This window comes from Phoenix dactylifera, chromosome 11 (assembly GCF_051530095.1).
Source record: "Phoenix dactylifera cultivar Ajwa chromosome 11, Ajwa_hap1_PhDact_Kaust_v1.1, whole genome shotgun sequence".
NCBI classification, from domain to species: Eukaryota; Viridiplantae; Streptophyta; class Magnoliopsida; order Arecales; family Arecaceae; genus Phoenix; species Phoenix dactylifera.
Genome location: NC_143200.1, coordinates 15852718 through 15996896, shown reverse-complemented (window position 1 = coordinate 15996896; position 144179 = coordinate 15852718). Strand labels below are relative to the sequence as shown.

At 38.5% G+C, this 144179-nt stretch overlaps 7 protein-coding genes and 2 non-coding genes across 12 annotated transcripts; 4 read left to right on the top strand and 5 right to left on the bottom strand.

Annotated features, from left to right (window-relative positions):
• The first annotated feature begins 12262 nt into the window (after positions 1-12262).
• Positions 12263-17542, top strand: LOC103719675 (large ribosomal subunit protein uL18-like). Its single transcript, XM_008809026.5, has 9 exons — positions 12263-12510; positions 13721-13790; positions 13868-13959; positions 14058-14184; positions 14275-14354; positions 14451-14567; positions 16112-16246; positions 16866-17035; positions 17192-17542. Exons 1-9 carry the CDS (start codon positions 12508-12510, stop codon positions 17304-17306), a joined length of 909 nt encoding a protein of 302 aa, XP_008807248.3. The 5' UTR covers positions 12263-12507; the 3' UTR covers positions 17307-17542.
• Positions 17543-17738: 196 nt separating this feature from the next.
• On the top strand, positions 17739-19044 carry LOC103719676 (uncharacterized). Its single transcript, XM_008809027.5, has 2 exons — positions 17739-18520; positions 18614-19044. The coding sequence occupies exons 1-2, from the start codon at positions 18393-18395 to the stop codon at positions 18831-18833; spliced, it is 348 nt and encodes a 115-aa protein (XP_008807249.1). The 5' UTR covers positions 17739-18392; the 3' UTR covers positions 18834-19044.
• Positions 19045-34270: 15226 nt separating this feature from the next.
• Positions 34271-41008, top strand: LOC103719677 (formin-like protein 1). The gene is made up of 4 exons (XM_008809028.5): positions 34271-36376; positions 36478-36677; positions 37907-38151; positions 39905-41008. Exons 1-4 carry the CDS (start codon positions 34821-34823, stop codon positions 40703-40705), a joined length of 2802 nt encoding a protein of 933 aa, XP_008807250.2. The 5' UTR covers positions 34271-34820; the 3' UTR covers positions 40706-41008.
• A 5138-nt stretch (positions 41009-46146) lies between these two features.
• Positions 46147-76291, bottom strand: LOC103719678 (sister chromatid cohesion 1 protein 4-like). 4 transcript variants are annotated; one of them, XM_088706913.1, is made up of 16 exons: positions 75652-76266; positions 62178-62286; positions 57661-57945; positions 57427-57524; positions 57276-57325; positions 56488-56552; positions 54915-55900; positions 54397-54822; positions 54127-54271; positions 53002-53138; positions 51983-52621; positions 51427-51902; positions 51090-51123; positions 48338-48449; positions 48107-48236; positions 46147-46524 (listed from the first exon to the last, which is right to left on the bottom strand). In XM_088706913.1, exons 4-16 carry the CDS (start codon positions 57467-57469, stop codon positions 46426-46428), a joined length of 3342 nt encoding a protein of 1113 aa, XP_088563039.1. In that variant the 5' UTR covers positions 57470-57524; positions 57661-57945; positions 62178-62286; positions 75652-76266; the 3' UTR covers positions 46147-46425. The 4 variants fall into 4 exon arrangements, with proteins under 4 accessions (XP_088563039.1, XP_088563038.1, XP_008807251.3 ...); XM_088706912.1 differs by having other exon boundaries at positions 57687-57945; positions 75652-76262; XM_008809029.5 differs by lacking the exon at positions 62178-62286 and having other exon boundaries at positions 57687-57945; positions 75652-76291.
• A 5094-nt stretch (positions 76292-81385) lies between these two features.
• Positions 81386-89856, bottom strand: LOC103719679 (BTB/POZ and TAZ domain-containing protein 3-like). Its single transcript, XM_008809034.5, has 6 exons — positions 89632-89856; positions 86255-86617; positions 84641-84771; positions 83136-83442; positions 82070-82383; positions 81386-81940 (listed from the first exon to the last, which is right to left on the bottom strand). Exons 2-6 carry the CDS (start codon positions 86594-86596, stop codon positions 81811-81813), a joined length of 1224 nt encoding a protein of 407 aa, XP_008807256.2. The 5' UTR covers positions 86597-86617; positions 89632-89856; the 3' UTR covers positions 81386-81810.
• A 13234-nt stretch (positions 89857-103090) lies between these two features.
• Positions 103091-103163, top strand: TRNAF-GAA (transfer RNA phenylalanine (anticodon GAA)). The gene has a single exon. It is a non-coding gene; the product is annotated as a tRNA-Phe (tRNA).
• Positions 103164-111497: 8334 nt separating this feature from the next.
• Positions 111498-114122, bottom strand: LOC103719684 (polygalacturonase-like). The gene is made up of 4 exons (XM_008809046.4): positions 113649-114122; positions 113106-113395; positions 111907-112144; positions 111498-111769 (listed from the first exon to the last, which is right to left on the bottom strand). Exons 1-4 carry the CDS (start codon positions 114093-114095, stop codon positions 111551-111553), a joined length of 1194 nt encoding a protein of 397 aa, XP_008807268.3. The 5' UTR covers positions 114096-114122; the 3' UTR covers positions 111498-111550.
• A 17089-nt stretch (positions 114123-131211) lies between these two features.
• On the bottom strand, positions 131212-133956 carry LOC103719685 (polygalacturonase-like). Its single transcript, XM_008809048.5, has 4 exons — positions 133439-133956; positions 132896-133185; positions 131756-131993; positions 131212-131586 (listed from the first exon to the last, which is right to left on the bottom strand). Exons 1-4 carry the CDS (start codon positions 133883-133885, stop codon positions 131368-131370), a joined length of 1194 nt encoding a protein of 397 aa, XP_008807270.3. The 5' UTR covers positions 133886-133956; the 3' UTR covers positions 131212-131367.
• Positions 133957-142307: 8351 nt separating this feature from the next.
• LOC120104578 (small nucleolar RNA R71) lies at positions 142308-142416 on the bottom strand. The gene has a single exon (XR_005506957.1). It is a non-coding gene; the product is annotated as a small nucleolar RNA R71 (small nucleolar RNA).
• Between the last annotated feature and the right edge of the window lie 1763 nt (positions 142417-144179).

Sequence of the window (144179 nt, the reverse complement as noted above, 5' to 3'; positions counted from 1 at the left end):
ATTTAATCACCACAAAATCACCATGTGACCCTCTAATCTGATTAGGGGCATGGGAATTTCGAAATTGAAAGAGGGAAGTGGCAACATGATGAATGGTTTAGATTAGATCAAGCTTCATCATGTAATGGCACATGAACTTGAATTTTGAATTCAAAATTCAAAACCCCACAAAATCCTCCACAAATATGGGATGGTTGGCATGAAGTTAGGTAGGAGAGCAACATTAAAAGGACCTCCATCATCTAGTGGTCGAATTCAAGGAAAAAAGAGAGAAAAAGAAGAAGAAAAAAGGGAAAACAAAAGAGAGGAACCCTAGTTCATGCATGGAAAAATTCTGCATTCAATCTAGCTGACTTCTTCCTCCTCTAAGTCCATCGCGCCATTAGTGTTAGGGGTCCCTGATAAGAGTTTTTAGATCAGATCTAAGTTCTCTTCAATCCCTTTAAACCTTTCCTCCAAGTTCTTCCAAGAAGGCGGATCAAAAGTTGATAGTGTTTGGAAGATCAAATTTCAGCCTCAAGAAATTCTGCGCAAGCTAGCACTTCCGCAGGATTGGATCTCTTCAGGAACTTCGCGTGGACTTCTCGTAGAGGCCATTCGTGTGCGTGGCTGCGAAGTCGAGGATCAGATCCACAAGTTTCATCCATCATAAAAGGTATTAATCCTACATTAATCTTTTATTATGGTGTCAAGATCTAGGTATGATTCCCCGAGGTTTTATCCTCTTTTGGGGCTCCTCACGGAGATATCTCCAGAATCCATTCAATGGATATTCGGAGATTAATCGGAATAGAGTTCTTAAGTTTCAGATCTGATAGTTAATCATGCATGAAAGTTTTAGCATAATTGTTTAAACGATTCCGGCATAATCCTATGTGTTCTTAAGGTGCTGATTTCTAGATTTGATCTTGTAAGCATGCATGAATTAAATTGTTTGATTCGATTTTTCCGCTGCGTTTTAAAATTTAAAAAGAACTACGTATGGCTTGATCCCCCTTATGAAGGGGTACGTAGGCAACCCGATCAGGTTCAGCCATGGTTTTAAAAAAAAAAAAAATCCGCATGCTTAACACCGAAGAACCTAGGATTCACTTTCAGTGGTATCAGAGCCAGGTTCATGTTTAAACTTTTATGTTTTAATTCTTGTAATTAAATCTGAAATCATGAGCATGCTTAGATTAGATCTAAAGTATTTTTTATGATTGATTTAATTGCTGATTATGCATGATTAACTAGATCTGAAATTTTGAATGCATATGATGCATGTTTGTGTTAAGATTTGTAACATAAATAAATCTGAAATCATAATATTGTTTAGATTAGATCTAAATAAAATTTATGATTCATATGATCTCTGATTTTAATGAACAAATCAGATCTGAAAATAAAAGTGAAAAAACAAATACATAAGATGTATGTTGTTTGTATTAATTCATGTTGTTATGTATATGTGATGCATGAACATTAAATATAATGACTTAAACATGAATTTAATCTGATTACATGTGATTAATTACAAAAACTCAGATCTGAAAATATGTTTTAAGAACTGAAAGATTGTAATTAATATGTAATTAAAAAGAAATATGCAATGATCAAAACTTTCATAAGTCTAAACTTAATTGAGAATTAAGTGTTATGAAATAGAATTGTAACTCAATTAATTGACATTGCATAATTCTTTGGGCATATGGGTTAGCTTGAATCAAGTTCCTAGGATTGGGTTAGACCTAAGGTTAGAATCATACATGGACAAATAGAATTAATTGATCAAATCTAATTAAGTAGTAACTAGATTAGGTCAAGAAAATTTTAGATCAATTTACAATAGTTGTAGATGGATCAAGTCCATGTCTTTGATTAGACCAAGATGGAACTTGATTTAGGCTCAGAGGTGTAGCCCGAGTCATTTGAGTAATCAAATCGAAATTGATTAACCAGTCGGTGTCTAAGGTAAGTTTGGCAGTTTTGACCGGTGGTTTTTAATTGGGAGCTACTCGCACTGATTCGTCTTTGCCGAGTTAATGGCATATCCCTTCCACCGATCTCACTTACCCGGCCGACATGGTCAATCACATTTTGATTGGATCACTTAATGATTCGAGTTAGCCCATGCCTATAAGGAAAATCAGTTTGACTGATTTAGGTGTCTCCTTAACCGGTTTGAGTCTAATCTGATTTGGTGAAGTCAGTGGGAGAAATTAGACTAACCGGATCTTCTCATCTATCCTAATTATGAAATCCTCTAAAATTATTAGGTCCTTAAAATGAAATGGTTATGGGGATAACTAGGTCATAGCCTCCCATTAAATTGGGTGATAATGGGTCCAATGTTTTGATAATTATTGGAGGCGCGACACGCCTGGTACTTATCAAGTATTGGAATTGTCATTCAATATATGATGAGTTAAGTGTACCTTCAATAGGCGGTCAGGTGAGCCGAGCCACACTCGGGCTTGGTCGTCTATTAGTTGATTAGACTTAACTCTATCATTTAATGGTTGGACCTGACTAGGGTATTCGGTGGAGGCGCCACACGCCTGCCGAAGAACCTAGGGCAAAATTATCACTAGAAGTTGCTTGGTGAAGCAACTGGTTTAGAACCTACCAATAGGTGCATATGGGTTAGCCGAGCCACACTCGGGCCTATATGCGATCTATTGGGTTCTAGTGCCCACTAAAGAATTAGGAGTAATTTTTCGAATTGGAGGTAGAGGCTACCAATTTGTATAAAATAGTGGGAGTATCTTTAGACTAAAGTCCAAGTCTACTGTGTTTAGTCAATTCATATACTAATAGCCAAATTTTCTTTTATGTAGAAATGGCCACAAGTTTGTCACTTCGCTCATTATTGGATAATGACAAGTTGACTAGTCCCAACTTCAATAATTGGTATAGAAAGCTGAAAACTCAGCATAGTCAGACCAAAAGGATTAAGGATGACCAAAGTCAGGCAGAATGCTTCTATTGTAAGAAGCAGGGGCATTGGAAGAGGAATTGTCCTCAGTACCTTACCTCACTTGACCCGAACAGGCTAAGCAAGAGAAAAGGGCAATCAGTTGCTGATCAAGGTATTTATATGATAACACCTTGTAATTTCTCTATATGTGATAATTCAACCTGGGTATTAGATACTGGAAGTCCGTTTAATATATGCAATTCATTGCAAGGACTTCAGGTCAATGAGAGATTTGAAAACAGCGAGAGATTCCTGAATGTTGGAGATGGAAGATCTGTTCCAGTTCTAGCTTTAGGAAATCTCAAACTTGTTTTCAATTCTCATGTAGTTGTCTTGAGTGATTGTCACTATTGTCCTGCATTCTTATTGAATGTAATTTCCGTAGGCCTTTTGGCCATGAACGGTTATGAAATTTCAATAAAGAAATATTCTTGTGATATCATTATGAATGGTGTTACTGTAATGAATGGACAATTGAGCAATGGCATCTACTTGTTATCACAACCTGTTAATGTAATGTACACGTCAAGTAAGCGTCCTAGAATAGATAATGTCACGGATGTCTACCTTTGGCATCATAGGCTAGGTCATATTAACAAGAACAGGATGAACAGGTTAAGTAAAGAGGGAATCCTCAATGTTAATGATTGTGAATCATTGACAACCTGTGAGTCATGTCTTCTTGGTAAGATGACCAAATCACCTTTTACCAGAAAAGGTGAACGAGCCAGTGATTTATTGACCCTTGTACATTCTGATGTATGTGGGCCAATAAGCACAGATGCTAGAGGTGGGTATTCATATTTCATTACGTTTACAGACGACCTTTCTAGGTATGGTTATGTCTATTTAATGAGACATAAATCTGAAGCATTTGAAATGTTCAAATTGTATCGTAATGAAGTAGAAAAACAAACTGGAAAGAGTATTAAAACTCTTCGATCAGATCGAGGAGGCGAATACCTTTCCAATGAGTTTTTGACATATTTAGGAGAGAATGGGATTCTCTCCCAATGGACTCCTCCTGGTACACCACAGTATAACGGTGTATCAGAAAGAAGAAATCGAACTCTGTTAGACATGGTTCGATCCATGATGGGGTTTGCAAGTCTGCCCATATCCTTTTGGGGATATGCACTTGAGTCAGCCTGCTACATTCTAAATAAGGTTCCAAGTAAGTCTGTAAATAAAACACCACATGAGATGTGGACTGGACGTAAGCCAATGCTGTCTCACCTTAGGGTTTGGGGGTGTCCAGCATATGTCAAACGTTTGAAGACAGACAAACTTGAACCCAAGTCTGACAAATGTTTCTTTGTTGGTTATCCTAAAGAAACTAAAGGATATTACTTCTACTTTGCTGAAGAACAAAAGTTATTCGTAAGCAATAGAGCTGTTTTCTTAGAGAAAGAATTCCTTAGTGAAGGAACTAAAAGCTCTAATGTTGAGCTTAGGGAAGTTCAACATGTAGAAGATCCGACACCATCTACTGAACTAGTTGAGTCAGATTTGATTAGATCAGATCCAGAACCCATCTTAGATGCACCATTAAGGCGATCAGGTAGAGTACCACGTCAGCCGGACAGATACTATGGTTTCTTGGTCCAGGACGGGGATCCTGTCGAACTTGATGAAAACAATGAGGATCCGATCACCTATATGGATGCTATGCAGAGGCATGACTCTGATGCATGGCTTGGAGCCATGCAATCCGAAATGGAATCCATGAAGGTCAATGATGTATGGACATTAGTTGACCCACCCGAAGGGATTAAACCCATAGGGTGTAAGTGGATTTTCAAAAGAAAACGGGGCGCAGACGGAAAAGTAGAGACCTATAAAGCCCGTCTGGTTGCCAAGGGATATCGTCAACGTTATGGTATTGACTATGACGAGACGTTTTCTCCTGTGGCAATGCTCAAATCCATTCGGATTATGCTTGCGATAGCAGCACACTTAGATTATGAAATCTGGCAGATGGATGTTAAAACCGCTTTTCTAAATGGAGATTTAGAAGAAGAGGTGTATATGATGCAACCTGAAGGTTTTATATCTGCAGATGAGTCTAAGGTGTGCAAGCTTCAAAAATCCATTTATGGATTAAAGCAAGCTTCACGGAGTTGGAACATACGATTTGATAAGGTGATCAAATCATATGGCTTCATTAAGAATGAAGAGGAACCTTGCATTTATAAATGGGCAAATGGTTCAGTTATTATATTTCTTGTTTTGTATGTGGATGACATTCTTTTAATCGGGAATGACATTCCTGCATTACAAGGAATAAAGGTTTGGCTATCATCTCAATTTGCCATGAAGGATTTGGGAGAAGCATCTTACATCCTAGGGATGAAGATCTATAGAGATAGATCTAGAAGATTGCTTGGATTATCCCAATCCACATACATTGATACTATACTGAAAAGGTTCAGTATGATTAATTCCAAGAAAGGCTATCTTCCAATGGGCCATGGAATTAACCTCTCTAAAAGGGATTGTCCGACAACCTCTCAAGAAAGAGAGACTACGGATAGAATTCCATATGCTTCGGCAGTGGGATCTATAATGTATGCCATGACATGTACTAGACCAGACGTGGCATACTCACTAGGAGTAGTGAGTAGATACCAGTCTGATCCAGGTAGCAACCACTGGAAGGTTGTCAAAACCATCCTTAAGTATTTGAGAAATACTAAAGATCAGTGGCTTGTCTACGGTGATTCTGACTTAAAACTTGAGGGATATACCGATTCAAGTTTTCAGTCAGATCAAGATGATAGCAAGAGCGTGTCGGTATATATCTTCACTCTTAAGGGTGGGGCCATCTGCTGGAAGAGTTCCAAGCAGCATACAGTGGCAGATTCTACATGTGAAGCAGAATACATTGCAGCATCTGATGCAGCCAAGGAAGCCGTATGGTTGCGCAAGTTCATCACCGAGCTGGGAGTGGCACCTTCCATTGATGGTCCAGTTCCTATATTTTGTGATAACACTGGAGCCATAGCTCAGGCAAAGGAACCTAAAGCACATCAGCGGACCAAGCATATTCTGCGACGTTATCACCTGGTTCGAGAGATTATAGAACGAGGTGATATTGATCTTCAGAAGATTGACACAAAAGAAAATCTGGCTGACCCATTTACCAAAGTCCTCGGCATCAAAGAGTTCAACGAACACAAGTCGAAGATGGGTATTAGATACTGTGCCGATTGGCTTTAGGCTAAGTGGGAGTTGTTGGGAATTGTATCCTAAATGTCAATCGTCAGCATATTGATGATTGAATATTGTAAATAAATTGACAAATTAATAAAGTATTATTTGGCATTATTCATCATTTCATCTTCAAATGAACTCTTATATGATGAAGTCCTTAGGACTTATGTTATGATAAAGGAGGATTTATCTTTGAGTTCTTAAACTTGTTCGCGACCAAATGATATGTTGTTACTAGGACGACAACATTATCGAGATTAGGTCGTTGTGTGACATATACGTTGGTTGTCCTCTTAACCAAGGAGTGTGGAGACACTGGTATGCCATACAGGTGAAGTGTAGGAGTACATTTCACTGAACGTGACCAATTCCGGAACGCTCTACTGTCGAGAGATGTTCCGAGTGGATATGGGTATAAGTTTGGCCCTCTGACCTGAGACCGCAACCTGTGACTAGCAAGCAACTCACTGTACTTTGGTACCGGACTACCTGAATTTCTAATTCAGTGACGGAAGGTCACTGGGTGCAGTCAAGTACTTGCGTAGTCAGTTGTGAGTCAAGATGGAATTGACCCCTCCTGCAAACAGGAGATAATGTCTTGTGACTAATTTAGCAAAACCTTGGCCAGGGTAATCTCAGTGAGGAGTCACGGGATATCTAAAGTTAATCACATAATGGATGTACTAATTATAGGGTTGACAGTGAGCTCTAAGTCATCCTGGCATTAAGAGTCAAAGGGATTGAATTATACAGTAACCATAGTTCAGGGTTCCAGAATATTTGCTTCGCATATATTCGGCCTATTCGGACGTCGGGTACCATTGCTAGATGGTCACATCGATTAGTGTAGAAAGTCGTTCCTATACTACCGGCTTAGGTTCGAACCTATGAGGTCACACGCATAGAAGATTCCTGATTGATCAAGAAGGCTGATGAATGATTAAGAATCATTCAGGGGTAATTTGGTCAATTCGATTGGCAAATTATCTTATAAAATAATTAAAGTAATTATCGGAGGATTAATTAGTAATTAGATTGCTAATGAACTCAATTGGATTGAGTAATTAGACTAAGGATGAGCCAAATTGAATTAGATTCAATTCTGGGCTCAATCAGGGTTTTTGACCTGATTGGATTAGGTCTGAATCAAGAGGACTTAGGTTGACCAAATTAAATTAGATTAAATTTGTGCTTAATTAGGGATTGACCTAATTGGATTAGGTTCAACCCATGGTAATTGAATCATTCTAATTGTTAGGATTTAATTAAATTAAATGGGTTTGATCTGAAACTATTCGGATCTTGAAATCCACTTGTCACATATCCATGCATGGCGCCATAAATTGATTTTTAATATGATTAAAAATTAATTTAATTTATTTAATGGTGCCATGGGACACTTGGCAACATCAGGGACCTCTTTCATCATTAGATGGGTCGAAATGGAGAGATAAATTCATGAAAAGAATTGGATAAGATCAAATTCTCTCTCTTCATGACATATGCCATCCTTATCTTTATCTCACTTCTAATTAAGGTTGAATTTCGAATTTAATCACCACAAAATCACCACGTGACCCTCTAATCTGATTAGGGGCATGGGAATTTCGAAATTGAAAGAGGAAAGTGGCAACATGATGAATGGTTTAGATTAGATCAAGCTTCATCATGTAATGGCACATGAACTTGAATTTTGAATTCAAAATTCAAAACCCCACAAAATCCTCCACAAATATGGGATGGTTGGCATGAAGTTAGGTAGGAGAGCAACATTAAAAGGACCTCCATCATCTGGTGGTCGAATTCAAGGAAAAAAGAGAGAAAAAGAAGAAGAAAAAAGGGAAAACAAAAGAGAGGAACCCTAGTTCATGCATGGAAAAATTCTGCATTCAATCTAGCTGACTTCTTCCTCCTCTAAGTCCATCGCGCCATTAGTGTTAGGGGTCCCTGATAAGAGTCTTTAGATCAGATCTAAGTCCTCTTCAATCCCTTTAAACCTTTCCTCCAAGTTCTTCCAAGAAGGTGGATCAAAAGTTGATAGTGTTTGGAAGATCAAATTTCAGCCTCAAGAAATTCTGCGCAAGCTAGCACTTCCGCAGGATTGGATCTCTTCAGGAACTTCGCGTGGACTTCTCGTAGAGGCCATTCGTGTGCGTGGCTGCGAAGTCGAGGATCAGATCCACAAGTTTCATCCATCATAAAAGGTATTAATCCTACATTAATCTTTTATTATGGTGTCAAGATCTAGGTCTGATTCCCCGAGGTTTTACCCTCTTTTGGGGCTCCTCACGGAGATATCTCCAGAATCCATTCAATGGATATTCGGAGATTAATCGGAATAGAGTTCTTAAGTTTCAGATCTGATAGTTAATCATGCATGAAAGTTTTAGCATAATTGTTTAAACGATTCCGGCATAATCCTATGTGTTCTTAAGGTGCTGATTTCTAGATTTGATCTTGTAAGCATGCATGAATTAAATTGTTTGATTCGATTTTTCCGCTGCATTTTAAAACTTAAAAAGAACTACGTATGGCTTGATCCCCCTTATGAAGGGGTACGTAGGCAACCCGATCAGGTTCAGCCATGGTTTTAAAAAAAAAAAAAAATCCGCATGCTTAACACCGAAGAACCTAGGATTCACTTTCAGAGGCGTGTAAGGAAGAAGGCTGCAATGGATATGTTTTCGGTGCCCATGTTTGATCCCTTTTAATGGCCTCCGAATTTTCATTCAAAATTTGAAATTTATCCTCAAAAAATCTCCTTTAGTTGGCGCATGCAAAGGAATAGGAACAATCCAAATCAGATCTCAACCAAATCTGATTTAAATTCAAATTTTAAACACATGTGTAAGAGGGGAGGAATTTGAAATCCATGCAGCAGAATTTTCCTTCCTCTTGTCGCATATATTTCCTTTGAAATTCGAATTTAAATGATTCATAGATTCACATGCCAGCTAGGAAAGTTATTTGATGGATGAAATCATTTAATATATTGCTTAATGTTTGAATTCAAATTCAAACAACAAACAATGTCGCCATGTGTCAAGCAATGAGTCCATGCGCCATGCAATAATTTTGGTTTATTTAAAATTCATGAAATCCAATTCCATGTCACCACTAATTGCCACATCATCTGAGCCTAATCCTCTTGGGTTGCACCTAATCAAATTTGGTCAAATCTGGATTAAAAAAAAGCATTTTGGTTGAACCCAATCTAATTAGATCAGACCCTGATTGAGCTCAAATTGAATCCAATTCAATTTTTGGCTCATCCAAACTCAATCAAATTGAATTAATTACTTTGTGTTGAACCTAATCCAATTAGGTCAATCCCCAATTAAGCATAAATTAATTTAAAATTAATTTGATCAGCTTAAGTCCTTTTTGGTTCCGATCTAATCCAATTAGGTCAAAACCCTGATTGAGCCCAAAGTTGAATCCAATTCAATTTGGCTCATCCTTAGCACAATTACTCAATCAAATTGAGTTTATTAATAATTTAATTACTAATTAATCCTTCAATAATTACTTTAATTATTTTATAAGATAATTTGTCAATCAAATTGACCAAATTACCTCTGAATGATTCTTAATCATTCATCAGCCTTCTTGATCAATCAGGAATTTTCTATGCGTGTGACCTCATAGGTTCGAACCTAGGCCGGTAGTATAGGAACGATTTCCTATACTAATCGATGTAACCATCTAGCAATGGTACCCGACGTCCGGATAGACCGAATATATGCGAAGCAAATATTCTGAAACCCTGGACTATAGTTACTGTATAATTCAATCCCTTTGACTCCTAATGCCAGGATGACTTAGAGCTCACTATCAACCCTATAATTAGTACATCCATTATGTGATTAACTTTAGATATTCCGTGACTCCTCACTGGGATTACCCTGGCCAAGGTTTTGCTAAATTAATCACAAGACATTATTTTCTATTTTCAGAAGGGGTCAATTCCATCTCGACTCACAACTGACTACGCAAGTACTTGACTGCACCCAGTGACCTTCCGTCACTGAATTAGAAATTCAGGTAGTCCGGTACCAAAGTAAAATGAGTTGCTTGCTAGTCAGAGGTTGCGGTTTCAGGTCAGAGGGCCAAACTTATACCCATATCCACTCGGAACATCTCTTGATAGTAGAGCGTTCCGGAATTGGTCATGTTCAGTGAAATGTACTCCTACACTTTACCTGTGTAGCATACCAGTGTCTCCACACTCCTTGGTTAAGAGGACAACCAACGTATATGTCACACAACGACCTAATCTCGATAATACTGTCGTTCTAGTAACAACATATCATTTGGTCGCGAACAAGTTTAAGGACTCAAAGATAAATCCTCCTTTATCATAACATAAGTTCTAAGGATTTCATCATATAAGAGTTCATTTGAAGATGAAATGATGAATAATGCTAAATAACACTTTATTAATTTATCAATTTATTTACAAAATTCAATTATCAATATGCTGACGATTGACATTTAGGATACAAATTCCAACAGACCTTACAATGGTCACAAGTGAAAGGCAGAGTATCGTAAAAATAACAGATATTTTGAGTTGACCCCTACAAAATATGAGTGTGCTCCTAGTGATCATGAGTCGACTCTTGAAAACGACGAGTCGACCCGTCTGCATCTGAAAACAATAATGATTAGTTTTTCTAGAAGTCAGAATGACTATTTTTGTTTCGCAATAGCTCTTTCGACCTGTCTAATGGCTATAAGTGTCTTTCAACCATTCTTTAATGGTATAAATGCATGAGAATGCCAAAAGTACGACAAGAAATAATTGTGAAGAAAATAAATGAGAAAAAATTGGATAGCCAAAGAAAAGAAAAAATGTTCAAAAAAGAGAACATTCAAATGCATTCATTAAAAGCTGAAAGATCACATGCTTCTTTATTGAGAGAGAGTTGGTGAAGAGCTTTCAAGTTCGGTCAAGAGCAACAAACTAATTCAAGGCTCCATTTATTTTTGTGTATTTAAATTTTAGCAATTGTGATTTGTTTACTGCATATTTCTCTTATGTTTTGCCGAGACAAGTTTCAGAGATTGAAACTTGGAAAAATGTTCATCAAAATCTTAAATTAGATTGCATTGAGCCTAGAAAATAGGCTCGGAAGTGGTTTTAGTTGATTGTGAGTAAAAACGAATTAGGTTGATTGTGAGCCTGAGTAAAACAATCGGACTATAATCTTGAAGGGATTATAGTGAAAATTCTCAAGAAAGTGTCATCGAGAGTGGATGTAGGTACAGAATTGGCACCGAACTACTATAAATTTGTTGTATTTGTGGTGCATAACTTGTGTGCTTTGATCTCCTATATATTTACTTTTATTAATTACTCGTTGCAATTCACACACATTCATCAAGTTTTATTCCGCTGAATTTTACTTAAATTTTTTGAAAAGCCCAATTTACCTCCTTTTAGGCTGCATAGCTGGGCAATACTATATAATATCAAAACTATTCCTAATATATTTCATAAAAATATATTTATTAATCATATAAATACATTAGAATAAAATTTTAATATATTCCATAAAAATATTTTACTAGTCTTATGAATTATTAATTCTATAAAGATATATTAATTGATATTATAGAATTATTATTTTTATTTATAATTATAATATATTATTTCTTTAATACTAATATTTATTTTGATTAAAAAAAGATAAATAGAAGTAATATATTAAATAATCTCATTATATAAATATAAAGTATAATAATATATTTCTACTATAGTTCAACAATATCATTGATTAATAATATGACAATAATAAGGATAATAATATATTATAATATATATATATATATATAATTTTGATATAATATATTGGTGATATATTGGCATACTAATTTTTTTGGTTGGACTAAAAAGTATTTTTGTTCTTAAATTTTAGTCCAAAATTACTGTTTTAGAGTGGTTCTGCGAAAGTTGATTTAAAAACTAAAAATAATTTAAGATCAGTGCCACATAAAATAATTATGATGCAATAAAATATGATAGCATTATTATCTCCCTCCACATCATTTATTGATATTGGCGATGACGTCGTATCAAACGCCGTCGTTAAAAAGTGGCCGCAGTCGCTCCCCTGGGACATGCAGAGATGGTGCGCCATTTAGAATGGATCGGGCTTGGCAATGGCAAACGACCAGAACGCGCGTCGGCAACGCGCCAACGATCAGCACCGTCGATCCTATAGCAAGCAGTGCGCCAGGGTTTCGTGCGCCAAATGGAGCGTCGCTCTTAAAACCCTCCCTTCTCCCTTTCTACGCCGCGAAGCCAGCAGAGCGGAAGAAGATCGACCCAGATGGTACGCGATTAACCCCCTCCCCCCAACTCTTCGATCTCCATTGCGATTCCTAGGGTTTCCTGTGACTCTAATCGATCTACATTCCTGAAGTTCACGGTCATTTCTGGCTAGATTGTTTGTTTCTAGAGTTTTGGAACAGAAAATTAGCACGAATCCCATACTAGGTGCTGTCAAAGGTTCTGTTTTTCGGGAAAACATTGTGTTGTTATAACCCATAAACATGCTCTTGCTATTACTTAGTATCTGCATATCAGTTTGTGGCCTTGAAGTTTTGAATCCCAATGAGATGCGTGGTTTCTATGTTTCTTTAGTGTCCACGGGGTTTTAAACGTCTGTAGTAGTTGCGGTAATTGCAGGAGTTGTAAAATAATATGAAGTCATTCCTTTGCTTGTAATTTATACGTAAGTGTGAACTGTAACTTCGTACCCATGCTTATATAATGCAGCATGGGTGTTCTTTATCGTTCTTCTTCTTCTTCTCTTCTTCTTCTTCAAGACATTTTTCCTTGTTATTGGCTGTGAATTAATGGAGCTATGGATTTTAAGCAGTGGACTCAATGCATGAACTTATTCTTAAGCATTGCTGTCTTGCCTGTGGCAAAATTTTTTATGAGTTCTAGAATGGATACTTTTCACTAGCTATGTTAAACAATTCGTGATTCTTTACATGTTTAGTTGTCTATGTTATTTGTATATGCTACTTTTTAATGAGAGGTGTTAAAAGTTGCTAATCGATGCAAATTCAAGGCAATAAGTCTGTTTCTACCTTTCCTGCATCATATATGGACAATATGTTCAATACATGATGCAACTACCTTATATTTTGTTCGCTGTTGATTTGTTGCTATTAAGACTTTGAATTTTGATGGCTTTTTATCTTTATGAGAAGCTTGTAGAAGGGTTCCTGGTGTTCTCTTTTGCAGTTTTCATTTTTATTATCAACCTTTTGTACTATTGACACTTGTTGGTTATGTGTCGGTAGGTATCCTTGCTTCTGTTTATGTGATTATGGTGCTATTGCCAAATTAACATACTATTCTAATGTCCATGTATGTCTGTACAATTATATAATATAATGAAATGATTCTGTTTATATGCTTACAGTACGGTCTGAGTTGCCTTTTTTTTTCAAAAAAAATCTTTTCATTGTGATGGCCCAACATTTTCTTCTTTCTTCATATCCGAGTTAAAAAAATTGTGCATGTATCAGGCCTTCGTCAAAACCCAGAAGACAAAGGCTTACTTTAAGCGTTTTCAAGTGAAGTTCAAGAGAAGGAGAGGTATCATTAGTCTTTTCATCCATATCACGTTGAAATACTTTTGGTCATTAATTGAAATATCTTTTTTGACATAACAGAGGGGAAGACTGATTACCGTGCAAGGATTCGACTGATCAACCAGGATAAAAATAAATATAATACACCCAAATACCGATTTGTTGTTCGATTTGTATCCAGAACCCATTTTTTATAACAGTTTTGCTTGTTCTATCTTATGCTTATCTGCAATCAGTCAACATTTGTGTTCTTAACTAGTTATTGGACTAGACTAACAAGGATATTATCGCACAAGTGATATCTGCCAGTATTGCTGGTGATCTGGTCCTTGCAGCTGCTTGTACCCATGAGCTCCCTCGTTATGGTCTTGAAGTGGGTCTTACTAATTATGCTGCAGGTAATCATGTATTAGTCAACTGGATTGTTTGTGTTCTTTCTTATGTATAGTGGCTGTCATATTGGTCTCGCTGTTTTCATGTGAAATTAGCCTACTGTGCTGGACTTCTCCTGGCACGCCGTGTCCTTAAGATGCTTGAAATGGATGAGGAATATCAGGGGAACATAGAGGTACTTTTTTGGGGGGTTTCCAATCTTTAATAGGCTTGCTTGCTGCTTGAGAACCCCTTTCTGACTCCATAATATCCCCAAATGTTTCTGGTGCAGGCCACTGGATTGGACTTTTCTGTTGAACCTGCTGAGAGTAGGAGGCCTTTTCGAGCTCTGCTGGATGTTGGCCTTGTGAGGACAACAACAGGCAACCGTGTATTTGGTTGTCTCAAGGTTTGCCAACTTTTCTATTTCAACATCATATGCAAATTTCTTTTGTTAATTAATATGCTTCTAATACATTGCATTACTTCTAGGCATGTGTGCTGCATCTGAAAATATTGTGATTGTATGCTTTTGTGTCTGCATGGTATCAATGGTATCTGACACTTAAAAAGAAATGTTTAAAGGATTGCTATGATTAAGAGATAAGTTGTGGGCAATAAGTTTTATGTGGAAGATTTTTAACATATTCTAATGGTGCCATTTTTAACAAAGATAACATGTACCATTTATCTGGACATCATATCCACAGTTGCTGAGCTAATATTTCAGAGTAAAATAGGTAATATAGTGTGTAAAAGTTGAAAGGATTCTGTATACTGAATCTCTTGCAAGATTTTGTGAAGTGCTAAAGTTGAATGGGAATTTTTAGAGACTTGATTAGTGATTGAACTGGCTTTATAACGAGAACAAATCCCATATTTACAGGAATAGGGCAGCAAATCTTTTGAGTCCACACTAAACTTGAAGCAACCTGATATAAAATTCTAAGGTCCTGTCTACATGTCTGAACCTGTTTTTGGGTTCTGGGTTGAATCATGTTGGGCCATGAGTGAGAAGAGTATTTCAGCTATCCTCAAGGCAGTGCTATAGTATTCTTTCTTTATTGTTTATTTATGTAAACCAGAATAGCTAAAAGATATTTTGCATCAAGAATTATATCCTTCACCAACTATACTGTATTTTCATTACTTGTCACTGAACTTCCATGTAGGTTTCAATGAGACTTTGTCAATATTTAATAGAAATTTAGAGGCCCCATATCATGTTCTAGTTGTATCTTCCAATAATGCTGGCTTTAGTAATGTTGGTTTATCACATTAATCTTACTGTTGGTTACATTTCTTCCATCTGTGTTATTTTTGGTACACCTGATTGTTTGGCTCAACTTTTAGGCATTTGACCTAGCCATAAGCTTATAATTTTATGCATGTATCCATTCTTGTTTTTCATTGTGGAGTTGCAATTCACATATTCACTACCAGACATGTGTATTTTCACTTATCCCATTCCTCTATGTTTGTTTGAACTTTATCATCTAAGACTTTTTTTTCTGTTCTTTTGTATTTGCCTTGTTTCTTTTTAAATGTTTTACCTTCCTGTCCTGCTGCGCTCAAGAAGTAGAATGACTTAATTCTGTTTTCTTCCATTTTCTCATGTGTTGGCATTGATATGGAATACCAAAATCACATGTAAGTTGTATGACATTAGTGTTGCTTACAAAGTTTTTATCTTTTACAGTAAGAGAAATTTTCGGACCAAATTTGAGCTTTTATTATAGATATTGCAAACAGAACTTTCCTGCAGTTCATCTGTTATTGCTTTTCCTTTTCTTGTAATATTTCTGAATTCTAATATTCCATGCAGTTTCTTTGATTTGGTTTGACACGGATTGTATATAAAATTGATAGATTAGTCGCTCATGCTTCAGTTGTGACTAAAGGGAAGCAAAATTCTGATCATTTGTCGGACTGACTATTTTGCCTTGATGTCAGGGAGCATTGGATGGTGGTCTTGACATTCCTCACAGTGATAAGCGATTTGCTGGTTTCAAGAAGGACGAGAAGCAACTTGATGAAGAGGTTCACAGGAAGTATATCTTTGGTGGTCATGTTGCTTCTTACATGAGGGTACTTCCTTTCTGGTAGCTTGTCCTGTATTTATCTGCTTCCGTTCAAATGTACTCGTAGTTAAACCCATTTTTATTCTCTTACCAAATCAATTTGGTTTTTTAGAAGGTGACATTTGTGTGATATCTCAATCTGTAGTAATTTTATTCATTTTAATCATTCTTATGTGTCACATTGTTAATTGGTGCACCTATCATTACATTTTGGGGGGGAAAATGCTTGTTACACTTCAGTGTCTCATCTCTTGTAGGATGTGGCATTTCTCTGCTGACAAGGGCCTGGAGGGGCCTTGCTTCCTCAGGCCAGGACCCCATCAGGCACTAGCCATGTTGATTGTGACTCTGGAGTTCATGGAGCATTACTCTTAATGCCAATATGCTTGCCTTTTTTATAAAAGAAACTGGGTTTTAATTTTAAAAAATAAATCTGTTGATTTCTTGCTACCATCATGAACACTTAACCCTTGAATATCCCACCTTTTTTGCTTGACCGGAATGGCGGAATGGTAAGCTTCCTTTTGCATTGGCGTAATCCATATTACCTCTTACTCCATAGATTTGACCTTGTCATTGATTACCACTGACCTGGACCATGTCTGTTTCATTTCTTTTTCGTCCAGACTATGATGGAGGATGAACCAGAAAAGTACCAGGCACATTTCAGTGAATATATTAAGAAGGGAATTGAGCCTGACAACATGGAAGAGATATACAAGAAGGCGCATGCTGCCATTTGTGCAGACCCAACAATGATAAAATCCACAAAGGAAACCCCGAAGGAGCATCAGAGGTATGGCAGCCATATTCTGCCAAATGCAATAAGTTTTCATGTTCTGACATTCGATAGTTTCTATGAATTACCCATGTACTTGAATTCTAGTTTTAAAGATGAGCAGGTGGTACAAATCTGGCTTTGTATTGTTTGTTAACTTGGGTTTTGTGGCAGGTTTAACTTGAAGAAGTTGACTTATGAGGAGAGGAAGGCTAGGCTTATTGAACGATTAAATGCCCTTAATGAATCTGCTGGTGCTGTGGATGATGATGAGGATGATGATGAGTGAAAGTGCAGTTTATCACCCGTTCTTGCCCAAAAGTATCTTCCGGCATGCTACACCCCTGTAGTTTTTTAAACTTGTCATTTTGCTTAGGCAGATTTTTGTTTGCTATTGGAACATCATTTATTTTCTAGATTCAATCCCCAGCAGAACATTTCAAATTTTGACCTAATGCTAATGTTAAATTCGATTCCAACAGATATCGGTAATTTCTATCTGTTTTTTAATGATTCTATTCCTACTATGCTTTGTTCAATTTGAGTAACATGATTTATATTATTGTCTTGGAGAAAGGTTCTTGAAGATTTGCGACGTGGCCCTAATTTCAGGTGGTTATTTCTGAATGGACTGCTCGTGCTGTTTCGCTGCACTGGTCGGTGCTGTTTCAACAGCAGCTAGCCACAAACGGGTTGAGATTTACCTCTTAACCAACCCCAAAAGAAAGTACACAATTGTGCAAATACATGCCCAAATCCTGTGCAAAATCTTCATTATGGTTTGCTTTATTGGTGCATGAGATCTTGTAGTATGTTAGTCTTCTAGCTAATGGGTGCAACAATATGAACATATCTTCAACTCTTAAAATTTGGGTAATTGCCTATTGTCCAGTCCTATGTTGTTGCAGTCTCTAGCCTGTTAGGTGGCTTGCTGACGAATGACTGGGATCATCCAATTTGTTTACCATGGTTCAGGGATCTGTTTATTATTTGCAAACCCACTGTCATATACTGCATCTGATGATGTGTTTGCCTTAATTAAAAATTAAGAACTAGTGTATTTGTCTATGTTCAACGAGAATAAGTTGAAGATGGGCAGATTCTCAACTTGAGCTCTCGTCCTGTTATTTTATTTATGCACATCCATAACACCACATGTTTGTAGTTTATTGGCACATCCCTAACTTTGTTCAAAGTGAGGATAGAAATCACCACAAAGGGCGATCTCTGTGGGAACCTTATCCTAAAGCTAACCAATGGAAACCAGTTCTGTTCCAGAGTGGACCACAACCCTATCCGTTCATTTTTCTATTGTGACTCCAAAAGTGTTAATTTCCTGTTTTCAGTGGAGAGCAAGTCTTAACAGCACCAGTTAATGGCTCCTTCATTGGTGCCACCACCATCAGCTCCATCAGCCATCTCAGCAAGAACACCAAGGTATAATGGGCAATGGAATGCTGCACCCGAATGCGACAAGCCAATTGCTCGGTTCCATCGCAGGAGGTATGCTGCTGGGTTCTGCTTGACTGAATGCGTTTCACTTGAATTCATTGGTTTAAGTTGATTGGTAAACTGTTTTTTCTTCTGTGGATGCAGAGTATTCATATATGGTTTGATTGCCTCTGGGATTGGTTCATTAAGTCCTGATGGCGCAAATGCTGCACAGAGGCGGCCTCCGCCGCCACCTCCGGAGGAGAAGAAAGACCCCAGTGTGAGTGGTCTGCAGGCCAAAGTCCTCGCCAGCAAGAAAAGGAAGGAGGCCATGAAAGAAGAAATGACTAAGCTAAGGGAGAAAGGGAAGCCTGTCGACCGATGATATAGTTAAAGTTGTATTGAAGATTTCTCTCTTTTTGGAGAATATTTATTGAAGATTCTCGGATATCTCCCATTTTCAGTTTGCAGGAGCCCTTACTTTCTCCTCATTTAACTATTCTGTGATGTATAACTCCGTTCACCCGAGAGTTCATTCAAATTTTATTTCGTAACAATGAATGATTTATGTGCATATTCTACATAATTGGTTAGAAGATCTTTTGTATCACCAGGAGAAAATATATAACTTGGGATCCCCAGAAAGACGATCCTGTTTTAACTTGCATTTCCCACCGCACACGAAGAAAACAGGAAATCCAGAGTTACATGTTCAAACTAGAAAGAAAAGGTGGCAACAGTGAATGCGTTACATGATTATTTAATGACCTGAATACATCTCATAAGTAAAATAAACTTCTTTATTATGTTAGGAAGAAAAAATATATATATAACTTCTTTGTTCAGAAGATCTTTTGCATCACAAGGAGAAAATATATAACTTGGGATCCCCCGAAAGACGATCCTGTTTTAACTTGCATTTCCCCCTGCACACGATGAAAACTGGAAATCTAGAGTTACATGTTCAAACTAGAAAGAAAAGGTGGCAACAGTGAATGCATTACATGGATATCTAATGACCGGAATACATCTCATAAGTAAGATAAACTTCTTTATTATGTGAGGAATCCCAGTAAAAAAAAGCTCTCACTTAATGCTAATGCTAGTGTTCCACTAAACGAAGAGGATAAAAAAGAAGCCAGGAGGAGGCAGCAAAACATCCGCTCTCAGTGAAAGTTACTAGCTCTTCAATACTTGCCAAACGAGTCTTGTCTGAACCAATTGCTTCATACCCAAAACTCTGAATCTTCTCATAGGCCATGGCATCAAAAGAAATCATGATTGTGGTCTTAGATGCCAAAGAAAGTTGGCGCGAGGTCATTCAGCATATCGCTTTAGTAACCAACTTGAGTGTTGTTATAAATGTTTTGGAATATTTTCGAATGTATGTTCTTTTAAAATTAAATGGTCCTGGTGTGCATGCAGTGTCCTATTCTTCCACCAGTACTCTAACCAACTTAATGCTACTTATATGCTTGCATTAGTCCTTTTGACCTTCTCTTATAGAAATCCACGAGCAATTATTTGGAGGCTGCAGTAATCTCTCTCCAATTTCGAGGACAATGATTGAGCCTGGTGATTCATATTATTTATACAAGACATTGTGCCAAGATCTAGCTAGCTGTTCCCCACTTGGTCCGAGGACTACAGTTATTCTTTTTTCAGCGGAGAAACATTGGAAGGGTTACAAGCATATGAACTCATGCATTTGTCCTAACTCCTAAGCCTTTGGACAACAACGATTGAATTATTAATGAAGGGTGCCCACTGGTGGTGGTTGAGTTAGTAAAGTCTCTTGATGCGGACACGACAAGCCTATGTTCGATTCTGCTCTTCAATTTTCGGAGACATTTCATACGTCCATCAATTACTCAATTACATTTCATACATTTTAATTCCTTGTAATAGTTTTAAAATAATTATATATTTAACACTCAATTACTCTCTTTGCTTTGTATCAATCCTCAACTGTGCTATTGGACTGATAAACAGAATGGAGCATGAAGTTTTGCTATTCTTTTTCAAAATATTAACAGTTATTTCCGATTTTTTAAAAGTTACCCACTATCTTACACACATATGTGATCAATATTTAAGCTATTGTTATAATTTAATTGCCATTTCACTATAAATATCACTATATATCAGGCATAATAGCTACTTGATTTTTCAATTAATAGTTCATTTGATTAATAAAACATTTTCAAATTTAAATCTCTGTTTAAATTTCTATATAATTTTAAATTTAATGCACCAACCATTAGTGACATATCTTATTGATAGTGTCGTTTCCACTATTGTATCTGTGGTATGAGCGAAAGCTAATTAGACTTATTTTATGAAAAGAAATTAGATATGTTAGAACCCTAATTTTGAGATTTTATCAAATCTACTGTTTTCTTATTTGTTTTCTTTAGCTTACGAGCGTAATAAGCATAGTTTTACAATATTTTATCTTGGGGAACTGATGTTCTAGACTTGTTTTAAAAAGAGATTAAATTTATTAAATATAATTTTGAAATTTTTATCAAATCTTTATTTAATTTATTTTATTTAGCTGGCAGGTATTATAAGGGTAGTTTTTTTACAACATTGTATCTTGGAGAATTAACATTATTTTTCTGTCTTTTACATCGTTTGAGCCACACATTTTTTGTGGCAACACTTATCCCTCTCATTATTTTTGTGACTTTTGGACAGTTATTATCTACCATCCACCAATGTTATTAATTATACATCCACTTTCATAAAGCTTCCCACCAAGAAAAAGAATATATATCTCCTTCCTTTGTGTTTACATGAAATTAGAGCACCCTATCACCCTTAGAGAACAATCATCCATGCAATCTTCTCTATTATGCTATATGGAAAACAACCTAAACACGCATTTCTCCAAACACTTACAGATGTTTTATGCACTCCATAAGTCAATCCTTTGTGCATGGTGCCTGTTCATTTTTTCTCCAGGCTTGACATCAACAGTCCATTTACTTGAACTAATCATTGGCTACATGCATGCAAAAAAGTGGCCATTCCTCATCACATATCTTCGCTTGATGATGCCAGTTCACATGCATGAGTAAACCATCACTAGGGGTGGGAAAAGATGTCTTAAATCTTCTCAGTCCTGTGGTTGTGGACATGGCTAGAGGATATGCCATTCCTATCCCCTCACAATAATGATGCTCTTGACCGCCTGTCATCTTTTGGAGTCATTTTAACTGCGTTAAGTTTACTCTCAAGGCCAGGCTCCATTGCCCAAGAATCCATTCTTCTCCAGTTCACAAGATAAAAGAGTCACCTTATAGTTTCAAGCAAAGCTCAATAATTCACGAGCCCAGGAATCTTATTCTTCATTGGGAGCACAGAGAAAGGTGGCAGCATAAAATGGAAGCCGATTAAAAGAGTAAAAGGGAAAAGATAAGGAAAGGCAAGCAAAACATCACTTTTGTAAGAACCAAGCAGGCCGAAGGCCACCATCTCTGGGGTCAGGTACGGTCCAATCATCAGCTAGGCAAGCCTCTCAAGTGTTTGATTTTGTTGTACATATCACTAATTAATACTGCTAAGTCATGTAATTTCAATTTTCTTACACAATCATTGTTCGAAAAAATTCCTATATAATACGAATGTTTCAACCAATGATAGGATTGTTCTTCTGAATGTGGATTTTAATGCTTCCATGTGAGCTAGCTACTGGAGTTCGCATGCTTATTAACAGTAAAAGTTAAGGCCTACAAATTTGTAGAGAGGATGCACCTTGGATTCTGATAACGTCGTCATGAACCATTATTTACTATTGCAGTAAAAAAAATACACTATTAGTCTGATCTAGCCTTTGGTTGGCTATCTTTTAGAAGAAAATAGTGGACTCTACTTTTCTCAAGTACAGAGAAGATAGCGGCTTTTACAAAGCCAGCTATTAGCCTCTTTATGATACCAAATAATGGGCAGTAACATCTAAACCAGAGTGTTATTTCATCATGTCTCTATTTTAAAAACTTAAAGAGAGTATATTTCAAGTGACATGCAGATTTAGATTTTACAATACATATTTTTTTAATTCGGTGAACAACAAACTAAAGGAGCAATAATAGCCATAATTTTCATTATGTAGCAGTCTTTGCCCATTTTCTATAAAAGAATGCTAACAATACTTCATGCAACTCCACTTGGTTAATTTTCTTCCATTCCATCTGTAATTCTTCATGTCTTTCAATGTATTGATCACTTTACATTTCCCAACACTTCCACAACCATATTCGTGCTTTCCAATCTTCTTTTGCCGTGTAAACTCTCTGAAGTCATGAACTTATCTGTGGTTACGTGCATCGCACATGCCATAATCTAGTGTAACATAATAGGATGTCTAAGATGGTTCATATGGTTGTCATAACCTAATAGTATCGATGAAAAAATTATTATGGCTTTTATTGGGAGGGGGTGGGTTATTGTTGGCCCGAGATGTCAAACAAACTAATTAAGCAGCTCAAGCAGGCTTGGCTTGATAAAAGCTCGAATGCTCGTCTTGAAACTAAATAAATCAAGCTTGAAGCAACAAAATAAGCTTGAAATTAGTTTCAAGCTGAGCTAAAAATTGGCCCAGCTTGATTAGGCTCGACTTGATAAGGCATATATATTTAAATTATATGTACATACATATCATTGGATCATAGATTTAATTGGCCTCTTCTTTTTATTCTTTAAAATCAATTAAATATTAATTTAGGTCTAAACCAAATCTCAAATCAGGCTCAAGTTGATCTTTTATTCAAGCTTCGTTCAATCTTGAGTTGATTTTATCTCAAGTTAAAATTATCAAGGTGATCGAATAAGCTTATATTCGGTTTAATTCGAAATTAAACCAGAATCAATCCCAAATAATGATAAACAATCCAAGATTGATCTTGGAAGCTAGAAACTAATTTCAAACCATGCTACCTCGGACTCAAGCTAGATCAAACTCGGCTTAGCTACACACCGATTGGCAGCTTAACTTCTAAGCAACTTTAATATAAAGCGTACCCCAACGTCTGGAACGTTGGACATGATTCCCTCAGCAACGGTTGAATTTTAGAAATGAGCAGACTCGTCTATGTTTCCTGATCTCCAGTGGTATCTTTTTGCTTTAGACGTACCTGGTTCTAAAGGTGCTCAAAGTCTTTAAATGAAGAAGCTTTTGATAGGGAAGGATGATGGGTTCAAACGGTTGGATTTCAGGTAGATCCAACAAGGAATAATGGCATCCAATGCTCAATACATTCATATCCATGTTGAACTCGGATAGTAATCAAGTTCAGGTTTGGCAGCACCATAAGAATACAGAATCTATGGCAAACTTTAAGCTGCACTATGATATATGAAATATGAAATTTTTATGAGACCGTTGGGCTGCCTCTTTACGTATTTGTTTTTCAATTTTTGTTTGCAAGCCAGGTTCGGGTTGTATCTTCCTTGCGAAAGAATGTTTGATCCTTTTTTTGCTGTATCGCCTATCGAATTGCACTCCGCACAAATCTCAAAGCACAAAATTTTTTATTCATTTGTTGGCACATATCTCAAAAACAACTATTGCACGATTCAATAGTAGATTTATACTAAGAAAGATGGATCCTTCTTTTCCGTGAAAGATACAACCCTATCTCTCTAAGGCCATACTTTCTTAAGTACCTATATAGCTCTCTAATTCCATTTCTTTCTACGTAGACTGCTTTGACCTAATGTAGATAATTTAAAAAATTTTAAGTTATAGATCAAATTAAAATATAATTTTATACCATTGAAATGGTCAATTTTGTTTTCATTTGATGCATGGATGAAAGACCTAAAGCATGCATGATTTGTGGTCTCTAGTCAAATATCATTGATTACTTTGGACAAGAAATCATTTGGAACTAAATACCCTTAGAAGTATCCCGACCTAAAACTCTTCATATATTTCTATCTATATCTATATATCTACATCGATATTGAATTGATAGGAGAGTGAAATCTCTACCCTCTCCAAAATTCATAAAAAAAAAATCTAGAAAAATCATAAAAAAAATCGAGCATACCATTTCATAAATTTTAAAATATTTTTTTTCTTTTCTATAATTCTACCAAAATAAAAGTTTTTTTATCCTTGCATGTGCATCACATGTGTAAAACGCTAGTATATAATTAAATAGTTAGGTTTTTTCATAGCTTGATAATATTTTCTTGTTTATAGGAAATATCATCGACCACTTCTTTCAAATATTGACTATAGAGTCTTTTAATCACATGAGACATCTAATATTGGATGTTGATAATGAATCTAGTGGGCAATATCCGATATGAAGCTGATTGTAAGCTAGTGACTTTTTTCCTTTTATATAAGTAATGCATATTGGCATTTCTTTGTATGTTAACACATCAAAATTCTGGCCCCATTTTTATGCAGGCTTCTAGACATAAAGTTGAGCTTCATGGGAGCTCCAGCTTGACTAGATAAGACTTGGATTGTATTGATGGTGATCCAAACCCAATCTAATAAATTTATCTAGTAAAGTTTTCAAATCCAACACCTAATTACATTTAAGTAGGATTTTTTTTTTTGAAAAAGATTAATGTTAAGGAAATTAAATTACTCATATATTTAAGAAAGATAATCCAAAACCAAGAAAGATAATTTCACTTTTGTTACTATAGGTAATATTACACGAATTAGTTTCGATAAACAGAAATTTCACGAGAATTTTCCAAAACACGAAAATTCTAGGAGTAGGCTAGCAGGTTCAGATTCCATTGTATCTTCGAAATGTTATATGGTAGGCCATGGTATCAAAAGAGACATGATTGTGGCAAAATGCCACATAGAGTTGGTATTGAATAATTTTGTTGTCAATGTAGCAACCATCATGAATGTTCTTCTTGATGCTTTGTACATCTGTGATTGTTTACTCAAAGTATTTAGAATAAAGCCTCTCTTGTTCGCTTGTAGGGTCCTTTGTCTTCCATCACCACTCAACCTTCTTAAATTGTGAGCAAAGCTTCTTTTGTGTAAGATTCAGTCACATTTTCTTTCATTAGAAGCCCATGTGTTTAGGGGACTGCATGTCTCTATACTTGGAGCCAATGATTGAGCTCTGCTAGGTATATGGTATTCATGCACAGGGACAAAGGATATAAGGGGATACTAAGGGTTGGAAAGGAGGGGTTGTTTGGTAGGAGCCATGCTACGGCAATCGAGGGCATGACACCAAGATCTAGTTGTCCTCCACGAGGGCCGAGGACTGTGGTGTGGATATCTCTTGCCAATGAAATTTAGAAGGGTCACAAGCATACAAAGGCAGGTGTAAATGTCTGTAGCTTTCTAATAACTGCCTCGGACCCCACCTACTACTTGCTAGGGTTCAAGTTGGATCTTATGCACGAAAGAATGGTTCTCCTTATTTTACGATGTCAATTATTGGATTATGCAATAGCCGCTTCCAGAGTTATGCAGGTGGAGAGAGGAAAGAGATAAAAATATTTTAAGATCTATGCAAAATGCAAACTAATGGTTGATGTTATGAAAAAAGATCAATCATTTTTTAACATACAAAAGAGACAACTAAAATCCTAATGGCTATATTACCTTTTCTTTTGCTCGTTTGGTATTTATATGTGCGTAGGCTTGTGTGGATTTTTTTTTGGGTACTTTCTTCATTTTTGTTTGTCAAAAAAGACTTTCCTCTTAACAAAAATACAAAAAGCTTTATATATATATATAGTCATAAAAAAGCATCTCTCCTCAAAATTAATTTTATAAATTTCTTTTTATGAATCTTGACAATGAAATCTCTATTTTAAATCTCCATGCTAAAATATTCTCTTTTTAACATTTTGTCGTCAAAAGTAATAATAATTCTCCATCCACTGAAGGCTCTATTTAGTGGTTAACATGCATGAAAGCTAGCATAATTTTACTGGTCACAAATGTGGCAGCATAAATTATAGTTTAGTTGCCATAGAATTATGGCTAAGGAGCAGATGCTAATGATATGCATGAAAGGTCTAGATTCTACAGGGAGGAATAGTCCCTTGAGAGAAATAGCTAACATCTTTAAAATGCTGCCATACTTCATGAAACTTAGAAGAATAGATTAGCTTTGCTATAAAGAAAATCATTTATCAGCACCAGTCCCCAAAAAAAAAAGCTATCATGTCTCCTTCTGTGCTTCAAACAAAATGATCAGGATACAACCCTCTCCATAAGGCAGCATTATATATATATATAATAATAAAAGAGCATCATAGCATTAGTTGTTATATATATATATATATATATATATATATCATAACATTAGTTGTTAGCGAGTCTTTCACTTTAATCTCTTATAATAATATCTCCCAAAGGGTGCTGAATGGAAAAGAAAAAAAAAACAAGAAGAAGAGAAAGCGCATTGGCCCTGGAAGCACCTTTCCCAAAACGTTTTTGAGTGCATGGACTGATGAACAGAAGCTCCATAAAAAAAATTTGAACAAATACTTAAACAAATAGATTAGAGCTACTGGTTATAAAAAATGATACATGTCATGCATTGCTAATTTGTCGGTGGCTACTGGAGATGTGCTCTCTTTGCGAGGTCAGTGGTCAATGTTCCCAAGCATTGGGATTTGGTCGTGGACAGATCCACGCCTAAAAAAATAGAGAGAACATTTTCCATCCATCTAACAACACCTTTCAAGTAAGTTGGAGAAAAAGTTTATACGAATAAATTGAGCACTAAATGAATGGATTCAAGTATACATATTAATTAAGCATTTAAAAAAAAATATTATATTTATATAAAAGAAGATGGAGAGAAATTGCTTTTATCTATTTTGTTAGTTTTGAATGCATCTAAATTTGGCCAGTTTGGATTTGACTTTGATTCTTCTTTGTTTGAGTGTACTTTAGTGAGAATACGAAACAATTCGTTGTATCTTGGAAGTACACCGTCATCAAAAATTTAATTTAATTTATTTTATACATATAGAAAATTATTAATCAAGACAAAATAATAATATTCTATTACAAGATTTACCATACTTTAATAGAAAATTTTCTAAAAATCTCTTGATATTGATATAAGGGACGTGGGTAATCTTGTTTTCACTATAATTTATTAGTTCAATAAATTATTAATAGATACTTCTTATATTTTTAACAAAAAAATAAAGATGATGTTTCAAAATACATCATGGGGCATCTATATCATAGAGGCAGAATCTCCTGGAGTATGTAGTTTAACTTGGAGAGGTCTGGTCTACCTATCATGCTCGTCCATGTATCATATGACAATCCTCGATCATCTCTATCCTGCATGCATGGGGACTCCCATTGCATGATGCATGGTTATTTGTAATATGGCTGCTTGGATCTCTTCAACTGAAAAATGAATTGGAGGGGATCGGAACTTACAGATCTAAGCTTTCCAACGATCTCAAGTCATTTGTTCGACTGATCTGCAAAATTCACCACCTTTTTTTTGTATAGGAATAAAAATATACCCTATCGAGCTACCAACCGATGACAAAATATGAGCCCTTCTCTACCATGGAAATTGGAAGCTAGTGAAGTAATATTAAAGCAGACCACACCATGATATAAAGAAGATTACTTGGATGGAGTTCTACCATTTTCCCTACGTTATAAAACCTACGAAGTCATCACAGAAGGACGCAATATATATGAAGCTCGAGAAGGCTCAGAAGAAGGCTTCTCTTCCAAGAAATAGACACCGAGAAACTCGACAGCACCTGCTACGTTGTCAGACACGGAGAAGACCACACGTGGTTGGTGATTTCTATCAGGGGACGAGGACAAAACTGTTGAAGCCAAGGAGTCGGTCGAAATTATTAAAGCTATTGATTGCTCTTGACCAAGTATGGTGCAAAAACAAGTATTTTGTGAAACCTATGTTTGATATCCAGTGTCCTTTTCTTTATAACTCCTCTTGTTGATACATAGACATCAGTTTCTGTCAGTTAGGTAAATGGTTGTATATCCTATTGCTTGCTAAGAGAAAAAAAAAAACTCATCCTAAACCATCATCCACTTCTTTCTTAATTGAGGTTGTTACCAATCTAAGGCTATCTATTATAGAAAGCAAACAATATAAACTGTTACTAGCCATTTTTTTCATAGAAATTTTAAAGATAAGTTGCCATACAGATATTTGTTGCCCCATGAGTAGGAAAGTGTTACTGATTGCCACTCCTTCTCTGTTTCCGATCCTAATTGGAGATTGGTGCGAAATACCAAATGAAGGTGAATGTCACAAAGTGGGCAATTCATGAGGCATTATTTCCAATTGAGAAATAGAGGAGAAAGTCGATAGTAACATTTTTTATAAAAAAGATGATGATTTATTTTTATTTTTTTTTGGTTATGGATATAACGTAGTAATACGAAATGTGTGCTACATCCAATTTGAAAAAAAGAAAGAAAAAAATAATAGAACAGGAAAAAAAAAAAGATAGTAAGGAAAGAGAAACAAGATGGAAGCCCTAAATTATAGAAAAATGCCTCTGCTTTAGAACTTTCCAAAAGAATCCAGCTTGTTTGTGCACTTTGGGAGACACACATGCACGCAACTGCCCTGGCCGGTGATCCGACCCCACGGGAAACGCTCTCTTTACGTTTCCCGTTTTACGCACTTCAGATTCCTTCCCCTTTAACGCATCCCTTTCGGTTCTGACCTTCGTCAAATTTGAAAAAGTCCGTGGGGTCCATTTGTAAAAGTGAACTAAAAACTTTAAAAACTTTTTTTCCCCAAATTTTTCCTTATGAAGAAAATTTTGGTGAGAATCTTACTCGACCTCGAGTACGAAGACGAGAAAATGGAATTTATGGAAATAATATTCATTAGTGTTTTTTTCACTTTGGTCATATAATTTTTAGCCGTTGCATTCTCAGTCCCTCTTGCCGTCTTGGTCTCTTGCGGACTTATCTTCCAACGTGAGTGTCGGTCGTCCTTTTCTCCACCTCTTTAGCTGGCCACAGCTGGATCGGACCGTTGTTGGCGTCGAGAAGTCGTTCCATAACGTCTGACTCTTTTCTTACACAAACACCCTCACATTTAAAATTATTTTAATTATGCACGATCTTCATGCTTTTTATTATCCCTTCAATTGTCATTTTCCTTTGTCTCAATGGGAGGTGATTCCCCTGTTCATGATCCATGCAAAGCCGTTCATACACTCAGGTGTTCAACAGAAATACGAAAAAAAGGGGCTAATTCATCACACATAGGCGTAGCTCAACACTTTGTTCATCATATCATTACCCTGAGGCATCCCAAATCTAAATAAACATGGCTAAGATTACATTATTGAAGTGAAATAATTTTGTAAAAAGTAAAATAGAACAGAGAGATTGTGCAATCTTGTGCTAGGGTGGCTCTGAGTTTTTTTTTCTACCAAGAGGAATTTCTCACTTTGGATTTTCTTGTGGTTTCAAATTGTTGTAAATGGGTATTTATAAACTACCCACTGTGCCTACCTAGCATAGATTTATGTGTCTAATGTTAAAATTTTAGAATGCTACTCCTCTCACAAACCTTCAGTCATGAGCACTCTCACACACTCTCACACTCTCTCATGTTAGTGCAGCCACTTAGCAATTTGTTTGACCATATCAAACCCCACAAACAAAAACTTAAATCAGATGGCACTCTAGAAAGATTGAAGGCTTGTTTAGTTGCTAAAGGTTACACTCAAAAAGAAGGGTTTGATTATTTTGACACTTTTTTCTTCAGTAGTCAAACTTACTTCTGTTAGAACTTTGTTGGCAGTAGCTGCAGCCTGCAATTAGCGCTTGCAACAACTTGATGTTAATAATGCTTTTTTGCATGGTGACTTAAATGAGGAGATTTATATGAAAATGCCTCCTGGATTTAGCTGCAAGGGGGAATCTTCATCATCATCACAAGTGGTTTGTAAATTGAATAAATCCTTATATGGTTTGAAGCAAGCATCACGGTAATGGTTTGCTAAGTTCTCTAATTTTTTAATTCAGCAAGGATTCAAGTAATCTAAGGCAGACTACATATTGTTTACTAGATCAAGAGTTAATTCATTTGTTGCTCTCTTAGTATATGTTGATGATATTATACTTGCTGGAAATGATTTAGAAGAAATCAATGCTCTAAAGTCTGCATTTAGTCATTAATTCAAGATTAAAGACTTAGGAGCTTTGAAATTTTTTCTAGGCTTAGAAGTAGCAAGGTCTACAAGAGGTATATTAGTTTGTCAAAAAAAAAAATTGCATTACAAATATTTGAGGATGTTGGTTTTACTGGTACAAGAGTTGCTACGACTCCAATGGAGTAGAACATGAAGCTTGATAGATTTTCTGGAGAATTGTTAGATGATCCTTCAGCATATGGACGATTAGTTAGGAGATTGCTTTATCTCACTATTATTAGACCTGACTTGTCATTTGCTGTTTAAGTATTAAGTCAGTTTTTGGATCAACCAAAACAACCCCACTTAGATGTAGCTCACATAACTCTTAGATATATTAAAGGCATACTAGCACAAGGGATTTTCTTTACAGTATCCAATGATCTTCATCTAAAAATGTTCACAGATTCAGATTGGGTAAGTTGCCCAGATACAAGAAGGTCAATAACAAGGTATTGTGTGTTTTTGGGGGATGCATTAGTATCTTGGAAATTCAAGAAACAAAACACAGTGTCAAGGTCATCGGCTGAAGCAGAATATAGAGCAATGACTTCAGCTACTTGTGAAATTCAATGGTTGCTATACTTACTTGCAGATCTGAAAGTAAAACATGATAGGCTAGCGATCTTATTTTGTGATAATCAGGTCACTTTGCATATTGCTGCCAACCCAGTTTTTCATGAAAGAACGAAGCACATAGAGTTGGATTGCCATCTTGTCAGAGACAAAATTCGAGAAGAAATTCCACATACTTTATATGTATCTTCTCATAACAGCTAGTGGACATTTTTACTAAAGTAGTTAGCGGTCCTTTGTTTCATTCGTTAGCATCCGGGATGAGTGTGCACAATATACACACTCCATCTTAGGGGGAGTATTAAATACAACAACTTTACTAAGCTAGAAATAATTTGATATGGCATAACAATTTTCTGTTAATATGGATAAGTTGATTAGATATGGATTAACAGTTTGATTAGCTGTAAAAATTAGTTATAACAGTTTCTAATTAGCTGAAACAGATTCTAAATTGTAATTAGTTTTTTTCTAGTTAGCAGAGTTTGTTGCTCTTGTGTTTATTTAAACAGAGCATTGTAAGAACATTGTAATGTAACTCAGTTTTTCCAAACTCACTCTCATCCTCTTCTTGAACTCTTTTCCTTTCTCAATCTTCGTTTCTTTCTTCCAACTTCAATAATAATATGATTAAACAAACACTTCTAATTTTACTTGGTACCTTAAGTAACAAAATAATAAACACTTATATAATAAAGTAGAAAAATACATATTTTTTAATTATCACATCGAGTGTTATTTGGCCACTAATCCAACAATTGTATCTTATTTCATGCATTGCTATGGTATATTGAGTGATGATCTCGCTAATTCATCTTATTTCTCACTACAACCACATCGTATGCATCAGTAAATGCTTGGTTTAGCAGATTGCATAAAACAAGAAAAGTCTTATTATTTGCAAATATGAATCCCATTGCATTGCGGTCTTCTTTTTCTCATTTTAGTCATATTTTGGTGTGCAGATACTTGTAGAGGGGGGATCAAGGGGATATGGTTTAATATGATTGATTTATTTCTTCATGATTTAATCATAATTACAATTATTTGTTAAACTAATTTATATTTATCTTTCTAGATTTATAATTTTCTAGATTGAATTTTTTTATTATTTATCTTTCTTCTAGAAAAATTTTATTTTTGTATTGAATCATAAGTTTGCTCATCTGAGTGACCAATCCACTTGAATCAACTGAAATTCGAGTGAGCCGAATTTTCAAGTTTTGTTACCCTGGCTCAAGGACCTCCATATGTGCAATTAAACCATGACAAATTTTTTTATCATGACAGGGCCTAGATTTTGGAAAAATCAGAAACTAGCAAAAAAAAAATTACATATAATTTTTAATTAAAATAACACAAATGTACCTAATGCTAATTCAATATAGTTCAATTTAATTTCAGCTTATTTTTGTCAAAAAAAAAACTTTAGTTCAACTTACACACCAACATTTTTGTCAAACAATACGACAAGTCCATCCAAGAACTTCACAGGAGTACCATTCTTATGTATTGCTTGTATGCAGCAATCCTTGCATACAATTAAGCAATATTTTGTACATAATTAGATTTTTTTTAGCCAGTAGCATCGTTTTATACCTTATAAAGAAGTTAAAAGATTATTAATCATCAAAATTACTGATCAGATGTAAAATTTTTAAGCAATATAAATTAAACATGAGATGGAAAATGTTCGTTATCTCTAATTCCTTCTTTGTTTTCCAACTAAAACTGCTTTAAGAAAAAGACTCATTTGGTTCGAGGTAGGAAATTTTCTTTTCTAGATTGAAAAGCTGATTTTCAGATGTGTAATAGTTAAAAAAATAGTTTATACATATTTGATTGATTATAAAAAAATAATATATTTTAGAGTAATTAATATTTGATGTAGCATTTATTTTTTTTAAAAAAGTATAAAATAACTATTATGCTCATAAGAAAAAGATCTTATTTTATTCTATTTAAAATCTTAAAAATATTTTTTAAAAAAATATCTAAATTTTCAGTAAATAAAAATTAAATATTTTATTTTTTATATATTTTTATATTAAATATAAAAATTTTATTCCAATAAAAAATATTTTTATTTTTTAAAAAATAATTAAATATAAAATATTTTCTTAATTTGCCTCTTTCCGCGAAGTTAACAGAGTCCTAAGAAGGCGACCGGAATCCAGGCGTTCACATCGTCCATGGGATTCCAAGCCCTGGGCGCGGCGATGACATCGTCCCTGTCAGAAGCCAAATTCCTCCCGGACTCCCATCCTTTTACCGTCCGTTTTTTCACTCGTCCCTCTGCCTTTTTTACCTTCTTCCGTGCCTCTGCCGACTCTCCCCTTTCTCCCAGCCAATAATTAAAAAGCACTCATAAAGTCTATCCGACGGAGAAAAAAAAAAAAACTACTTTTGGTCGTGTACATCTACTAAAAACGGGAGCCTATTTATAATACTCCTGCTCCCACTTCATATTTTTTTATCATCGTTCGCCTTGTAACGTCTCTTTCACGGCCAGATCTGCCGGAAATACTCGGCATCATTCGGCTTCTACGTGACCCATGTTCAAGTCGGCCGGCAGGCAAGGCGTTCCCACGTCAACCTTTTCCAACGGAGAAATGATATTATACTATGCCTCTCCAGGGGACTGCATGGCCCTCCTTCCACGTGCTTCTTGCCGGCAGTATGATAAATACACACTCCCATTTTAAAAGATTAATCTCCATGCACGCTGTAAGAAAAACCTTCATCTTTTTTTCAGAACCTTTATGATTTCTCTAATGCTTGATGGAATTATCTTGCTATATCATTTTTTTTTTATTTGTAAGCGCTGGGACCAAGTGTACCTGACACCAGGAACTGCACTCTTGCTCATGTGTCCTCCGTAAAACCTCATCAAAGATTTCTGACCTCTGCATGGGTTACTGGTTGCCAATCCGCGTCAATCAGTCATCTTAATCACTGCCCATGTCTCCCTCTTTAGTCTTTCCAGCTCCTCAAAAGCTCCATGCACAGTCAATCCAGCCATCTTTTCAGTCTCGCTCACGGAAAATAAAAGAACGGACTGATCCCTCCCACAGAACGCTCTCACTCGGCCTTATTTCATCTCTCCATAAAGTTACTTCACTTCTATGTAGCCTGTACGTTTTATCTTCCTTTTCATTTCTCTTCCTTATCTTCACACCATCTACCACCAGGCCACCGTCATCTTCTGTGTTCCCATCTGTCCCCCACTCCTTATGCCTAAATAATTTCAAAACAATTGCTTCAGTTCTCTCTCTCTCTCTCTCTCCCCCTTCCACAGTCCACACCATCTTCTTTCACACACGCCTGCACCTCTCCGGCTCTCCCAGACATCTCAACCATCCCAAATAAACAAGTATTTATGAGAAAATAATTTTTTAAAAAAGGAAAAAGAAACACCTCTCTCTTCTTGCTCTCCTCCTGCTCCCTTCTCATCTCCTTCCTCCTACCGAACGAGGGGGAGAGCGAGGGACAAAAGAAGAAGAAAAACAAAAGAAAAGAAAACCATAGCATCGCTCTGCTCTCCCTCTTGCATTAGGCCATTAAGAGAACAGAGAGCAATTAAAGCGTCTGTCTCTCTCTGTCTCTCTCTCATTCTTTGACAATGCCCGCCCTTTCCTTCTTCTTCCTCTTCCTGCTGCTATTCTCCACCCCGGGAATCTTGTCCACCACGCCCATTCCCCGGCGGGCTCTGCACCTGCCCTTCTTCCCCCCGGGCGCGCCCCCGCCGGCCCCTTCCTCCTCCACGCCCCAGCCCTTCTTCCCATTCTACTCCTCCCCTCCTCCCCCCGCCGTCTCATCCTCCCCCGCCGCCGACTCCTCCCTTCCTGCCAACATCCCCTCCCTCATCTTACCCAATTCCCATTCTGCGCCTCCCCACCGCCCCGCCGCCGCCAAGCTCGTCCCCGCCGTCGCCCTCCCCCTCTTCGCCCTCGCCCTCCTCGCATTCTTCCTCCACGGCCGCCGCCGCCGCTCCGGCGACAAGGCCGCTCGCTCCGACAGCATCCGCCTCTTTCCTACCCGCTCCGCCATCTCGGACGCCCGCAAGTCCTCGGCCGCCACCTCCGACTTCCTCTACGTCGGCACCCTCGTCAACCACTGCGGCGCCGCCGCCAACGCCGACGAGGACCCCTCTCCCGTCGCCGCTGCCCACGAGGACCCCTCCCCCGCCGCCGCCGGCCAGCCCAACGGCTCTCCCTACTGCAGGGTCGGTTCCCCGGAGCTCCACCCACTTCCTCCTTTATCTCTCCATGCCCACCGTCGGTACGGGAATGCCGATGGCGGGTGCTCCTCGGAGGAGGAATTTTACTCTCCGAGAGGGTCTTCCGGCGGGAAGGAGAGTTCCGTGGGGGTCGTCGGCGGGCGCATGTCGAGCTCGCGGCGGACCTTCCCCGCCGCCGCTGCCGCGATGGAGAAATGTGGGTCCCGGAGCTCGACGCTAAGCACGCCGTCGTACCCGTCTTCCGATTCGGTGTCTTCTCCGGGTCGGTCGTCGCCGGCGAGTTCGTCGCCACCGGTCGGATCGAGCCCGGGGCGATCCAGCGTCAGATCTCTGAAAACCAGATCCGAGAATGCCGAGGTTATCGACTTTGGTGTCCCGCCGCCGCCGCCGCCTCCGCCCCCGCCGCCCCCCCGGCCGCTGACTCCCTCACCTCCAAAGAGGAAACTCCCTTCGCCCTCGCCGTCTTCTTCTCCGGTGGAGAAGGATCAAGATGGAAGCTTTAGGATCTCGGACATGTCGGGCCCAAATTTACGATCGCCACGGAGAATTGGGGACTTCTCGAGGAACCCATTGGTTGTTAACTCCCCGCGGAGCGAACCTCCGCCGCCACCACTGAGGCAAGCCCCACCGCTACCTTCCCCATCGAAGCAAGCCCCCCCACCACCACCGCCTCCTCCACCGCCGCCGGTTGGGTACTGGGAGAGTCGGGTCCGAAAGCCACAAGCCGGCCAGCCTCCAGTTCTCACCCCTCCCAGACCTACTGGAATGAAGAATTCATCAGCAGCGGTTTTTCCAGCCGAATCGCCAGTGAATTCGGATCCAGTGGAGAAGAGTGAGGAGGCCCCTCGCCCAAAGCTGAAGCCTTTGCACTGGGATAAAGTCCGGGCGAGCTCCGATCGAGCAATGGTGTGGGATCAGTTGAAAACGAGCTCATTCCAGTGAGATTTTGAACTTTAGATCTCTTCCCTTTTTTTGAACTTAATCACAGATTTCCTTTTCTGAACTCCTTTCGTCGAATTCTTGCCTGATTTTTTGACAGGGTAAATGAGGAGATGATCGAGACCTTGTTTGTTTGCAATGCATCAAACACAGCCCCAAAGGAGACGAACAAGCGACAAGTCCTTCCTTCTCCAAATCAAGAGAACAGGGTGCTTGATCCAAAGAAGTCTCAGAACATTGCTATTCTACTGAGGGCACTTAATGTGACCAAGGAGGAAGTCTGTGAAGCCCTATTGGAAGGTGAAGCTCTGAAACTCTTCAGTAATTTGCTCTGTATCTCTTTCACGTTTAATAGCACCAACGTGTACTAGGCAAGTGCTTGCTATTGCTAATAAGATTGGATCAACTTTTATGAATTGTTTTGTGCCATCGTTTCTTCCAGCATTTGCAAATTAAGCATGAAGGCACTGAAGAGTATTCAAAATAGGGTTTTCTCTTCTTATTCACCCATTTTCGAGAATAAAATCTCCCTCACTCTCAGTGGATGTTGGAATACATCAGCTAATGTTTTAGAAAAGACTAAGCTGATCAAAGATGGCGAGAAATGGTGCTGTGGGGTTTAAGGTAGCCATCTATCCCCTTTGATGCTTCCCTCTGAGAAAGCCGTTGGCTCTATATTTTAGTGAAAGTTTAAGAGTTCTTTCTTTGTTGACCTCAGTGATCACATTTCCTCAATGATTATATCATTGTGAAAGAACACCAGCTTCCTTCTATTGTTTCAGTGAGCTTCCTAATCTCTAGTATGGGATTTGTAGTAGCAAGACATTAACTATAGTTGCGGAAACTACCGTTTGTATCGTCATATTCTTGGTTCAAGAGTGTAACGTTTGGACAGTGGAATTTTAGTGGTTTAAGGCATCTGATAGAAGCACCCCTTCAATTAGGCTCCTTTCTCTGTATTTGGCAGCATGCCAATAGTTTGGTAGATGCTAAGAAGAGAAGCAGAATATGTATTGTTCTCTCTCAATTTAGCGCTACCTACATTGCAAAACACATCTTTCTCTTAAATTGTAACTGTCTGTGGGGAATTATAAATCAACATAAGAAGAATTAATATCATCATACTACTTGATATTACATCAATCTTTTTGATATTTGAATTACAAGTAGTATGATGATACTTGCATTAATATTTTTGCATTATGTTTGACAAAAATAGTATACTACTTAACATACTACTTTATATTAGTTAAGATTATCAAGTAGCATGCTGATATTTACATTAGTCTTTTTGATGAAGCTATCCATGTTCTCTTCTTTAAACTTTACCTGTTGAGAAAGACTACAACTCTCCGCCCTATTTGATACAGTAAGAGGGCTGAAACATTTTTTGGAAACCTTTCCTTTACCCCTCAGTTGTTGAAAGTCCTCCATTATGAACTTAGACCACAGAATGGAATTTCAGTAGTCTTTTTCAATATTTTTGTGTTTGATTATTTACTTGTATCTGTTTTTCCGAGTCACTGCAGGTAATACAGATAGCTTAGGAACTGAGCTGTTAGAAACCTTGCTAAAGATGGCTCCAAGCAAAGAAGAAGAACTTAAATTGAAAGATTACAAAGATGAGTCCCCAATCAAGCTTGGTCCAGCAGAAAAGTTTCTCAAGGCAGTGCTTGATATACCATTTTCTTTTAAGAGAGTGGATGCAATGCTTTACATTGCTAATTTCGATTCAGAGGTCAATTATCTTAAAAAGTCCTTTGAAACACTTGAGGTAAGCCTGATGCTTTGTTTTGTTTTTCCATTAATTCTATTCTGGATTAAAAACAGTGAATGGTTGAATATTGATCACTGGCAAAGTAGTGGATAAAGCGGTGATTAAAAGAATTCGATTCCTTTATTTATAAGAAAAATAAGGATCTTTCTCTGCCTTAATAGTACGGCTGTGACCTGTGAGTTCAGGACCCACGATCAGGGTTGCATGCAATGTTGTGTTCAAAGTAACTAAAACATCCAGAAGCTATATAACTACACCCAAATTTTTTACTTATTTATCCACTTTGCAACTTTTAGGAGGGACCAGCTGTTTTTTTTTTAATTCTTCTACCATCCAGCAAAACTTCCCTTGAAATAATGTCATATTACCATACAGTATTCATGGCTTTTTTTACTAAAGCTACAGTGGAGACGGTCTCAAGAGTTCAGGTTGACAATAATTCTCATGTTTATCTCTGTACTGAATAATTATTCTCCCAGACATGAAGCATAAATTGTTTAAAGTTTAAACAAATATAAACTTTGTCTTTCTTTCATAAGTTTGAACAATTGACAAAGAATTCAAGTAAATTTGAGTATAGTCTGCCACTCTGACCTTAAAAGAGTTAGCACCGAATAAAACGATGATGACCTCATTCGAAAGTCAAGTTCTTATTTGCTTTTAGATATCAAGTTATCTTTCCCATGTACAGTGTGCTGTTCTTGCCTCATGCCTTGATTCTTCCCTTTGCCCCCAGTTGAACCAAAATCACTTCTCTTCATCTAGCGAACATTTGAGTAATCTCATCTACTAATATGTATAATATTACTCTGCTCAATACGGATCGGTGTGCCAAGGAGGCATTCCATTTGCTCACTTTTTAAAAGTACAAGCTATATTGGACACAAAGTCAGCAAGACTTGCTGTTACTTCCTAATATGAAATCTTATACTTACCCAGCTAAAGCAGGACACTAAAGCTCTGGCCCTTCTAATGGTGCGGTTACAGGAAATCACTATCTTATGAAAGCAGATCAATACTATTTCATATTGATTTTATTATAGAACTGAATTGTCACATATGGAGAGTTCAAAAACTTACTTGTCATCAGAATTGCGAAATCTTTCTGAATATGCAGGAAAGTTAGTATCTTTCTTGGATACTTATTATGTGAATATTATCTGCATAAGTAAAGATCTTTCTCAATCATAATTCATAAATAACAGTTATATACACTGAAAACATCTTTATCAAATCATATTCAAATTAAGTAGAAAATATGAAAAATTAGAGAACCACAAGCTGGATGCATCCCATCATCACAAAAACAAACTAGGAGAAATTCTTTGAGAGAACATAGCTGGTGACTAAATGTACGTACCAGTGATTGAGAGTTCTCCATCCTGGGCTCATGCACACCACATAAAAAGAATATCAGCAACTAAATAACTTTTAGTGAATGTTTCCATGTGCTCCTACTTTTGTTGCCTCGCCCTCGCATTCATTTCTACCCCATGTTCCAGCAAAAAGAAGAACTGCTTTGCTCAACTAGCTTCCTGGGTGCATGACACAGCATGGAAACTGAAGTCCAGTGCAATTAGATTTTGTATTTGTCATCATTAAAATTCAAACAGAACTTACATAAAAAAGTTGTCTCGTAGGTAAATGGACAGATCACGTAGGCCCTAGGATAGGCGATGGTCATTTTTAAGGTGTCGTTGGGTTTTGAGCATTCTTTGGACTAATAAACTGCTTGTATTGCAATGCACAGGCAGCCTGTGATGAGCTGAGGAGCAGCAGATTGTTTCTGAAACTTCTAGAGGCGGTTCTGAAGACTGGGAACCGCATGAATGTTGGTACCAACCGTGGTGATGCGCATGCCTTTAAGCTCGATACACTACTGAAACTAGTTGATGTCAAAGGCACCGATGGCAAGACTACCCTCCTGCACTTTGTTGTCCAGGAAATCATCAGATCTGAAGGCTCCCGCCTCTCCGCTGCCAAAACCCAGGCAAATACTCTACGAGATGACCTTGAGTGCAGAAAGCTCGGCCTCCAAGTTATTGCTGGTCTTGGGGGTGAACTTGGCAATGTGAAGAAAGCAGCTACTATGGATTCTGAGGTGCTCGGCAGTTATGTCTCCAAACTTGCTGGAGGGATTGGGAAAATAACTGAGGTCTTAAGGTTGAATGGAGCATTGAGTTCACAGGAAAATAGCCAGCGATTTCATGATGCTATGAGTGGGTTCTTAAAGAAGGCAGAGGACGAGATCATAAGGGTCCAGGCGCAAGAGAGCGTTGCGCTGTCTCTGGTCAAGGAAATAACTGAGTATTTCCATGGTAACTCAGCCAAAGAAGAAGCTCACCCTTTCAGAATTTTCATGGTGGTCAGGGATTTTCTAGCCATCCTCAATCAGGTCTGCAAAGAGGTTGGAAGGATAAATGATCGCACCATTGCGAGCTCAGCACGCCAGTTCCCGGTGCCTGTGAATCCGACACTACCACTGGTATTCCCAAGGTTTCAGGCATTAAGGCCTGAAAGCTCTGATGATGAGACTTCATTATCATCGTAGGCTGGATTCTTGGTGGCCTTGGCTGATGCCTCTTTCAAGTGGAAATTTTTGCTGGCCATAAGCTGGAAGTGCAGTGCAACATGGAATCAGATGCCGCTTATTTATATTCTTTTGTACTTGTAGAATATTAATGTAAAAGATTCTTGGAATTGTTTATCCCTATGTGTATACAGAAGGAAACCTAGATGAGAGAAAAATAAGGCGGGGAAACTGGCTTCATGGACTCTGGATTATGTACATCTCTTGTAAGGTTTTTTCCCCCAAAAGATCAATGTGCAGTAATCAAAGCAAATTTCAGTTGTATGGATCGTTTATGAGTGGCAACTTGCAGGATAGGTGATGAACTTGCGAGGCAGACGTTAATTTTTTTCTATATTCTTCCATCCAAAGCTCTTTGAAACTAAAGATACATTTGGTTGGAAGAATTGCGCTCTAGAATAAAAATAAAAATAAAAAAATTTTATTTCAGCCGGTTAGAGAGAGTTTTATTTTTATTCTAATTTTAATTTTGAAACTTTGACAAGTTAAAGGAGCAGGGGCGGCCGCCCTTCATATCTTCTTTCAGGATGCTGGTGTAGGTCCATAGTTCAGAGATCTGCCTCCTCTATGAAACTCGTATGTCCGGTAGAGAACTTTGCCAAGTACTACGGTGCCTAGACGTTGACTGAGAGTCCTATGCAATTGAATCTCAAGGGTTGTCCGAGGGTATTGTGACATAGTGAAAGCGGGGTGTGGCGACAGTTGATGTGTTTCACAATTGCTCCCGTTATTGATTATCTCGGAGCCCAACGCTACACCGTGGGTCTTATGCGGTGTGTATGCGAGAACTGACCATAGGATTAGGAGAGTTCTTTAGGGCGAGCTTACCCACTTAGTTGCTCAGGGTTTTTCGTTAGCTATCGTGGGTGATGTCAACTGCATTTAGAATGGGAGTGAGAAGCAGGGAGGAAGGGCCTTCACTGACACAGTGGACAGGAGGAAGTTCCTTGACTTCCTATCGCAGAATAGCTTGGTGGATCTGGGCTTCTCCGGACTGCAGTTCACATGGTGTAATAACCAGTCCGGTAGAGCCAGGGTTTGGGAGCGGTTAGATAGGGCCGTTGCATCCATTTACTGGATTATCAGGTTTTCGTCCTATAGGGTTAGCCATCTATCTCTGATTGCCTCGAATAATTTCCCACTGCTGATCTCTACGGCTGCAGGATCCAGTCACCACTGTGCTTTCCGCTTTGAGAAGGTTTGATTATCCTCCCCCCAATCTTGGGACCTTGTCCGAGGAGCTTGGAGCTTGCCGGTTCGTGGCGATGCCATGCAGAGGATTTTCCGCAAATTGGAGTTGACTAAAAGACACTTGCGCCGTTGGAATTGTGAGGTTGTGGGCGATATTTTTAGAAGTTAGAGGACGTGGAGGCCGTGATTGCCAACCTCTGAAGGAAAGAAGATCAGGTGGGTGTGCTCCCTGAGGCAGACATGGTAGCTCTCCGGGGGGCTCCTTGCCACTCATCACTCGATCCTGCGATAACATGAGATTTTTTGGAGACAGAAGTCCAGAATCCAGTGGGTCAGAGAGGAAGATCGGAACACTAGTTTCTTTCATCGAACCACGATTATCAGAAGGCAGAAGAACATGATCCGGTCTCTGTGGGACGGGAGCGGCCACCAGGCAGAGGGAGAACCAGCGGCCAGTCAGATCTTGTTTGATTTCTTTCGATCTCGTTGGATAGAGGACCGTGAGGATGGCGCTGCTGGCCAACTCCCGCGAGCCGACATGGGAATAGGCATTACAGAGAATGCGTTACTGGTTCGACCGATGATGGAGAGGGAGGTGCGGGACACGGTCTGGGCCTTGGGAGAGGATAGGGCTCCTGGTCCAGATGGGCTCCCACCCTTCTTTTTTCGGAGATACTGGAGCATTGTCTGGCTGTGATTGAAACGGTCCTGTGTTTCTTCAGTTGGGCACGGATGCCTGACGACTGGAAGGCTACATTTGTTACGCTAATACCGAAGCGTCAGGACGCGGCTGAACCGAGCCATTTTAGGTTATCAGATTGTGCACAACTTTATATAAAGTTGTGACAAGAATATTGGTGGAACGGATGAAACCCTTACTTCCTGGCAATATCTGCCAAGAGTAAGGTGCTTTTGTGGGAGGAAGGAGCATCTCCGATAATATCATATTGGCCCAAGAGATGATGTGGGATCTTCAACGGGCCCCAAAGCGGCAAAGCCTGATGACTGTTAAGCTGGACATGGAACGAGCTTATGACAGAATCAGGTGGAGCTTTCTTATGCGGGCCTTGGAGAGTCTTGGTTTCCACAAGACCTGGATTGATTGGGTGTTCGAGTGTGTTCGAGGATCGAGGTTTTTTATTCTGGTCAACGGCACACCGTCCCCCTTCTTTCAATCCACCATGGGGCTTCGGCAGGGGTGTCCTCTATCCCCATACTTGTTCATTATTTGCTCTGATGTCTTGTCTCGAGCACTATGGGTTGCATGCGCCACCGGAGAGCTGGAGGCTTACGTTCCATCTCCAGGGACCCAGCCGATATCTCACCTACTCTTTGTCGACTACTGTCTCCTCCTGTCGAGGGCACAGGTAGCAGATGCACGGGCCCTCAGGAGTGTGTTGGCTAACTACTGCGCTGCGTCGGGGCAGAGCGTGAATGCCCAGAAGTCCACCATCTCTTTCAGCCCTAGCACGACGCTTGGGGTTCGACAAGGAATTTGGAGGATTCTGGAGATACCGGAGCAGGACAGGACCTGGAGCTACCTGGGTGTACCAATCACAGGTAGGAGACTGCGGGTATCTGAGTGCACTGGGCTGGCGCAATGGGTCTAGAGTAGATTGGAGGGATGGCGGGCAACGTCTCTATCTATGATGGATAGATTGACGCTGATCAGATCTGTACTTGGCTCCATGCCCATCTATCTCATTGCAAACACAGTGGTACCAAGAACAGTGCTACTGAAGATTGAACAGCTACTTCGGGGCTTCTTATGGGGCTCGCATAGAGGTGGTCGGGGGGTGCATTTGATGGCATGGGAGAGCATTTGCCCCCCATTCAGTGAGGGTGGCCTTGGGTTCTCTCTCTCCTGGAGAGACGAGAGGTGCTCATTACCCGGCATGCAGTCTGGTTCCTTCTGGAACCGCAAGGGATTTAGAGCTGGACGATGGCAGCCCGCTATGAGAGAGTGGGCCCTGAGGCACTGGCACGAGGAGCACGAAGATATTCCTGTCTTTGGCGAGAGATTGTGAGGTACCTATCTACTGCATTGATACACACCAAAGGCTGATAAGTGATGGGCGCAATATTGATGTGGCTGAGGATGCGTGGGTAGATGCCCTCCCCTTGCGGCATTGGCCGACTATGGTTAATTTCGAGACTGCGGAGGGATTGTATGTTTGCGATCTTATTGTCCTGGGGGGGCTGCATGGGACGAGACTAGGCTCGATCAGCTTTTCGGGGAAAAGTTGGCAGAGAGGGTCCGATCCCTCTTGTTACCAAGGTATGCAGGCCCTGATGTGCAGGTCTGGAGCACTTCTACCAAGTCCAGTGTCAGGGTGGGCGACCTTTCCCGCATCCTTCGGCAGTAGTACGAGCCTGGGCTAGACTGCGTCTGGATCTGGCGCTTGGGACTCCACCCGAGGGTAACTCTATTCCTTTGAAAGGTGGTCTGGGACCATCTTCCGACGCAAGCAGTACTGAGTGGATGAGGACTGTGGATTCCCTCGGTGTGTGGAGATTGTGGTGTGGACAAGACGGTGGACCATGCCTTGTTTCAGTGCATATGGGCTAGGGCGACTTGGCGACTAGCAGGGATCCCGTGGAAGATCTGGGGCCGAAAGGACCTATTCTTACAGGCCTTGCGTCGATACTCGGAGTCCGCATTGCTTCGCTAGGAGGCGGCTCGAGTGACCTACACATCCTACCAGATTTGGCTGGCTAGGAATGCTCGAACATTTGGCGAACGCAGTATGTCGCCAAGACTTGTGGTGGAGAGCGCCCGCATGCAAGCGGCGGAGCTCAGTCTTATTATACCTGTTGAAAGGACCTTGACATTTTAGGACATCCGAGGTTCCCATTCTGCTTCGACAGCATCCCGTACGGTGTTTTTCACCTGAAAGCCCCCACCTCCTAGTTTCCTAAAGGTCAACTTCGATGGATCTGTCTTGGATGAAGGTACGAGGGGCGGTAGGTTTTGTTATTCAAGACCCATTTGCCAGGATCGTGGCTGCAGGGGGCAGTCAGCTCTTCGACATATCGGTTTCGGGTGCAGAGCTGCGAGCCGCTTGGGCAGGCCTCCGTCACGCCCGGTGTGTTTTACAAGCCAGCTCCATCGTATTGGAGGGAGACTTGGCCACTGTCATCAGTTGGATCGGGGAGGCAAGGGGTAATGGTTATGTCCACCCTTTGCTTCGAGATATCTGAGCAATGGTGAGGGACGGCAGGATTTTTCAGGCCAAGCATGTTTTCCGTGAAGCTAATGAGGCTGCGAATTGGGTAGCTGCTGATGCAATCAATCACTCCGGTAGCGCCTTGTGGGTTGATGGAGAGTTGCCCCTGGCACTCCGAGGTATTCTATTTTTTTGATTTTATTGGATGCATCCGTACTTGTTAGGTATGGTCCACCCGCTTTAGCAAGCAAAAAAAAAAAAAAAAAAGGCACGGATTTGAACTCTGACAGGCTATTTTGGCCAGATAATGCAAGTATCACCAAAAAATTAACCCTGATTTTTTTTTGCCTTGTTCTAACTTTTATTTGACTTTTCACGACATTTTTGATATTTTTTGCTATTTGACAAGCCTCGTATAAATTTAATGTAATACGTTAAATTTCAGACAAACCAATATACAAGCTTATTGCAGCCATCTTGGCTGAAGAATATTGCAAGAGAGAGGGTAAAATCCATATAGGTTATTAATTTTAAAAAACAATTCATAACAAATTAATAAAAGACTCAGCAAACATATACTATGAGCTAATGCTATTGAGCAACGGATAATATTTTATAGAAATCGCACCGGCCAAAGCGCTGCACCGAGTTGAAAAAAAAAAAAAAAATCAAAATTCAAACCATCAACCAATATTTTAAAATAATTAAAATAGAACTAAAATATTCTTATTCACCTTCCACCTTGCACGACACAAGCTAACATTTATCAATTTCGGAAACTAGGCTATCATTTTCCAAAATCCTTGTACCATCTGGACCAGAAAAAATATGGACCTCAAATTGGACCTAGTTTAACCATTTAGTTAAGAATTATATACATACATACATACATACATATATCGACACTATATCCACACTAACTCCAGGCTGCACCTATTGTGGTATTGTGGGTGGTGCCATGGATATTGAAACAATCATCAACTAGATAAATTTTGCATCATTAGCCACCGGTTGAATAGTTACCAAAGGTCCAAAAGTACTAAGTTTCTGAATAAAACACGAAGACTGGTTAGTTCTTTATAGAATACTGACATTAAATGATTTGATTTACAAATATACATATACAAAAGATATAAATGGTATACAAACACAAGGACCAACTCCACTCCACCCAAGCTAAGAGATCAGTACAATAAAAGGAAATAATAAAAGACATAACTGTGTAAAAAACAAAATGAGGTAACTGAACAACGAAAAGGGTGGAGCGAGCATCAGGTTAAATTAGAAATACAAAGTTATTTATATTATGATGTGCCTCTTCGATTAGAACTCTGATTTTAGGAGCTTTATTCTTGGTTTGATGTTGATGCTTTCAAAAGGGTTTTCCTGTTCTGCATGAATGTAATCCCTCGTTTTCAGAACCTGCACAAGAATATGCATCAATGAAAAAGAAAAACAGGGAAAAATGAAAATCTGAATTTTTCCAATATTCAAAATAATAAGAGCAACAATGGGCCATGCATGTACACATGCACATGCACACACAGGCGCATGCACGCAGATGAGCATATTTACTATTAGTAGGATTGAAACAAATAAATGCGCCTTTATAGCATCTAACAATGCCTAGAAACTCAAAATCAAATATTTCTTTTATATCCCACTTATGCATCAATGGTCACAAAATGTGCAATTTCAATAGGACAATATGATGCTTTGATTTGAGTTATGGCTCAAAAGCGCCAAAATCTATAAAAACTTAAAATACACGAGTTTTAGGATGGATAGAGCAGTAATCAACTTGTGGATATGGCCTTCAACATAGCATATTCCAGCACGCAGGTTCCGATAGTATTCTCCATTTTGTGGCCACTTGATGCATAAGAGACATCCAAAACGTATAATCATATATTACTAAGTACTTAAAGTATTGCAGATAATGATCAGCATTTCGGACCCTCTATTACAAATTTTCATAATTAATTTTGCACATCAAGAATTTAGACTTTAATTCTACAGGCGTATATATACACGAGATTGTCTGTTTGAGTTCATCAAGAAATTCCATTATTAGAAATGCCACATGGTAGAAACGCAAGCAAGCAAGCAAAGAAACTCACAGTATATTCAGTATGCTTGGAGAGCTTAAAGATATTACAGCTCAATTGTGCTTGGAAGTACGAATTGGTTAAGGTTCTTTTCAGCAACTATTAGTTTGTGACAAAAAAGAGGCTGGAACAGAACCTGATTTTTAAAATCAAATAGTAGGTAAGTTGACCTGTGGTAATCTAGAAAATTTATCTCCAATTCCATCTGGACTTTTTACACTTTGCAATGCAATGCAAAACTTACTACCTTCAGGGTAGTTCATCGTGTTTGCAGGGAAAAAGGATAAAAAGAAGAGAGGAGGTGTTAGGGTAGTGGAGATGACCAAGCAACAAGCGGAGGCCAAGTTGAGCAAGATCAAGAGGAAGCTAGAGGTAGAAGGTGAGGCATAATTAACGAGAAAGGTGGTGGTGGGAGATGAAAGAGTGGGTTAGCATTTAGGAAGATGAGCTGCTCCAACTGTTAGGAAGATGAGAACCCACTGATGTAACATATTGGCAACAGTTAATACTCACTACAGCGTGCTGACAGTCCGCCCCAAAGCAATTAGATTCACTATAAAAGTGTCTTGTGCATCAACTTATGCCTATGCAAAACATGTGGGTTTTGTTGTTTAACTTATAGCAGTTTCTGATAAAACATCTATGCATAGATATGTCTGCATGTACGTACGGACATATGTACTTTAATATAACTTTGCTGCATGGGTCAGATAGCATATATGCATGTGCATGCATGTATGTAAGGACATATGTACTTAATATACCTTCGTTGTGTGCGTATAAGACAACAAATGATTATGTGAGTTCAAAATTTTTTGTTGCAAATAGGAACATTTAACTAAAAGAGGACCAATCGACTTTATACAGCTTGTAAGAATCTTGGAAGATTGGCTTACCAAAGTCTCAAAGAACATTCTTGATGCTTCTTTGCGAGTTTTACCAACTAAAAGGTGATCCATGGCAACGATTTTTCTGCCACGTCCAGATTCTTCATCGAACAAAGTTTTCAAATACCTCGCGACACCTCTATAAGATTGATTCTCATAATTCAATGTACGTTCCAAAGTCACAGGCAAAAAGAAATATAGTAGATATGGTTAAATAAAACAACCAGTTCAAGAGGCTACCTTGTCCGAGAAGACCATCCACTGTATTCAAGTGATTGGGCCTCTTCAGGATTTGGCAAGTCATGATCTGCTGCATCATCGTAGTCTGCTTCATCATCTACATTAAGAAACTCTGATAGACAAAAAAGGGAAGAAGGTGATGAAAGTCAGTAATGAGCATCAACTTCTCATATAATTGCAGAGAAACCAAAATAAAGATAGATGATTACATGAAAACCAAGAACAAAATCAAATAACTGACAAAGGCAGTAACCTGCCTTACCAATGCGAATCTTCCAACTCATTTTTGGGTCCCAATGACTATTACATCACCTCTACCATTAACTTTCACAATGTAACCATGATACAGACAATCTCCTAGAACACTTTCTTCCTCGAGCTCATAAAACAGCACCACAAGTACACTTCGATGATGAAAAATAGCTGGTTCTATTTGTCAAACAGAGATCATTTAAGGACTCGCATGGAAGAAGAAAGAAAATGGCCGAGCGAAGAGTTTCACAAGTCTCCACATATTGGTGGGATATTATGAACGAAATGGTTAAACTAGTTCATTTTGAAAAAAATAAAAAGAAAAGCAAAGAAAGAACGTACTTATGTATATGCACCCAATGGATAAAAGTGTTCCTACCAAAAGATAAGAGGTTTAATAACCCTGGATAAAAGGTGAGATCAAGTCATAAACAGGATAGGAAGATGAATGAACAGGACAGGAAGCTAATGAGAGGATGACGCAGATAACTTACTACACAGAAATGTTAATTTGGAAGTCAATTTGCTGTTATTATTGTTATTTAATTGTCCACAAGAAATTCCTTAGCCTCAGCACATGTTGGGTGCATATCTGCATGTGGCTAAATATCCAGCTAACACCTTTCGGAGGTATATTTATCATTTGCTTGACTTGAGCAACACCACAAATCAGCTATATATAATAGCAGGGCGTACTCATCCTGGTAAGCCTGTAGATCACACTCTTCTTGTACATCTTACACCATTTTCCTTCTTCAATAGTTTCTTTTTCTCTTCTTATACTCTCTTCTTATTCCTCAAGTTACTATCTTACACCATAAAAAATTTTCCTCCCTCAAGTAGATTTTTGCTAATCTATTGCCACTAGTTGATGACCAAGATTCTTAACCTGATAGAAAGCACCTATAACACCAACCCATAGGACGGATGCTTTTTCTCTTCCATTCTCTTTTCTCATTGTCATACAACTACCATACTGTGCAAGGGCTGATCTGAAATCAGACATCCATTATTTTCCGTTCTTTATGGTGTCTCATCAACATTGCTTCCAGAAATGATCATGCTGATGACAGATCCATCCTCTCCAAGTTAAGGCATCCAATAAATTTCCAAAGGGGATAAAAGTGTTGAAGCAGCTGCAAATGTTTTCCATATGCTGAACCTTTCCTTACTCCACATGATCTCTGGTCAAATCTAAGGAAAAGTTGGATGGCTTTTCCTTAACTTTGGTGCAAAAACTGAGGCAGGTTTCCCCTCCTGCCATTTGGTTCAATATTTGTAGTTCCTATATCCAAAGTTGTCTTGGCCAAGACTTCATAACCACTTCATGAGGGGTTAACTTAACACCAAACTGTATCTGATTTTCAAACAATGATGGATCAACTTCCAATCAATGGAGCTGACTCATAACAAGGGAAAACTATGAAGTATAGAGACAAATATAAATATCATTAGTTCTCAAGTATTCAACATCAAAGGCTAAAATACTAAATAGTTGGTTATGCCTTTTTCTTTAGAACAAGGTTCGGCGTCTCCGTACTGGACGCCATACCGGTGCCACTCTAGCATTGTGTGGTACAGTATAGTACGGGATCTTTTCAACCGTGTGTCAGTACGCCTTCTGTATCGTGGATCGGTACCAAACTGGTATTGTACGGTACATCCTGTACCATCCGGTTCAAGCCGGTATAGCGAACCATGCTCGAGAAAATAAAGAATAAACATGTTTATAACTTTAATCTCCAAAATAATTGGTTATGATTCTATGCCAATCTAAGAAATGATTCATCCCTTAGAAAAACTAGATGGATGTGTAGAACATATGACACGAAAAAGGTAAAAAATATATGTCAAAAGAACAAACAATTGAACCAATTGGAGGTACCTCTCTTTCCTATTAGCAGCTTAACAGGCTAGAAAATTGACTATATGAGTGGTCGGATGCGAGAAAGGCTCCTCAGAGGAGGAGCTGACCCAAGTAGCCGTCTACGGCTATAGCCGAGCGAAAAAATCATCATCTTGAGAAAGCGTTTAGACTGGGCAAAATTCCAATTCACCTTTTCAAGTTGTGTTGTGATTCGACCGAACGCTTATTTATGAGCTGGTTGAGAAAGCCTAAGGCTAGTCACAGACTTTAAGGACAAATAAGACTCAGATTTTTCTAAATAATCAAAGTATGGGAGGGTCAGACAACCTAATAGTTTACAGACAATAAGACGTGAGCACGAACTTCATAGAATTTGCTTTGACAGAGAGTGTTATTCTTAACAGAAATGAAAAGTAAAAAGGTTCCATAAAGTTACTCTAACTGAAGGGGATAAGCTTCAGATAATTATGATTAATCGATTATAGTTGCAATCAGGCTGGCAGTGCAAGTGGACTATAGCTCCATTGGTGGCCCCTTTTGAAATCTATGGTATCTCTGACAGTCTTTTCTCAAATTAGATTCATAACAAAAAGGGAGAGAAGACGCAAATCTAGATCTTGAAAAGATGATTACCTGTATCATTGCCACCAACTGCACTGCTAAAATCCTGCAAAATGGTAGCAAAATTAATTAATGGAAAAATTGAAAAAGGGATTGAGATGGTGTCAATTATGTCAACTGAAAATAAATACATGACCTATTTCATAATGTGGCCATTGTCACAGAGGCCTACAGTAAGCACAATATTCAAAGGCATGAACTTATGGGCATGTGTGGATGTCACAGGTGCATCTATGTACTTATATACTTCTATAGCAGTATAGATATCTACTAATATTTGCAACCTATTAATAATGTTGAACACACATGTACCTTCTTACATGCTTTAATCAAATTAGTCAAAACTTACACTACATTCTTTTGCAGCAGCAACTTCCATGGGAGCACTTTCCACATCCATACCACCCTCTACATTAAGTTCCTGAAAGCCAGAATTTTCTCCAACTGCAGATGGAACATTTTCGATTTCTGTATTTGGTTGGAATGGGTTTACTTCATTATTTAAGTCTTTCTGCACCACAGCTCCATCCTGTACTTTAGCATCTAAACCATCTTCCTTGCCCTCCATGGTCTGATGACTAGCTACACCAATTGGGTCAGCAGTTTCACCATTTTCCATGCCCACATCTGGGATAGAACAGTTCGAATCTCTAATGGAAGTCAAGTCTGCCTGTAAACCTGCCTCAACTTCAAGCAAACAACTGTCTTGTACAGAGACTAATGTCTCATCGTGCCCATTCTTGCCAACATCAGCATGAGCATCTTGTTGGCAGTTTATATTTATTGCATCTGCTACGCTCCCATTTCCCTCCAAGACAGAAGCTCCTGTAGCAGTGCAGGCATGTTAGTATGGAAAATATTATCATCATTTACAATAGAGAGTGCAATTTCATCAACTACCCTACCTCTGGTTTCATCCTCAGCAAAAGCCAAGCCTATAAATGAAGTGTTTTCAGTTACATGTAATGCTTTATTGTTCATCTCTGAGAGATTATTGGCCAGTTGTATCGACTCATGCTGTGATTGCCGCTCCGAATGCATGCATATATCATCAATCTTCTTAGAAAATGCAGCAGTATGTTCATTTTTATGAAGTGCAATCTCTTCAACTCCATTATCAGTGGTGATTTCACATTCAGGCCTCAAAAGTGCAGTTGTAGGTATGGACATGTGAACTTCAGCATTTCTGTCCTGCACATTGTTTTCTGCCATTGTAATTGTAGACGGCGGGTTATTGTTTGATAAATCCAGTTGAGGCAGATCAGGTAGGGATCTTAAATGCTCTTGAGCATCATATTCACTGGAGTCTTTGCTAAACTGTCTCTCAATTGTTACAGATGTGCCTGATGGTCCCTGTATTTCACCATCAACTTTGTCTGGCATAACAGGAATCGACTCGGCCATTTCTTTCCCATTAGTTTCCCTAACAAACTCGAAGCTTCTAGAAAGCTCAACCTCTTTTAATGGGTCAGCACGATAATGAGATTCATCAATTTCTGAATCATATCTTCGACTGTGTAAGCTGTTCAGCTTTACTGATGCACCTGAAAGAAAACAAACCACATAAAACTTATAAGGTCATGGAAAGTGGAAGTTCGAACTCACCAAAGTCATAAACTCTTTTCCACGCAAACTTCAATGTTCAAACAACTAAAAAAAATAAATATAAGTTTTCATTGAAAAGAAGGTAATGTCACATGCCTAATTTAAAAAGATGTTAAGACGTCACATGCCTAATTTGAAAGATATTGCTCTCAACTTGACAAATAATAAGAACTTTCAGCCATTTGAAAATGTTAGAATCAAAATCAACAAAGATCAACAGTGCATAGTTTAGTATCATATTGATTATGTACTTGGAGTATGAAACTCTGGTACAGATTGCAAGAAAAGAAGAATCTTATAAAAAAAATTATTCACTCACCAGTAATTATAGATTCATTGAAAACTTCATCTTCTAATAAACTTTTCTCAATAATCCAAATATCAGGACGAGTACATGGAGCCTTCTTTCGCATGCGGCGGATGTCTTCGGTATTTATCAATTGTTGTCGTATTGCACTGAAAAAGGGGAAAAAATGAGCTATCTGAAACAGCACATTTAATAGCTTAAAATAATGAATAGAAACATATATGACTTCAGACCAGTCAGAGAATCAGGATTCACGATAAATAATGGTTAGGAAAAATACATCAAGCAGCTAATACTCATGAAAACATTAGAAAGTTAAAACAAGAAGTAGAGAAAAGATGATTAATCAAGTTGGAAATTTCTTCATAAATACACAGAATTTGTAAAAAAAAATGTTCACAATAATTCATGAAATGATTACAGAAAGAACTCCTGTATATTTCCAGAAAGCATAGAAATGGATTTGGGGAATGATAAATAAATGGAAGGAGGGTTGAAAAAGTGCCCCAGGTGCAAGACAGGAAGCGGTAGTATTAAACATGCAAGAAACTAACTGATCAAAAAAGAGGAAAACTGGTTCTCCAGTAATTTTCTAAAGTTGTTTGTTATTAGAATAAGAAGAGGGCAGGCCTTGGTGCAACAGGGAAGTTGTATTGTGATGTGGTTGTCACGGATTCAAAAAACGGAAACAGCCTCTCAGTATGCAGGGGTAAGGCAATGTACAATTGACCTTGCCCAAAAACCATAGTGGCTGAAGCCTTGTGTGCTAGGATGCCCTTCATTAGAATAAGATATCACTAATTTCTCATGTGTTCAGTATCATGTTTCCCACTCATTTCCCCCGTCTGAGGTAATCCAGTTGAAATCATTTTCTCAATAAATATCACAAGAAAAGGTAAGTTGTTTTGTAAAACATGATTTCCGATAAATTACACAGAATCATCGAAATTAAAAAAGAAGGGATTCTCAAAGAGATCTGGGGGGAAATCAGGAAAGATCTGAAAATGATCAGAGATATTTTTGATTATCCAGAAAATTGTCCCCAAGCTTCAGACAAGCTTTACAATGAGCACTACTACAAAGATGTCAAATAAAAGGGAATATGAAGAGCAAGAAACATTAGGGAACAGGTCATACTCAGCATGTAAGACTGTAGTATCATCCAGTAGCACCTTTCTTTTCGGCGTGCCTAGTCTGGTTGTTACCCTAGGGCGTTTTAGAGAAGCTGCTTTGGTGGGTGGTGGAGTAGGCCCTATCCTCAAGACTGGAGTCCTTTTTCCAACTGAAACAATCAGCATTTAATTAAACTCAAATAATAAGATGTAAAATATGTACATGTAAGGCCATATCTTTTTTCATAATATTAAAAATTCTTGTATGCCAAATCAACCCAATAATAATTCACACCTAAAATTGATGCCAACAGATCATCATCATCGGGAACAAAATCAGTGTTTCTTCTAATTCGTGGTTTGCCAGACATCCTTGTGGAAGTGCCATTTCTCAGAATTGGTGTGCTATCCATTAAACGGCGTTTTTTGCCAGAAAGGCTACTAAGCCTGTTAACACTTCCATCAGACTCTATTATGCCCTTTTCTGATGTAAGCTGTCCTAATTCATTAGCCTGGTCAACAATGCCAGCTGGAGCTAAAAGCATTTTCTCAGGTTCAGGAAATTCGGAACTTGAAGAACAATTTAACTGATCTAGTGGGGTATCTTTAGAAATAGGACCAGACGATAGCTCATTTGGTTTGCTAACACCTGGTACATGTTCTGATTGCTGGTGCACCTCGAGACCAGTGTTTGGTGCATTAGCCATGTTGAAATCTTCACCTGTAAAAGCAATAACAGCTAAGGAATCCACTATTTTACCTTTTCTAATCATTCATAGAAAGAAAGAAACATCCAAAGTTGGTCATACAAACCTTGCAAATAAAAAGAAGATTCACTAACATGAAGTGCCTCCTCTCTCGCAGGGGTTCCTGAAGGCCCGCCAGGTTCTTGAGAAAGCTCGGAGGTGTTTTCTACTAAAACCACATCTTCTGGAGACAATGAATTGGCTTGATTCAGTTGTGAAGTGCAAGATCTCAAATGACTATCAGTGTTAACTAAAGGTGCATTGTTATTGGAACGAGGGACAATATCTTCTGTATGGTCTTGTTTACCGAGAACTGATGGCTCAGCATTATCCTCAAGCAAAGTGTTGTTGGTAGTTAAAGGCATTCCTGGTTCCAGTATATTTTCAGCAGATAATTTGGAAGCCACAATCATTACATCAGTATTAGCCACAGATGCCAGGCCATCCAAGGGAGCTACTTCAGGAAGTGTCTCCCCATTCTCATTAACCTGATTGGCAACTGGCTGGTCTTTCACTTCATCACAAACAATATCATTACATAGATTATCTGCACTCTTCTGTCCACATTCAGAATGAGGTTCATCAGGTGCACCTACAAAACCACTTGAACATTGTTGTGCAAGAGAAACAGCCTTCGGTTCAGTTAATGGTGAAGTTTTCCCTCGTGGGCTCAAAGCAGGACTTTCATGTGCAGTGGCAGAAATTGTCTCTTCCAATAAACCAGGAGTAGATGGAGCCTGAGCACATTCAACCAACTCCGGGGATGGAACTTCATCGGCAGCCCTAACAAAATCAACTTGATTGGGTACTGCAGTGGGGCCTTCAATATGATCACTTCGAAAAAGCACTTCATTAAGATCAGGAGTTTGAATATTGTACTCAAAACACTGTGAAGTGCCATCATTTCTTGGAAGTATATTCTTGTCAGAATTATTAAAAAGTTCAGACAAATCCTTCGGAGTTTCGACACCCATATCCTTATCAAACCCACTTTTACCTTCATCAATTTCCATGTCAGCAAGAGAAAATGAGGACTGACCCTGATGCATGGTACTGAGAGAAAACATGTTAAAGTTACAAACGGCACAATCAGATACTCTTAAGGTTGTCGTCGATGATAATGAGAACATCCTAACTGGCATAACTTATACAGTATACTAGTATGAAAATTTAATAAAATGCAATGAGCATAATTTGATATTCTGAATTTCAAATGACAAGAAAAAGGAAGATTTGAATATGCAACAAAACAACATTGTTGACCATGCGTGTAAGCATTTTTTGCAAATACACATTTTCCATCGTGGCCATTTAAAGGCCATTTATCAAACAGTCAAGCTAAGTAGAATCTCACAGTCAACTAGAAGAAATAAATAATAACTCCCTAAAAAGGCTTCTTGAGGTTACCAAAAATAGATGATAGATCACAACATAAGACACCCTAGGTAAATTTATGAGGAAAAATAGAATTTGTCTAATCATTAATTTATCAAATAACATATCAAAATCTTAGGGGTATAAAGGAGGCCAAAACATCAAAAGTGAAAGACCAAGCGAAAAAGAATAGATCAATTAAAAAAATTAAAACAAGATCTATATTAATATGAAAGGAGGCCAAAGAATGAAACAAAGGAGTTTACCACTCATCTGAGCCTGGTGGAGCTGATGCATGCTGAGGTGAGGGATGCTTGTCCAAGAATAAGTCCTGTCAGTGACCAAGTCAAAAACATAATAGTTAACAGGGCATTTCCATTGTCTCTTCTCCCCCAAAGAATATTTTAGCAGAGACACACACACACACACACAGAGAGGGAGGGAGGAGTGTAATCATAATTTTTGTTTCCAGCACACGTGAGTGCACATGACCATAACGAAAAACAGAAAAAAACATAATATGAGGCTTACCGGCCACTATAGATCCCCCCTCCCCCCCCCCCCCCCCCCCAAAAAAAAAAAGAGAAGAAAAATGCCGGCCTGGCCATTACCCAATAATGACTAAAAAGTAAGATATATCATATTCAAACTATCCAATTCTCATGGAGCTTCAACCAGCCAAGGGCCTAGTTCATCGATATCCCTTATGAAGTCTTTCTGGAAAATATTTTTGACCTTTTAATTCGACATCCAAATATAAAATTAAGGATCAATTTGCAAATAAAAATGACTCAATGACATTGTGAAACCGCTTTGATGCTAACACAACAAGATCAGGTTGCCTCAGTTGCAATCATCGCAACTCCATGGACAAAATGATAACCTTAAACATAATATATTCACTGACAATTGGAAATAAATTATTATGGGCAAAAAAAAAACAAACTAAATGAAGAATTTCCATCAAATGGTACAAGACAAACACAAGGAAGAACATTATGCACAGGCCTGTACATGCATATACGCATACAAGCACACATGCATAAGCATTTACCTCATCAAGGTCTAAGCCGATCTGAGATGCATTTCCATCGCCAAATCTTTCTGTACAAACAAATTCAACATACCCAACTTAATTTATCGTGGGCAAGACATCACTAACCAAATTGTATTAAACACATCATCCTTTATAACTGAATACCGACCATCCAGTCCAAATTGCGATGTTGAATATCCTGTGCCATCCATTGTATCTTGAAGTGTAATCTGCTCTTTGGAACTGACATGGCGGTCAACAAAGTCGCTGCATTATATGAAATCAAACTTTTAAGGAATAATGCTCAGCAGTTGCAGCAAATTAGCCTCCCCATTCATACACGTAAAGAAGCAGACTACTGTATAAATGCAGGATTAGATATTCATATAAATAGTACACGCACTCTGAGAAGAGGAATCTGAAACTGACCCCTGGTATGCACTATCAGGTAGCACAAAATCGTCCAAATGAAAGGTCTCTGGCAGAGTAATGGAATGATAGGGTGCAGTAGATTCTTCTGGGGGGAGATCAACTGCAGTCGACCTAAAGGCCTGTTTTATCTTGAGCAGAGCCTCGCTGCAGTCATGGAAAAGATAATGGACCTTCCGAGAATATATCCTCACCACACCTAGTAGAAGATGGCTAGACAACCGAAGTGCAATTGGAACTTCAGGAAAAAGAATAGAATCTGCATTGAAAAAATTATAGAAAAATGAGAAGGGAAAGGCATCAGAGGGACTAAATTACTCAACCTTCTTTTCCAATGACCATGGTTTCAAATAGCAACCAATACCAGTAGGTATGGAGCATGATGGTTGGTACAGTACTGGTTCGGTACTAGGGCTCAGTACGCCGACAAGTACTGCGACGACTCAAGCACTGTACCATCAGTACAGAGGTGTACTCTAACTGAACCGGGCCATACCATTAAGGTACTGGAACAGTACCCTATACCGAGACTAAATATCTTGCCAATGACCACACAAAATAGTACATGCCAAAATGGAAAACATTAAGATTGCACTATATTAGTTATTTATAAAATAACATATACATATAAGGCATGTAATGTAACATATTGTACTGCTGCTTCTCAACATAACAGTTAGCTGGTCAAGTTGATCAATCTGGAAACACTATGCATTGCTGTTTAAAAATACAAGCATATTTAAGGAATCATTCCAACTAAAAGAACACCCTCATTTTGAAAATCTGGTTTTAACCCTACTATTGTGATGGCTTTTCACATCTCCACAAAGTGTTTGCGCACAAGAATAAAAAAGATTACGAAGTATAAATCTTTCTCAGTGAAAAATATTTGTAATTGTGCCTTCTTTCAACAGAAATTACACCTCAGCCTTTTCAGTCCCGTGCCTCCGCAAAATCCATCTTGCAGACATATTCACTCACAGAAAAGTTGTTTACTTTTTCAAATCCCCAAAAAAGGAAAAATAGTTACAACATCACATGCACATTATCAATTTCCAGGAAGAAAAGGCCTTCTTCTTTATAGAACCACCAGAACACGTGAAAAAATAATATAACCAGAGTTATGCCTGCTTTGCCGCGGCAAGTTGCAAAATTTAGGGCCTACCCCCTAGTCAATTGGCTTGATTCAAATCTATCAGTTTCTTCCTGATTAGTACCTACATATTTTACTTGCTGGTGCAACTCGATCTCAGCATAATATCATCATAGCTATCAATTAAATCACCAAGTTCAAAACAAAAAACATCAACCACCCCCTTTATTTACATCAGTTTCTTGGTGGAATTGGAATAAGAAAACTTCCCATATACATATCAGAGATGTAAGCATAGCCTTCATGCCACATCAGGTTACATCCATAATCAGCACAAGTATTGTCAAACTTTTCTACAGCTACTGTTCCGCTTTTCTCAAAGTCCTCTCTTATAGATGGACTATTACATGTAATTCCTCCCCTAACCTGTAAAACAGTATCTGTATCTCTTTATGAAGCATGCCATATCGGATCAATAGGTTTCCTTTATTGTATAGCTTCCTTGAATGAGCTCCGACTCTCAAAATCTTGCCACATTCCAACATTCCCATCTATGCAATGCATGTCGTATTATTCAGCATGTCATTTGTGTTATGCTCCAACTCTTAAATTGACCCATACACAATTCTCTCCAATCATCTTGGTGGTTTGACTCCAATAATTATCTTACTCGAGCAACAGCATCAAGCCCACATTCAAGGCGATGTATATCTATGACTCTTGTCCAATAAATGAGGTGCAATAAAACACTAGTACCAATTCACTTTTATGCGAATTAGAAAATTAGTGTTACTTGAGAGCATAAATTTTATCTATAGTGAGTCAAATGGCTTCTATACATGTCCTACACTAGGTAGGGTTGGTTCTAATTAAGTCCATTACGGTTATAGGTCAGAGTAAGGAAGATGAATGTTATTTGATTTCTTTTTGAATTGGACACTTAATCTTCAATCACATAATGGAAATTAAAGTTGTTTAAAATTTAATAATAGAATACAATATTGATGCAACATATTGTGCAACCAGTAGGTACCATAACCAACTGGATCATGCCAAGCTTCGTAGCAACCAGTGGATTCAAAGATTTTCTGTAGATTTTTCTATAAATTTTTCATTAGGGACAGTATCAAATTTTAGCAAGGATCCTACATTTGCAGTGGAATAATTCTAAGATGTTTCCTATTTCTAGTATAATACTGTACCAAGTCTCATGCCTAAATTTAGGGTCATATCTTATATATGCTTCTAATATATTGTATAAGGGGCCTCCTTTTGACATATTAATAAAAATTCTCGGAGAGAACTTCTTTCACCAAATGAAGGGTTTTTCAATCTAGTTTGTCTTCAAATTGTGTGGTGATCTTTGAAGTTTAATCTTGGTGATCAAATCACTCTTCACTCCTCATGCTGCATCAAATATTATGTTTCTATTTTAAAAACTATCATATTCTTCATGCACTTCCCAGGTCCCTATTACATAGCAGTCAGAGGAGAGGGAGCTCAAAAGCCCCCTCTCTCTATCTCTCGACCTCTCTCTCCCTCTCCCTCTCTCCCCCCCTCTTCCTCCCTCTCTCTCCCTCCCTTCCTCATTCTCCCTCTTCTTCCCTCTCTCTCTCTCTCTTTTCCTCTCTTTCCTTCTCCCTGCATCCCAGTTATAGAGCGGCCGAAGGAGAAGGGGCTCGAAAGCCCTCTTTCTCCCCCTCCCTCTCCCTCTCTCCATCCCTCTCCCTCTCCCTCTCCCTCTCCTTCCTCCCTCCCCTTCCCACTCTGGCTCCCCTTTGTCGATACGCCGCAAATCAATATGACACGATACCATACTGGACTGTAGCGCCAGGCAATTGGTATGGGTCCCGATATTAGTACGGCGACCTTGCTAATGCCTGATCAATAAAACCGAAGGGTGGCCCATAAAAGTGGAAAACTAAAGAGTATAATACATACTAGTGCTCCATAGAAACATCATATTACACTACTATAGTTCCCTTAAATATCATGACGTAGTAATTGATGAGTTATGAGGACAAATTACTAGGACCAACTAGAGGGGCTTGCTGAAGATGATGTAAGGAGTTAAAGGCTCGGACTCACAAAGCCATGTATATAACCTTGAGCACAATGTTTCAATCAAATTCACAAGGATCAACCAACCTTTAACAAGTCATTATATTATGAAGGTATAAAACTTTGATCAAGCTTCCCTAACAAGCCAAAAGAAAATAACTTAAAGTCTTTTGAAGAAGAAAGTGATGATACCTGGTTATCACAAAACTGATATGCCCAACACATATGAGAGCAAAATTATAAAAGGAATTTTATGATAATAAATAGTTAACGTATCAAATATTCCAAAGTACAATTAAATATACATTCAAAGAGTTTATAACATACCATACATAAGTCTGTCTTAAGTGCCAGAAAGGGTCATGTGAAACAATAACTTATAATTGAGGCTCATTAAATATTTATTAACAGTAAGCTTACATGGGATTTACTATAGCATAAAACAATCTTTGATTTTGATGTATACACAAAATTAGCATAACATAGGAGTAAGGATAATAATGACCCTCCCTAGGCTCGGCTTTGAAAACCCGATACTTGCTTAAGCTTGGGTTAAATTGGAAATTAAGGGCCAAGCCTAGGCCTGGTCTGAGGGTGGAGGGTTTGGAGGTTGGAGGGGACCAAGGGCAGCACCCCAGACCTCAATCAACGAAGAGGACGCTAGGAGGTGGGGGTGGTGGCATGGTAACTGAGCAGCAGTCAGAATGGTGGTTGCAAAAGATGCCTAGAGTGGCACTGACAAGCAAGGTTTTGAATATTGTGGAACAACATCACCCTAATTTTTCGGGATGCTCCACATCCCAACACTCAAACGATGGATGTCACATGTCATCCCAGTCCATTTCCTAACTTGTCCCATATTGAAACTAAGGATCGTGCCCTAGACAGACAACTGGGACGGTGGGATGCCCTGCCATCCAACCGGTATTCAAAACCTTGCTCGGACATCATTCTTTAAGTTACCGAAATACTATTTAAATATTTTGTTTTATTTTAGATTATAATCAATATCAAAGTATGATGAGGTGGGTGTAAAACTGAAAAAATATTCTAGCACATTTAATAATATCATAGAATAAGAAGGAAAAATATGTATGGTTTTTGAATCCTATTTAACATTTTTTAATCAACCATTCTAATTGTCAAAAGACTGCATCACCGAGCATATCACTTCAAAAAAAAAGGCGGAAAGATAAAAACTAATAATTCTACAGAAAAATACATTTAAAATTTCAATCAAATTAAAAATACAAAGCTCATTGATATACAGTTGGCTCTAATACTTCAAACTTACAATTTGACATTGTCAAAAAAAAAATGCTAATTTCGGGGCTCACCTTGCTACATGCCTCTAGGTGGGGCTACCATGAGCCCCTTGATGTTCAAGGGCAAGGCTTCCCAATGTGAGGTGCATCAATAAAGAGGCTTAGCACCTTTAGTTATGCCCTATGTGAAAGCATATTTATTAGGCTTTTATAATTTTGAAGACCAAAAGGGGAAGGGATGGATCTTATCTCTATTGTTGCATAACATTCTATATGGACTCAGATTTCTTATGAAAGCATGGTAAATGTGTTATGCACACTAACCATTAAGATCTATGCCAATTTTGCACATGGAATGTGTAATTCTTACCAAATTTAATCAAACTCATATATGACTCAATTCTCACATCATATACTTGCTTATTTTTATTTTATTTACATTTATTTTTTTAAGGATTTTGAACCCTTGATGAAAGCCCATGATGCTTAAGCCTCGCCTTATCAAAAGCTCATGTGCCTTCCTGAAGTAAACAACCTTTTTATATGTCAGAACTAATACATTTTTTGGAAGGGAAATTGTCAGACAAAAGTTTGTATCTTCACAAAAAAAGTTAAGAGGCATATAATATTTATTTAAAAGGTAACCAACTATTTAAGTGGCTTTATGGATAGATGGATACAGTGAATCAAAGGAGGAGGTGGTGCGGTCATTAAGATTGCTACAACGATATATAAAGTAAGCAAAAACTTACCACACAATAGCCATGTTTGTAATCTCTATGGCTCATTTGGCGAATAATGCCATCAAACTCATAAAACATTAATCAATGAACACAACCATTAATTTTGCCATTCAACCAATAAGTTAAGAACAAAGAAAATCACAAACAAATATACAAATTCAAAAAGGAAAAATTGATATGCACTATTTATGTATGGTATGTAGTATGAGTAATCAAGCAATCATTTGAATGAGATTTTCATAGATAATCTAATGTACACATCAATAGATCTTGTATGTTGGTCACCTGATTTGAAGATGACAGAAAAAGAAAAATAAGGTAGTGAAAATTGTTAAAGTACCTAAAAAAGCTTTATGCAGTCAAGAACTAACAAAGTCCTGTGTAAGTGAAAGGAAGACAAGTTACTCCATTCCATTCTCAAGGAAATAGCACAAACTAATAATGTTCTTTCGGTTCTAGTGAAGTGGTTAGCATCAGGTACATGCCACTGTGGTCAGACTAAAGAAATGACTATACTTTTGGGCAGTGTTTGTTGTGCCATTACCGGGCCTCAGACCGGTTGCTCGACTGTACGGGTCGGCACAGGCCCATACCGTGCCGGGCTGGGCCTATACCGATACAGTAGAAGAGGTGGGGGAGAGGAAGAACAGGAGAGAGAAAAAAAAGAGAGAAAGGGGAGGCCAAGGGAGACCGGTGGAGAGCTAGCGAAGAGCCGAAGAGCCACCGCGCGGAGGAAGCAGAGACCAAGGAGCCGCCACACGGAGGAGGCAGAGGCCAGAGAGCTGCCGCACGGAGAAGGCGGAAGAGGGGTTCCACCTTCGGTTCTCTATTTCGTTCGAAGGCAGGGCAGAGCCCCTCTTCCGCGGCTCTCTGGCCTCCACCTCCTCCATGCGGCGGCTCCTCAACCCCCGCCTCCTCCGCATGGTGGCTCCCCAACTTCCATCGACCGGCCTCCACCTTCCTCTCTCTTCCTTCTTCCTCTCCCTCCCTCCCCCACTCTCTCTCTTTTCCTCTTTTTTCTTCTCCACCATCGCCGGTCTCGTTTTCGTTGTCGGAACCGTCCCGGTCCGCAGCCAGCAGGGTTCCGGGCACCCCGAACCAGGCGGTTCCACCGACCATGCTTTTGGGGCTTGAGACACCATAATATTCAGATATTTCTTTAAAAGCATAGCACATATAGAATTTGAAGGTCTTGACGTGGAAACCAAAAAATAAGAAATTGAGGCATTAATAATAAGGCCCAACTATTAGATAGGTTCTCTTGTGCGTACTATGGTATTTAAGTTTATGTATGGGAAGGCTTTGAGAAAGAACTAATGCACAAGAAAGGAAGCTAGACCATAGGCATCCACTTCACTAATTACATGGTGGTACAAGTAGTAGGTACCGGACTCAAATTTTAGAGACTAGACGTGCTAGGAGTTGCAAGACATTTAAGCCAAACTTTACTTATGAAAAAGAGAGGAAGGGAAGAAGAAATGTGAGGGCGGAGGGGAGAGGAGGGGAGAGGGAGGGGAGGGGGGAGAGAGAGAGAGAGAGGGAGGGAGAGATTAGTAACATCAATTGGCACAGAACTTTTAGTACTCGCTGATGGAAGTCCAACTAGACATAGATTGTTACCCTTGTCAATGTGATCTTTGCTTGTGAACTGTTGAATTTCACAAAGGACCATCACAACGAACACATCAGAATTTTCTAATTAATCACAAATGTATGTGCTAGTCAGAAAGACAACGGGAAAGGTGGAAAATGCCAAGATTTGATATCAAGAATTCATCATTCAATTTGTTGACCTTTTAAGGACTTCTCTTCCAAAGTGTTGGGCAGTGGTTGACCACATAGAGATGCACCAAACCTAAGATTACCCAACTATTGAAAGTTACTCTAGTTGAGCAAGCCTCTTGGAAATTAGCTAAAAGTGCTTGATCATGCTACATTACCACCCATTACAACATCGAGATGATATCCTTTTTGCTAAACCTCTCTGATGGTATTAATCTCGATAATAGATCATGGTAACACGGCACATCTAGCCTGTGATGCATGTTAATGAGCCAAATAGTTTTAAGAGGCAAGGAAGTATTGAAAATCCAAATGAAAGAGCAGCTATTTAGAGGTAACCTCCAGAAATGTCAGGACCAGTCAACAATTGAATAAAGCCAAAAGTTAATGTCAACAAATAATGTTTGCCAAATCAGCTCTATCTTCTAGTTGATTAATCATTATTCTCTAATATCATAGTCGGTGGAAAACTTTAAAAATAAAGGTACATGAACATCAGATCTTCACAATTAGTGTGTGAGATTTCTCATAAAAGTTGAGATCTTTTCAGGATAAAGTGGCAAAACTTGAGTAGATAATCCAAAAGTTTATAGTTCCCTGAAGCCTTCTAATCTCATTTATAGATTTTCCCCCCTGATCAGTGCATTTGAACAGGGACAAAATTAAATTTGTTATTTTACATGTCTTCTAAAAAAGAATACTATGATATTCTATTAGCAAAATTGTTCTACAAATTTAGAATATAGTTAGGATCATGGAATTGAAACAATTATTATATGAGTGGAAACTGAGTGCAAACAGGGTTTCATCATGTTCTCTCAAAGCTAAAAACGCAATAGGCGCTAACTTTATAGATCTACTAGGTGAGTCTTAAAATTAACTCACTAGGATCATTACATGAATTTGTTTCAATAGCATAACAAAAGTATTATCCATTTTCTTGGTGTCTCTCGTCCATCAACAGATTACAGCTTCCAGTGCCTTGATTAATCTAAATCCCAGTGAAAAAAGTAATAACTTGAATCATGATTTTCAAATAGTGGCCATTAAATAGATCTGGTATAGTAACTGGATGGACTGATGGATGCAGTTTTCATTGTCAATGGGGTTCATGTATAAAGATAAGTTGGTAAGGGAAGGGTGTGATATCAACTATTGCAAGCCCATCAATTACAGCAGGTGCATGTGATTCATGTGCGTAAAATTGTAAGCTGAGAACAGAACATACTAAAGGGAAAACATGACAAGATCAAACAGAATAGACTATCTACTCTGTTATATAAAGAGAACTCTAGGGCGACCAACAATGTCACTGTTGCATGTGAGACAGAACGGAAATTATTCATCCAGATTTCTTGTCATGCAGCCCATCAATTACAGCTGATTCATGTGATTCATGGGCGTAAAAATGTAAGCAGAGAACAGGTCATATTTGAGGGGAAACACAATGAGATCAGACAGAACAGACCATCTACTCCGTTATATAAAGAGAACTCCAGGGTGGCCATCATCCAGATTTCTGTTGTCGGCGCCCCGCACCGGAACCCACTCACACCAGCGCCGCCACCGACGTCGGACAAGCAAGAGAGATACAAACGGATAAGCACTCTCTCGCTCCCTCGACTCCGGACTCAAGGATCACCTCTTCGCTCCGCCTACGAAGGGCAAAAGATTACCCCGTGGTATCAGTAGGGTAAAACACTTGAGCACCGCAACGGATTATCAAAGATCAAAGGAAGAAGAAGGAAGAAAATAGCAAAGCAAACACAAAAATGTAACGAGGTTCGGCTACAAATAGCCTACGTCCTCCACCGCTCCAAATCTCAATAAGGATGAACTGATTACAGAGATAGCACACACCCGAACGATCACAAGCGATCGATCTACAAGAGATTCACACAGAATTCCCTTTGCACAAGAAGTAGGATCCCAATCCTCTTCTTCTCTAGAACCCTAGCCTCACAAACAAGAGTCTCTCTCAGGTATACGGCCAATCGCACTACCCTAGGGCTCTCATGAGTCCTATATATAGTCTCAAGACCTTCAGATGATCATAGCCGTCGAAACGCCACCAAAAACACCAAAAGAAAATCGTCCGTACGATTTTTCGCGAGCCCGAGTCGACTCGGCTGAAGTCCGAGTCGACTCTGGCACGTCTGAACAACTTCCAGTTTAACTGGCACGATCTCGAGTCGACTCCACTGTATCTCGAGTCGACTCGACGATGCTCCGAGTCGACTCGACTGTAGTTCGAGTCGACTCTGACAGTCCAGACAGAAACAAGGTTTTTGCGGCTTTCTCCTCTCGGGTCGACTCGACAGACCTCGAGTCGACTCGACTGTTCCCGAGTCGACTCGACTGAAGCTCGAGTCGACTCCGACAGTCCGCCAGACAGAAAACTATGCAGAATTGATTTTCCTTCAATTCTCTTCATCACCAAAGGTCTCCACATACCCCAACAATCTCCCACTTGGAGACCTTGGGTATATCCTCTTGTTACTTGGCTCTCCTCTGTGCTCCCACTGAAACTAAATCATCCTAGTGAAATAGGTACGATGCCTCCTCAACGTCTTCAAGCATGAAGACCAGCAGAAGCTGAACAACTCCTCAGCTTCTCCACCGTGACGACCTTCGTCAACATATCTGCAGGATTCTGACTTGTATGAATCTTCTCCAACTTGACGAGTCCCTGCTCGAGCAATGACCTCACGAAGTGGTACCGTATGTCAATATGCTTCGTCCTTGAATGGAAAGCTGAATTCTTTGCCAGATGAATTGCACTTTGACTATCTGAATATAACATGCAATCCTTCTGTTCCTTCCCAAGCTCCTTCATCAAGCCTTGAAGCCATATTAGTTCCTTGCACGCCTCTGTGGCTGCCACATACTCCGCCTCCGTAGTCGACAATGCAACAACTGGTTGCAACCTGGAAATCCAACTGACGGCTCCACTGCCCAAGGTGAACAAGTACCCTGTCGTGCTTCTCCTGCCGTCCAAGTCCCCTGCCATGTCTGAGTCCACATAGCCCTGTAACCGGATCTCAGAACCTCCATAGCACAATGACATGTGCTCAGTGCCTTTCAGATACCTCAGTATCCATTTGACTGCGCGCCAATGCTCCAAGCCTGGGCAGCTCATGAAGCGACTCACAACTCCCACTGCTTGAGCAATGTCTGGTCTCGTACACACCATAGCGTACATCAAGCTCTCCACTGCCGATGCATACGGGATTTTTGACATATTGAGCTCCTCCACCCGCGTCTTCGGACTTTGCCCTTTTGAGAGCTTAAAATGGTCACCCAGCGGTGTGCCAACAGGTTTGGCACCCTCCATGCAGAATCTCCTGAGTACTCGGCTGATGTACTCCGCCTGAGATAGTCTGAGGATATGTTTAGACCTATCTCTACTGATCCGCATCCCAAGGATCTGTTTTGCTGCTCCTAGATCCTTCATTGCAAATTTTCTTGACAGCTTCAGCTTCAATTTTGCAATCTCATGCATGCTAGCTCCTGCAACTAACATGTCATCAACATACAATAGCAAGATAATGTAAGATGTACCGAAGTCCCGGAAGTAGCAACAGTGATCCTCCTGACATCTCCTGTATCCTATCTCAAGCATGTAACTATCGAACTTGAGATACCATTGTCTGGGTGCCTGTTTCAAACCATAGAGGCTTTTCTTTAGTTTGCAGACTAAGTCACCCGTGCCAGCTGCAATGTATCCCTCCGGCTGCTGCATATATATCTCCTCATCGAGATCTCCGTGGAGAAAGGCCGTCTTCACATCAAGCTGCTTGAAGATCCTCTACTGCCACCATGCTCAGCACTGCTCGAATAGTACTCATCTTGACTACAGGAGAAAAGATCTCTGTGAAGTCGATACCTGCTCTCTGCTGAAATCCTTTTACAACCAGCCTGGCCTTGTATCGCTTCTTCCCGCCTTGCTCTTCCTTCAGCCTGTAAACCCATTTGTTTGACAGTGCTTTCTTCCCCTTGGGCAGATCCACCAAATCCCACGTTTGATTCTGCTCCAATGACTTCATCTCATCATCCATGGCCAACTCCCACTCCTTCCTGGTATCAACCTCCAATGCCTCCGTGAAGCATTCAGGTTCGCCATTATCTGTGAGCAGCAAATAACTAAGAGTCCCATCATACCTTTGAGGAGGCTTCCCATGAGTACTACGAGTGGACCTTCTTAGTTGTGGAGGGGGTGCCAATGCTTCAGGTTCTTGCTCTGACTGAGTCTTCTGACCAGAATTTGTAGACTCCTCTTCAGGATCCACAAAACACGGCTCAACAGGTTTTGTTTCTGATTCAGTGCTCTGCTGCATTTTCTCATTGAATACCACATCATTACTACGAATGATCTTCTTGTGTTCGGAATCCCAAAGCCGGTACCCAAACTGTTGACCTCCGTATCCAACGAAAATACACTTCTTTGATTTGGCGTCTAGTTTGCTTCTTTGACTGGAATCAACATGGACATAACTGGTACAACCGAATACTCGTAAGTGCGCCAAATCAATCTTCTTCGCTGTCCATGCTTCCTCAGGAATCCCAAATTCAAGTTTCTTTGATGGCCCTCTGTTGATCAAGTAGGCAGCAGTGTTAACTGCTTCCGCCCAAAACTGCTGTGGCAATCCAGCATGTATCCTCATACTCCTGGCACGCTCATTAATTGTTCTGTTCATCCTTTCAGCAACTCCATTTTGTTGTGGTGTTCCTAGAACTGTCCTTTGCCTGACGATCCCAGCATCTGCACAGTAGTCCTCAAACTCCCTGCTACAATACTCACCACCGTTGTCCGATCTCAGGCATTTCAACCTCTTTCCTGTCTCGAGTTCTACCATCGCCTGTCATCTCCTGAAGACCCCAAATACCTCTGACTTGTGCTTCAAGAAGAACACCCAAAGCTTCCTGGTAGCATCATCAATAAAAGTAACATAGTACTGAGATCCACCAATGGAAGAAACTGGTGCAGGCCCCCACACGTCCGTGTGCACGAGATCTAGCTTTTCTTGCTTCCGAGGTTTACCTACTTTGTTGAATGAAACACGCTTCTGCTTTCCGAGAACACAATCCTCACAGAAGTCCATCTCAACACTCCTGAGACCCTGCAGCTTTCCCAACTGGTGCATCACCTCCAGTCCCTGATAACTCATGTGCCCAAGTCTACAATGCCATAACTTGGTGTCCACATCTGCTGCAACAACTCCAATAGAGTTCTCCGTGCCGTTGGTGACATAAAGTGTCCCAACCTTCTTGCCACTAGCCACCGTCAACGAACCTCTGGATATCTTCCACTGATCAGCTGTGAAAGTAGCCTTGTACCCCTGGCTCGCCAACTGTCCAACAGAAATCAGATTCCTCTGCAGTTGAGGTACGTGCCGTACGTCCTCAAGCTCAAGTGAAGATCCAGAAACCAACTTCACTTCCGCGCTTCCCATTCCTTGTATGGTGCAAGGCTCTCCATCCCCTAGGTAGACTTTGCCAAAGTCTCCCTTCTCATATCCTCCAAGAAGCTTCCGTTGGGATGTAGCATGGAAAGACGCGCCCGAGTCTATCACCCAAGACTCGTCACAGGTAGACAAAGATAGAACGAGGGCATCCATATCACCGTCTTCAGCAAGATTTGCCAGATCCTTGCTGACTCCTTCGGTGTGGTCGCCTTGCTTCCCTTTAGGAGATTTGCAATCCCTCCTAAAGTGCCCCGTCTTCCCGCAGTTCCAGCACTTCGCTCCCTTGTTCTGAGGTGCTCGAAACCTGCTGGATCTCGACTTCGAGTCGCTTCGAAATCGACCGTCCTTCTTTTGTCTTCTCCGGTCAGAGGTGTTTAGTGCACTTCCAGACGACTCCGTAGCTCCAGAAGATTTTCTTCTTGCTTCTTCACTCAGAAGCACTCCCACAACGTCATCAAAAATCAACTTCCCCGTTGCCGAAGAGTTGCTCACCGCCATCACCAGGCCCTCCCAGCTATCAGGCAATCCGGAGAGGATTAGCAATGCCCGAATCTCATCGTCAAAACTAATCTCCACTGACTCCAACTGGGCCGTGAGTCCATTGAACTCGTTGAGGTATTCTGCTACGCTGCCGCCATTTTTCATACGAAGATTAAACAACCTCTTCATGAGAAATACCTTGTTTGATGCTGAGGGTTTCTCGTACATCCGCGACAATGTTGCCATCAACTCCATCGTCGTCTTCTTGTTTTTGATGTTGAATGCCACTTGGGATGCAAGTGACAATCTGATGGTGCCGAGCGTCTTCCGATCGAGGACCTCCCAGTCTTCATCGGACATCTTCTCTGGTTTCTTTGCTCTACCTCCAAGAGGTAAATAGAGATCCTTCTGGTAAAGGTAATCTTCTATTTGCATCTTCCAAAATCCGAAGTTCGTGCCATTGAACTTCTCAATTCGCAACTTCCCTTCATCCGCCATTGCAGAATAACCAATAGCTCTGATACCAATTGTTGTCGGCGCCCCGCACCGGAACCCACTCACACCAGCGCCGCCACCGACGTCGGACAAGCAAGAGAGATACAAACGGATAAGCACTCTCTCGCTCCCTCGACTCCGGACTCAAGGATCACCTCTTCGCTCCGCCTACGAAGGGCAAAAGATTACCCCGTGGTATCAGTAGGATAAAACACTTGAGCACCGCAACGGATTATCAAAGATCAAAGGAAGAAAATAGCAAAGCAAACACAAAAATGTAACGAGGTTCGGCTACAAATAGCCTACGTCCTCCACCGCTCCAAATCTCAATAAGGATGAACTGATTACAGAGATAGCACACACCCGAACGATCACAAGCGATCGATCTACAAGAGATTCACACAGAATTCCCTTTGCACAAGAAGTAGGATCCCAATCCTCTTTTTCTCTAGAACCCTAGCCTCACAAACAAGAGTCTCTCTCAGGTATACGGCCAATCGCACTACCCTAGGGCTCTCATGAGTCCTATATATAGTCTCAAGACCTTCAGATGATCATAGCCGTCGAAACGCCACCAAAAACACCAAAAAAAAATCGTCCGTACGATTTTTCGCGAGCCCGAGTCGACTCGGCTGAAGTCCGAGTCGACTCTGGCACGTCTGAACAACTTCCAGTTTAACTGGCACGATCTCGAGTCGACTCCACTATATCTCGAGTCGACTCGACGATGCTCCGAGTCGACTCGACTGTAGTTCGAGTCGACTCTGACAGTCCAGACAGAAACATGGTTTTTGCGGCTTTCTCCTCTCGGGTCGACTCGACAGACCTCGAGTCGACTCGACTGTTCCCGAGTCGACTCGACTGAAGCTCGAGTCGACTCCGACAGTCCGCCAGACAGAAAACTATGCAGAATTGATTTTCCTTCAATTCTCTTCATCACCAAAGGTCTCCACATACCCCAACAATTTCTTGGTTGTTCAACAATGTCACTGTTGCATGTGAAAACTCCATGTGCATGTGTGTACATATATAATGTGTTGGTACATATATATGCTATATGTATGCGTATACATGTATGTATTATGCGTGTGTGTGTATATGCATATACATGTATGTATGTATTCATATGTGTGTGTCTATATGACATGACAGTTGTTTGTGCTCCTTTCATACTTATTTAGAAAAAGAGGAAAAAGGGGAAGGAGAGTTATTGATGCTATCTAACAAACAAATCAATGGATACCCATGATTTGTCAAGTTGTTTAATTTATTCACTATGTATATTTAATGGTTACTTAAGATGTCTTGAGATACTTACAATAATCAACCATGATGTATTTATAATTAAAATATAATGATATTTCATTTAAAGTATTCATATAATAATAACGTAAAACTAAAAATACAAGGATACTTTTCTCGAAGTGTCTACAAAACCTTGATAACTTTATATTAAAAACATAAGGACAATGTCTAATACTTAAAACTAAGAATTTCCTACATAAAAAGAAGGGTGGCGGATGCATGTAGCTGCATGCAGAGATACTGATTTCGTGTTTTGAACCCGTGACCTCTAGATTAATGGAGCAACTTTACCATTGTGACAAGATGCCAAGGCTCACCCTTACATGATGCTCAAAAAAAAAAAAAAAAAAACTAAGTGTCGGACACTTTCAGATGATGTCAGCAAACACTACAAACTAGTGTGTCCAATCGTGTTATGTTGTGCCACGTCCAAGTGGTCAAAAGTGTTGACGCATGTAGATACCTTCGAAATGAAGTGTCTAGTTATCATAGCATAAAGTGAATATGTGCTTATAGAAATGATCGAAAACCTTACTAAATGAAATAATATCAAAACTTGTGCCAATAGCATATCTCTAGTGATGGCATATGCTAACATCATAGCTAAATAAATAAAATAAATTTTTGTTACTTTAATTTTGTTATTTTCTAACAATTAACTAAAACATGAATTTTTAAATTACAAAATGATGCATTCATGCGCATAATTATGAAACATGCAAAAGGAACAAGGTTTTAGGTACTAGACCAAACTATCTAGCACAGCATACTGTACCGATAGTGGACCAATACCTGGTATGCCCCCTATACCAACTATCAGCTCCAAGGGATGTACTATACCGACATTTGGTATAGGATGCACGTTGTGTATCGATAGAAGTACCAAAACTAGCACTTAAGACCTTGAGAAGAAAAGCAATCAAAATACTAAGCTATTTGTGCTTTGCAAGTAATGCTTTTTCCTCAAATTCAGCAAAACTATTTCCCACCTACCTACCGAAATGTAAACAACTTACAGCCATCCATGGTCATTATTCCTATAGGTGCATCCAATGCCAATAGTGCAAGCACAATAGCATAGCAACCCTCATAATTTAATTGAAATAGGCTATTATTTTTTATAACGTTATTTATTGCTTTAAGTAAGTATCATTATGTAACATCATTAATATATTTTTAAAACTAGAAATCCATTAATAGACTTACAGGAATTATAGATCATTCAATAACTAAAACATGAAAAAAAATAATTCAAACATTTCGAATAATTTTGAAGTGCTTAATTCATACTTAATAATTTTAAGAGAGATGTTAAGGAATTTGACCACTTCAATATTATTATAATCTAGGTATTGATTCATAAATGTGCTAAACCTTTCACTTTTGAACCCTCTTTACTAATTAAATAAAGAAAAAAAATGTAATTTGCAATTATAACTCGCAACGGAAACTAGGGCTATTATTTTGGTTCATATTTTCATTTGGTATTCTTGTAGTCAATTCTGCCTCACATTGAGCTTACTCAGCTTTTTTCTTAAATTGATTAATAGTACTAATTTTTCAAAAAAATGATTTTTTTTCCTGATCATTTAAATGAAATACCAAAAAGGTAGAATCCTAAGGACATACACTAAGACATAAAATCTCAACGTTTGTTTTATACATAAAAGGAATATTTATAAAAGAAGACTGAAATAAGGCAAGGTTAGGTATATGACCATCATGCTTGCTCTGGCCTACTTTATGAATTTTTGCAACATTACTCTAAGTATTAAAATATTTAAGATAACCTAAAAAATCGCCTACTTTAGTTCAATATTGCCAAAATTTCTGTCTAAAGCCTAGAATGCACTATGTGCTACACATCCTACCTCACTACCTTGGTTTTAAATTTTAACACAGAATATCACTAAAAAATCCATAAAGGATTGTCCATCCCATTCCACAGGAAGTGGAAATACTCAAGAATAAAATGTATACTTCCCCATGAAATACATAAAATAGAGTGAAAGTCATCATCTCACATGGGTTTCTCTATTTGATGTTCGAGTCTCATTGCACATAGCCTCACACCAAAGCCTCTAGGCAGTTTTAAAAATTGTGAGACAAGGTAGGACTTGAATCGGTATGAAACACAGGTTTAGATTCATAGAGTTCAAATTTATCATGTCAAACAGTATTGGTGTATTGAATCCAAGACACTTTGATATTATTTCATGTATGCCCTTCGAAGGAGTTTAGCACAATAAAGGTGCAGGTACGGTATGATATTTATTATACAACACAATATTAATATGCTTTACATATGGAAAGCACTTCTTTCAAATGAAATGAGCATTCAGTTCTTACTCACATAGGCATACTTTCAGGTGAACCTATAAATAAGTGGTAATGTTTAAAACTATGAATATCTAAAACAGGACTTCCTTTCCAAATTTGAATAACAACATTGTAGTAATACATTGAAAGGTTATCAATAAATATAACAACTCCTAATTCCAGTCATTCACCTAAAGACTCCTAGTACTATTAATACAATTTATATTAAAGAGAAAAATAAGCCCCAACCCCCACCCCCACCCCCACCCCCACCCCCCCCCCAAAAAAAAAAAAAAATTAATCCACTAGGATAAGCAAAATTAGAGTGAACAAGGAACAAATAAGCAATCCAATCAGAATAGAATGATGGGGAACATATCAAGACGGTCTAGCAGTGTCCAGCAATTTCAGATATGATCATTTTTAAGACAAGGTTCTATTGGGTGTAAGAAGAGGAGAAAAGGACTGAAAAAGCTTGGATGGAAGGGTAAAGAGGATTCCAGGATACCCCATGTGCACAAGATCAATTGCAAATCAGTGGCACAGCATCCAAAAATAAGGCATAAGTAGGACTGGATGCCATTGCAACCAAACTTCTTGCTCAGCTGTAGTCATATAATGAATAAATGGAACGGAAAATAAATAGCAAATTCCTTCTATAGCCAAAAACCAAAAAGGCCGTGGTGATCAAATTAAAATTTTGACACACCTAAGCAGTGGATGCATTAAATTTTTGGCTTTGAAAGGCTACCAGCATTTCAAAAAACATATGCTAAAAACAAATGCATTTAATTAAAGTTTTAGCCCTCTATAGCTCAAATTAGAAGTATGGAATGGATCAAAATGGTGGTTAGCTAACAGGTAAAACCGTAACAGGGCAAGAAAAAGACGAATACAACAAACAAGAAGACGAAGAAGGAGAAGGTTAGAATAGTTGATGAATTACTAGATACCAACCTACTGAGACACCGATATCGGTATCCGCAACCTGATTCTTCCTCAGCTTCCGCTCCAGATGAGCTGCGATCCATATCGTTCCAAGTGGCCCTTTCTTGGCCAAAATAAACTGAGAGTAGAACATCTTTTTCCTTTCTCAGCGCCCCGCAAACCCTAGAAACTCATTCAAACCCCTAAAACCCCTCCCTCCACAACTTGCCCCAAATCCACCACTCTCAAAACCCTAACCTCCAAAATTCCCACTGAACCAAGCTCCAAGATCCAAACTTTCCACACCCCAGCTCACTTAGCGCCGCCGAGCTACCCAAAAAATTCCGCCTTTCAGCAGCTCCACTGACCGAATCAAGCTCCAGCTGCAGAAAAACAAATCCCCGCAAGCAGTGGCATCGCCCAGAGAAACCCACCGGAATTCCGGGCCCCCGAAACCCTAATCTCGATCGAGCACGCCTACAACCCTATAATCGGTGGAATTCGAGAGATGCAACCAGAAATCCGTACACTCGAGATCGGACGAATCGAACTCGAGAGAAAGAGGGGCGGAGGGAAAGAATTAGGCGAAAAAAAGAAAAAGGCGAGATTTTCTTAGGAGTGAGAAAGAACTAAAAATTTTCGAGTTTCGTGTCGGGCCTCCGCACTCACTAAAATATAAACGAAATTTGAAATTTTGAAATTCCTCGCGATAAAATCGCCGAGCCTCTGGAAGACGGCGCAAAACATCGTATCGCAAACTAATCTCGCGCCAGCATCAACCGTTCGTTCTGCATCTTCTTGCTCCTGATCCTTTCACGACCTGCTCTCCACCATCGCTGCGAGATACCGCGATATGGGATGATAGAATCTCAGTCCACGTTGGAGGAGACTCTGCCGTCTTGTTGGATTATCTTAGCCTAGTAGGGATATTTTGGTCAATTAATAAAAAAAATCTTAGATCCTACCATCGAGTGAAATAATTCGTTCGATCGAGTTTAGTGAACTAATTCAACAAAACGCAGTACAAACAAAGAGGCCTCCAAATCTAAGAAATACGTACAGTAGATAGTCTGATGAATTGCCATTTCTATTTTGATTTTGAATAGTTTAAATATATAAGCAATAATATGGCGAGTGATTATTAGATTGATTCATTAGATCCAGTCCATCTAATATTTTTTTCTTTTTTATCTGTATTAATTTTTAGTGAATTTGGTCTACTAATTGGAAGATGGATTTGATCCAGCTACTACCTTTTTTTTTAGGGGAGAATGGTGTGAAGGCCTTTTCCTCGAAGCAAATGGCAGCTAAGGGCGACAAAGGAGCGCTGGTGGGTGTTCGCGCGAAGGAAGGTGAATCCAACTTTTCTCGCGAAAGATGCGACCCCGACAGTGGCTACCTGCGGTGAACTGTGAGCGGATCTCTAGATAAGGAAAGTGGATTACTTAATGAAAGTGAAAAGACCAAACAACGGAAATGGCAAGTACTGTCGACGTTAGCGATAATGTCATGCCACCATTGCTCTTAGATTTGTTGTCAAATTCGATGCTGAAAGTTATGTATGCAGGGAGATAAATACGGCCGCATGCAACGTTCACGTAAGGCGGGTTATGAATTCAAAAATTGTTTAAGCTGACGCTGGTTTTTGTTTTCCACAATCCATTTCCCCCCTTTATGTCTATATTATATGATTTAAAATATATTTATGAACTTTAAAATATGAACAAATATATAAAATATAAGAATTGAATTAATTAAAATGGGATAGACAGCTATGATTAAATAAAATAGAGAGGCTTGCTAGAGAAAATATAAGCGGATATATAGGCGGATTGAAAAGAGATGGTGGACATATAGATGGGAGGCATTGGCAACGAGGCACGTGGTTAGATTCTTTCTAGAGTTGGATGGGCTGTGGAGCAGGCTGATGAGAGCGAAGTATGAGAGCGGTGTGCTGGAGACTCATTCAGATCAAGGCGCCAGTGCTCCTACATTTGGCGTGAGATGTGCACTCAAGTTTTTCGGGTTCTTCCTTGTATCTCTTGGGCGGTGGGCGATGGTCGCAGTATTGATGTGGTCGAGGATAGATGGTTGGTCGGGTTGTCGCTATCCAGATGACCCATCATGTTCGATCCGGGAGCGACAATCGGGAGTAGAGTGAGCGATCTTCTAATTTCCGGGGAGCCTAGATGGGATGTTGATTGGATTCACCTCCTTTTCAGTGACGACCTAGCTGAGAAGGTACTGGCTACACCTATACCTCTTGAAGGGACGGCAGATAGGAGGGTATGGAGCTCGACTGGGAGGCGAAAGTTACAGTCGGTGATCTCGAGGCGATAGTGGACACAGGGTCTGCACGCCGGTTGGAGGGTCACTGGATTTAGCAGTTACGTGTGCACCCATGTGTTGCTCTATTTCTATGGCGGATGGCATGGGACATTCTACCTACCAGAGGGATCTTGGCGAGGAGGGGGGTTCCGAAACCAGCTGACTACTAGGGATGCCCGGGGGAGGAGGAGACCACCGGTCACATTCTGTTTACATGCCCGTGGGCGCATCAGGTGTGGGGTCTCGTAGCGACTCGCCGGCAGTCTTTCATCTCTACTGAGGCCTTTTTGAGTCAGGTGAGGGACTCAGCTCGGAGATTCGACATGGCAGACAAGAGAGTAGTATGGACTTATATGGCATATCACATCTGGTTGAATAGAAACGTGAGGACATTTGAGGGCAGAGGTTTTTATCCAAGATCGGTGGTTACTAGAGCTTTTGCACATGCAGTTGAGCTGGTGAGCGTTGTAGCTGACTCTTCATTGGAGATGACAAGGATACTAGGGGCTCCTCTTTGGCTCCTTCCCCACATAGGTATGCGATGATACCACTGGTATCATAGGAGCCCCTATCCCTTGCTTCTATCAAGGTGAATTTTGATGGTAGCGTAGCGGAGGGCGGTAGCAGATGTGGCGTAGGCTTTGTGATCAGAGACCACGACTCCAGATTGAGTGTGGCCGAAGGCCGGCGCATATTTGATGGATCCATCCATGTAGCGGAGTTGCACGCAGCATAGGAGGGTCTTGTATATGCTAGAGTACACCTGGGTGCCCGACGGATTCTTCTAGAGGATGATTCGACCACAGTGGTGGACTGAATTCGCTGCCGACAAGCCAGGTCGGACTTGCACCCATTATTCCGAGACTTCCGGAGCATGGGGGAGGAGTTAGATTTACTTCGGGTTTCGCATGTGTTTCGGAAGGCGAACAGGATTGCGGACTGGGTTGCCTTCTATGCAGCCCACCATTCTGGTTTTGTTATTTTGGGGTCTCTCCGATCATGTCCCTCAGGCATTAGATCGTGTTTTACTTTGTAATAGTTCTGGGCTCTCTCATTGTCATATGTAGTGAAAAACCGGTTTAAAAAAAAAATAAAAAATGGCAGAGTCAATTAAAATAGAATAAGTGGTTGTGGCAAGAAAAAAAAAAAAGAAAAGAAGGAGAATGAATGAGTGAGATAAGATTTGCATGGGTGATTCCTTCGCATCTTTTTGTCTTTAAAAAATTTCAGAATGATCATCCAAATTTTTAAAATAGTGTAAAATGATCTTTCAGTTCACCAACCAGCCAACATTATGGCAAAACTTCTCTTTTCCTCACCAAAAACGCCCTCTTCCATTCCTTTATCCTTTTAGGGGAGGCTTTCATCCCCTCCTCTTCTCCATGGCCTCTCTAGCTTCCATTCTAAACCTCCTTCTACCAATAGTTGCGCCTCCTAAATAAAGACTACAAAAAGATTTACCCAAATAATATTGGCATCGGCATGATGAGTTAAATGCAAGAACCTAATTTCTTCCACCGGCACATTAAATAAATGAATATAGAGATAAACACAAATGATCTCTATTTCTTTTGCCCTTTCCATCTAAAAGTGATAAGATGCGAGACAACATGGTTCTTTGATCTCGTAGGTGAAAGGGATTCAAAGAGGAGGAGGATGCCCCATAGATGGATGGTAAAGAAAAAACAGCTTAAGAAAGAAGAAAAGAGAGATATGAACGGACGATGCTTTATGTATTTCATATTTTGTTTTTTTCTATGTCACAAGACAAATGGACTCTGTTAGTAGAAGGAGTCTTATCCCACTGTAACTCTCCGGTTTCTATTTTAAGATGAATAAAATAAAATAATACATGGCAAGAAATGAAGACCGCTCTATATGATCTCTATTTGTGTGCGCTGGATCTCCATTTGTGTGCACACCAGAAAATTTTTATTTTGATGGCATGTATTTGATCAGCTCCTGCCACTTACACGATCAATGGTGATTCGGATACTTCCTTGTCCGCTTTATCATAAGCCATCCGGCTGTTATTCGAACATCCTGACTTTAGAGATTTGATGTCTCACTTGCCTTATATACGAACCACGAGCTAGAGAGCAGCCTGATTCATGTTGGCTTTTTAGTTGGGTTGTCTCCCCATGCAGTGAGTTAGAGCAATGGCAAGTTTTAAGCAGGAGACCATCTAAATTGTAGCTGCCTCGACATTAATTGGCTGTTCAAGAGAGTTCTCATAACACCAGTGCCCGCTGAAATCATCTCCATGAATTTCAGTTTTATAGATCGGTTTCAGCCTTGCAGATGGTCCAAGCAAACTTAAGAGTGTTCTGATATGGCCTGTAAATGTCTTGGTTTTCCCCAGATTCCGACAGGCTTGAGATGATAAACCCTAATCTCCACCCAATCCATATGAAATCATAGATGGGTTTAAATCTTGACCAACTTTAAACATGAAAACACACTTATGATTTTTATTTTTTGTTAGCTAGTAATAATGTATATATATTGAGTTTTCGATCCACAAGACAATTTTGTTAAAGTCCAACTAATGTCTGCTGATATCTGGAAGATTCAACCCAAAATCCAACCCAACCTCTAAACTACGGAGTCCAAGTTGGATCATCAACAACCCAACCCAATTTTCTAGTTGGATCTGAAAGTTAGATTTTTCAACTTAAATTCTTCCGACCCAGGCATATACCAGGGCAATCAAGAGGTTCTGGGTACAATCTGATAATTATAATGCAGGTAAATCTCCAATCCTTTCTCTCAAAATAATTTACAAATTTGATCCAATGTAATCAATAAGTAGACCAGGTTTGAGCTATATATTGGACTAAATTCCAAAGGTGTTGGATCCTCGACCCAATTCCAACCTGAATCATTTGCCTCACCTGCAATAATCCCATCAAAGGAGGCTTTGCACCTTCACAAACATTGGTAGCTTGCACTTTCTTCTGCTGCTGTGCTGTGCCGATGACTTCCACACACTGGTTGTGTTGATCCACTATTTTCCAAGCACCAGCAAGAACATTTCGGACTTTGAATTCACCAAAACCAGATATCTGATTCTGACTACTTGCTAGATATCCAATTATATGAAACCAAACAATAAATTCGAGCCAATTGTAGTTAACGAAAATGCATGAGGACAATATTACCTCAGTAGATACTCTGGGGCTATCAAGGAAAATGGACATTCTCAGATGAGAAAGACTTGATAAAGATGTAACAAACAACCTCCGGTGGTGATGCGTTGAAGCAACACCTCCAAAGAAGTGAAACCAGCACAAAAGTGATTCATAGCCATGTTCAAGATAAATCTAATCTGTGTTCTCCCAAGTCCAATCTCTGGGTACCAAAATTCAGGCAAACACCATCAAGTTAAGAGATGCCCCACTCTCTTTGCCCCTAGAATTAGTAAGACCACAACTCATCCGAAGAACATGAGTTTATATTAACCATAGGAAAAGGCAGTGATACAAAATTTTGTTCAATTCCACCTCTGAGTTATTTTCACAGTGAACCAGACTGCAAAATCAGGACTGCCCCGAGGGAAGGATGAATCCATGAGATGTCCTTATCTAGTAATGCGGTTGGACTTTTATTTCTTTCTTCTAATTTTTTGTTGTGAGGCTATGCAGTTGACAGCAAAGGAAGGATATATAAGATGTAAGCCTGCTAACCTATAAGCTGTGCTGTGATTTACTCAAAACTTGTGATTATAATTTATTTACATACAGCGGCGCTGTCGCAGTGCAACAAGCTTTGCAATCTATAGGAGCACAGGCAATGGGACAGTACTTATAGCACTTATTTTTTTGGACATATTTTTCGTCCCCTTTGTTGTTCATAATAGAGTTATGTTACCAAGGGTCTCCGAGCAGAGATGGAGCTGATTGTGCCTTTGGCTGCCATCACGTTGCTCGCCAACAGCTTCCATTTCATTTCTTCCTTCCTGCTTAGGTGCTGCATCTTATCCTTGAAACGCCTGCACTAGTGGAAGGTGAAGTCGTCATCATCACAGGCACAAAGCATTAAACTCACAACAAAGAGCATCTAGTTGCTGCAAATTTGTGATTCTGCATTTGTCATCTAAGCAAGCTCATGAATGACAAACCTGCATAGGGGGACCTTGCAAGAGCCTGGTTCAGAACACATGCGGGAATGGAGCTCGAGAAGCTGCCACATCCGCTTGCAATGTGCACAACCACCTGGGACTCGAGTCTTGCAGCATGAGAAGTGGCGGACCAGCGACTCCAGCCCCTTGCAAGCTGAGAAGTTGCAGGTGGCTTGATTGTCTTTGAGCATCTTGTCGCAGGGACCGATGGTCCGACACCCATCTCTGCATATGTGCAAAAGAGCCTCCATTGCTTCAAACAGTTGCATGTACACCTTTTTTTCTTCCATCTTTTTGGCCCTCTCCTGTTTTTTCTGCATGCCAGTACTGATGTTGGTCAGGTCCAATGACAACATGTACAGCAATGAAACTTAGGATGAGGAACAAGCAGTAGGTGATGAAATTTATTGCCTCTTAATATGATTTCATCACTGCAGATATACCAATATAGGTGTATCATTTATCACTCATTCCCTCTCACAGAATAGAACTATTTCCAAATATTTGAGAGCAGGAAAGAAGGAATACATACATTTGTTAGCAGAGTAATATTTGTAGATTAGGAAGCATCATGAAAACGACAAATTTAGGTAGTTCTAGGTTCAAATATTATTTAGGCTTCTTGGAAAAAAAAGGAAGGAAGAAAGAAAATAAAAGGTAAAAGAACCGGGCTAAAATCTCAGTAATCATCTTAAGACAGAATGTCAAACGGTTGCTCAGAAAAGACAGTGGTAGATAAGTACGGGTGCATGTATTGAACAAGCTTATTGTATTACTTGCATTGTTCAATGTATGTAAAAGACATCAAGTTTCGAACTGTTTTCTGCAACAAATTTACAAGGATGGGGCTACTATATTTCCATATTGGAGCATATAGCAAATCAAAAAAAAGGTACTTCTAGTGGCACATGCAACAGGAAAGATAATTATGGATTATAAATTATAATAGAAAATTAAAATAAGTCTACTGCAAATTTCACATAACAATATCTGAAAAGTATACCAAACATTAGATAAATAGCTGTAATAGAACTTTGAAAGTTATAGCACAGAGAACTGAACTAACAGAATCCGTCTCCACTAGAGCCTCAAGAAGCTCCTGCTCGAGACAGGGGTTGGCTTGCTTCATTACTTTCCACCCTTCCGACACTGAGATGGTCTTGAACTCTTTAATGATCAACCGAGTGCATAAAAGGGAAAGGCGTGGTGCATCACACAATCTGGCTAACTGAAGCACATCAACCACATTCTCGAAGGTCAGCAATGCTGTTTCCAGTTCTCTGATGCAAACCCTTTTCAGGGAAGGGACTGAAAATGCGTGCGACATGACAAGCAAGTGAAGAACGAACTTCTTCATTGCGTCCAGTTCATAGCTGCATTAGAAACTGAAAGAAAGATCAGTACATATCTAACTATATAGCCTTTTATAAACTCTTATCCTACAAATCATCCGGTTGGCTCCTTATGCACTTTTGACTAGTGACTAATGCCAGTTCAATTAGATCACATTTTCATCACCATCAGCAAATTTCACAACCACAATAAAAGCATTAGTCCATTGTCCACTCCTCAAATGGGTCGTGGCATGATAAATATCTTCAACCAAAGAATCCCAGATAAGAAGTCTATGAGCTTTGAATGTGCCAAAAGTCACTAGGTGTCAGTTTGAGTCCAGTCTACACCCTAATAAAAGTAGGTGGGCTCTGTGCCTGCCCTTCCTAACTGTAGAGAAGTCTATGGGATTCAATAATGAAATATTTTCTGATCAGCCAAAACATGGATGGCTAAATTGGAAGCCTGGATTTAAACCTTCTAACCAGTGTGACTCCCATTGACTGCTGGACATATTACAAGATGACTGACTTTAACAATTTCTAGGCAAGATTGTCTGGATGAATTTTAGAGCAGAATGCATAATATGTTGGTTAGAATCCTGCATTTATTAATGCAATGTTGCCTATTGCTTAAATTCAAATCAACACATGCAACTTTATTTCTAAAACCCTAGTTTCATGACCATGTTAATTGAACAAATATTAGAAAGATTAATTCCCGTGCGAACAAATTCAGTGGTAGGATGCAAAAATATTTTGCAAGTCTTTCGTTGTCCACGAATGTTATAATGGAAAGGACTCGTGCAATGCACATGAATGAGAAGGTAACAAAGGAAAGATGTAGCTATGAATGCAATTTTTTAAAAAGAAAATTCAAAAAAATCTAAGTTGCTACACGTGGAGCCTAGAGGTAGGAGCCCTTTGAAATTGAAAATGTATGAAGACTTTATGGTATTGGTGCTCTAAAGTCCGGCCACATAAGGGCAGCTCAACCACAAACTAAAAAGTCCAGTCATGTGCGCTTCTCTCATTAAAATAATAGAGATAGAGGTTCTATAGAGTCAAATCAGTCTGTGCAGTTCCATGCCCGATGTTCAGGATTTGTCGATGCATGAATTAAATTTACGAGAAATCAGCCACATGACCATGGAACTAGTGCATATTAAACAATTAACCTTATTGATAGCTTAAAAATTTCCAAGAACTGCAGCAAAGAAGAAAGGAATTGCAGGCATACCATGAAGAGTAAAGAAATCGGATAAATGCATGGGCAGCTTCTGAAGGCACACCAGGAATTTTAATACATTGAAAACCCCCTTTAACTCTTGCTTGTTCTAACATGTTTCTCAGCACAGGAGATGTAATACCCTGTTCAGAGATAAGCCAAATCTTATTCATCAGCGAAAATAGATGTTGGGCTCCAAGGCTAAAGAAAATTTAAATAGGCTGGGCAAATCCAAGGATTAATGAAACCTTTATGAGAAATTGTTCTTTTTAATGCATTTTTCTCCTAATATAAAAGGAAAAAGACCAAGAACATATGATGTTCGTTCATCTTCAGCTCATTTTGGCACATCCATTCTTAGAGGAATGCTGGAGAGAGCCAGATTCCACACCCCCTCTGTGAGGCCCAATAGTCCCACATCGGAAAGACTCGTTACAGAGCCTGGGCATATGAGGCGGGAGTCTCCTAATCCTGCAGACGCGTTTTGGGTGGAAAACAAAATCGGGGAGGGGTGAAGGACGCTTGCGTGAAGCCCCAGAACCGGACAATATCTGGCAGGGGAGCCCCGTGTTCCCCCCTCATGTGGCCCCCACGTGGGCACTAGGTGCCTCACGTGCCTCGCAGAGGCGGGGGCGTGACATTTGGTATCAGAGCCGAGGACGGCTCTTGTCCGATGGTGGGAAGGGTGTGAGGCCCAATAGTCCCACATCGGAAAGACTCGTTCCAGAGCCTGGGCATATGAGGCGGGTGTCTCCTAATCCTGCAGACGCGTTTTGGGTGGAAAACAAAATCGGGGAGGGGTGAAGGACGCTTGCGTGAAGCCCCAGAACCGGACAATATCTGGCAGGGGAGCCCCGTGTTCCCTCCTCATGTGGCCCCCACGTGGGCACTAGATGCCTCACGTGCCTCGCAGAGGCGGGGGCGTGACACCCTCCGCCCTAAAAAAACCTAGAAGAAAGGGACCAACATAAATCCTGCAAATTGGCTCTATGACATCACTTCACCTGTCCAATATTATAGCCCAAGTGGCTCCCTGTATTGGAAATATTTGCAGATATCTATATCACAGGGATTGAATTGGTAAAATTGGTAAAATGGCAAATCCACAGAAAACAATAAAAAGCCTCAGGGAATATTGAAGACAAATCCTTTGATTGTTCCCCAATCATTAGATAACTCACCTGTTAAATTCAATCTTTAGATGCCATAGACTCATGAGAGAAAAACAAATGCATCACTCACTTTTAGTATCTTGAAACGTCTGCAACTATTTACAAGTTCAATCAAATTCCATGTTTCACTTATATGAAGTAATTTTTAATATCAAAACAAACATCCATCTATTGAAAACATGTAGGTTGCACTACTCGCAGATCTCTGGTAGAAATTTTGCAGATCTAATGATAAGATAGCTTCTTTAGAAGGCTACATTTGGTTGGGGACAAATTTTTTATTCAAAATAAATATCAAAAGACAATATAGAACTCTTTGGATGACCATATACCAGCACCAATAAAATTTCTAATTATTTCATAGCCTACAATCAGGTGATGTAAAGTGCATATTTTGATATAAAGAAGTCGGGATACAATGCACAACTGACATAAAGAATTGAGAAGCACTTACAAGAACACTTGAATGTGCTAAAATTATGCCCTCGTCATCTGTAAGAACACGGACATCAGCTTCATATCCTTCATAAAAAAGTCTATCCCAAGCATGCTTTGTTTCCTCAGGAACATAACTGTAATCCTTTAATTTTTTGGAGAATCTGTTTCTATCATAGGATGATCCTGGGAGTGGAGGTGGTTTTAGAATGATACTACAATGGTATTGAGTAGACGAGAAAACGTTCGGCCCAACTGAAAGTCCAGATGAGATGCTTCCCTCTAGATGCAGGTTGAAGGGACGATCAGACAATAGGGGATTTGAAAAAAGTAGTGGAGAATCCAGCTCAAGGCATGCCATCAACTACTTCTTTTCTCAAATCTACATTGCGATCAAATAAAGAACTAACATTATGCGCTGTATCTTAAGCAATTAGAAACCAGAAAAGGTGCATTTCTAGTTATATAAAAAATAATAATATAAAATATTGTAATTCTCAGAAAAAGCTGACATACAAGTTTCTCGACCAGACTAAAAAGAACTCTATGCATTTGTGATATGATATCCTTCAATTTTATAAAGTCTTGAGAGATGAAAAAGCATATCAACAGAATGCCTTTATTATCTGTGTGCTTGCAGACTACACTCTGTTTCTAATGTAAAATGATTTTGTCACTTGAATTTAGTATCTCATTTTCTAGAAAAAATATGAAGATCCTAAGACAGATATTTGATAAAGATAATAAAAATTATTTGTTTGCATTCAAATGGCTGCTGCAGATTGTCAATACAGTGAGAAATTAATGCCAGAGGAGACCATACATGACCTGATGAAAAAAGTGAAGAATTTACACATCCAAATTTTACATTTTAACGGACCTAGCTTTAGTTAGGAACAAATGGCAAAAAAGCATCCATGCAGCTGACCCCAAGCGAGCTGTTTTTGTTTAACCAAATTACCATCAAATTCCTTGGCTCACTTGTAATAAGTTGCAGAGTGAATAATTGCTATATATCCATTTTCCTTACATACATGACTATACAACAAAATACCATTTTCAACATTATCGACAAGGAGATAGCATGTACTGAAACCATTCAATTAGGAATTACATAATTAAATTTGATGCTAAATGCTTCTACCTTAAGCTACAGTTATTGAGATTTACTTTGGAGTAAACAGTAAGGTCTTTTGCCAGTATTACTGGGATTTTGGACATATTCTTTCTAAAATGATAAATTCCTCCTTAGCTTGACTGTAAGGGTAACCCCATAATGAGTGGACCATGTATATTCTGTAAGATTGTTCTTTCCCTTCGCTTACTTTCTGTGTTCATGTTGATTCATAGCACAAGATCTTTATATATATATATATATATATATATTGGTACTTGAATTGTCTGGGTTGATGATTTCCATTGTTTGGTTTCCAATATCGCCATTTATTTGTGTAGATTGGCTACTACACAAGCTTGCAACTAGATGGTGACGTTTTTGTATATAGAACTCTTTTCTTGAGATTTTTTTTTTACAGGAAAAAACTAGCTTTCATAAAGATTAGATCTTTTAATAAGAAAATATCAATTATAAATCTTTTTTTGTTGGTAGAACTAAAAATCAGTCTCAACTCTCAAGATTAGGGTAGAATTAACTTCCATAAATAAAATCTCATGCGCCTTTGCGGGATAAATCAACATGCCTTACTGAAGCATGAAACAGCAGTATCTCCATGAATTTTTTCCTTTGTACCTATAGTACAAGGAAAAGTTAACTGTTAGATGCAAACAGGAAAACCACATATAGACCACTAATTGGTACATCACATTTCTTTGTTTTTCTTTATTCAAAACCTTTGAAATGTTATAGTGAAGAATTCTTCTCATGTTTGCTGCTAAAAATGAGAGTTAAAAAGGAGAAATTTCCTGAGAGAAAATTATATTCTTTGATATTGTGAGTTTCCAAGTCTGGATATTGAAATAATTGATAAATTCCAACCGTCCCAATTAGAGGGGGGGAAAAGAAATGAACACACAAGTTGGAAAAAAAAAAGAAATTAAAAAATACATACAAATGAGGAGATCTTACTTCAAGAAAGTATACAAACATACAAGATCATCTGTATGAATACTATTTTACTATTGGATACCACAAGGCCAAATCTATGGATGGTCACTCTCACTCTTCTATTAAATTCTTCTTCAGTGGCCTTCTCCTTCTTTCGATTCTTAGACCTATCATCAAGACCCCCTACACTCTGCATATCTATGGCCTTCCTGCACAATTTAAATAAGCTATATGGATGTCAAGGTCCGAACTAGTGAGTTCCTGTTTGAGGCCTTTCATTCCATATCAACTATTTATTTTTTCAAGGAATCAACATCAAATATTTATCTATGAAACCTATCCCACAACAAGATCATATTATCTTAAATCATCCTCTTTGCAAAATGAGCTGCATATCCCATAAACCTGATAATACAATATTCTCACAGGGATATATGCACCTCATTCTCCTTGTCAGAGTTACTCATCCATATCTCCATCCCTCTGATAAAATAGGTCCAAGGTCCCGAAACAACCCAATTCACGAAAAACTCTTCGGAATGCATTCCCGCTTCAACTGAATTGCCAATCCTTTGGTTCACAACCTTCCTGACCAACATTATATCATCTTAAAATAGCATGCACCAAGACACCTTCTTTTAATTATCAATAACTAGTGCTTCTCATTAGTGCAAGGTAGAGTTAACTCAAGTTGAAAGCCTATTGCCTCAAATAACTTCCAAAATCTCCATAAGTAGCTCACTACATGTCATTTTCCCCAAAAACATCTACGTGGCACTACCAAAACAACCCCTTCCCTCGTTTCATAAATCCTACTAGAAAAAATCGTAAATAATTATGCCTTATTTATACCGAGCTAGCTTTCATATCCGATATTTAGCATACGTTTGCATTTTTTTCTTCAAAAAAACCAAACATGCACAAAATTTATATTCTTTCAAATCCTGCATACTTTAATATAAGCTATCAGAATCAACCAAAATTTTCTTTAAAAGAAAAACCTACAGCCATTCAACAAAAACATTTCCATCCTCATCGATCAAAACTACGCCATAATCACAAGATCATATCATCTCAAATCTCTCTCAACAGTCAAAATTGAACAACATATGCACCCAATAACAACCAAGCTTCGCAGAAACCAGCAACCATACGTATATATGGAGGAGAAAAAAAAAGCTATTTTTCTATCCAAGATCAATCAAATCCCGCAACAACAAGCTTCAGTTTTTAGACATCCAGATCAGAAGCAGCAGACAACTTCAACACCTCTAACAAAAACTTCAAAAATCGTATCAAAACTTCGATTTTTCCCATCAAAAGGGACTTACCTCGATACTATGAGAGGAGAAAATATAGATGCATCGAAAACCGTAGATCCCCTCTCTCCCTAACCCGAACGTTCATAAAAGATATCCTAAGAGAGGGAGAGAGGAGTTGAGGTTTTTTTTTTTTCTTCCCTATGGAGATAAAGATATCAGTGCAGAAATAGCCATTAGACGTTCGAGAAGCGGGTGGCCGGGTCGGACGCGGCCGACCTGCACGTGCACCGTGGTGGGTAACCGCGATCTACACGAAAAGCACCCAAGGCGGCCCTGGGTCCACCACCGAGTACACGATTTGTGGGGGCCCACAATACGTGTTCCTTTTTATTATTATTATTAATAGGTTCTTTGTTTGGTGGCAAAGCACTAAATTTTTATGCTTCTTGTTGTGCAAATTAATGCATGGCATGAAGTTGGGGGGACACTACCTTTCGTTTTGCTTTGTTTACCTAACATGTAGTGTGCTAATCAAGGCACATAAATAATTCTTTTATGTGGATGTACTGTGACAACCAAATTTAGAAAATGATAATTATATTTACAAATCTTTAGGTTTAGAGCATCTGGGGTTTTGAGTTTGAGAATCACAAGATTGGAGAGATTAGATCGTGATCATAATTTGACAAAATAATATTATATGAAGGTGATAGTTGTAATCATCCATCCTTAATAAGTTACGACGCATTATTTTGTTTTCTGATTCATACTATCTCAGAGCATCTAATTTTTGTGTAAGAATTTCTCCAATAAAACTCATTAGTAATTTTTTTATTTTTAAATTGAAAATAGTTTTGATCAGCGGTGTTTTTTTTTTTCTTCGAGAGAATTGATCAACAATATTTGAAAATGAGGATCAGCCTAGAGTTAGCTAGCACTACATCAGCTCCATGATACTAATTTATATAAATATCAAGTTGGTGTATGCTAAGAGTCTGCATGTTATGCTGATTGCATGCAATACATAGGCATGATATGATAATATTATCTGAATAGCAATTATTGTTATATTAAGACCCTAAGGTCAGCTTTAATCTTAGATGCTCAAGGTAACTAAATACATTGGATGATCAAAGAGATCATGGTGGAAATTGCTTAATGAACTTCGACAAGAGTTGGAATCCTCTCAAGTTTGGAGTTGAATTAGGGAGATCTGAGTCCCAATTACTAGCCTTCAATGTATTGCAAAATGATAGCTTGATTAAGCAGGCTTCTTGTGATATGTTGCCGTCAAATTCGGACTGAGGTCGAAGTACAGCTCGGACGACCTGAAGATCGGCTCGAGACAAGCTAAGCAAGCTAGCTGAGATGTTGGGGTGGATCTCCTCTGGATGTGGCCTGCAAAAAGTTTACTTATTAGAGAGTTTTAACGAAAAATTCTCCAATGCCTAAGTCAGAATAACGAGACAACATCTTAAAAGAGAAAGAATTTTAGCAGAGTGTGGTCACTGTAAGTAATATTACATGCATACCTGAGGCCTTCTAGCCACCCCTTTATATGATAACCAGGTAACGGCTGGTAGTACGGTTGAGGAGTGGGTGCTAGTTCGTGTGGATAGCAAACAACACTGGTGGGGTGCAGGCCGTGGTGCTGCCTTGACTGTGGGCTGCTAGAGTTGTTGGTTGTTGGGACTGTCAGTCCTTGTCGATACGTCCTGATTGTTCTCTTCGGCTGATGGCTCCTTAGCTGATCGACTCCTTGGCTCAGGCTGAAGTAGCTCACTTCGGTTGGTCGGCTCTCGGCTGGAGTCAAGATTGTTCTCCTTAGCTTACATCCTAGGTAAAAGGTCTAGGTCGGCCCAAGATCAAGGTATCCGATATTTTCCCCAACAAAATATATGTCCAACATTGCTACTGTCCTACTCAATCACTAATGGTTCCTCAATGCATACTAGCTGGTGATTGAGGAATGGACCTCTCCAATTCAAACTAGAGCAGGTCTAAACTCAACAGAAAACAACTTGGCATATACACTATAAAGCAAATTTGGTGGCTGATGTCGTAGCCAAATAAGGGTCAAAGAATTGAAGCTGAGAATACATGGAACATCCTCTACTTTGACACTGAGGTATGAACACATTGACGGCATAGTAAAGTTGTATAGTTCATTGCCAAAATTGTCAAAGATTGTTCGTTCTCGCAGGAACAAAAAGGAAAAATCTACAATGAACAATTTCACTGCCAAAATGGACAAAACAATCTTCCAGCACTAAAATTAGGGATAGTGACAAGGTAGGCAAGGGACTGGTATACTAGTGCGCACCCGACCTGTGATGGAAAACTATATACATATCCCCAACCTATATCTACCTAAGAGTCTATCTTTCGGGTACATTTAAATCTCCAATATGCCCTGCCCTGCCTTGTTTAGGGTTAAATGAAAGGACATGTCGAGATTTAGAATTATATGAAATGCTGTTTTTATTAAAAAAAAAACATACCATGATACGTAAAACTACAAAAACTATTATTTTTCTTTTCAGCATTCAAATCAATTACTAAAAAAAAAAAAAAAAACCTCAATACCACTTTATATAATATTAAATTAATTATAATGTTAAAATATAGAATATAACAAACCAAACGTTCAATAATAATATAAATAACAAATAGAAATACTATTTTTTTAAAATCAAATATAACTTAAATTAAAAAAAATAATTTAAAAAATATTTTAGTTAATAACTTAGATCGAGTTTGGTGTGGTCATGTTATTACCCGTCTCTATCCCAAACCCGCCATAGGTTTTATTTTAAATGCCCAACCCTGTCCTTGACTACAGACTGCTCACATATAACCTTCCTTGGAAGGGTGGGTACCCAATGGGGCAAAAATAAATTGCCATTCCGAACTAAGATCTTTGACACATGCATCAAAATCCCATACCTTAGTCAATGTTGGCCGCCATGATAAATCATATAGACTGTCTTTTTTTTCTTTTTCTTTTTTTTTTGTTGGTTCAATAGGAGAGGAGGGGGAGGGACCAGCCTATCCGTATAGCAGTTCCATTACTAGGCATTCTTCTACCAGAAAATGTTCGATATAGGTCGCAAATTTTTGCGTGCCTTCTCCGATCTGTGGGCTCACCGCTTTACGTGTGGATACGTCACCCCAGCACTATTTCGGTATAGATGGAAGAAAAGTATATCCGTCAATGAATCGTCCGGGCGTGGGGCATTTTAGAAACAACGTAGACTGTCTTTTGGTAAGAAACAACGCTTCGACTTTGATCATAAATATGTGGTTCAAAGAATATAAGTCAAAGGATACTCCTCCAAGAAAGACATGATTTCTGAATTATGATGTCATGATCGTCTGCTCACTCGGCAGTACAGAATGTAAGCTTCTATGCGTGGATGTTGGCTACTAAAACTACTAAAATAAAGCCAAATGTTTGAGTAGAAGTCATACTTTCCTGAGTGACACGAAAGGCAAGGCCACGTACTTTATCAAAAAATAGTAGAATGTATAAAGAATGAGAGAGAGAGAGAAAAAAAAATACAAGAACCAAACTAATCAACAGTCAAGGTGATATAGACTGAACGAAACACCATAATTCAGAACTTTAATCAACTGTTTTTGATAACAAACTTGGTGGAAATACTGCTGTCACTTGTGATTATCTTTGGCCGTATAAGCAAAGAGAACAACCTAACTCCACTAGAAAACTTGGATCCTTAAATTAAGTACAACGAAGACATAAGGTAGATACCTAAGCTTTGCCTTGGTTAACAAGTGCAATAGCTTGAGAACCGGATTTCAAGGTCCTCATTTTATGGCCGAGATAAAGTTTAGATGCTTTGTATGGCCAACTACTTTTTGTTGATGCGGCTCGAAGACCTTAAGCAGGATAAAATTGAAAGAGGTGATCACCTCAATAGGTGAGTTCTGTCCGCCAAGCCTAAGAATGGGAAGTGGACTATCCACACTTACAAAGCTGGGATTTCTTTTTATAAAAAGTTGGAATCCTTTACGGTGCATATTTTGCTCTACAGGATCTACACACCCATTGATGGCCGCCACATCATCCAACTGTCGAGATGGGCGGTAATCGAACAAGATAAGATGAGTCGTGTTCTTAAATGTTTGACAACAATCAATCTCACTTGTTATAGTATGTATGATATTGGATATCATAGCTGCCACGTATTGCATGCACAATCTTGGTATATCAACTCAGATCAATCTTCAAAAATTATGGGATCTGATTGTCATATTTTAATTTAGTATTTGTACCAAATCATAGGACTTGTTATTGTATTATACCATATCTGGTCCCTAGTATTTTTTCCGTAATCATAGAATTTTATTGTTGTGTTATATGATATTTGGAGGTTCAACTTGTATATAAAGCACGCCAGTGTCATCAACAGACCAAGCAATTCAAATCTTATTTTTAATACAAATTTCTCATAACATCAATTCTTAATTAATCAACCCCTCTTTCTGGTTAGCATCCTCTTGGTGTTTGTTTTTCTTAGCCCTCTATTCTTCATTTGATAATCATGGCCTCTTCTATTATTATTTCCAATCCTAGTGCATATATAATGTCACTGTTTTTTTTCCACCACTCAGATAACCCAGTCATGATCCTAGTCTCTCAAGTCCTCACTGGTGACAATTATCCTCTATTGAGGCGTGCCATGAAGACTACTCTCTTAACCAAAAATAAAATTAGCTTTACTAATGGCTTGCTTGAGAAGTCTAACGAAAGTTCGGCCATACTTGATGCATAGCAACGTTGCAACACGATGGTGCTTTTCTGCATTTGGCACATAGTCCAAAAATATCTTGTAAGCAGCATAGTATATTTTGAAACTGTAAAAGAGGCATGAGAAGATCTGGAGGTGCACTTTTCTCATTGTAAGGCTGTCTAAATTTATCGTATCAAGCGAGATATCTCAATGCATATTTAAGATCAATCTTTCGTTGCTTCTTATTTTACCATATTTAAAGCATATTGGGATGAAATCAATAATCTATGTCCACTTCCTACTTGCATTTGCGGTGTAATAAAAGAGGTGAACCGGATCTCTCAAGATAAAAAAGTTTTTCAATTTCTTATGGGGCTCAATGACTCTTTTCAATTGTTCAGAGCCAAATACTCACTATGGAGCCACTACCTATAGTATGCAAAACTTTTTCTCTGATTTTGTAAGAGAAGAAATAGAAGAGAAGAAATAGAAGGCATTGCAAGTCAAATCTATGCAGTCTCTTGAAGGCACCGCCATGACTGTCTCGTATTTTGACGAGCACGATTTAAGTCACTCCGATAACCAACGAGGAGGTCAAACATGACCACACTGTGATTACTGTAATAATCTTGGTCATACACGTGTCACTTGTTATAAATTACATATCTACTCAAACTACCATGGAGGAACTAAAACCCCTACTCATGCTGCAAATCACGTTGCCAATAGTAAAAATCTTCTTGGCTCATCTATTAGGCCCTAGCTCACACCAAAGTAGTATGTCCAATTGCTATCCAAAACATCAACAAAACCACTACTTCCATCAACATGACAAGTATTCCTTCCAACTCACAATCTGTGACATGGGTAATTGACATAGGTGCTACTAACCACATGGTCTCCGATCCTAATATTTTATTTATCACTTTAATCTTTACCAACTCGTCAATCTATTAAATTATCTACTAGAGATATAGTTTAAATAATCCAAAAAGGGACTATTAAAATGTCTCCTTATCTTGACTTAAAATATGTTCTCTATGTACGCACTTGTAATTTAAATTTATTATCCATTAGTAAGTTTACTAAAAAACATAATTGTGTTACCATCTTTTTTTTCTGACTTCTATATTTTTCAGAACCTATCAACGAGGAAGCTAATTGGTCTGGGTAAAAATAAGGATGGTCTTTACTAATACAACGGTCTAGTTTTTTCTACTTCTACAGCTTATTGCACCAAGTTGAGTCTTTGACATACTTGTTTGGGTCATCCATCAACTCCAAGAGTAAAGGTTTTAGCCCAAGATATTTTTGTTCCTTTTTCTACTTTCAAAATAAAATAGATTCTTATACTGTTTGTCCTCTAGCTAAACAAAATAGAGTTCTCTTTTCTATAAGTACTTCTATTACTTCATTCTTATTCATATTGATATTTGGAGAGGTTATTCTAATCCACTTATATTGGTGCACGTTATTTTTTAACAATTATGGATGACTTTTCATGTTGCACATAGATTTTTCTCATGCGATTCAAACAAAAAATATTTTATTTTCTTAAGAAATTTATTGCTCTTATAGGCAACCAATGTTTTTATAAAATTAAACTAGTTAGAAGTAATAATGGGATGAAATTCATGGATCACCAATTGCAAACTTATCTTGATTCTTTAAAAATTATTCATCAAATATCTTGTATTGGCACGCCGCAACAAAATGGTGTAGTTGAGCGCAAACATAGACATCGCCTTGAAGTAGCCCGAGCATTATGTTTTCAAGCCAACCTACTAATCTAATTTTGGGGTGAGTGTGTTTTAATTGCCGCTTATCTTATTAATCAATTTTTTTCCTATTTTAGGTGGTAAATCTCCTCATAATATGCCTTTTGATAAAAAAATCCTCTTACTACCATTTATATATCTTCGGGTGTCTTTATTTTGTTCATATCCAATCCAAAAATAAATTTGGACCTCATGCATATAAATGCATTTTTGTAGGATATCCCTATGGCCAAAAAGGCTACTGCATGTATAACCTACTTAAGAAAAAAATATTCACTAGTAGGGATGTTATTTTCCATGAATCGGTTTTTTCATTTGTCAATACATCTCATATTTTCCCTTCTTCCCAATCACCAATTCTTCTTCATATTACCAATAATGGTAATGAACCTATCTTCTCTACTCCTTCAATCGACTTCCATATTCACCTATTCGGCCTTCTTCCACTTCTAATTAAGATTCCATCTAGCCAATTGAACTTCTTGAAACATCCGTCGATCCACTTCTAAAACGCTCTATAAGGATCTAACATCCTCCCTAGTGGCTTCAGGATTTTTAGTGCTCTTAAGTTTTATCATTTTCTTGCCAATACCAAAACAACCTCATGATAGGTATTAAGTATCCACTCATTTTTTTTTTTTGATAAATTCTCTAGCTCTTACCATGCTTTTCTAGCTTCTTTCTTTTCTTCTAAGGAATCCAAGTCTTTTTTCTCAGTAATAAACCATGCTCACTAGCATGACGTTATGACCAATAAAATTAAGGCCTTAGAGTTTAATCATACTTGAACCGTGATGCCACTTTCGCCAGACAGATATGCCAGCAGATGCAAATGGCTATATAAGATCAAATACAAGTTGATGGTAGTATTGAACAATATAAAACAAGACTTGTTGCTAAAGACTACACTCAACCTGAAGGCATAGATTACTATGAAACTTCCACTCCTGTAGGTCACGGTTCGTTGTCTTATTGCCATTGTAGCCACCAAATAATGACATTTGTACCAGCTTGATGTCAATAATGCCTTCCTCCATGGTGATTTAAATAAAGAAGTTTATATACAACTGCCACCAGGTTTTTTGTCGAAAGGGAGAGAAAGGAGAACAATTAGTGTATCGCTTCAACAAATTCTTATATGGTCTTAAACAAGCCTCCCATAATTGGATTTTTAAATTCTCTACTGCACCACTTCAGGCCGGTTTCACTCAATCAGTTGTTGATTATTCACTCTTTACCCTCAAATCCAAGGGCAACATCACCATTGTGCTTATTTATATTGATGATATACTTATTACTAATAGTGATCCTTCTTTCATTACTTCCACTAAATCTTTCTTCTAAGATTAATTTCGAATTAAAGAACTTGGAACACTTAAACACTTTTTAGGCATTGAAGTTGCACGCTCCAGTAATTGTATTTTTCTCTTTCAACAGAAATATGCCTTAGATATTTTTGAAGATCAGTTGTTCTAGGTGCTAAACCAACACACACCTTGATGAAGAAAAATTTAAAATTATCACTTGATTTTGGAGAACCTTTGCATAATCCTAGACTATACAAACATATGATAGATTATTTGATCTATCTCACAATCACTCATCCAAATATTATCTTTGTTGTTAATTTTTTTAGTCAGTTTATGCAGGCACCACGCCAATCACATATGGATGCTGCTCTTTGAGTCTTAAGATACCTCAAATCATGCCCTGGTTTTAGTATCCTCATGCATATTTCGAACAGCTTCCATCTCAATACTTATTGTGATGCTGATTGAGCGACTTATTCCACTACTCGCCATTTTATTATAGGTTACTGTATCTTTCTTGTTAATAGCCCCATCTCATGGCGCATAAAAAAATAAAGTACCATCTCTCACTTCACCACTAAAGCTGGGTATCGATCAATGATCTCTACCACTTGTGAATTAGTTTGGCTCAAAACTTTACTATCTGACTTGGCTTTCACCACCCTCAACCTATGTCTTTCTTTTGTGATTACCAAGCAACATTTCATATTGTTGCTAACCCTGTATTCCATGTGCGGACAAAACACATCGAAATAGATTGTCATGTCTTTTGGAAAAAACTACAAGCAGGCATAATCCAAACCAAGTTCTTTCAAAGTGATAACTTGAGATATCAGCTTGAGAGAGAGTATTAGAGATGTCAATATCATACACAATCTCACCTATTACAGTATGTACGATATTGGATGTCATAGCTGCTACATATTGCATGCATAATCTTGGTATATCAGCTCATATCAATCTCTAAAAATTATGGGATCTGATTGTAATATTCAAATTATAGGATTTTGCTATTGTATTATACTATATCTGGTCCTTAGTATCTTTTCCATAATTAATCATGAATTTTTATTGTTGTATTCAGGGGCGGCCCAATGCATTTAGGGGCCTAAGGCGAACTAACCAAAAGAGGCCTTTTTTTTAATAATAAAAATAATTAATAAGTGCAAAATTTTAAGGAAGTATTTCAATTACTCCATAACATCTACTGATTGTCATAGAGCTAGCTAAAATGGTGTATTTGTTTTTGCGTTTCCTACCATTATAGTGTATTTTTTTCCTCAATTTACACTCACGTCTTTCAGTCAGCCTACCTCCTTATATTTTAGTTTAAGAACACAACAGCGGAACCTTTAACCTTAAAGGCTGACTTGCAACCGACTTAATTTAATTCAACAGCCCGAGAATTCTATATATGAGTGGCACTGAAGCGCCAAAAACCAAAGACTTCTCTTTGGAATAAAAGCAAACATATCATGTACAATACAAGTCCAGACAACTAAAAATTAGAATACTCAAACCCCAAAACTAAAAAATGTACACCATCTCAACACAGTGCATTTATTAAAAAGAAAAAGGAACAAAAAATTTTTTTTGAGAGAAAGCGAGCTCACCAAACGGTCCAAACCTGCTGTTGATGACATAGATCTCATGAAGGGTGACGTAGTGCATGACCTCCTTCCTCTTCTGCAGCTCCACTTCAGCCCTTTGGGCACCTCACAAATTTCGTATGGGGTCCAACGGCATCATGCAACCTCCCTTTTGCTTTCAAGAAGCACAGTGTTTCTTTCTTTCTTTCTTTCTCCTTTTGCTCTGCTCTTTGGCTTTAGTGGGGAGAGTTTGGAATGGGTTTTGCTCACACAGAAGAAGCCTTTCTTGACTGCAAGTGGAGGGGGGAGGGGCCCGCGGTCAGTGGTACTCCTTGTAAGTTGTAACCCCGGTGGCCGGCCGGAGACGACCTCGCCCGCTCGCCCTTGTTGGTCACGACGAAGGCGAAGACGGTGAAGCAGAACTGCAGAAGAGGATGACGATAAGGAGCAGAGGAAGAAGATGCAGAAGAGTTGAAGAGTATGTTTATATCCAGAGAATAACTGAGGTAGAGGCATAGTGCTAGAGCCCAGAGGAGCCAGGCTGCCAGAGGCGTAGCGTAGGTTTATAGCTTTTCGCTGTGGGTGATGGGATTGGGACGGGCGGACGACGACTCTAGACACCCTCATCTTCCCACGTCTTGTCGACGTAGCTGCTGCTCTGGCTCAGTGATTGCAATTTACTGTAGATACAGACTCTAGGTGGGGGCCTTCCTTTGGGCCGGGGCCTTAGGCGACCGCCTAGGTCGTCTAAGGCTTGGGCCGGCCCTAGTTGTATTCTACTATATCTGGGAGCTCAACTTGTATATAAAGTACACCAGTGTCATGAACTGAATAAGCAATTCAAATTTTATTTCTAATACAAATTTCTCAATAGATATACAGATTTCTGCAGGTGCGAAACCTGCATCATAGAGGATCCTAGATATATGGAGAAGGGGTATAAAGTGCAACCTGAGGTACACCAAGAGTGAGATCTTGCATAATTGCATGAATCATGCGTAGACCCAAAAAAAAAAAAACATGGTACGGCAGCATTAATTCTAGTTAGTGCCCATTTTTCACAAAGACTCAAAGCTGGCAATTTGACAAAATCAACCGCACTTTGTTTATTCCAGCACTGAAGAACATCAGCTTAATGGTATGTGAATGCGATGCTCAACTCCATCATCCCACCCAAGTAGTTGATGCTTTTGGTATGTGAATGACATGTATGACAATGAAGTTGGCAGAACAAGTTTGGGTTTGTCTTCTCCGTCAAAGATCTTAGAGCTTTTGATTAGATCCTGCCTCATGTCCATCCTTACGGCCAGGTTTGCTTCAGGGATAAGAAAAAGTAGAAGTGTAGAACAAGGATGGTGTTACTCCTCTTGGAATAACTACTGCTCTTTCCGCTTGTCTCCTCTTTTCCTTTCTATTTTGTTTTAGCATGGATACTCTGTGGTGCACACACGACATCGTAGAGTACTATATCACTATGAATGACTGCTATCAAAAGATGGACAGCCATCAAATAAGGCAATCCACAATCATGTACCATATCATATACGGTTGTACTCCGTGGTGCATGAGCTGCACCATAGAGAATTCTCATAATTTTTTTAAAATCCTAATCCCTGATTAAAAAGATTGTAGTTATTTATTTTTATTTTTTTTTCCACATAAGAAAAAATAATATCACTTATATATATTTTATCCAACTTCAGTAACTTCGACACCCTCATTATGTTTCTTCAGATCCCTTTTAGCTGCTAGTCTACTACAAAATCATTGTTCTTGTTAAAAGGTCCGTCTTCCATCAATGCACAGCCAGCTACCTCCACTTGCATTTCTATTGATTTCTATGGCCTTTTCGCCTTCCACACCACTTTCATACATCTTTCGGTGCCATCCCTTCTCACAATCTCATTCTCGTCCACTCTGGCTCGCACTCCCCGGTTGGTCTGTCCATAGAGGCGCCCCCACCTTAGGCACTCCTAAGCTTATTGCTTCCAAGGTAGAATTCCACCTGCAATGCGTCACCAAACATTTGATTGCCCCCTAGTTGTGAGCACCCTGGCACAACCAATCCTCTCTCCTTTGTCTCCTCCATGAATTAATTTGGTTGGAAGTTTATCTTCAATTGTTCGCACTACAACAAAAAGTACAGTTGCTCTTGGTTAAACCCCCCACCCCATATATATATATATATATATATAGTAGGATTATATTGGACTATATACATATATACATTCATACATACCTACATACACATGTATTGACTATATTGGACATGCTATAAACAATCACGACATAAAGGAAGTTGCAGGCTAACTTTTTATTCTTTGGATCCATATCAACTATTAGTAGATTCAATGGTGTTAGGTCTCATTTTGAAGAAAATTGGGTGGAGTTTGAAAGAGGGTCAGAAGTTAGACTGCACTTGGCAATTAATATCCAAAGAAAGATATTATGTATCTTGCAAATTTCTGCTTCTGCACATGAATTGCAGAGTGGATCCAGTGGCTCTCATGAATTTTGCCACAAATGAGTAAGAGCATGAAACTCAGAATACCCGTGAGATCTAAAAATCCATGTTCAACATTGCTTGCGCTGCATGTGTACTTATTTTCTAGAAATTGATAGGCTAAATCTTTTTCTCATAAGAAATATTCAAAAGGCTAAAAGATAGAATAGGAAGAGTCATAGTGGGCATCGGAACTCTCGATTTATGCATCTTTTTGCAGTCATTTTAGCAAATATTTGATCATTCAGAAAATTTTGGAAAAGGAAAAGAAAATTCTTTTAAGAAAAAAATAACCAATTTTTTTAAAAAATATTTTTATTATTTTAATTTTTTACTGTCCCAATATATAGATTTTTTTTTTCAAAAACTTCAGTTTTTCCAACTCTAATTTCAAGTTGTTTTTCTGGAAGAGAGAGATAGTGACCCCAGCCTGATAAAAGACCTCGACACCAGAACACAGGAACCAATTTCCGTGCCAGAAAGTTTCCCCCTTGAATATTATATAAACTGGGCTGGACTGGACGAGTTTTTTTTTTTAGTTCCATTAGGCCTCTTGCATGCACACACACACACAACACACACACACACACACACACACACACATATATTTGAATATGTGCTCTTCAAAAATCTAAAAATTTACATCCTTCAAATGGAAGTTGTTTCATGAAATTATGTTGTTACTGAAGTATGGGAATTAACCCTAATACTTGGGTGCTTAATTTTTGTTGGAGTCTAGTTCGGAATCTTGCTTTGGAACTCTGGGACCTTCTGGATTCTCTCAGCAGAATGATCTTATCACTGCATATCAACAGATTAGTTTGGAGATGGACTGCTTCTGTCCAATCTTTCTTTATTTTTCTAGACTTTGGTGGTATTTCTACGCCTCAATTCTTGAAGATTTGGAAAGCCTGTGCCGGAGAGATGGTAAAGATTTTGTGGTCAGTCCTCAATAACAGAATTTTAACAGCTGATAATCTTCTTAAAAGAGGCTGACTGCTTCCTCATGCTTGTGCCTTTTGTAACTCCGGTGATGAAATGGCCCGTAGTTTGTTGCTAAGCTACTCTCTCTCTCCGAAAGAATTTGGGTTTATTTTGACTAGTTTTCATACTTCTTCCTTGCCAGGCTCAATTTTTGAGCTCTGCGTAGGGAAACAGACTTTTCTCTATAAAAATATATTCGCAGAAGTATGGTACTTCTATACATTTCAGATTTCTTTCAAACAACTTATTCAAACAATGCTTAATTTTTTGTTTATCCATCAGGAAAACCACCACTAGCATGTCATTTTGTATATGAATATGAAAATTTTTAATATATATATATATATATATATATATATATATATATATATATATATATATATATATATATATACCCGTACAAATGGCTCCCAATTTTGATAGATACGATACCCGTACAAATGAACATATATGGGCAAGGAATCTCTATTATTGAATCATTCACAGTCCATATCATTATCCTTACATTTATTAGATAAAATTTTTTAATACTTTACTTTATTTAGATTTAGTTCCTTTAATTGACATGGATACAAATACTCTACTAGGATAGGATGATGCACGGGAAATGGTCGGGATAGCTCAGTTGGTAGAGCAGAGGACTGAAAATCCTCGTGTCATCAGTTCAAATCTGGTTCCTGACACATGAATAATATATCGGATAGATATTCATACAAATTAATCGAGACAGATCAGGATATATATTCGTTAATAGTCAAGAGCATGATACATACTTATTCATCTAGCATATAGATATATACCTCTATTTTTAGAGATGGGTAAAAAATATATGTATGGTTATGGTAAAGAACTAAAGTGGGATTATGTTCCCTTTTTTGTTTCTTTTTTCTTTCTTGTTTGTTCATATTATGCTTTCTCTCACTCAAAAAAGAGTGTTAAGTTTTCATATATATATCAAAAAAAAAGTTTTTAAAAAACTTAAAAAAAGGATAGGGGGGGGTTAAAGGATAGGAATACACAGGATGCATTTCAGACACAGTACAAATAAAATTCAATCCCTTTTTATTTCGGAATTTCGCTTTTTCTTTTATATTTATTCTATTTCTTCACTCTTGCTTACGTTACTTTCCGAGGTCTGTCTAAGTGATATACACGGTACAAAGTTCATGGTGCAGAACTCTTTTGATTCATCTTTTTGTTTCTGCTCATACAAAATAGATATGATCTTTTCCAAATTCGGGAATAGCAATGAAGCCTTTTTTAGGCCTATCCATAATACGAATTAGAGTCCAGTTACTCTGTTTCATCTAGAACAGAACGTAAAAATATTCCTTGACTTGAATGAAATCTGGAGTTGTGTCATATAAGTGAACATTAGTTTCCTTATCATTCAATGAGCATCTTGTATTTCATAAAAATTTGGGGTAATATAGTCCTTACGTAAGGGCCAGCCTATCCAACTTTCAGGCATCAAGATACGTTTAAGGCGTGGATGATTATCATAGGAGATTCCCAACATATCATAAGATTCGCGTTCTTGAAAATCAGCACTTTTCCAAATCCAGAAAACGGACGAGATTCTAGGATTATTCTTTGGGACAAATACTTTTATACATACTTCTTCTGGTTTATCTACATCATATTGTATTCTCGTAAGATGATACACACTAGCTAAAAATCCGCCTGGTGCTACATCATAGGCACACTGGGAGCGTAAATAATTGTAACCATATACATATGAAATGACAGCAATGGAGTACCAATCCTCGGTTTTTATTTGTAAAGTCTCTATTCCTCGGCAATCGAAGCCCAAAGATCTATGAACTATATATATATATATATATATATAAATATATATATATTTATTTATATATATATATATAGGTGAACTAGGATCCAATCGAGTAGATCTCTTCTCAAATTTGATTAAATTTAGATTAGATAATGAGGTATAATATCAATGATTCGAGCTGTTGGATGTGATCAACTATCTCTAAATTACTTTTATACCAAAGAATATATGATTTAGAGAATCTTAATCTATACATCAAATGGTAAAAAAATATGCATTATTTTATATTATTTAAGCTGTACAATTTTGACCACTTGATATATTGTTGTTGGGATATCTTGCAAGAAAACTTGCATATTTAAATATGTAACCATTAGGCAATAACTTGTCTAATCACTGGATTCCAATACATGCAATAAATATAAAGCCCATAAAAAAAGGAAAGAAAAAAAGATGTGTAAGACATAAGAATGGAAAAAAAAAAATGTCAAACATACTGAAGACAGGTAACTTGTAATTTGATACAATAGAAAGTCTAATTATGTAATCTCCTGCAGTGGGAAAGCCAAATCAAGCTCTTCAAGTACTGCACTACATTGTGCACTAACAGCAGCAAGAGGTGCGAGTTTTATTCATTGCACAAAGAATCAATAGGTTACCAAAAAATTTTTGACAACATACAGCATACAAGATCGCTAAAGTGGAGATGGCCAACAGCACAAACATATAAATTTTGCCATCTTATATATATCCATATAATACATAGGTAATTTTGACCAGGCCACCAAAATTTTGCAACCCAGAAAAAAAAGGGTTAATTGACAATTATATAAGAAACTGCAGTTGTATTACCAACTACCTGCATTCTGCTTCATCTGCATTGGCATCATCGTTTTGACTGCCTAGCCTGACTATGTCTTCGACAAGAATTTTCCCTTCTATCAAAACAGAATTTTGAAGCAGAAAAAATGATAAATACACTGATAAAACTCAGAAGTTCAGAAATGGAAAACAAGTTAAATGGAACTGTGAAAAATTTGCAAAGATTCAGCTGTTAACCTCTCTCTGGAAAGGTTGCTGATGAGTTCTTGGATACTCGTCTTGCCTAAGGTGTCCTCTAAGTACATTGCTGCAGCTGCCATCTCTTCTGGTGTCACTTTCCCATCATGATCTCTACAACAGCAGCAACAGAGAATAATTAATAGAGTGAGAAATTTCAAAATAGGAAAAAGAAAACCATCAACTCCATTCCAAACATAGGAAAAGTAAAGGAATATCAACCTGCAAAATGGGAAAAAAGTGGATTTTTTCCAAATTTTTTTAGTAGATCCAAGTGGCATTTAATATTTACAACAAAGTGTTGATGATCAGCACTATGATAGCTAACCCAGCATTCATGTCTGTTTGCCCATCTCTTTTGTCCTAATGAACTTCTCTAAATCTTTGTTTCATCTTGCTGTTCGAGTTTGGATCTTGAAGTTATGCAGGACTTGTAAAAGGAAAGAAAGAAATCCTAGATAGATTGCAGGACAGGAGAATCTTGTGTTAGAAAAGACCATTTTCTTTTTTTTTTCCCTTTTTTTTTTGATGGAAGTGGAGAAAAGACCATTTTCAATTATTAAAAAAAATTTGACACCGACCCTTAATGACAAGTTCATTATGCATTTATGATGCAATATATACTGCCAGCCAATTTACATATGAAAAGTCCAAGTTAAATGAGAAAGAAGAAGCTCATGTATGAATAAAGCATGTTAGCAGAAAAGAACTTTTAAGTTGACAAGAATTTAGAAAGAGTTAGCAGATGGATGGAGATTTTTATCAAACCTTTCCATTAGATAAAAAAAGGAAAATCCAACTACCTCTCGTGAGTATTCAGAAAGATGGTTCATGGTTTAATATATAATGACAAGTTTGGAATTGCTTAAGGAATGCCTTCCTTGAAAAAAAAAAAGGATGATTGCTTCCGGAATGTGGGCAGCAAAAAAGTTAATTTATGTCTGTATTAAGATCCAGTAGCCTACATCAGTAAAAAAATAACCCACTAAAATTATTTTCTGAAGTAAGCAGTTTCGACACTACGGTTAATTACAATGCAAACAGGCCATGGAACTCTGCTAGCAATATATGAAATGCATGGAGATATTATTCATCTATTCAAAAAAAAAAAAAAAAAAACTTGAAGGCATTAACAGTAAGCTACAAAGAAGATTTCTGATGCCGTAACTGCAGTAAACTAAATCATTAAAAGATAAAGTATATACAAGATGATAACAAGATATGATACATACAATTCATAAGTTAGGTAAGAGTTAGATCAATTGGTCAATTAGTAGTAGGTGCAAAAAAAAAAAAAAAGATAAAACTTCAACAGCATTCAGAAAAAAAAAAGTTTATTAGTAGTAGCAATATGACTATGGTTCGGCAAATGATCAGGAGTTGAACATATTTAGGTTCCTCGACAGGTCTGAGGGATCACTGCAGCCAATTTTAGAATCTAGTCAATGAAACATGGATGTTGTAATACACTTTAAATTTGGTTTCTTCTGACATAAATTTTTATGTTTCCCTAGTTGAATGCATTAAAAGGACTACTATGATTATATCTAGTCATAGCATCTTATTATGATGTAAAAAGGGAGGTAGAAAGAAGCCACCCGGCTTTTATTGAAGATTAATCGTAGTTACAACAGAAATAAGGGACAGAGATGAGTTACATTGTCAAGAGAAGAAAGGAACATATACGAAAAAAAGAAGCAAAATGGTTCGAAACCAAGTGTCTGATAATCAGTGAAGGAAAGAACCTCATCCAGCCAATAAACAAGAGCATTTATTGTCTGGAAATTCCAAGCAATTTTACAAAGATTTTTTAAAAAAATCACCAGAATCTAGAATGGCCACAAGCTTCAAATTTTAAAAAAATTTGAGAAAGTCTTTGAAACAAGGAACAACCGATTTTCCACCACCAATTTTCGTACCATATATGATACCTTCTCTGTAGCATAATATAATACAATCTGCTGGAAGGCATAAAATGACGAATAGGAGCTGTAGTTGAAGGAGACAAAGTTGCAATCCTTCAATCATTGAAGAGGCTAATTGCGTTCCAGGACTGTATGACAATTGAAGAGTAAGCATGACATAATATGCTTCAATCATATTTGACGTCTAAGAAAATATCTGAGAGAAGATGTAGCTGACTGAAATCTCCATCACATGCAACCAATGGTAGAAACATACTGAAAAGAAAGAACAGGATCCTCTGCTATAGTAATCTGAAATGAGAGCATTTCCTGGCCAAAAAAAAATCCAACTGATATAGTTCAAACTGCATTAGTCATCCAGAAGCTTGGAGACAACATTCCGCATTTTGGACCAAATTCTTTCCAACTCCATCTGCGTAATAGGATCGCATAGCACCGCCCAATCATTGAAATTTCTTAGTCCCTCTGTACTAATCGGGGCAAGTAAAGATCTTTTATTTAGAAAAATTATAGAGTTCTGCTCCTTCCAATATGTCCAACATATAGCAACAATCAACATGAAAATGATAGGGTGAGCATATTTTGTAAAATGTTTCAACCTTCAATCAATGCATAAACTTTTAAAGTTTAGTTGAGGATGAAGCATCCTGAAAGACAAATAAATGATCTTCCATATAGTAGAAAAGAACTGACAGGTGCAGAAGAGATGATCAATAGTCTTATTTGTATCATGGCACAAAATACAACTGTCAAAATTTTTATCTAATTTTTTTCAAGATTAATTCTAATGTTAAGTTTCTTTTTCTAATGTAATAAAAAAAATATTTGATTTTAAGTAGCATAGGAAACATTTTCGATGAGTTAGCAAATCTATATTTTGATAGTTGATTATGGCCTATGCTACCAAAATGTAGACTTGAAAAGATATTGATTGATCTGGACAACTTTAATGGATCCTGCAGCAATTTAAAGGCCAAATGTGTTAGGATCTGTCACATGCCACTGAAAATTCAAAAATTTTCAGATACGTAGCGGAAAGACATGTGCATATCTCGTTTATTCGACTTAAGTTCGATAGTAGAGAAAACTCTTTCTCCACTGTATATTACTGCCCTGGCCAAGGTCTTAGAACTCAGTCTAATAAATCATATAGGATCACTCCTCTTCTATCAAGGTCGATAGATTCCATGTAAGTACATACCCTACTCCTACAGTGAACCTACTGCAGCCAATCTACACTACAAGGATCCATATGATTAGAAACCATGTATATGTGCAGTCAAACTACAATAACCTCACTGTAAATAGCCGAAGCACCGCAGGTCAAAGGACCAGTCATACTACTGCAACATCAAGCAAGTCACTGACGAGTGGATAGACATCCAAGTGGCTTCTTGTCTTGGTCACGCTCAGTACCCTTGTTCTCTAACAAGCACCTGCACTATCACTTAAGTGTTCCTACACTGTGGACTCGAGTCTCGTTCATCCATAAGGAAAGCGATCTATGCACTGATCGGATCGATCACCGTCCTCGTGATGATCCATTGATCAGGAGCATTTAGAAATTAATCACCAATGATACATGGCTCAAATTCTCAACTCTTGAGAATATGTATCATCATCTTATTAATTTCTTGGACGATTCATAGACACATAAACAATATGAATGAAAAGATGCCCATTTATTATAAAGTCAAGTACAAATTTATGTTCTAGAATTAATAATGTGTCCGCCAGATTGGCTTCTAGGACATACATCTAATAAAATGGTATGCAGAAAAGTGTCTTCCTAGCCATCTTGATAATTAATTGTTCATAAAAAGTCCTATCATAATGGGATTCTTAGATGAACCTTATCACAGTAAATTTCATTGGCTGCTCATATAAATTATATCATAAAAATGCCTTTGCATTTCACACATGAATGAATGGCAATGACTTCATACACATAAAGTTGACTGTGGATAATATGGTACAAGAGTTCATAATAAGGAAGCTTAAATGTGTCTATATAGAACAATTATCTGAGAAAATGTTGGCTTCACTGCAGAATTAGAATCCCAGCATTCCTCAATTAACCTGCATGGATTACTTATTGACATTCTTGATATATTGTAAGAATAAAAAAATGGATTGTGGATGGCGGCACATACATTTGTTTCACAAGCATGAACAACAAATTAGTTTGTGACAGTAAAGAAAAAAAAAATCCACATACGATAGAAGTGAAAAATATAATATTTTTTTTAAGAAAATAGATACAAATCAAACTATAAATACAAAAGTCATCACTTCTGCATAAGGTAGGTCTCGATTTCTGTATCAACTTTGTCTGTTATTACTTCATCCAATTTTTCCAGAATTACAAGATACGCTTAGTCAAATTTTTTTCCGAAAAGAAAATTTTTAATTTGATTGTCTCTTTTTGGAGCTCAAATGATGGAATTTGGGCTTGATTGTTAGTTACATTGTATTGCATCCTTCAAGAGATGACATCATATCATAGATCTCGAAAAGTTATTCATTTCTTTTTTTAAAAAAAACCATCTCAATCAAACATCATATGGTTAAGTTATGGTCTCCAAAAATTTTGGCCCATGATTCAGCTTTTTAATGTAGCAAATGTCACTTTTGGACACTGTCCAACCCTACCCATAGGCCATAGCGGCCAAAGTACTCCACAACAAGTTTGAAAATTCTTCTGAATCAATATAATATTGTAGGAAGCATCTTAGTTAAAATTCCAAGGCATAAAGGCATCTTATGAGTCCATAAATGGACTATCTGCTGTGTATTATAAGGTGATTTCGTATCAGGTGGGCTTCATTAACACCCACGGAACAACAGGAAAAAAAAAAGAAAGACAGAAGCGTATTTGCCAAGTTGCTTTCTGATTATTTCTAATCATCCTATTTTGGACGTGTGGCTAGCGAAGCCCAATGGAGCAGGTTGTGCCCTATGCAGGCTAAAACTCTAGATAAGGCCAGCCATTAAAGCTGAACCGAGAGGCCATCTACTGCTAAGACAATTAGAAAGATGCAGAGGGAAACCCCTAAGAAAGATTATTAGTTTATAAATGTCATATATGCTAGGCATATGCCACAAGTTAGTTTGTTGTTCAATCATGAGAGATAAAAAGTATGTGTGCGTATTATTATGATCTAAAGTATGCGTGTATGTCTGGAGACTAGATAAGAGATGGTCAAGTAGAAAAGAGTACCCACTAGTTGAAGATATTAACACCAATTAAAACACGCCATGACTCTAATACACGCTGGATTGAGAGCGGCCACTGGGCAAGCCCGATGTCTAAGCTGTATTTAAGCTAGCTAGTCACTTCGGGTCAACCCATGTGTTCTAATTTTCTGATAGTAGCTGTTTTCTGATGGCTACATTGATTTAGGTTGAGGCCCTTTTCAAATCTAAATTGGCTTGAAGGGCAATATTGTGGTTATTTGCCGCCATCTAGGATAGAACCTACTGGATGCCAACCAACTGGTCTGATAGTTGTCGGCAAGGGAACCCCTTATCGATTATAGAAAAAATTCTCGGAAGCTTCTCACAAAGGTCTTATATAAGTTACAAGGCTTCATACTGGGATGAGAAAGACATGATCATAAGAAAGGTGCACGAACAAACTCTGCATTACTAAAAGTAAATGGGCATTTATGATGTCTCCTACGCTAACTCTAAAACATGATGGATTACAAATTATAAATCAATGTACATAAATACAATTTACAGCAGTTGAAGTCAACCTCTATCATATTATCTAATAACTAATCAATGATTTGCACTGTTGCTTAGCCCACATATGACTTCTCTTTATTGGTTGATGTTTCTTGATTCATGTCTCGCCAAAACCTTAAAAGGGAGGCCCATCACCCTCTAGGAGGTGCATGGATTAATCCATTGGACTACGTTTTAAAAGTTTATTTTGTTAGCAATTATTTATGTTTTGAATTTAGGAAAAAAAAATTGTTTCAAGAGGCGAAATATGGGTTAAAGACGGGACACTTATCTAATGATCCTGTGCATGACACTACATTGGTAAGACCCACCCGGTCTTGAAGTTGGAGCCCCTTTGAGATGGAGCCCACACGAGAGTTGGGAGAGGGACGGGAGAACAGAACCTCAATGAAAGGATAAGTAAATTTCTGTGTGTAATAAGTACAATCCAAAAGCAAAGTACAAGAAACAATCGCAGTTGGGCGTCGGCTTGAACAAGCCAATGCACAGACTACCCAAACCTCAAGTATATTAATTCTAGACCAATAGCATAATATCGGTGGCATCAAAGACAACTTGGAGGGATGACAGAACCGGTGGCAATTCCATAAGCATGCTTGCATTTAGATTTTGCTTGTTCGTTTTGATAGGTGAGCTTAATGTTCTTCAATCTAATTCCATTGCATGGATTGCTTGGACTACAATCAAAATTCACAGCGTCTTTTGTTGCCGAGGTCCCTCGAATGTTTTTGTACTTCACATGACTGATTCCAACTCTCGAGTTCTAGGAAGGAAAAAATTAAAAATTAATTAGAAACAGATATATATGGGGGAAACAACTTTATATCAAGGAGGCCAATTAATACTGCCAAGTATTTTTTTTTTTAGAGTATAATACGAAAGTTAAAATTCGATACATACCTGGTCAGGGCAATTTTTGTTTCCCGGGCAATAGTTTTGATCAATGATGATAGGATTTTGGACATTTCGCATTAATGCATTAAAAAAGACAACTCCTTTTACATAGCCACGAACGTCTGTTGCCCAAGTCTTAATCCTAACCCCATTTTGAGTGCCCGCAAAGACGACAGATTTTACGGTGACGTTCTCCACGCCTTCCTCCTGAAGTCCCTGCCCCTCCTTGCCTAAGCTCCCAATGCTGATACAAAACAAATATATATCCAAAAATTAGGCCAGTCAAACCCATAGAGATCTCAATTTATTGAAGATGAAAATAATAAAAGAGTCTTGCTAAATTTATATCATGGAAAAGCCACCTACATGCAATGTATAACTACATGCACGTCTAGTCTGGAGCGTCCAACATGAGTTGGGTCCAGTCTTTGGCACCCTTCTCCTAAGTATTTATTCTTGGAAGAGATTCAAAATACAAATCCTAATGGCAGCATGTTATCGATACATTTAAAAAGTAAAATTTCAAAAGCATGTCGCATGTCCAACAACATCAAGAGGGTTTCAGTAAATGCCTAGTTTCTTTCACCTAGAAATAGGGCAGGACTGATGTTGTAAAAAAAGATTAATTATTCTTTCGTGCCAAAGATACAACCCAAACCTTCAGAAATGATAGGGTTTTATGCTTAATTTGGTTTATGGAAAACATAACAGGACGTCTTATGCTGCGTATCGGTCAATTTATCCACATGAATTCATATGTCTATAGTGCGGACTTTATGTCAATCAGACACATGACCCACTACGAGAGGGGGGGAAGGTGTGGCTGATGCGGCGTGTAGACCAATTTTTGCTGCAGTCATGCCTGTATGAGTCTAGATATCCTCTTACCCAAAATAATGTTTCTAAATGAACAAAAATAATGAAGATGAAATAAAAAGTTACAAGAATTTAGAGATGATGTCTTCTCAAAAACATAAAAAACTTACGGATTATCATTACACAAATGCCTGGCCCATATAGCTTTATGTCCAAACTCAAGATCCATGTTGACTCATTTGCACTTGAGTTTGGTCAGGTTCCATGCATGAACAAATATAGTTTCGGCCTTGTCATGATTTGATCAGTTTTCTAGCCGGCCCTTTTGGACCCGTTGTCCTAAGGCTTTTTAAAGGTTAATTGTTTGTTTCTCAAGATGTTCTACGTACCTGATGCCGTGCCCGGGTCCACAGAAGACACGCTCGATCCAAAGGTTGGAGGTGCCAGGACCAATGGAGATGCAGTCATCGCCGGTCTTGATGGTGGCCTGAACTATGCTGACGCCGGTGGACATCTGAACGTGGATGCCGTCGGTGTTCGGGCTGTTCCCCGCCGCAGTGATGTAAACACCTTGAACCCTCACTCCTTGGCAGCCGAGGATGACGATGTGGTACAGCTCGCTGTTGACCGACGCTAGGCCGTCGATCACAATGTTCTTCGAGTTGCTGAAGGTCAGCGACTGCATGCAAATCCAGAACAACGTAACACTTTCAGAATATATGCCTTAATCGACGTAAACGGTCATGATACCACTGATCCCATTACTAGCTACGTGCAACAAAATGACATGCTAGTCTTGTGTATTTATGCTTGCTTTCATGTTGGAAGCAGGCATGAATAGAATTTTTAGCAAGATATAAAGTTGTATGCTGAATTGGTGCAATGCAACTATTTGTTCTTCTGAGAGCTACGCTTTGAGCTTATATACTTACAGTTGCACCGGTTGGGCAGCTCCGGCCATCAAGTTTGCAGGTCCACAGATCTGCCCCTCTTCCGTCAAGTTCGCCGCCGCTGATCGTCACGCCCTCGACATCATCAAACACAATCCATTTCCCAGAGGCACCGAACTTGGTGTAGTTCGAAGGCGCGGCGATCGTGCCATGGATCGAAAACTTGATCGCAGTGTTCTTGCATGGGCCATTGAAGGTGGCCTGGCTAAGTAGGAAACTCCCGGCGGGCACGTGGAGGGTGGCCGGGGAAGATGAGCCACACGCCGCCGTCCAAGCTTTGAGGAATGCTTGCGCCGAGTCAGTCTTCCCGTCAGCTTTCGCCCCAAAATTTAGCACATCGTAGACTGCATTTGATCTTGGTAGGAAGCAGAGGAGAAAAAGTTTGAGCAGGAACAAGGTAATGAGCTTTGCCATTGGGCTACTGCTCATGTATATCTCTTAAGAAATGTCCAGAGAGATGTGGAATGTTATAGCAGTTTAAAGGGGTATTTAAAGGATTGGAATATTAGTGGGAAATTAACGACCTGCCCACCCAAAGGATGACTTGGTTTTAAACCTTTCTAGGTTAGGTGAAGGGTTTAATTCCTTTGGTGAAGACGCACCAAAATCTGAATATTTTTTGGTGGATTCAGACCGTTATCTGCGGCGGGGTAGGCCGTTAAAAAAGCCAACCAAGGAAACTATGAGGACTTTGATTATATTGCAACGTGGGCTTTGTTGGATTCGCACAGTTGTGTGCCCCCTTGGAAATTGTTGTGGAGAAACTGTTGTAACGTAAGACTCTAGCTTATTAGATAAGGGAGAGAGGACGCATGCATGCTTTGGCCATGTCGTTGTTGTGCCCTTAGATGCATCAGACTACAGGCACTTTTAATAAAAAGCACTTTTTAGATTTATTTTTTTTAGGCAAGGAAAAACAATATGTGATCGCTTCTTTGTTTAGCTAAACTTGCTTATATTAATTATAAATTAATGAGTAGTTAAATGACGATATTGGCACTATGTATATGTTTTAATCTATTTCAAAACTCAGATGTAGAAACAAGTACTATGACTACGTGATGCAGGACTATCGGTTAACATAGGATAGAAGGGAGGATAGAGAGGAAGAAAGAAAGAAAGAAAAAAAAAATATGGAAGAAAAGAAAAAGAAGAAGGTCGTAAGAAAAATAACTCAATATTCTGCAAGCTGCCTTCTTAATTATACTACAATAATTTGTATGGACAAACCCAAAATACTAATAAGAGTTTGAATAAAAATAAAATATTGTAGTCCAGATAAAATTTTAATTCTACTCTTACAAAATTCTAGTCCTGTGAGTTCACATAAAAACAAAACTCCTGAATTTTAATAAAATAAATTCGTACAAAATAGAAGTATGCCTAGATTTTTTATTGAACAGTCTTCTGTCACTATGTTAAATCAGCTGACAAGTGTTACGATTAGCAACCACCAAGTTATTAATTGCAAATCATTTAAATTAGTGTTAAGAGGAGACCTCCGTTAATAGACTACCTTCTGTGACTAATTAGAGGGAAAAGGTCATGTCTCACCCAAAAATAAAAAGGAATAGAGTATTATTGCTGGAAATTGGACCCGGGGGTGACCACTGGCCGAGAAGGAGGAGCTCTGATGCTTATGGTATGTCGGCGGACTGCGTTCTCCAGGGGACCTGCAAAAAGTCGGTGGCTGGGGCTTCCGGCGCCGGCCCTCCAATGCTTAAGTCAGAAGGGGGCTTAAATTGGAGAAGGAAATGAGTTGTATATCGGAGCCTAAAAGTCAGAATCCTCCTTTAAGAGGAAGATGTTCCCCTTTTATAGGAGAGGTACATGGTTACCTGTGATGTGACCGGGCGAATTAAATGAGTTACCGTCATGATTGAGCACGATCGTGTGAATTAATGCATTGCTGTGGAGGGCTAGACTGGAGCCAATAAGTTGTTATGGGTGACCGGATGTAGTTGAGTGAGTCAACTGGTTGCCATGGAGGGCCTGAGATTTTGAGTAGGCTGGAGGTCCGTGGAGATTGCGCGCATTTAATAATTGAAAGTCGTAGCAAAGCATGGTCCCCGGTTGATATGTCATGGCATGGCTGGCGACCGAAGCATGGTGCGGTGAGGGTGTTGCAGGGCATGGCCGCAGCATGTGGACGACGAGGTCGGTTTTTTGAGGTCGGCTCGGCGTTCTGAAATTGGGGATGTCGAGGTCGGGCGCCTCGAGGTCAGGCGCCTCAAGGTCAGGCGCCTTCAGGTCAGGCGCGCCGAGGTCGGGCGTCTTGAGGTCGGCTCGGCGTTCTGAAATCGAGGATGCCGAGGTCGGGCGCCTCGGGGTCGGGCGCTTCGAGGTCGGGCGTGCCGAGGTCGGGCGTCCTGAGATCGGGCATGCCGAGGTCGGGCGCCTGTCATTACGTGCCGGCGACGCACCCACGTGCTTTGGAGCAATCCATTTTTCCCCCAATAAGAGTCATGTAATCTATTGCTATCATCCTTTCAATTTGCCTGTGCATGTTTTCTTGCAATTATTTATGGTTGTCGAACAATTGAACTCGTTACAATTAGAGGGAGGTTGGGTGCCAATCTAGGATGTTCAAGAACAAGATAAAGTTGTCTTTTTCCCGATTCCTTCAGACCTACACTGAATTAGTAATCTTTAGCTGTATTAGAGTTTTTTTTTTACTTTAAACAAGCTTAGTTGATCTGCAAATTTAAAATAAAATATATTTTTAATAAAAAACTTTGATTATATAAAACCTTTTACCTTGGCACTTTGTATATGGACAAATTATTCTAACCCACACAGATGACTCAATGTAACAGTTGGTTGACCATTTACCATGAGGGAAGAAGCATAAAAAGGGTTCGGTTGTGTTTGGCTCGGCCCACTATTCCCCCAAAGTCCATTTTGGCGTGAGTTTTGGTGGCAAAAGAAGAAGAAGAGAGAATCCGCTCAAAATTCCTGGTCAAAAATAGTCCTCACTCGGGCGGGTGGTTCCCATGGAGAAATGATTACCTCCTGCTGAAAAGATCCTACCGTCCCTTGTCAACCGTTAGTGGAAGCACCGGAAAGGATGGTCCAAGAAAAATTGGACGGCGAGAAGGTTAACTAAATGCGTAAATGGAATTTGACTTTGAGCCATTTAGACTCTCAAGAACGGAGTCAAATATTTAGGTTTGGGTTTGGTAGACCCAACTATGACCTGAATCCAATTTAGAGCAGACTTGGACTGAAACACTAGATTTGGAGACCATACTTTTCTTCTTTGGAGTTGGTCGCATGGCCATTGCAACTTGGATGGAACCAAACTAAACCGGATAAGGAATAGTTAAAGTGAAAATCTGAGTACAAAACAGCTTTGTAGTTGACCAAACCAATATTGAAATCTAAGAATAAATTTATATCTCAATATAGATGCCGCACGTGGGCTAATAGGGTTGTAAGTCAATAAGGTTGGATGTGAAACTAGCTTGAACCCAATCCAGCCGAATATAGTTTCAAGTAAATTAAGGTTGACTTGGATCCAACCTTGTCACTGAGCAATTAAGATTGAATTAGGTCTCCATTTATATTGGGTTCCGGGCGGGTCACAAAGTTTAGGAGCGCAACCTAGTTAATGGGTTAGAGGTAGTTTATATGAGATCTAGCCGATCATTTTTTTTAAATATTTTCGAGACTGAAATGGTGAAAGATCTAGCTAATGTTTCTTTTATAGTTTTGAAAGATCTAGCTAATATTTCTTTTATAGTTTTGAAGCTAATTTTGTGAGAACTAGTCAATTTTTCTTTCTTCTTTATTTTTGAGAATTAGGATGGTGAAAATTTGGTGAAAAATTAAGGTGATGGCAAAATTGAACTTGGGTTTGTTGATGCGAAGATTGTATTATCTTTGCCGGTAGGCATTCTTAATGTCAAGTCAATTTTTATTGCATTTTTTAAAAGGATAAGTTTTGAAAGAATATCCTCTAGAAAAGATAGGCTATTCCAAAAAATAAGTCTTCTTTTGATATTTGATTGGAGGACAAACATAGAGAACAATTAAATGCATCGATTCATCACGATTTTGTTTGTATCACCGAGATAAAATTACTTCCCACATTTTGATATATTTAAGGGTGGACAAAGGCAAAATAGTAATTTAAGGAGATAAATTTTTCATTTTTCATAATAACTCTATTTTAGTAAACTCGAGGAATAGAATTATGTCTTCTCCCTCTCACTTTTTGCACTTATTTGAATAATCCTATTATGGAACTCTTCTCGAGTGCTTGACAGGATATCTCCCTATTTGGAGGGATATCCCCCACTTATAGTATCTACCAAACCTAGTCGTAGAACTTAATAAATAGTTCATTAGAGATTCATATCCCATGTGTCCAAATTCTAAAGCATCAACCAATTTAAATAGTTATGGTTTATTGCATTCAAGCACCATAAACAACTCCTGTCATAATAACCTACCAAAATAATTCCAAAGAACTAGCCAATTCCTTGATTGAGTGGTTGTCAATTTGCTTTAATCCCACCATATAAGGCTACATTGGTTCAATGTTTAGTCAAATAAAAGTTCTTTGATCTGTTTCTCCATAGCCATTAGAGCCTTGCAATGCAATTTACATAAATTTGAAGTTTAGGTAAGAGTAATACATGCTTGAGACATTGGTATTTATTGGGGCCTTGACTAATAGGGTGTACATGTTATAATTTGTAGACGAGTTCTGTTTGCTTTCGACAGGCATAGAAGATCTACAATTATAAAACTATTAGCAACTTGAATGGTTTGGATTAATAATAAGTCAATTAAAACCCAATTAATGAAGTAACCTAGGCAAGACTGGGAGTTTGAGTCCGCTAAATTGGGGCCAAAGCTATATGTTAGCTTTTATTTGATTATCGGTTTGCAAGGTCGAATATAGAGTTAGGTTTGGTTTGGATATGGATAGGGTGGATAACATATGGCTGTGAAAAGAGAGAATTTTAAACTAGATGGAAAACATGCAATACAATTATGTAATTTATAACACCTATTTAAGGTAATAATATATATTGTAGGTTTTTTTTTGAATATCAAGATATTTTAAGAATTAGAGCTTGTTCTAGTGATCAACCCTCGAACTAGGAACTAAAATTGCAATGGCCCGAGACTTTACCCTAAAATTTGTCTTAGTTAGGACCTCCCCGGTAGACAATTTATGTGAGACTAAATACATGCCATCATGTATCCTCGCATAAAAGTTATATTTTCGAACGTTATATGGTGTATTCCCAAATATCAAGAGACAAATGATTATAGTGTGGGTTCTCTCAAAAAAATATATTTTTATTACTAGTCCAATTATAAAATTTAAATATGTTATATATTAAAATTTATAGTCCCAAACCTCTTCTTTCTTGTTGAATACATTTCTTAGGCCAAACAGCCCAAACATCTTCCTTCTGGTTGAATACATTTCTTAGGCCAAACAGCTGCAACAAAAACAATAGATCACTTTAAAATATTAATTATTATTTAATAAATTATAATTCATGATTTAAAAAAAAAATGATTTCTTAAACAAATTAAGTGTTGTTAGGAAATGCATAGCATTCACTTTATGAGTGCTTATATTCTTTAAGGATCTCACGAACTTCAACATGTGCATTTTACCATATACAAAAGTGGATCTTCATAGTTAAACTCATACTTAAAAGGCCTACATGATGGTATTTTAGCAAGACATATCAATAATATATTTGTTTTTGTTGAAAGTTAGGCCTTGTTGTTATCATTCAAATATTTTACTTTTAAGCTTGATGGATACTGATCTCCAGTATTCACATATGTGTGAGAAATGAATTGTATTTGCAAGAATCTTTGTTGAAACTATATTTTGGGGCACTTTTTATTACAACATGTAGAGGAGTCGACCTTATCTAAGTTCTGACACATGAGGTGATGCAAATAAGTTTAATGAATCCATTAAAATGATTTGTTTACTTAAATACTTAATTATACAACTAGTTTATACCATAAATTATAGAAGAAAGCAAATAAAATATATCTTATGAGGATTTGCTGGGTGTATAGGTTAAACTTTGACGAATAACTAAAAATAGAAACAATATCCAATTCTACATAAGAAGTATAGTTCAGCATGGCTATACTTTAATTTTTTTAATTACCACCGAGAATGGTGTGAAATACCACCAATTATTTCACTTTATTGGGTTTATTCCATCAATCATTCACTAAAAATGCTTTTACACTTCCATTTTATTGGCCACTAATTATTTTGCCTTATTAGAGTCAATGCATGTTTCGTCCACTAAAATTGCCGTTATACCTCCATTTCATTGGCCTTTAGACCGCCATCAAAAAATTAAATATTATATTTGTTAAGAATTTTTATTTGTACTAATTAATGAGAAAATACTAAAATAAAACATAAGCAAACAAAAAAGTAATTTAATTTAAAATTGTACTATATGTTACCAGCAAAATAAATTGCTTAATTAATAGTTGTAGCGCTTTTAACTGAAACTTTGAAATAAAACCAATTCAAATATCAATTTTCCTCCATTATCTCAACTCAATGAATTTTAAACTGGTGGCCATCAAGAGAAAAGAAATCATAAGAAACTAGAAGGGATTTATTCAATGGAAATTGTTCAACAGCCAATAAATAGAATGGTTGATGCAACTTTTTCATTGGCAGTCATATGCTTCATGCCAATTTAAGCTTGATAGTTATTGTGATAAAATATTACTCACAACAATTGTGTTACTGTGTATTTCTTATGGAAAATGTGTTGTTAAATATATATATATATATATATATATATATATATATATATATATATATATATATATATATATATATATATATATATATATATATATATATATATATATATATATATATATATATATATATATATATATATATTCTTTTAAAGTCATGCATTAGGTATTGATACTACCAGTCTATTTTCTAGTCCTGTAACATATCGATGCAGCGATCATATCAATCATCCTGGAATTTCCAGCATACTCTAACTAAAAGGTAGGTTTTGTGGGCCAATATTACAATGCCTTTAGATTGGCCCAAAGCTAATAGACTCAGCTAATAGACTCAGCCCAGTTTTACCGATCAGATAAACTGTGACTAGATTCTTGTATGCCATCAAAGTCCCAATGCTGCTAGCCACCAACACCACACGTGCATGTGCATGTTAGAACACCAAAAGGTTCCCACACGTGCGAATCATAATTTGATGATCCGTAGATACAAGACGAGCAATGGTACCGTGCCTCCACCATGCAAATATAATGCAATTGGTGTCCCCTCGCCTTATGCCATGCTCAGGCCAACAATTGTATTGCTCCATCCACGGGCTTGTCGTGCCGCGACCGATCGAGATGCAGTCGTCGCCTGTCTTGATGCCTGTCCCCATGATACCATGATGTTGGTCTATGCCTGAACATGGACGCCGCCGGTGTTGGGGCTGTTTCCTGGAGCTGCAATCTTGACACCTTGCACTGTCACCCCTCGACAGGCGACGATCACGATGTTGTACAACTCGCCATTGATCGACGTCAACCCAGCAATCATGATGTCCTTCGAGCTTCAAAATGTCAATGACTGCAAGAAGAGGAGCAGTAGGTTAATGCTAAATAATTATAGGCAAGGAAAGGTTGTGAGAGCTAGGGGTCCATTTCACACTGCTAGTACGCACAGTTGAACCATCTGGATGGTTCCCACCAGCAGCCTTGCAGGCCCAATTAAAGAGGTGAGCCACGGCCATCCATCGATGGTCTCGCTGTACACCGAGACACCCTCGACGTCACTACAACAAAATAGGGTTTTGCCGACTCTTTTTCACTGACGCTAACAGAAAGCGTCGGCATATTTCGAAACAGCGCTGGCATACTACGATGCTTTTGTATAGCGTTGGGTGAAATTAAAATAAGACGACGCTTCAAAGCATCGTCGGAGGAAAAAGGCCACCAAACCCACGGATCTCCTGCCTTTTTCCCGATCCCCTGCCTTTTCCCTCTCTCTCTCTCTCTCTCGTGCAGAGGAAAAAACCCTAACCCTTTCATCCCCAGCCGCCATCATTCCCCCCCTCCTTCCTCCCCGATCATCTCCCCCCAAACCCCCCACCGAGCTTCGGATCCCCCTCCCCCTTCGAGCTTCGAGGACGACCCCGCGCCGTCGAGAAAGGTGTTCTACCCCTCCGAGCTGAGGATACGGCGGTGGTGGCGGGCGGGATGTGGTTCGACGACAACATACCCTTGAAGGAGGTGTTTGATAATCTGAGATGCACGCGGGAGGGGATGTGTTCTTTCCCTCACCACTTCAACTGATATAGATTTGTGAGACAACCCTCTTGTATGTGCTTTTTGTTTTTTAATCTAGCTGTTGATTTATTTATTTATTTTTTGAATTTGTTTGTGGTTGCAGGAGAGCAAGTTTCTGAAATTCTTAGGGTTCATGTGGAATCCGTTGTCGTGGGGGATGGAGGCGGCGGCCATCATGGCCATCGCCCTCGCGAGCGGAGGGGTGAGTCCTGGAAACACCATAATCTGATTGTTTTCTTCTTCTTTTTTAGTTTTTTTTTCCTGTGATGAACCCATATGGGTTCTTGATTCCATTCAACAGGGGAAGCCCCCAGACTGGCAGGATTTCGTGGGGATTATTACCCTGCTTCTGATCAACTCGACGATCAGCTTCATCGAGGAGAACAACGCTGGATTTGTTTAGATTTATTGTAGATTTTATTGCAAGTTATTTGAAATCTTTTCTGTTCGGATGTTGGATGTTAAGTTGCTCTGATCATCATAGGAACACTTTAAGATTTAAATGAATGAATATTTTGTGCCCACACTCCCCTTTAATTTCCTCTTATTTTGAATATAGAGCCCACATTTTATTTTTGCTCATAGCAAAGGAGTCTTGCACATAATTAATTTTTGTTATGTGATATCCAAGTTAATAAATCAAGAGGTTTGATATCAAAGCTTCAAACATACAATATGAGGTTATTTTAAAAACTACAACTAATACCTGCAATATGTTCTTTTTTTTGATTTTGATCGTTAGTATCTAGTTTGATGTTTTTTCCCAGATTAGGTACTTATGCCATTTATTAGTTTCTCTTTGTGTATTTGTTCAATTCTAACTTTCAAATTCAGAAATTTTCTTTGATATCTATTGGGCCTTTTCTTACCATTCTATTTAGTTGCTAATGTACTTTGGTAACTCCTGATGTATGGTTTAATATGTTTATTTCAGCCTTCCAATGATACTGCCCTCTTGTTTATAAAAATTCATTCAATTGTGCTGGAATATGTAGATCAAGTTCTTTGGGACAGTGGTTTAGGATGATTTAAATTCTGGATTGCAGTTTTCTTATGTTCCTTTCAGTGCATGATTATTTAAATAGCTTGGTTTTTTATTATAACGATATTGCAGTAAAAGCAAGAAGCGTGCAACATCTCTTAGGACTTGCAATATCTGTGGAACCGAGAGATGCCTCTTAATAATGTAAAGGCTTATGACAGGCAACCCTTTAGTAACAAATATTCAGAGAGTAGTTTAGTCCGTTCAGCATCAAATTGTGTAGATAATTGTGTAGCCAATTCTTTTACCATTTTTTACTTTTTCCTCTTGTTATGTACTTACTTTAGAAGAACATTACTTGACAAAATCCTGACTAAATGCCTAATGCAATCTTAGAGATGATCAATGGTACAAAATATGTTCTTCAAGTTTTGATCTGGGGAGTTCTCACGATACAAAGAAGTTTTGCGGCCAATTTATTGGCAATAAGCTGGCAGCTTGGCAGTCATTATTATTTATTCAATTGTGAATGGTATTCTAAGTCCCTGATTTGACCTTGTGTGCATATATAAGGTGGTAATTGTTGTGAAATATATTTTTTTGAAACTTATATCTTAGGCTTTCTTTTTTTTCGCAATGTAATGAGGTCTGCCATTGTGCCACCAGATGTGAGCCATCTGATGCTGGGTGTTTTTTTTTTCCCACTTAGAAAAGCGGGTTGAGGGTCACATGAACTCAGGTTTATCTCTGGAGACTCCAGAAGCTGCCTTTGTACCTCCAAGACCCGATTATAGCCGGCCTTTTGTAAGTTGATGCCATATTCTTGAATTTAAGTGGTCTTGACTGCTTTAGACCGTTTGTAACCACATATTTCTGTGTTCATGTGTATGCTTCTGCATATGCTTGATGGTTATTGTGGTGTTTCTGTAACAAGCTTGCGTTCCTTACCCTTATGCTGATCCAAGCTTCGTTGGCATGCTAGCTGCGTATGGGTCACATGCAATTGTATGTATTATTGAGCATGTTCTTCCTTTCAGTTGTCTAATTTTTTTTTTATATTAGTTGCAGCTCAATCAGTATTTTAATAGAATGGACAAAAGTTGGATAAATAAGTCGAAATCCAGTGCCGAACTTACGAATATTTCATCTTTGTTACAACGATTTCTCCCTTCTCAGGTAACTAACTATATATTTTTGAATACTTTACATATTATCAATTATGACGTATAAGTTAATGTATCCCATTTTTACAAATATTTAAGGTTTCTTTTTTTTTTTTGTAGATTCCTGATACTTCAAATGCTTGCAGAGATGATGATGATGGAGCTGAATCCCGTCCCTGATACTTTGTAGATTATTTTTTTATGGAGTTTGATATGTATATATTGTTTATATTTTCAAAGTACATTGTAATTCATAACTTTTTATGTAAATTTAATCAGATATGACAATATAAATATTTCGAATGATCTGAATATTTGTATCAATATCAATGTAATTTGAATGTTTGGTTCATATTGTATAATGTGTGTTTTATGATATATGTAAATTTATACAGTTTGATATTTTTAATTTTTTTAAAATAATTACATTTTCCGACGCTTTAAAGCGTCAGTAAAAACCATTGCCCTGATGGTTTTTTCGACGCTTTTTAGCGTTGGAAGACAATATTTGCCGACGCTTTAAAGCGTCGCAAAAGCGTCGGCGATACCGGAGTGGGAAAACTTTTTGCCGACGCTAACTAAAAGCGTCGGCAAAAATGGATTATAAGCGTCGCTAAAGGCCCTAAATAGCGTCGGGAAAGGTAGGTTCTCTTGTAGTGCGTGATCAAAAGCCAGCCATTCTCCAATTAATGTGGCCAAAATCGGCATTAGAATTTGATGGCGAGGATCCCATCAATCTGGATGGTGATCCTGCTGCTCTTACAGAGGAGAGGAGGAGGAGGAAGAAGAAGGAGAAGTATGAAAAAAATGAAAGATTTTGGATGGGTCTGTAGGTTAAGGTGTGGGTATTTATAGACTCACGGGACGTTCTGGTGGCTGAGAAAGGAAGCTGCCTTGAGATGTGAGACACGTGGGAGGCATGAGACAGAAAAGAGAATTGAATGTTCCGCTTATCATCTTTTCACGTTCACACTCGGTTTGTTTCCTTTCAATGGTTCTATTTGCCAAAAACTAGGGTGTGAAATATGTGCTTTGTTCTAGCAGGCCGGGCCCAAGACATTACAGCTGCGTGTCTTATTCTTAAGTGGCATTTTAACCTGGAACTGACCAACCTGAGTAGATTTAGCAGAACTAGAGCTTAGTTTTCTTTTACTTCGGATTGGAATATATATATATATATATATATATATGTCACAAGCTCGAGACCAAAGAGCATGGGGCCTGGAGAAGCCCGCCCCCCGCCCCCCGCCCCCCCCCCCCCCCCCCCCCAAAAAAAAAAACACACACACACACAGCTTTAAATTTTTAACAAATAAAAAAAAACTTATTTTATCTCTTATTTGTTAAATATTTCAAAGGTTTTAATTTTTTATTTTTTTTTATCCCATGTGAAAGTAAATCTTTTTGCTTAAAAGAAAATTCTTTTCCAAAAAGTCTAAGTCGGATTTGGGGGGAGTGGACTGATGACCACACATGCAGGCATGCACATGCGGTGCATATCGGTAACACTTTTGGAGTTTATTTATAGACTCTGGTCCAACCATCTTGGGATTATAAGAAAACACTAGTAGATTATTTCTTGTTGGTGAGAAGAGAGGGATTTGGGCATGATTTATGGTGGATTTGGTAACAGAGATTTGGTAAGGCTCCTAATTAGGAGATGTGTTTGAATTAGATGCGGTTTTTATGGAGAGTTTTTCTCCTATGATTGTTTGCCTTGTTTGGACCCTCCTTCTATTGTTCCCTTTGGCCTTTATATGGGTCTATGCTGGTGTATTCTTTGTTAATGTAGTGAATAAAAAGTTTCCATCTCTCTTCTCCCATGGGCGTAGGCTTTCGAGCCGAACCACGTAAAAAATTATTTGTTCTCTGTTCTATTGTTTGTTTCATCATGGTATTAGAGTAGAGGTCCTAAGTTCGAACCTGTCTCCGCACTTTTTAACCTCATTATTAAAAATTTCACATGTTGGGCTACTCAATAAAGAAAAGTCTGGCCCACATATGAGAGAGAGTATAAGAAAATATAAAATATATAAATAAATCTACCTCATCCTATCAGTTTAAGCTTTTGGAACAAATGGTGATTTGATCATGGTATTAGAGCAGGGAGAAGGCAAGGTCGACACCATTGGTTTGGGTTGTTTGCCGATCTAGTTTTTGCTTTAAAGGTTATTAGAGTAAGTGTTTCTTTTAGATCGTTTTTTTCTGATCTGATTGTGTTTCCTCTCTTTATCAATGGGAGAATCTGATATTAATCCTAGTTGGAAGCTATCAACTATTCCGTTGAATGTTTTTAACTATATATCTTGGTCTCGTGCTGTGATGCTGTCTCTTGGGGGCAAGAGAAAGATGGGTTTCATTGATGGTAAAACTACCTGCCCTACAAAAACTGATCTGAAATTTGAAGAGTAGATATGTAATGATCAACTCATTAGATCATGGCTTCCCAATTCTATAGAGCCACAAATTGCTAACATCTTTACCTTTTCCGAGTCAGCAAAGGAATTATGAGATTCAGTTTCAGATCTGTATGGTAATCAAAATAATGCTGCTCGCATCTTTGAATTAAAGCGAAAGATTGCTACAGCAGATCAAGGTGACAAAACCGTCATCGAACATCTCGGGGGTCTTAAGAAAATGTGGGATGAGCTTGACATGTATCACCCACCTACTACTGATATTAAGACTCTTCTGAAACGAGCGGAAGAGGACAAAATTTTTTCACTGCCGAGTAGCTTGAAGCCAGAATATGAGAATCTCAGAAGTAACATACTCATAAATCCCTCACTTTCATCATTGTCTAGTGTGTGCTCTATTATTCAAAAAGAAGAGACTTGAAAAAAAGCTATGAGTAGCGATATGAATCAACATCAGATAGAACTGAATCCAGTGTCTTTCTATCTAAGAAATATGAAAAGAAGAAGGTCTCTGGCAGTGCAAAAGAAAAGAATTACAAGAATAAAACTAGGAAGGAAATTTTTTCTTGTCAACATTATGGGAAAAAAAGGCACACAAGGACTGTTGTTGGGATCTTCATCCTCATCTTAGGCCTAATCCTGGTAGCACTGATAAAAAGAAGCAAGCAGCGGCCGTAGATACATCGATCTCAATACAACATTTAAGTCATCTTGTACAACAACTCAATAAGTCTGTCATGTCTGAACCAGATTTCTCCACTCATGTGTCAGGTAACCTTCAAGCTCTCTTTAGTTCTTCTAGTGTCAATACATGGATCATTGATTCTGGAGCGACAGATCATATGGCAAACGTTTCTACTTATTTGTTTGATTTCTCTGATAGTTCCAACAACCATGTTGTTTCTGTTGCTAATGTGCACGGTTCCAATTTTGGGATCTGGAAAAATTAACTTATTCTATGGCTCTCCTAGTTCAAATGTTCTATTTGTTTCTTCATTTACTTCACAACTCCTTTCAGTTGGAAAAATTACACGCTCACTAAATTGTATTGTTATTTTTTCCCCCACTGTTGTTACCTTCTAGGATCGAATATCAAGGAGGAAGATTGGTGAGGGAGTTTATTCTCATGGTCTCTACTTGTTCAAGCCGACTGATAGAGCAACAGCTGCGCACTACTCTGTTTTGCATCAACGGTTTGGACATCCATCCAACCGTATTCTGTCTTGTCTTTTTCCTTCATTACTCATTGAGTCCTCTACTTGTGATATTTGTCAATTATCTAAGCAGACTCATTTACCTTTTGGTAATTCAAAGTCTTTGACTGCTGACTTCTTTGAATTAATTCATTCTGATTTATGGGGTCCTGCACCTATTGATTCTTGTGATGGCTATAAATACTTTGTGTTGTTTATTGATGATCGATCCTGTGCTACCTGGATATACTTATTGAAATCTAAAACTGATGTGTGCTCTGTTTTCAAAGAATTTTATAGTATGGTGATCAATCAATTTGGTGCTAAAGTGAAATTTTTTCGTTCTGACAATGGTTCTAAGTTTGTTAAAGGTACTTTACCTTATTATTTACACAGCCAGAAAATTATTCATCAAACAACCTCTATCAGTACTCCACAGCAGAATGGTGTTTCTGAAAGAAAAAACTGGCATATACTAGAGATCACCCGAGCTCCTTTGTTTCAAATGAATGTTCCAAAAAAGTATTGGTCACATGGAGTTTTGACTGCCGTCTATCTAATCAATCAACTTCCTAATCGTGTTCTCGATTTCAAGTCAGCTTTAGAAGTTGTTTTAAACCGCAAGCTTGATATCTCACACTTGCGGATTTTTGGCTGTGTATGTTATATTCATCAACAGGCGATTCATCGTGATAAGCTAGATGCTCGTGCCACTCGTTGTATATTTCTCAAGTATTCTTCTACAAGGAAAGGGTACAAGTGTTATGATCCAGTATCACAAAAGTTAGTTATTTCTCGTGATGTTCGATTTGATGAGTCTAAGCCTTTCTTTCAAGCCAAAAAGGAGGATGGAAATTTTCCACAGGGGGAGTACTTGCCTGATTTGGTACCACTTCCAACAGCGAGCATCAATCCTATGGTGACTAAGGAACAAGAACCAGAATAGGTGCAAACTATGGCCGACGCGGAGCCTAGATCTTTGGCACTAGAGGACTCTACTCAGTCTAATGTTTTTCCTACCGAAATTATCTCATAGTGGTCAAGTAGAGAGTCGTGCCTTCCAGCTACGATGAAAGACTTCTTTACTTATCATGCAGTATCTTATCCAATACAAGACTGTGACATATGATAAAGTTGCTCATTCTTATGTTGCATTCTTCAGTGCTATATCTAATGAGAATGAACCAACAAACTTTCAAGAAGCCAACTCCAAGCCTGTTTGGAAACAAGCTATGAAAGAAGAATTTTGAGCTCATGATGAAAATAAAACTTGGACTATCGTCAAGCTGCCATTGGGAAAGAAATCTATGGGATGTCATTGGGTATACAAGATCAAGTATAACAATGATGGTACCATAGAATGATATAAAGCAAGATTTGTTGCTAAGGGATTTACTCAGACATATGGAGTAGACTACACAAAAATATTTGCTCAGTTGCTAAGATGGGTTCTTCTATCTCTTGCTGTCAATTATGGTTGGAAACTTTTTCAGATGGATGTAAAAAATGCCTTCTTACATGACGATCTATAAGAGAAAGTTTATATGAGAATTCCACTAGGACATCATCTAGTGAATAGGCCTGATCTGGCATGCAAGTTCAACAAAGCTATCTACGGTCTCAAGCAATCTCCACGAGCTTGGTACGCTAAGCTCAGTCATGTGCTGATAAATATTGGGCTTAAAAGAAGCAGTGCAGATCCTTTCCTATTTGTCAAGAAAGGTTTTTTGGCACCACTATTGTTTTTGTTTATGTGGATGACATAATCACTGGAGATGATCAACGTGAAATTTCAAAACTCAAGGCTCTTCTTTATAAAAAAATTGCCATTAAAGATTTGGGTGTTCTAAAATATTTTTTGGGATTAGAAGTTGCTTATTCAAAAAAAGGCATCTTTCTTAATCAAAGAAAGTATGTGTTGGGTTTATTACATGAAACAGAAAAAACAGGAGCGAAACCTGTTGACACTCCTATTGAGAGTGGAGGCAATTTTTATGCAGATGGTGAACTGCTATCTGATGTTAGTCAATTTTAGCGATTAGTTGGTAAACTAATCTATCTCACAATTACTCACCCTGATATCTCTTATGCAGTGAGCTTGGTTAGTCGCTTTATGCATACTCTACGAGTTAATCACATGACGGCTGTTAATAGAATACTGCAATACTTGAAAGGATCACCTGGAAGAGGTATATGGATGCAAAGGAATAGATACAATTATATTAGTGCCTATACCGATGCTGATTGGGCATGATGTCAAACAGATAGAAGATCTACAACAGAGTATTGTACATTTGTGGGTGGTAACTTGGTGACATGGAAAAGTAAAAAATAGAATGTTATAGCACGTTCAAGTGCTGAAGCAGAATATAGAGCCATGACATCTACTACGAGTGAAATTATTTGGCTTTGAGCGAGATTATTTGGTTTCGAGCTTTGTTACAAGATTTGGGATTTGACTCATCGTAGCCAACGAAGATGTTTTACGATAATCAACCTGCAATTCATATTGCTTCAAATTCTGTGTTTCATGAGCAAACAAAACATATTGAGGTTGATTGCCATTTTGTTCGAGAAAATGTTCAAGCCAAAATTATCTCTACTCCCTATATTCGCAGTAATCAACAACTAGCTGATATTTTCACAAAAGGTTTACCAGTAGCCCGGTTCCAAGAGATCTTGTCCAAGTTGGGTGCTATTGATATCTTCGCACCAACTTGAGAGGGAGTGCTGGCAAGAAGAGAGGGATTTGGGCGTGATTTATGGTAGATTTGGTAACAGAGATTCGGTAAGGCTCCTAATTTGGAGATGTGTTTGAATTAGATGCAGTTGTTATGGAGAGTTTTTCTCCTACGATTGATTGTTTGCCTTATTTGGACCCTCCTTCTATTGTTGCCTTTGGCCTTTATATGGGTCTATGCTGGTATATTCTTCGTTAATGTAGTGAATAAAAAGATCCCATCTCTCTTCTCCCGTGGACGTAGGCTTTCGAGCTGAACCACGTAAAAAATTATTTGTTCTCTGTTCCATTCTTTGTTTCATCGTTTCTTTATAATACTTTTATAAAATAAAAATATAGTAGCTTTTAGGCAAAATATTTCTAACAAAATTTCTATTAGTTGAATGAAGAATGCAATGATTTGGACGTTGATGTTTCTTGATTAATGTCTCGCCAAAATCATAAAACAGAGACCCATCACCCTCTAGGAGGTAGATAGATTAAACCACCGGGCTAGGTTTTTAAAGTTTATTTTGTTAGTAATTATTTATCTTTTTAATTTAGAAAAAAAAAATTGTTTCAAGGGGCGAAATATGGGCTAAAGATGGGATACTTATCTAATGATCCTGTGCATGACAATACATTGGTAAGACCCACCCGGTCTTGAAGTTGGCCACGGGAGCCCCATTGAGATGGAGCCCACACGAGAGTTGGGAGAGGGACGGGAGAACAGAACCTCAATGAAAGGATAAGTAAATTTCTGTGTGTAATAAGTACAATGCAAAAGCAAAATACAAGAAACCATCGCAGTTGGGCGTCGGCTTGAACAAGCCAATGCACAGACTACCCAAACCTCAAGTATATTCTAGACTAATAGCATAATATCGGTGGCATCAAAGACAACTTGGTGGGATGACAGAACCGGTGGCAATTCCATAAGCATGCTTGCATTTAGATTTTGCTTGTTCGTTTTGATAGGTGAGCTTAATGTTCTTCAATCTAATTCCATTGCATGGATTGCTTGGACTACAATCAAAATTCACAGCGTCTTTTGTTGCCGAGGTCCCTCGAATGTTTTTGTACTTCACGTGACTGATTCCAACTCTCGAGTTCTAGGAAGGAAAAAATTAAAAAATAATTAGAAACAGATATATATGGGGGAAACAACTTTATATCAAGGAGGCCAATTAATACTGCCAAGTATTTTTTTTTTTTTTAGAGTATAAATACTGCCAAAGTTGTTTGAGTGTTTTAATACGAAAGTTAAAATTCGATACATACCTGGTCAGGGCAATTTTTGTTTCCAGGGCAATAGCTCTGATCAATGATAATAGGATTTTGGACATTTCGCATTGATGCATTAGAAAAGACGACTCCTTTCACATAGCCACGGACGTTTGTTGCCCACGTCTTAATCCTAAACCCGTTTTGTGTGCCCGTAAATACGGCAGATTTTACGGTCACATTCTCCACGCCTTCCTCCTCAAGTCCCTGCCCCTCCTTGCCTAAGCTCCCAATGCTGATACAAAACAAACATATATCCAAAAATTAGGGTAGTCAAACCCACAGAGATCTCAATTTATTGAAGATGAAAATAATAAAAAGAGTCTTGATAATCTATATCATGTAAAAACCACCGACATGCATGACTAGTCCGGAGTGTCCAACAAGAGTTAGGTCCAGTCTTTGGCACCTCTCTCGTAAGTATTTGTTCTTAGAAGCGATTCAAAATTCAAATCCTAATGGAAGCATGTTATCGAATTATTTAAAAAGTAAAATTTCAAAAGTATGTCGCATGTCCGACATCAATGCCTAGCTCTTTTCACCTAGAGATAAGTTTAAGCATCCTTTAGAAATAGGGCAGCACCAATGTTGTAAAAGAAGATCAATTATTCTTTCATGTGAAAGATACAAACCAAACCTTTAGAAATGATATGGTTTTGTGCTTAATTTGGTTTATGGAGAACATAACACAACATCTTATGCTGCGTATAGGTCAAATTATCCACATGCATTCATATGCCTATAGTGCGGACTTTATGTGAATCAGACACATGACCCACTTCGAGAGGGGGGAAGGTGCAGCTGACGCGGGGTGTAGACCAATTTTAGCTTCAGGCATGCATGTATTAGTCTAGATCTCCTCTTACCCAAAAATAATGTTTCTAAATGAACAAAAATAATGAAGATGAAATAAAGAGTTACAAGAATTTAGAGAAGATGTCTTCTCAAAGAAATAAAAAACTGAGGGATGATGCATTACACAAATGCCTGGCCCATGTAGCTCTATGTCCAAACTCAAGATCCATATTGACTAATTGGCTCTTGATTAATTGATCAGTTTCCTGGCCGTCCCTTTTAGACCCGTTGTCCTAAGGCTTTTTAAAGGTTAATTGTTGTTTCTCAAGATGTTCTACGTACCTAATGCCGTGCCCTGGTCCACAGAACACACGCTCGATCCAAAGGTTGGAGGTGCCAGGACCAATGGAGATGCAGTCATCGCCGGTCTTGATGGTGGCCTGAACTATGCTGACGCCGGTGGACATCTGAACGTGGATGCCGTCGGTGTTCGGGCTGTTCCCCGCCGCAGTGATGTAAACGCCTTGAACCCTCACTCCTTGGCAGCCGAGGATGACGATGTGATACAGCTCGCTGTTGATCGACGCTAAGCCATCGATCACAATGTTTTTCGAGTTGCTGAAGGTCAGCGACTGCATGCAAATCGAGAACCAGATAACAGTTTTAGAATATGTGCCTTAATCGACATAAACGGTCATGATACCACTGATCCCATTACTAGCTACGCGCAACATGATGACATGCTAGTCTTGTGTATTTATGTTTGCTTTCATGTTGGAAGCAGGCATGAATAGAATTTTTAGCAAGATATAAAGTTGTATGCTGAATTGGTGCAATGCAACTATTTGTTCTTCTGAGAGCCACGTTTTGAGCTTATATACTTACAGTTGCACCGGTTGGGCAGCTCCGGCCATCAAGTTTGCAGGTCCACAGATCTGCCCCTCTTCCGTCGAGTTCGCCGCCGCTGATCGTCACGCCATCAACATCATCAAACGTAATCCATTTCCCAGAAGCACCTAACTTTCTGTAGTTCGAAGGCGCGGCGATCTTGCCATGGATCGAAAACTTGATCGCAGTGTTCTTGCATGGGCCATTGAAGGTGGCCTGGCTTAGTAGGAAACTCCCGGCGGGCACGTAGAGGGTGGCCGGGGAAGATGAGCCGCACGCCGCCGTCCAAGCTTTAAGGAATGCTTGCGTCGAGTCAGTCTTCCCGTCAGCTTTGGCCCCAAAATTTAGCACATCGTAGACTGCATTTGATCTTGGTAGGAAGCAGAGGAGAAATAGTTGGAGCAGGAACAAGGTAATGAGCTTTGCCATTGGGCTACTGCTCATGTATACCTCTTAAGAAATGTCCAGAGAGATGTGGAATGTTATAGCAGTTTAAAGGGGTATTTAAAGGATTGGAATATTAGTGGGAAATTAACGACCTGCCCACCCAAAGGATGACTTTGGTTTTAAACCTTTCTAGGTAGGTGAAGCGTTTAATTCCTTTGGTGAAGACGCACCAAAATCTGAATATTTTTTGGTGGATTCCGACCGTTATTTGCGGCGGCGTAGGCCGTTAAAAAAGCCACAGCCTGAACAATGGAAACTATGAGGACTTTGATTATATTGCACGATGGGCTTTGTTGGATTCCTACAGTTCGGTGCCCCTTTGGAAATTGTTGTGGGTGCAGAGCTGCAGGCAGCGTGGAAGAGGCTCTCTAATAGATGCGGAGCATATCATCATAGGGGGTGACTCAGCAGCAGTGATGGAGAAAATCTACAGGCGACTCTCTGAGTCGGACGGGGAGTCCTTACTCTGTGACATACAGCAGATGGCAGAGGACTGTGGCTCCTTTAGGGCTATGCATGTGTATCAGAAAGCCAGCTCAGCTCCTAACTGGATGGCCTCCTATGCGGTGCAGCACTCGGAGGATTATTTTTGGAGGACCCAAGCGGATGTTTCCTACCCGCCGAGCCAGCTTCTCTTTTCTGATTTTCTTAGCTACGCTCATCAACGTGTGGTGCGAGCCGCCAATGTACCAAAAAAAAGAGAAATTGTTGCGGAGAAACTGTTGTAACATAATATTCTAGCTTATTAGATATGGGAGAGAGGACGCTTGCATGCTTTGGCCATGTCGTTGTTGTGGCCTTAGATGCATTAGACTATAGACACTTTTAATCAAATCGCTTCTTTGTCTAGCCAAACTTCCTTAAATTAATTATAAATTAATGAGTAGTTAAATGACCATATTGGCACTATGTATATGTTTTAATCTATTTCAAAACTCGGATGTAGAAACAAGTACTATGACTATGTGATGCAGGACTCCCGGTTAACATAGGATAGAACGGAGGACAGAAAAAAAAAAAAGAAAAAAAAAAAGAAAAGGAAAGAGTACATGGAAGAAAAGAAGAAGAAGAAGGTTGAAAAAAAAAATAACTCAATATTCTAAAATGCAAACAATAAGTTTGTATGGACAAACCCAAAATATTAATGAGAGTTTGAATAAAAATAAAATATTGAAGTCCAGGTAAAATTTTAATTTTATTCTTACAAAATTTTAGTCCTAGAGGGCTAGAGCCTATATAAAAACAAAACTCCCAAATTTTTAATAAAATAAATTTGTACAAAATAGAAGTATGCATAGATTTTCTATTGGACCGTCTTCTATCACTATGTTAAATCAGACAAGTGTTATGATTAGCAAGCTATAAATTGCAAATCATTTCCACAGAATCAAGCTGTCAATAAATTAGTGTTAAGAGGGTTCTTTTAATAGACTACCATCTGCGACTGATTAGAGGGAAAAGGTCATGTCTCACCCAAAAATAAAAAAGAATTAGAGTCATGTAATCTATAGTTCAACTGAAAATATTATCAATTTAAGTAATCTTTAGCTGTATTAGAGTTTTTTTTTTCCCTTTAAACAAGCTTAGTTGATCTGCAAATTTAAAATAAAATATATTTTTAATAAGAAACTTTGATTATATAAAACCTTTTACCTTGGCACTTTGTATATGGACAAATTATTCTAACCCACAGATGACTCAATGTAACAGTCGGTTGACCATTTACCACGAGGGAAGAAGCTTAAAAAGGGTTCGGTTGTGTTTGGCTCGGCCCACTATTCCCCCAAAGTCCATTTTGACGTGAGTTTTGGTGGCACAAGAAGACTAAGAGAGTATCCGCTCAAAATTCCTGGTCAAAAATAGTCCTTACTCGGGCGGGTGGTTCCCATGGAGAAATGATTACCTGATGCTGAAAAAATCCTACCGTCACTTGTCAACCGCTAGTGGAAGCACCGGAAAGGATGGTCCGAGAAAAATTGGACGGCGAGAAGGTTAATTAAATGTGTAAAGGGAATTTGACTTTGAGCCATTTAGTGTGTCAAGAACGGAGTCAAATTTTTTAGGTTTGGGTTTGGTAGACCCAACTATGACCTGAAAATAATCCAATTTAGAGCTGACTCGGACTGAAACACTAGATTTGGAGACCATATTTTTCTTCTTCGGAGAAGGTCGCATGGCCATTGCAACTGGGATGGAGCCAAACTAAACCGGATAAAGAATAGTTAATGTGAAAATTTGGGTTCAAAGAAGTTTTGTAGTTGACCAAACCAATATTGAAATCTAAAAATAAATTTATCTCTCAATATAGATACCATGCGTGGGCTAATAGGGTTATAAATCAATAAGGTTGGGTCTGAAACTGGCTTGAACCCAATTCAACCGTATATGGTTTCAAGTAAATTAAGGTTGACCTGGATCCAACTTTGTCACTGAGCAACTGAGATTGAATTAGGTCTCCATTTATCTTGGGTTCAGAGCGGGTCACAAAGTTTAGGAGCGCAACCTAGTTAACAGGTTAGAGGTAATTTATATGAGATCTAGCCGATCATTCTTTCTTTTTTATATATTTTCGAGAACTGAGATGGTGAAAGATCTAGCTAATGTTTCTTTTAGAGTTTTGAAGCTAATTTTGTTGAAAACTAGCCAATTTTTCTTCCTTCTTTATTTTTGAGAATTCGGATGGTGAAAATTTGGTGGAAAATTATGGTGATGGCAAAATTGAACTTGGGTCTGTTGATGTGAAGATTGTATCAACTTTGCCGGTAGGCATTCTTAATGTCAAGTCAATCCTTATTGCATTTTTTTAAGAGGATAATTTTTGAAAGAATATCCTCTAGAAAGGATAGGCCATTCCAAAAAATAAGACTTGTTTTGATATTTGATTAGAGAACAAACGTAGAGAACAATTACGTGCATCGATTCATCATGATTTTGTTTGTATCACCGAGATAAAATTACTTCCCACATTTTGATATATTTAAGGATGGACAAAGGCAAATAGTAATTTAAGGAGATAAATTTATCATGTTTCATGAATAACTCTATTTTAGCAAACTAGAGGAATAGAATTATGTCTTCTCCCTCTCACTTTTTGCACTTATTTGATTAATCCTATTATGGAACTCTTTTCGAGTGCTTGAGAGGATATCTCCCTATTTGGAGGGATATCCCCCACTTATCCCATCTGTCCAAATTCTAGAGCATCAACTAATTTAAATAATTATGGTTTATTGCATTCAAGCACCATAAAACATTAGAACTCCTGTTATAATAACCTTCCAAAACAATTCCAAAGAACTGGTCAATTCCTTGATTGAGTGGTTGTCAATTTGTTTTAATCCCATCATATAAGGCTACATTGGTTCAACATTTAGTCAAATAAAAGTTCTTTAATCTGTTTCTCCATAGCCATTAGAGCCTTGCAATGCAATTTGCATAAATTTGAAGTTTAGGTAAGAATAATGCATGCTTAAGACATGGGCATTTATTAAGGCCTCGACTAATTGGATGTACAGGTTCCAATGTGTAGACGAGTTCCATTTGCTTTCGACACGCATAGAAGATCTGCAATTATAAAACTATTAGCAACTTGGATGGTTTGTATTAATAATAAGTCAATTAAAACCCAATTAATGAAGTAACCTAGGCAAGATTGGGAGTTTGAGTCCACTAAATTGGGGCCAAAGCTATATGTTAGCTTATATTTGATTATGGGTTTGTGATGCAGCACAAGTGCGAGGAAAGGGAGAAAAAGGAAGAACAAGAGAGGGAGAAGGAAGAAGAGGTTCTAGGGACGCAGGAAGAAGAGAAGGGGAGGAGGAGGAAGAAGAAGAATAAGATGTGGGGGAAAAGAAAGTTCTTAATCATTCATTCATTCATTAAAACCCTAATCATGAAAATAGTCCCCTATATATAGGGTCAAATAAACACAATTAACATAAAACTCCCTTACACAAAAATAACTCCTAATAAGCCCACAAATAACACAAATGAGCCCTAAAATGCAAACAAGCCCAGAAATAAAAATAAAATAAATATGCAAATAAACAGGTCTGACTCAATCCGGGGGCTCAGGATCATCTGGATGAAGGGCTCTGATATCCCCATCAACTCCTTCCGGATGAGAAAAACTCGACCCCGTCGAGTACAGGTTTGGCCGGCTGTCGTACTGCTTCAGAAGATCAGGATCAAGGCGCTGCAACTATACTCTGGAAATCCACGTCACATCAGACTTTGGTCGACCTTTCCACCAAACAAGATAACGTTGGTAACCACCGTTCCTGGTTGAAATAACCTGCTCATCCAATATATGTTCTATTTGTTCTCTGCGTGCATGAAATTTGGGAGGTGGTGGCTCAACAGTAGGTAATAGGTCAGGATGTCCAACAGGGGCAGGTATATCAATAAAGGGGTCAGAAGGCATGAATATTATCTTTTTGTATGGGACTAAATCTTCAATATTAAATGTCGCACTAATCCCATAGTCATCAGGAAGATCTACAACATATGCATTCGAACTGATTTTCTTTAAGATTTTGAACGGTTCTGCACTACAAGTTTGCAATTTCTTAAACGTATCTGAAGAAAATCGTTCAAGTCTAATTCTTATCATAACGTAATCTTTTTCATTTAACTCTTTTATAACGTCTGTCTAAATCATCAAGAAATTTATATTTTAAGTTATTAAAGTGACTACAATTGCTGATTTCTTGATGCAATGAATGTGGATGTGATGCACTTGATTGTGCAGACTCAAAGACTCTATACTGATGAGACATGAAAAATAGGTCTATGGGTTGCCTAGATTTGTAATCATGCACCACTTCGAATGGATTCATGCCTATGGACTTATGAACCGAACTATTATATGCAAACTCAATTGTTGGTAATATTAAATCTCAGGTCCTAGCATATGCATTTGGGTTGAGCCTATGATGTGGAATGTTGGGCAGAAATACTCCGGAAACTAGATCAATTGTATGTTAGATATCACGCATCGGAGAAAGTGCATCCGGAAGATCATCAGGGACTACATCATTAAACTACTCTAGAAGAAAAACTACTATAGGAAAATGTTCGAGATTGGACTCCACATGGGTATCTTTAGCTACAAGTGCCAATTCAGGGACTAGCTCTCAATATCTGTCACTATCTCTTCCACAGTAGTAATGTGAAATGGCTTGGTTGTACTTAGATCAATAGTCTCCCTTTGGAAATCATTTTGGACAAAATCTAATTCTATAGGTTCGTCTTCAAAGTCTTCTTCATAGTCTTCTATATTTGGTTCATAGACTTCTTCGACATATTCGACCTCTTGGCTCCTAACTTCTGATTCAGTAATCAGGTAGGTCGTAATGAGATATTGGGATGCTATATGGTCGAATTGTTGACACCTTGAGCATTGGGTTTGGTGCCCAAAAAAATGGGGAAGGATTACAGGTGGTGCAACCAAACCGATTTTAGGTTGGGCTGCAACAGGGGTTGGCGGTGTAGGGGTCCTAGAATTTTGCAAGAGCTCACGGATCTCTTGTGTGAATTCCTTGTATCCAGTGATGAGAGCACAAAAGTGCGTTATACACGTTGCTTAAATCAATTGTATTGCTAACAAATAATGATAAAAAGGCTGCATTAATTTTATATTTTATTTGGCATCGTAAATCAGAGTTTAAATATGCATTTGGTTGACTTCAAACCTGATTACACTGGAATAGAATTGAACCTGGTCGAGCACACTTGCATCCGAGGGACACATGGCAGCACAAGATGGATCCACTAAGGGTCTAATTTCATTATCCGGGAGGATCCAAAAGCCCGCAACGGATCTGTGATTTGATCTCCCGCAACCCCTCATCCAGATCCCGCGATCAAAGCCCTCATCTTCCGCCCGTTTAAGGCGCTTCCCAGCTTCCTCCTTCCGCTTGCGCCCGAGTCCGAGCGTCCCAGTCATCCCGTCCGCTCAATCCGCCTCCTCCAGCGATGCAACATTTCCATCTCCAGCTCCCGGATCAAGCAACGTCACCTCCCAGTGCGGCATCTCCTCCGGTTTATCTCACATCCGAGCCCAACGTCCGCTTCCGCCCGTACCAAGCTCTCAGCATCCCGTTCTTCCGCTTCATCTCCCAGCCAATTAACAGCTGGAACTCGCGTCCGAGCATCCCACGGTCCAAGCCAATCCCAGCCCCAGCGTCCGCCTCCTCCATTCACGCGTCCAGCTCTCAGCGTGATTCTCCCGTGTTCATGATCCCAGCGTCTGTGGCGATCCTCCATCGTGTCTATTCTCAGCAGCCGTCCGTGCGATCACCGCCTCCTCCACAGCGTCCGCGGCTTCATTTCTCCATCATCCCAGCCGTGATCTGCGCCTCCTTCCTTCCGCATCCAAGGAATCACGCAGCCAGCTTCCTTCCCGCAATCAGCTACCTCCCGAGATCCCGCAGCTCCGGCGATCTATAAGAAGGGGAGGCGGAGGAAGAACAAGGGCTCTCATTGACGAAAACGGAGGAGCCGGCCCCTTGGTTTCAAACGAAAAAAAAAAGAGAAAGGAAACAGGGGATGCCCTGTTTCCGAAAATAAAAAGAAGAAAAAAAATAGAGAGTGAGTAAGGGAGGGATGTCGATGTTTTTAATGGAAGGCTAAAGTCCTTTTGGCAAAGGGTGATGGATGAATCCTTGTCATGTTGCTTTCATCAAGTAAACTCTAATCTTTTATTCTAATTGTTTTATATCTATTGGTATGTTTTGAATTCTTGAATATTTATTTATTTGATAGATCTTTTATGGTTTATATATATATTGATGCATGAATTGTTTCGATTTTTGATTTATCGTAGACGTAACCGGCACGATAAATACTTAGATGTTGAATTCATGTTTTCAGATTGTATACTCCATGATTAGAACTACTCTATCTTATTAATCTTTAATCAAGAATCACCGAGTTTATTTATTGAAAGAAATATTGTTAAGGAGGATTCCGGATCCCTAGCCTTCTCTATATTCTTGAACTTTGTTTAATTATCTATTAATCCTCTGCTTTTAAATTTTGAAAATCAACTAAAAATTACATCTACAAATTACGCTAATAATCTATAGATCGTTCCCTGTGGAATCGACCTCGGACTCCCGAGTTATATTACTTGTGCGATTCTCCTGCACTTGGGAGAACAGTTTTACTTTTGCACCAAGTTTTTCGCGCCGTTGCCGGGGAACGGCTGAGTTATTAGTATAATTTTAGATTTAATTTTTACCTTAGTAGTTAGTATTTTTCTTTTGAAAAAAAAAAAATTGCGTCTTTACTACTATTTTTAATTCCCCGCACAGTTTACATCAAACTCTGATATCATAGAAATTAGCCGTCTGATTTGACTCAAATTTGGTCAGCTAGTGCACGACACATAGTTGAATAATCTGAACGGTCTGATTGACATTCTGAGACTTTTAAGACCATTAGATTAATATAAAATCTTGCTGATTTCTGTCTTGAATTTTCTGCATTTATTTTTTTTAGAATCAGAATTTTATTGTTATCATATCACATTAACCCTTGTTGCTAATTGAAAATTTAAGAAAAAAACTTTAAGAAAAGAACAAGGGTGATTATTCAAAAATAAAAAAAAAAGAAAAAAAAACCTAAAATTTCAAATTTCAAATTTCAAATTTCAGAATTCAAATTTCAAATTTCAGACTTCAACTCATAAAAAAAAAAAATAAATAATTAATTTGCTTGATCACCTATTCAATGAAATTTAATGTCATGCCATAAAACATTAAAAAAAAAATCTCTTGATTGTTGCATATAGTATAAGGCATCTGCATAAAATATTTTAAGGGCAGAACCCATTTAAAAAGATAAGGTCGGGATTTCATCACTCGTCCTTAGCCCAAAAATCACCCCAGTGCATAAATATCCTAAGCTTAACTAAAATCAACTAGACGTTGGCCCCTAAGGACATTCGAGCTCAATAGGACGAAGACCACCAAAAGTTGCACCAATTTCGCTCTGTGACTTAGTTGATGTCTAGGCAAGCTTTGTCCCTATAAGGGAGACAGTTCATCTGTTCGAGGCAAGTGGGTTTTAAGTGGGACCTTTGCGAACGCATCGTGACCCCTCCACTTACCTGGGAGCTTACCTGGTCAACTAGGTTCATTAGACCGGATTGGAGGCTTAGGTGTCCTCTTCAAACCAGTTAGGAGCTGTCTAGAAATTTAAGAAAAACATTAGAAATTGAGGTGTAATGTTTCGTTACATGATTGATTGTGAATAGAATTTTTGTTTTAGGATGTCCTCAAGTTGACATTGTTCCCTTTCTCTCTAAAGGATAAGGCCAAAACATGGCTAAACTCTTTGCGACCTAGATCAATAAGAAATTGGCAAGATATGCAGAGAGAATTTTTAAAGAAGTTCTTCCCCACACAAAGGACCAACTTTTTGAAAAGACATATCAGCAATTTCCAACAAAAAGATAATGAAACATTTTATGAATGTTGGGAAAGATTTAAAGACCTTCTTCTCTCATGCCCTCATCACGGATTCGAAACTTGGAGAACCATTAGCTTCTTTTATGAAGGTTTATCTCCACAGTTGAAACAGTTTGTAGAGACCATGTGCAATGGTAGATTTTTAGAAAAACACCCTGATGAGGCGTGGGAATATTTGGATTCCCTTGCTGAGACTGCCCAACTTTGGGATAACGGGGATAGAAACACCAAGTCTTTACCTAAGCCTACTAACTCTGTACAGGGAGGCCTTTACAACCTCAGAACTGAGGATGATCTTCATGCTAAAATGGCAGCCCTCACTAGGAAGGTAGAAGAAATTGAGCTTAGGAAGGTTGAGCCTGTCAAGACTATAGAGCTTAGAAACGAATGTTGTGGTATCTGCGATATGTCGGGTCATACTACTACAGATTGTCCCACCATACCAGCATTCAAAGAAGTCTTGCACGATCAAGCAAATGCTATGAACTCCTACCAAAAGCCTTATAACGATCCATACTCGAATACCTATAATCCTGGTTGGAAGAATCACCCAAATTTTAGGTGGAGAAACGATCATCCTCAACAGTCACACCATTCAGCTCCTCCACCTACACATCCTACTTATGCACCATCACCTTCTCAAAAGCCAAATATCGAGGATACCTTGCAATCCATACAAACTTTTCTACAAGGTCAAGCTAGTATCAATGCTCAAAATACTCGAAATTTTGAAGACATAAGGAACCAATTATCAATGTTGACTACCGTCCTAAGTACCCAAGAGAAGGGTAAGCTTCCAGCTCAACCCCAACCTAACCCACAAGTGCACAGTAGTAATAATACGGCTCCTTCAAGTTCGCATACAGAACATGCAAAGAGTATCATGACTTTGCGTAATGGAAAAGTCATTGATCATACCGTCCCATTAAAACCGCAGGCCACTTCTAATTCTGATGCTCCTAAAGTTGATGAAAGGGACAAAGAAGAAATTGAGGTTCCAACTTCTACCGAGAAAGTTGAATGCCCTTTTCCTCCACCTTTTCCACAACGATTAAAGCCGTTGCAAAAGCTCGAACCTAATTCTGAAATTCTTGAGTTTTTTAAGCAAGTAAAAATCAACATACCTCTTCTTGATGCAATCAAACAAGTACCTTCATATGCCAAATTTTTGAAGGACTTGTGTACTGTCAAGCGTAGATTATATGTTAAGAAGAAGGCATTCTTAACTGAAAATGTTAGTGCTATTTTGCAGCACAACATTCTCCCTAAGTATAAAGATCCAGGTTGCCCAACCATCTCATGCATCATAGGCGACTTTAGGATAGAGCGAGCATTGTTAGATTTAGGAGCGAGTGTGAATTTGTTGCCATATTCTGTATATGAGCAACTTGGTTTAGGTGAGTTGAAGCCAACCTCCGTCACTTTGCAATTAGCTGACAGATCAGTTAAAATTCCAAGAGGGATTATCGAGGATGTATTAGTCCAAGTAGACAAGTTCTACTTTCCTGTAGATTTTATTGTATTGGACACACATCCGGCTTCGAACTCACAATCTCAGATTCTGGTCATTTTAGGACGTCCATTCCTTGCGACTTCTAATGCATTAATTAATTGTAGGAATGGCGTCATGAAGCTTTCTTTTGGTAATATGACCTTAGAACTGAACATTTTTAATGTGTGCAAACAACCCAATGATTCTGAAGAGAGTAAGGAGGTTGATTGGGTTGAAACCATCACAGAAGAATATTTGTTAGCTAAAGCAATTAACGACCCATCCAATGATAGCTTAATTGATTGGTGTCCTAATGGAACCGATG

Coding starts and splice junctions, on each gene's coding strand:
- LOC103719675 (XM_008809026.5), top strand. Junction 14,568..16,111: donor GTGTATTTGGTTGTCTCAAG/GTTTGCCAACTT, acceptor CCTTGATGTCAG/GGAGCATTGGATGGTGGTCT. Junction 17,036..17,191: donor ACCCCGAAGGAGCATCAGAG/GTATGGCAGCCA, acceptor GTTTTGTGGCAG/GTTTAACTTGAAGAAGTTGA.
- LOC103719676 (XM_008809027.5), top strand. CDS start 18,393: ATGGCTCCTTCATTGGTGCCACCACCATCAGCTCCATCAGCCATCTCA. Junction 18,521..18,613: donor GCTCGGTTCCATCGCAGGAG/GTATGCTGCTGG, acceptor CTGTGGATGCAG/AGTATTCATATATGGTTTGA.
- LOC103719677 (XM_008809028.5), top strand. CDS start 34,821: ATGCCCGCCCTTTCCTTCTTCTTCCTCTTCCTGCTGCTATTCTCCACC. Junction 36,377..36,477: donor TTGAAAACGAGCTCATTCCA/GTGAGATTTTGA, acceptor ATTTTTTGACAG/GGTAAATGAGGAGATGATCG. Junction 36,678..37,906: donor CTGTGAAGCCCTATTGGAAG/GTGAAGCTCTGA, acceptor GAGTCACTGCAG/GTAATACAGATAGCTTAGGA.
- LOC103719678 (XM_008809029.5), bottom strand. CDS start 75,775: ATGTTCTACTCTCAGTTTATTTTGGCCAAGAAAGGGCCACTTGGAACG. Junction 57,946..75,651: donor CGATATCGGTGTCTCAGTAG/GTTGGTATCTAG, acceptor TTTTCAATGCAG/ATTCTATTCTTTTTCCTGAA. Junction 53,139..54,126: donor ACTACAGTCTTACATGCTGA/GTATGACCTGTT, acceptor CCCCTTTTTCAG/TGCAATACGACAACAATTGA.
- LOC103719679 (XM_008809034.5), bottom strand. CDS start 86,596: ATGGCATGCCTTGAGCTGGATTCTCCACTACTTTTTTCAAATCCCCTA. Junction 83,443..84,640: donor CGATTTCTTTACTCTTCATG/GTATGCCTGCAA, acceptor TTTCTAATGCAG/CTATGAACTGGACGCAATGA. Junction 81,941..82,069: donor TGCAAGGTCCCCCTATGCAG/GTTTGTCATTCA, acceptor CCACTAGTGCAG/GCGTTTCAAGGATAAGATGC.
- LOC103719684 (XM_008809046.4), bottom strand. CDS start 114,095: ATGAGCAGTAGCCCAATGGCAAAGCTCATTACCTTGTTCCTGCTCAAA. Junction 112,145..113,105: donor GGACCCGGGCACGGCATCAG/GTACGTAGAACA, acceptor GTTTTGTATCAG/CATTGGGAGCTTAGGCAAGG. Junction 111,770..111,906: donor ACAAAAATTGCCCTGACCAG/GTATGTATCGAA, acceptor TTTCCTTCCTAG/AACTCGAGAGTTGGAATCAG.
- LOC103719685 (XM_008809048.5), bottom strand. CDS start 133,885: ATGAGCAGTAGCCCAATGGCAAAGCTCATTACCTTGTTCCTGCTCCAA. Junction 131,994..132,895: donor GGACCAGGGCACGGCATTAG/GTACGTAGAACA, acceptor GTTTTGTATCAG/CATTGGGAGCTTAGGCAAGG. Junction 131,587..131,755: donor ACAAAAATTGCCCTGACCAG/GTATGTATCGAA, acceptor TTTCCTTCCTAG/AACTCGAGAGTTGGAATCAG.